The 139,585-nt window shown below is 41.1% G+C and overlaps 11 protein-coding genes across 18 annotated transcripts in view; 5 read left to right on the forward strand and 6 right to left on the reverse strand.

The window, feature by feature from the left end:
* Positions 1-6,293: 6,293 nt before the first annotated feature.
* Positions 6,294-11,169, reverse strand: mrpl38 (mitochondrial ribosomal protein L38). Its single transcript, XM_063482176.1, has 9 exons — positions 11,073-11,169; positions 9,758-9,946; positions 9,522-9,653; positions 9,236-9,438; positions 9,074-9,146; positions 8,886-8,931; positions 7,641-7,799; positions 6,689-6,825; positions 6,294-6,541 (listed from the first exon to the last, which is right to left on the reverse strand). The coding sequence occupies exons 1-9, from the start codon at positions 11,155-11,157 to the stop codon at positions 6,405-6,407; spliced, it is 1,161 nt and encodes a 386-aa protein (XP_063338246.1). The 5' UTR covers positions 11,158-11,169; the 3' UTR covers positions 6,294-6,404.
* A 360-nt stretch (positions 11,170-11,529) lies between these two features.
* Positions 11,530-18,184, forward strand: trim65 (tripartite motif containing 65). The gene is made up of 8 exons (XM_063481644.1): positions 11,530-11,604; positions 11,983-12,434; positions 12,562-12,657; positions 12,786-13,016; positions 13,858-14,026; positions 14,118-14,207; positions 14,308-14,525; positions 14,912-18,184. Exons 2-8 carry the CDS (start codon positions 11,985-11,987, stop codon positions 15,218-15,220), a joined length of 1,563 nt encoding a protein of 520 aa, XP_063337714.1. The 5' UTR covers positions 11,530-11,604; positions 11,983-11,984; the 3' UTR covers positions 15,221-18,184.
* Positions 16,971-23,133, reverse strand: wbp2 (WW domain binding protein 2). Its single transcript, XM_063481645.1, has 8 exons — positions 22,909-23,133; positions 21,733-21,841; positions 21,397-21,532; positions 21,220-21,312; positions 20,986-21,132; positions 20,779-20,901; positions 19,643-19,719; positions 16,971-18,332 (listed from the first exon to the last, which is right to left on the reverse strand). Exons 1-8 carry the CDS (start codon positions 22,965-22,967, stop codon positions 18,285-18,287), a joined length of 792 nt encoding a protein of 263 aa, XP_063337715.1. The 5' UTR covers positions 22,968-23,133; the 3' UTR covers positions 16,971-18,284.
* A 1,805-nt stretch (positions 23,134-24,938) lies between these two features.
* Positions 24,939-41,625, forward strand: unc13d (unc-13 homolog D (C. elegans)). Its single transcript, XM_063481646.1, has 35 exons — positions 24,939-25,002; positions 26,020-26,210; positions 27,058-27,084; positions 29,144-29,197; positions 29,311-29,367; positions 29,456-29,563; positions 29,657-29,716; positions 29,898-29,964; positions 31,599-31,779; positions 31,860-31,904; positions 32,396-32,467; positions 32,548-32,617; positions 32,706-32,810; positions 33,077-33,169; positions 34,474-34,574; positions 34,999-35,116; positions 35,401-35,522; positions 35,610-35,700; positions 35,790-35,846; positions 35,935-36,032; positions 36,131-36,182; positions 36,280-36,410; positions 36,873-36,990; positions 37,082-37,234; positions 37,323-37,418; positions 37,500-37,706; positions 37,789-37,863; positions 38,139-38,218; positions 38,307-38,421; positions 39,108-39,179; positions 39,271-39,354; positions 39,435-39,555; positions 39,644-39,767; positions 39,859-40,079; positions 41,513-41,625. The coding sequence occupies exons 2-35, from the start codon at positions 26,151-26,153 to the stop codon at positions 41,623-41,625; spliced, it is 3,348 nt and encodes a 1,115-aa protein (XP_063337716.1). The 5' UTR covers positions 24,939-25,002; positions 26,020-26,150.
* An 8-nt stretch (positions 41,626-41,633) lies between these two features.
* unk (unk zinc finger) lies at positions 41,634-52,298 on the reverse strand. Of its 2 annotated transcripts, none has more exons than XM_063481648.1 (15): positions 52,044-52,298; positions 51,330-51,539; positions 49,696-49,872; positions 49,470-49,600; positions 48,065-48,200; positions 47,835-47,952; positions 47,657-47,741; positions 47,269-47,564; positions 47,068-47,133; positions 46,767-46,941; positions 46,567-46,668; positions 46,268-46,453; positions 46,007-46,188; positions 45,611-45,871; positions 41,634-43,146 (listed from the first exon to the last, which is right to left on the reverse strand). In XM_063481648.1, the coding sequence occupies exons 1-15, from the start codon at positions 52,190-52,192 to the stop codon at positions 42,991-42,993; spliced, it is 2,430 nt and encodes an 809-aa protein (XP_063337718.1). In that variant the 5' UTR covers positions 52,193-52,298; the 3' UTR covers positions 41,634-42,990. The 2 variants fall into 2 exon arrangements, with proteins under 2 accessions (XP_063337718.1, XP_063337717.1); XM_063481647.1 differs by having other exon boundaries at positions 46,767-46,950; positions 52,044-52,297.
* A 280-nt stretch (positions 52,299-52,578) lies between these two features.
* LOC134632835 (histone H3.3A) lies at positions 52,579-54,997 on the forward strand. Of its 2 annotated transcripts, none has more exons than XM_063481653.1 (4): positions 52,579-52,705; positions 53,438-53,575; positions 53,659-53,812; positions 53,901-54,994. In XM_063481653.1, exons 2-4 carry the CDS (start codon positions 53,448-53,450, stop codon positions 54,027-54,029), a joined length of 411 nt encoding a protein of 136 aa, XP_063337723.1. In that variant the 5' UTR covers positions 52,579-52,705; positions 53,438-53,447; the 3' UTR covers positions 54,030-54,994. The 2 variants fall into 2 exon arrangements, with proteins under 2 accessions (XP_063337723.1, XP_063337724.1); XM_063481654.1 differs by having other exon boundaries at positions 52,627-52,710; positions 53,901-54,997.
* Positions 54,109-59,463, reverse strand: si:ch211-250n8.1 (uncharacterized). 2 transcript variants are annotated; one of them, XM_063481650.1, is made up of 16 exons: positions 58,628-59,463; positions 58,218-58,325; positions 58,056-58,131; positions 57,789-57,945; positions 57,621-57,666; positions 57,479-57,537; positions 57,367-57,402; positions 57,188-57,240; positions 56,973-57,105; positions 56,167-56,381; positions 56,026-56,071; positions 55,879-55,944; positions 55,747-55,806; positions 55,586-55,671; positions 55,258-55,352; positions 54,109-55,171 (listed from the first exon to the last, which is right to left on the reverse strand). In XM_063481650.1, the coding sequence occupies exons 1-16, from the start codon at positions 58,662-58,664 to the stop codon at positions 55,137-55,139; spliced, it is 1,308 nt and encodes a 435-aa protein (XP_063337720.1). In that variant the 5' UTR covers positions 58,665-59,463; the 3' UTR covers positions 54,109-55,136. The 2 variants fall into 2 exon arrangements, with proteins under 2 accessions (XP_063337720.1, XP_063337719.1); XM_063481649.1 differs by having other exon boundaries at positions 55,876-55,944.
* Positions 59,464-59,582: 119 nt separating this feature from the next.
* Positions 59,583-67,228, forward strand: zgc:194990 (uncharacterized protein LOC568410 homolog). 2 transcript variants are annotated; one of them, XM_063481652.1, is made up of 10 exons: positions 59,583-59,709; positions 61,198-61,289; positions 61,386-61,484; positions 61,566-61,673; positions 61,748-61,906; positions 62,081-62,221; positions 62,508-62,559; positions 64,507-64,533; positions 65,921-65,947; positions 66,023-67,228. In XM_063481652.1, the coding sequence occupies exons 2-10, from the start codon at positions 61,227-61,229 to the stop codon at positions 66,580-66,582; spliced, it is 1,236 nt and encodes a 411-aa protein (XP_063337722.1). In that variant the 5' UTR covers positions 59,583-59,709; positions 61,198-61,226; the 3' UTR covers positions 66,583-67,228. The 2 variants fall into 2 exon arrangements, with proteins under 2 accessions (XP_063337722.1, XP_063337721.1); XM_063481651.1 differs by lacking the exon at positions 59,583-59,709 and having other exon boundaries at positions 60,963-61,289.
* A 520-nt stretch (positions 67,229-67,748) lies between these two features.
* itgb4 (integrin, beta 4) lies at positions 67,749-93,617 on the reverse strand. Of its 2 annotated transcripts, none has more exons than XM_063481656.1 (42): positions 93,587-93,617; positions 88,676-88,758; positions 88,129-88,211; positions 87,498-87,599; positions 87,177-87,381; positions 87,006-87,102; positions 86,737-86,908; positions 85,025-85,288; positions 84,829-84,918; positions 84,620-84,742; positions 83,599-83,766; positions 83,435-83,511; positions 83,106-83,314; positions 82,573-82,676; positions 82,385-82,480; positions 82,155-82,287; positions 81,934-82,059; positions 81,310-81,428; positions 81,186-81,219; positions 80,900-81,094; positions 80,694-80,797; positions 80,559-80,617; positions 80,421-80,444; positions 80,165-80,313; positions 79,878-80,057; positions 79,637-79,785; positions 78,356-78,563; positions 77,935-78,252; positions 77,608-77,780; positions 77,077-77,257; positions 76,719-76,856; positions 76,451-76,633; positions 76,239-76,367; positions 73,834-74,001; positions 73,600-73,746; positions 73,078-73,212; positions 71,897-72,046; positions 71,580-71,768; positions 71,314-71,469; positions 71,056-71,220; positions 69,068-69,187; positions 67,749-68,978 (listed from the first exon to the last, which is right to left on the reverse strand). In XM_063481656.1, the coding sequence occupies exons 2-42, from the start codon at positions 88,749-88,751 to the stop codon at positions 68,848-68,850; spliced, it is 5,829 nt and encodes a 1,942-aa protein (XP_063337726.1). In that variant the 5' UTR covers positions 88,752-88,758; positions 93,587-93,617; the 3' UTR covers positions 67,749-68,847. The 2 variants fall into 2 exon arrangements, with proteins under 2 accessions (XP_063337726.1, XP_063337725.1); XM_063481655.1 differs by lacking the exon at positions 93,587-93,617 and adding an exon at positions 90,686-91,046.
* Positions 93,618-96,567: 2,950 nt separating this feature from the next.
* Positions 96,568-118,188, reverse strand: sap30bp (SAP30 binding protein). Of its 3 annotated transcripts, none has more exons than XM_063481659.1 (10): positions 118,072-118,188; positions 115,330-115,439; positions 113,612-113,656; positions 107,840-107,879; positions 101,390-101,478; positions 98,802-98,893; positions 98,584-98,696; positions 98,450-98,508; positions 97,683-97,770; positions 96,568-97,286 (listed from the first exon to the last, which is right to left on the reverse strand). In XM_063481659.1, exons 1-10 carry the CDS (start codon positions 118,163-118,165, stop codon positions 97,108-97,110), a joined length of 909 nt encoding a protein of 302 aa, XP_063337729.1. In that variant the 5' UTR covers positions 118,166-118,188; the 3' UTR covers positions 96,568-97,107. The 3 variants fall into 3 exon arrangements, with proteins under 3 accessions (XP_063337729.1, XP_063337727.1, XP_063337728.1); XM_063481657.1 differs by having other exon boundaries at positions 98,399-98,508; XM_063481658.1 differs by having other exon boundaries at positions 98,399-98,508; positions 118,062-118,188.
* Positions 118,189-132,110: 13,922 nt separating this feature from the next.
* LOC134632839 (cerebellar degeneration-related protein 2-like) overlaps positions 132,111-139,585 on the forward strand; it is a 14,788-nt gene continuing 7,313 nt past the window's right edge. The window contains exons 1-2 of the mRNA XM_063481660.1: positions 132,111-132,435; positions 139,498-139,585. The exon at positions 139,498-139,585 is cut by the window's right edge and continues 25 nt beyond it. Coding sequence (XP_063337730.1) covers positions 132,357-132,435; positions 139,498-139,585 — 167 coding nt within the window. The 5' untranslated portion in view covers positions 132,111-132,356. The remainder of the gene's footprint in view (positions 132,436-139,497) is intronic.

The following is a 139,585-nucleotide window of genomic DNA, read 5'->3' on the forward strand; positions in this document are numbered from 1 at the left end:
GACTACAGTTTCTCCCTTCACGGTTTTAACATTGCTTTGCTTTTTCAAAGGCAATTCAAATTTGAAGTTTTCAACTGATGCCTCAGTATCCACTTCATTAGTTTCCTGTTGTACTGGAACAAAAATAAAAATTTATTTAAAAAAAATATAACACCACACACAAAAACCCCACACCTAGTAACTGGTCCCAGACTTCGTGCCCTACATGACTTTTTGGTCATATGCAAGGATACTGTTGCATAAATATCTACATTACATCAATGAACAATGTAGATAAGGATTAAGTTAATTACAACACCACTGACCAAAGCCCTTGTGCATGTGCCCCACACAAGTGGGCTGTCAAATGCCTGGCAACAAACTACAAAACTGGATCTTGCTTACCTTCATCAACATTTTGAGTCAATATTGACTGGAGCAGGGCAAGTGCTCTCTGTATAGAACCATCATTGGCTCCAAGACCTGTAAACACAAAATTCTTATTATACCAAAGGTTTTCACATTGGGGAAGTTTATACTACAACATTTAGCTGGTTTCCAAAGTTAACGAATATCTTCCTCCTAGTCCGTTAGCACGTACAGACATAACAGGTACTTACTAAGGGTGCAACGATACACAAAATTCACGGTTCGGTTCGATATTTTTTCGATACAAAAAATGTTCATGCTTTTTTAATTTGTCATTTATTAAAGTTATAAATATTTTAACTCAAAAGTACAGTTTTTAAATTTAATGTTGCTGAAACGACAAAGTAATAAAATAATAAATATCTGATCGAGAAATCACTCATCTTTGGAAACCAGAGTTTATTACAGAGTAATGGCTCTTTCCAAAATAAAAGCTATACTATACGCTTCTTCTGGGGTATACTCTCAGCAGCATATTAAACATATCAGGTCCCCATAAGGAGAATCATGTGCTAACGGCTGTCTAAATGACTCGGGTAAAGTCTGTAGCATGCGTGCTTGTTGTTTTTGTCTGCTTCCACTTGTCTTTGCACTAGGATGATGTCGGAGTAAATGTGCAGTCATATTCGTTGTGTTCCCACTAGTGCTGTCAGCTTAACCTGAAATGACGTTAACGCCACAACACGGCAAATCTCCGTTAACGAGCTACCGCGGATCGCCCCGTGCGTGGGGCTGGACGGCGTCAACACGTTAACGAGCAAACTGCGCTAACGCACTAGTTCCCACCCATGTAATTGAGCATTGCGTGGCACATCCGACATACTGTTTTACTTTTGTACATGACGCGCTTACCTTCAGGGTCATACTTCACATGAAGACCAAAATAGTTCAAAAGGCCAGATCTGAGTGAGGGTGGGGGAGGTTCAATTTGCTTTGTTGCAACAAGTTTAGCTTCTGTCTTGCTAGCTTGCGCTGCGCTCAGTGGCTCTGCGCTCGACAGTGCAGCCTGGCGGAGTAGTCGAACGTAGATCCACTGAGCGCTCAACACAGACAGCATCGTCAGAAGAAAAGTTGATAAATTAAAAATTTTGTATTGTTTGATACACATGCGTACCGAACCGAAAGCACTGTATCGAACGATTCAATATCCATACGAGTATCGTTGCACCCCTAGTACTTACATAAGTGTCTATTTGAATTATGACCCTGTGTTTTATACTTTTAATTTGAAAACATTACACATAATATAACCATTAAACTCAACTGCTGGCAACAACCCAATTCTTGACAATTTAAGCATTTTTCCCCCCCTTTTATTTTTCTTATTTAATAACTTCAAATCACATTAATGAGTAGTCTTGTCACAGGATACAAAAGACAAAATAAATGAACACACTTAGTACAACATGGCCTAATACGCTTTTGAAAAATTTGTTCTATACATTTTTCACTCTTTCAGATGAATGACAGGCATTTTAATCACCAACCATCTTGAAATGAATTTTGTAACTGTGTGCCCTCAAGCATAAATTAGAAGCCAGGGACCTGGCACTATCACCAATGCACTTACCTGTCTTTTCCCTCTGCAGCACTTTATTCTGTCTGTTATTCAATCCACTGACTGCAAAACAGGAGGAACATATTTTACAATTAGCACATTTCTGTGCATTCTTTATGCCGTTTGATGCCAAAAGAGATAATTTGCAATAGCTAAGTGATATTTCCAAATCTTTACACCAGAACCTTTTAGCAGTTTTAAGATCTTATCTTACAAAAATCTACTCTTAAGTTAATTAACATAAATGTCAAATGAAGCAGAAAGAAGCTACAAAACCTCTAGCAAGCCAAACAGTCAGCAGACAAACGAGAATGGTCCGAACAGCTCCCATTGTTCCAGCAACCAAGCACAAATGGAAGGCACCTGTGAGGTTTAAAAAGGCCACTGTGCAGGCGTCACACCTGCAGCTCATCAGTTTCAATTATCTTGCTTTGGAAGAAAAAGAGGGGCAAAGACGCACTCCACACCAGTTGCTGGCAGTAATGCACCATTTTGCTGTTTGCAACTGCCAAGAAATATTAAAAAAAAAAAAAAAAAAAAAAAAAAAAAGACGAAGACGAAGACGAAGAGCCGATAAGAACAGGCAAGAAACTTCGCAGTCTCTAGGCTCATAATAGATCATACAGGGTTCATTTTAACTATAAAGATTAATACAGAGCAATGTGGAAATGCCAAGATAAGGAAACATCAGAATATCAATTATTGAAAGTTACCATTCATCTGAAAGGGATTAAAAATGTGAAAACCACAAACTTTTGCAAATTTTCAAACATATGAGGGCATGTTGTACTTAAATATTTGTATTTTTTGTCTTTTGTATCTTGCGGCAAGCCTTCATTCATCCATGCAGTTTGTATGAGCAGTTCGTGGTAAAGCTTAAACCATTGTTCTGATCAGACAGGCACGCAACAGTTTTTAAACTGTAAGTGCAATCCATCTAAACTGGCAGTAAAGAGACATTTCACATAAGCAATGATGGGCAGCTATAATTGATAAGTATACGCAGGCAAATATGAGTCATAGCTATAATCAGATTCTACAAGCTTTTGTGCCCCACGCTCCCTCCCTTTTTTTCCAATTCATTAACTATTCATTAGTACGTGAGGATCTGCCTAGCCCAGGAGCCATTGTCAGTCCCCTCAAACCGCAGCCTCAATTCATGCCTAAGCCATCTCCCATTGTCTACTAGAAATACTGTCAAACCTAAAATGAAGATGTGGAGCTATGTGACATATTATATATGGTCTTTAACAAAGCAAAATATAAAGCAACACCAGTGCAGCTGAAAATTGCTTTATTTTTACAATCATGACGTAAATATAACAAGCATTGTCCACATAGTTGTTGACCAGTACATTCCATAGTTGTGCTCTTTTCCATCTCTGTATCTTTCCAGATAGCGTAGGGGCTGCCGGTGAGGGTATTTGACACATGTTCCCTCATGTCTGCAGGGAGAAGATGCAGGAAAGCAAACCGTTAAACTCACATTACCAGCTGTCACAAAAATCCTGGCCCAACTTAGACGAACGCGTTAGAGAGACGTGCAGGTTCCAGCATGTATTGTGTTGTTATGTGATGTGTCTTGTGTTGTGCAAGGTGCAAGGTATCTGTCACAGACTGATCCCACTGGCATTGGAAGAAGGCCAGACCCACAGGAGTCATGTTGTCCTGGTACTTTCTGTAGAAATCCACCGTCTTAAACGTGCGCTGCACCAGTGAATGGCTGCGTGGAGAGACGATACATGCTCAGTGCGTTTTTAGTTATCACACAGATTAACAGTTATGTGCCCACTCAATGCATGTTTTAATCCAGGAGGTATTTAGAGTATTTGTGCTAAAGTCAACATGTCAAGACAATCGATTTTATTTGTTTAGTAATATTCACAGAGGAGAGAGGTTATATTTAAAGGTAAGGACTACTCTGCAAGATTTAATAAACTGAAAATGGAAAGCCGATCTGTAAAGTCCTTATTCGTAAATCAGATATTGGATCTGTATGATTCAAGGTTCATTTTGACAGCAAATTTTCATTTAATTATATTGATAGCCTACTATGACATTTAGTCATAATTTAGGTATCTCGATTCTTTTAGTTTAGTCTAGTTTTAGTGGACCATACTGATCAGTGAAATTCACACTGATGTGAAGTTTTTTTTCATATTGTGAAATGTCCTGAAAAACAAACTTTGTGTTATTCAAAGGTTTCATGAATCTACTTGGCAATTTAATATAGGATAAACAGGTTAGCTTGCCCTGAAGTTACAGTAATGTATTTTGCTGGACTGGTGCGATATACACATTTTAGAAGCCATCTGAAGTTTTGCATGGGTCCTCAAAACTATTCCCAATTTTTCCTGTTGTTGTGTCAGGGCTGTGGATACAGTGGAGTTTCAAGTGCAAGTTGGCGCATTAAGCGACGTGTCAGTTTAATAATCGGAGGTTGATGCTCACCCGAGGCATCTGTTTCATTTAGTTTATAGATGCTTCCCTTAGGTAGTATCATTATATGATGACCCACATTAACTGGAGAAATGTCTTAAAGACATAAATGATCAGGTGATCTCTAATTTCCTGCTTCTTACTGAATGTATTACTCGGCCCTAAAAATATAACCTGATACTTAAACTGGATTGCATCACCTTGGCCTTCAGCAGCACTATGAGGCCACGGAAAGTCTTGTTGTTTTTTTCCAGCATTTGCGAATATTAAACAAATATGTAGGAATGCTTTATACCTCATAGTAGCGTATGAGGTAATAGAGCACTTTGCTCTCTGACTGCAGGTTTACTAATGTTTCCTGGGATAGTTAAAAATAGAATGGGAGGCAGAGCCTTCAGATTTCCCAACCCTCTTCTGTGGAATTATTTCCCAGTTTGGATTTGGGAGACAGACATTTTCTTTTACGATTAGGCTGAAGACTTTCCCTTTTGAAAAAGGTTACATTTAGGACTGACTAGGTGACCCTGAATCCTCCCCTAGTTACACTGCAGTAAGTGCACAGAGTGTTTATTCTTAACTCAGCTCTTTTAATTTGCGTGTGTTTACTCCAATCTGCAGTTGATGATTAGTTATTAATCTCTGGCTCTCTTTCACAGCATGTCTGTTGTCCTGTCTTCCTTCTCTCTCCCCAACCGGTCACAGCAGATGGCCCCGCCCCTCCCTGAGCCTGGTTCTTCTGGAGATTTCTTCCTGTTAAAAGGGAGTTTTTCCTTCCCACTGTAGCCAAAGTGCTTGCTCATAGGGGATCATTTGATTTGGGTTTTTTTGTCTCTGTATGTATTATTGTAGGGTCTACCTTACAATATAAAGCACCTTGAGGTGACTGTTGTTGTGATTTGGCGCTGTATAAATAAAATTGAATTGAACTGAACTGAGTTAAACCCCAACCGGTCACAGCACTGCCACCACCACCAGCTCCTCTTTTTGTTTTCTCTTTCCTGCTTTGCCTTAGACATTATCATATTATACCACATATAATGTAATATCTGAAATAGCACAAAAAAAATGAATAAATAAAAAAATAAAAGATTCACATGAATAAGAGGAGCCTATAGAGATTCTATATAGCTGTTCGTGCAAAAGCAAAATGTCTTCAGCACCACCATGCATTCAGATCACAATTCTGATTGCAAAAGCTGCCAGATAGGACAACATTTAAAAAAAAAAAAAAAAAAGATGTCTGGTTCTGCCCTATTATTGTAGTTTTTAAAGCATCTTGAGGCAACTGTTGTTGTCATCTGTTGTTAAAGTGCAATCAATCAAAACTGGCATAAAACAGACACATGAGCAAAGATCCGCAGCTATAATTGCTAAGAATTTACAATCAAATGCGAGCCATAGTTAAAATAAGGTTCCTGAAAAGTTCTGACTCATCAGTGTGGTCGCTGGGGATTTTAACTCAACAGTGCCATCTGCTGACATTTCTTTGAACGCTTCAGTATACACAAAATTAGGGATAATTACTCAACATTATAGAGAGCAAGGCTTCATAATTGCAGCAATAAAAGTTTATAGTATCAAGTATGAATAAATGTATCTTTTTCTAGACAGGCTTTTAGACAAATTCTTGGTCTTTGACATGAACATCTTGTGGGCTTAAAACTATAAAAAATAAATATTTGAGGCATAAAAATGTTACTTTATTACATTTTGACTCCACATGTACCTGCTTCTTATTGAGCTGTTAAATGTTGCTGACTTATATTTGGTGTTGCTGGCTGGAAAAATCCCTGCCAGATTATCATTAATAAAATGCTGATAATTGATGTTTAGTGAGTATAAAATGTGGGGGTTTTTTTTGGCAAAGGTAAATAAAATGCAGCCCCAGTGCAGCTGAAAGTTGCTTTATTTTTACAATCATGACATAAATATGGCAAACATAATTCCACATTGTCCACATTGTTGTTGCTGTTTCCTCAAATGTGCATGTGTCTGATAATCAGTATATTCCATAGGTGTGCTCTTTCCCGTCTCTGTATCTGTCCAGGTAGCGTAGGGGCTGCCGGTGAGGGTATTTGACCTGTGGGGGGTGGTACACTGGAGGCCTGATGAACTCAAACACGGGCTCCCTCATGTCTGCAGGAGAAGATGCAGGAAAGCAGACCGTTAAACTCACATTACCAGCTGTCACACAAATCCTGGCCCAATTTAGATGAACACGTTAGAGGTGGGAAAAAAGTTCCAGCATGTATTGTGTTGTCTTTTTGCCACACCGTGACTCACTTAGGGTGTTGTGAAAGGTATCCGTCACAGATTGATCCCACTGACATTGGAAGAAGGCCAGACCCACAGGAGTCAAGTTGTCCTGGTACTTTCTGTAGAAATCCACCGTCTTAAACGTGCGCTGCACCAGTGAATGGCTGTGTGGAGAGACGATACATGCTCAGTGCGTTTTTAGTTATCACACAGATTAACAGTTATGTGCCCACTCAATACATGTTTTTATCCAGGAGGTATTTAGAGTATTTGTGCTAAATCGAGCTAAAGTCAACATGTCAAGACAATTGATTTTATTTATTTATTAAGGTTTGTGGTATACTAGGAGCATCAGCCACTTGTCTGAAGCATATGTAATATGGCAGAGTTTTTTTTTCCAGCATTTGTGGTCTGCAATAACACATCGTAATTCAGGTCCTATATAGTGATTGTGCGATGCTAGTATTTTACAGAGAGAGAGAGAGATCTGTATCTCCATCCATCCATCCATCCACAACTTTCTTCATGGTGGTTGCCCCACAGAAACACAAGTTTTGCTTTTAAATTTCCGTCCTCTGCTATGTGTCTGAGATGACCATGTTATCTATACGGTATCTCAACACTTAATGACATTTTAGAGCCAAGAGTAGAAAAAACTCAATGTAGCAGAGTGTTTATAGCAACCTGAAGCCTGAGAGTTTGGCTCACATGGGTTACTCGCACATAAAATGAACTCTAAATTTGAATTGTGTTTAGTATATCCATCACTACAACAGCACATATATGCCAGGTTTGGGTGGTTCGGGAGGCAGTTGCTAATGCTACACTGAGATTAATGTTATTCCTACCTACTGAGCACTACACATTTCCTAGTCACAGGTATCTTGCTGTAACTTGCTGTTGGGATGGACTTTGTTATTGTTGTAACTCCATCCAAAAAGAATACATCATCCACCACTCTGCTTAGTGTACTACTCACCATGGCGATGGCCTGATGTTTTCCTGGAAGTTGATGGGCCCATCCTGCTTGAAGAGCACGTAAATATAGCGATGGAAGCCTGTTCCTCTGGCAGGGAAGGGTGGCAGGTAGTGACACAGCTCCTCACCAGCCTGGACTGCTGCGCCCGGTATGTTCCCCCTGCAGAGACATGGGTCATTCGAGGAATCCATGAATAGCTCGAAACCAGATTTATTTAGCTTAGTAGAAGTGAGAAATCAATGACAGTAAGCCAACCAGCATAAAGTGAATGGACTGTAATTTTTTTTAGTGCTCATCCAGATGATCTGACCAATCAAAACATCTTACACTTCAAGTTAAGAGCAGAGAACAAAGCTCTGTTTTATTCCAGTTTCCTTTTTAGGGTTCGCCTTGCTGGGGAGCGAACAAATGCCCTACTTATTAGTTTGTCACCAGCTCCACCTTATGAGCCTCAGTCTTAGCATCGCCTGTGTGTGACCTTTGGCACTGACTTTTTTTTTTTTAAATCTCTGAAAGTCTACCGGAGCGATGGAACACAATTCTTTCAAAAGTCACTCCATCACTTGGTGTTTGGTTTATGTTGGTAGAAAGCCGTTTCAAAATCTCTCACAGGTGTCACACCTTATTACTGAGTGGTCCTCAGTCCTGACAGAGACCACTCAAGTAAACACAGAAAGGTTTATTTGCAGGATAAAACTGATTACGCAGAACAAACACGTACCAATCTGACTGTGTCCTCAAGCAGACCAATACATGTGGAAAATACTAGTGTAAGAGGATGAAAACCCTGCTCCCACAGCAGAACACAGCCACCAGATTCTCTTGCTGAAGGGGTTGTGCAGCAGTTGTATCCTCAGTTGGCCACAAGATGTCTCTTTTTTCGTAGAAACTGTACTTACTACACTGATCAGAATCAGAATCATTTAATAATCAATAAGAAAATTATGTACTTGGATTATAAACTAGTTTTGACATCTAAATCTTACTCCTGTGAGATAAAGCTCTGTAAATGCAGCACTCTGCACCGTGAAGCTCACACAGTCAAATGAAGGAACTATAAGCATATATGTTTTGTGAAACTGGATGCTCAGATTTAGTGGAAAGCCTTATACTTTGGAAAATTAGATCAGTAAATTGATCTTGTTGACTTAGGAATTATCTGATTGCACTTTTGAACCTCAGCATAAACACAACATGGTCAGCATATAGTTTTAAAGCTTATTTGACTGGTACGAGACTACTCACACAAGCCAGTGGACGTATTCTGCCTCGTTATCTTGAAGATGCTCATCTGAGGGGGAAAAAAAATTGTACTTAATTTGGACAGTCTGCAAAAGTAAAGAATCCATCAGTTACTTGTGTGGATTCACTTTTAATTGTATTAAAGACGGCCAGTCATTCTTAGGACTGTCCACTGATCATTTTGTGTGTACCTGGACAGGTAAGCAGGAGGGTCCACAGGGAGCCCTCCTCTGCATTGAAGCTGATCTGTGGTGCCGTCGCTGCCTGGAGGACCACAAAGAACAGAAAGAACATGGTGCAAGAAAATTTATAAAAGGTGTGGGGGGAGATAGAATCAAAATCTCTTAACGTACCTCAGTGGGTGCCAGTTGATTCCCATAGTGCACATGAGTGCCGTTATCCTGGCTGTAGCAGACCTTGAGTGTAACCTGAGGTAGAAAATAAGCCATGGGGAAGAGATCTCTGAAGACCCCATAGTGGTCCGCAAGTCTTTTAACATGAAACGGCCCGGTTGTCTTCTCCCAAGTTTCCTGTACTTGATCCAGAGGGATCTTAACTGGTGGACAACAAGGAACCTGTTACCACAGGGTACCAAAACAGAGCGACAGGAGAACTCGTCAGAAACTGATGTAAGCTTACACGTGCGCAGACGAGACGCCCTCTCCAGCTCGACGTTCTTCTTGTTCTCCTTCATCACCTGCCTCCTCTTCCTTACTTCTTTGGTCCTGCGGGATTGATAGTAGGGCAGTCCAATGTCCACTCGCTCTGCACCTTCAAACACAACAGAATTCTTTCGTGCTATCTGGAGTTTTTACCATTAAAAAATTACATTTACAAGACATCATGTTGCCCCAATGTTCACTCCATCATCTCACCATGCTCAGAGTCAGCGTTTTCCACGTAGCTCTTGTAAGTCTTCCACCATACGTCCTTGTTCCTCGCCTCCGCCGCTTGCCTGAAGTAACGATTGTAGCTGCGATACTTCTCTATCGAAGCCAGGTTTTTAACATCAATCTCTTCATTTGGCATCGGGCCCAAAGGAGGAACCCGTTTGCAGAGGAATGCTGGAAACATCCCAAACAGTTAGACACATCACTTTTGAAAATGCTACAGCTTTAAATGGTAAAGTGATAGTGTACCATAGTGATCGTAGATGGTGATTCATATTTACTTTTCCAGCTGCTGCGCTGTTCTATTTCACCAAATTTGTATTCATTCCTGCACCAAAGTATGTTTCTGTGCCTTTTGATTGTCAAAGCTACTGATCTGAGTGGGGAGGTGGAAGAATCCATTACATTTTGATACAGAGCGGGATGACTTTGCCTACATCTGTGAAGTACACCAATGACCTTTGCAGAGGACCGTGCATCCTCACTGCCCTTCTGCTCTGTAAGCAAGGCTATGTAAAAACTATGGGCCAAATGTGAGGAAATGTGGTGGAGAGAAAGAACAAGAGCATGCATTCAAATCCCCTTCTTTAAAATTGAAAACAATGCCTTTAGGGTCTTGGCAGAAGATCAGACAAATGTCATGAAAAGTGAAGATCAAGTTAATTAACTGCGTGAAGAGCAGTGTAGTGCCTGTGGGGGAGTCAGACTTTGGAGCAAGATCACCCCTAATTTCTCTTTGTGTTATTTATCAGCTTGTGGCTGGTTTTAAAGCATGACTGAAAACTGCAAAACAAATGGAAATGTGCAGAGGACATTTTGCACTCCGAGTCAACTGTCAGTGAGTGATGAGTTCACTGTCTCGTACTTTACCTGTTTATTATAAGGCAGATATCTTTGCACCTTTATAACTATGGCTGTGAGTATTTACTGATAACTATATTAGTCATGGGATAATTACACAGCATACACTTTGCAGTTCAAAATTAAGGGAAAAAAAACAGTAGCAGCTAATTTCCAGAAAATAATGTAACTGATGTATGAGCCGTTTAGCATTAAATGTGTTGACACTCTTACAACACCTCAGTTGTTTAACACCAACTTTTCCTGATAAATGTTTAGCTTGACCAAATTTATTCGTCACATTTGTTTATGAGATTTCTACCATGTCTGTAAGGGGACAGCGTGTATCAGGGCTCTGCTGCAACTAATATAACCTATCGAAATATTTTATATATTCAAGACGTTCAGGAAGTATTTTAAAACTGTCAAATACAGTTGGACTTAGTTAACCTTGCCATACCTGTCGTGACAAATGTCCTCGCATTATTGACCCCTAAATCTGTCCCGGTCCGTAAAGCAGCAGCACATACTGTGCGCAGCGCCATCTTGGAATGACTTTCCCCGCCCCTACTTTTTTCTTTTTTATATAGAATACGGTGGCCGAGAGGGAAAAAAGAAAAGAAGACACTTAAAACTGAATTATGCAGTCATATACATTATAACATTAAAATTTAATACATAAAAAAATTGTAAGGATTTTTGAGGCGAATGTTTCAGGAAATATATATTCTACATTACCAAAATCGTTTGTTTTATAACAATAAAGCAAACGAGAGACATAAATTAAGTAGTATTGTCCTCGCAACTTCACAGCGGAACCGTGTTACAGTTTGTCTCATGGCATACAAAATACAAAATATATGGGTCTTTTTTTAATTTCACTGGTTTCTCGAAAGCACGTGAAGGCGTCCCTTTTTGCGTCATACGTCATCCGGAACGCTTCATCCAGCGATATTCATACAGTGTTCTGCATGAATCTATCTGTTTACGTGGTAAGAATTATTTTTTTTTGGTACAGTATCTTGCTGGTGATTGTGTAATGGTGCTCTGTTTTAAGATATACTTTGACCATTTTAATATTTTGACGAGTATTCGTTTGTAACAGTCCGCGCTAACGTTGAATGACTTGAAAGCATGCTAACGCTGGCTAACATTAGCTTTTCCGTTCACTTGTGTGGTAGCTGACATTAGAATTTGGGACTGCTGCCTTCCTGCTCGCCTGTTATTTTCCCCTATAAATGTTAAGCCAGTTCATAAAGAATATTTTCCTGCCCAAAAATAAAATAAATTTAAAAAAACGAAATGAAGTTGTATGTCTTGAAAGGTGTCATATTATGGCTAACCTCAGCCTTTTTTGTTTCCCTCTACAGAGATGTCTGCCATGTCTTCAGAGATGGAGTCTCAGAATGCAAACCTAAACTGTTCCATTTGCCTGGAGTTCTTCCGGTATCCTGTAACCATCCCCTGCGGTCACACCTTCTGTAAAAACTGCATCAGCAAGCACTGGGACATTAAGAGCCAGTCTGACATTGGCCCTCAGTGCCCCATCTGCAATGAGGAGTTCAAAATTAGACCTGTCTTGAGGCGTAATGTGTCCTTGTCGGTCCTGGCAGAGACTGCAAACAGCGCTGGCCCCTCATGTAGGGATGCTCTGGTGAGAGGAGGTGAAGGGGCCAGAGCCATGCTGCTGTGCGAGCGCCATAAAAAGCCTTTGGTTTATTACTGCAGGCAGGACAAAAGGTCTGTGTGCAACGAATGTGAAAAGTCAGAGTGCGTGAACCATGAAAGGGTCATATTGGAGGAAGAAAGGGAAACTCAAGAGGTATACAAACACAAAGCCTCTGCAGATTTTTAACTGGGAGTGGATTATAGATGATAATTATCACATATTTGTATGACTGTGAAAGAATAAATGATTTTTTTCTTGACTTGATATGTTTTCATTACAGCTGCTGCTGGAAAGGAAGAATACAGACGTGGGGAAACTGCTTGAAGAGACGCAGAAAAGTATAAATGACTTGGCTGAGAATATCAATCAAGCTAAGGTAAACTCTCACTTTAAGCCTTTGTAAATGCTTCGCAAAAAGGAAGCTTTTAAGTATAAAAGAAATCGAAAGCATGTGCCCAAATAAACCCAAGCAACTATTTTACAGAGCATATTTTAAATTAACAGGTAACTCTTGAGCAGACGTCAGCCTGGGTGAACGCCAAGTTTTCTAACCTGATGAAAATCCTGTCCGAGAAGCAGGAGGCAACAGCGCTTTTTATTGAGGTGCAAAAGCAGGCAGCCCTCACGGAGGCAGACGCGCGGCTAACCGAACTCAGCGAGCGCTCCCGCCTGCTCAGAGAGTGCCAAGACCAAATTGCGGCACTACATAACCTCCCTGATACTGACCTCATCAGGGTTTGTATCCCTTGCCTTTACACATTTGGGAAGGGGAGGATCTGGTTTTTTATTTTGGTTCATTTTATAGTCCCAGTAGTTTACAAAGGTAAGTATGTGCAGGTTGCTGTTTCATGTAACATGAACAAGTGGATGCGTAGAGCTTTCAGCAAGCTACCTACTGCTGGATGGCTGCACAAGCATTTTTTTAAATAACGAAATGTGGGCTTAATTAAACAACACGAGACTGGTATCTGCTCAATCACAGAAAACCTCAGTGTTTCGCTTCTTTCCTCTACAAAGTTTATCAGAGTTGCGGCCCAGGCCTTGTCACGCCTTTCCTATGAGCCACGTAAAAAGAAGGATGAGTGTCACAAGTAGCGCAGAGAGAATAAAGCAACTAAAATGAAAGATGTCTGTTGGCAATAATAGATTTATTCAAATGAGTATCCATGCAGACGATGGCTGAGCCATGGACTATAAATAAAAGCTGGAATTGCCTCCCAGAGTACAGCGAATGCGAGAGTTTCTTATAGCCCTCATTCTTTCTAAAGGCCAGCAGGTGGCAGCTTCACTGGCTGCAAAGAGACATCTTGGAAAATTAATGTTTACTTTATTTGTTATCTCATTAAGAACTTTCCACATAAGTTTATTTTGTCAGATTTTAGTTCCAGGCCAGTGAATGTAATGAATGGCAGGTGATTTTGAATTGTCATTAGAATTGAGTTTTTATTTCATTTAACAATTGCAGACACAGCTTAAACTCACTGTTTCAGTTGTAAGGTCAAACCAAAGTAATTAATCAGACATTGAAACTTTTGCCTATTTGTTAAAGCACTGCCTGAAACCCGCTTCTTCACAGGAATCATTGCACGTAGAAGTCCCGCGCTTCAAGGACATTTCCACAGATGTGACTTCGACCCTGCAGGATCGATTAAACGGCGTCACCGACATCCTCTCCCGAGTGTCTAAGCTGGTGTCTGAGGACCTGGAGAAAGCTGTGACCACCGCTGTGGGTCATGACAGAGAAGGTGACCTGTCGCTAGGAAAGATGAAGCATGTTAGCTCGATCCGCCTTCAGACGGTCCTCATGTGTTCTCATGCATTGTCTTTGGTTTCCAGGTTCTCCTCAGGACAAGAGGCCAGTACTCGCTGTGGTTCCCAGCCCTGCTGCTCCGTGCTACCCAGTTGGGAAGGAGGGCCTCAGTGCTTGTGAGTTCTAAGCAACAGTTTATAACTAAGGACCTCTAAGACTTTTCTAGATCACTGTTCCAGCTTTAATCTGCCTGATTCATTTTCTTCCTTCTTACAGACCGATGCTCTCTGACTTTTGACCCGCGGACAGCCAATGGGCATCTAGTTCTTTCCCAGGAGAACCGCAGGGCTGAGCACTTGACATCAGGGCCACGCGCTGTCCCCGCACATGAAGCCCGCTTTGATCACACCTGGCAGGTGCTCTGCTTTCAGGGATTCAAACACGGACAGCACTACTGGGAACTGGAGGTGTCCAAGCCTTGGGCCTACCTCGGGGTAAGGATATCATAATACTGTGTAGGCTGTGGCTTTGTGACGCATCGCTTTGTAGAGGGTCGCTAACGGGAACATTCTAGGTCCTGCTGAATAAATCGTTGATATGTATGTTGAGGTCATCAGAACTAGTGATTCCATGCAGATTGTAGCTGCACGTATTCGGTCCACAACAGATGGAAATACAGCACGTAACAAGCTCAGGAACCTAACTTGTGACCCACACATGTTACATGAAACTGCTCAATAGTAGATCTACGCTGATGTGTCTGATCAGTTGAGAACGTTTCAACAGATTTTCCTAATGTGTTATACAGGGATTGATTGTTCCCAGAGAAATTACCACAGGATGCTAGTGTTTCACTTGTTCTGCGCATCTTCCTCCCCAGGTAACCTACGAGAACATCCCCAGGAAGGAGAAGGGCAAGAGATGCATGGTGGGAATGAATGAACTGTCCTGGAGCCTGCAACTGGACGAGCACCAGCTCAGCGCCTGGCACAACGGCCGGCGGGAGACCATCCCCGGCAACTCCCATCACAGCCGCATCGGCATGCTGCTGGACTACGAGGCGGGTACACTTACCTACTACGGAGACGGGCAGACAAGGCTGCACGCCTTCCACTGTGCCTTCACCCAGGAGCTGTTTCCCGCCTGCTGGATAGGAGAGGGGGTCAGCATCACCCTCTGCTCTTCATGAGTGGACTTGTAAAAGAGGGGAACAAGTGGAATTCTAGGAATACTATGAATCATGGCCACAATCTGACTTGACATAAAGAACCCCCCGCCTCCAAACAGTCTAGGAGCTTCTTTTAAATTCACTTTTCTCTTCTGGGACGACCGCCTTCCTACATTGTTTTTAGTAGAAGAACTGACTGACTGGGATTTTCTTTCCTCTAACATGTTTGCCATTTGGTTTTGCATTGTCACTTACCACAATGTTGCTAAGGAAACAGTTTATATGCATACATAAGGGGCTTTTAAAAGGATTTGCAGTTTTAGTTCACACTAATTCTTTTTTTTAACGTGATAAATAATGTTCATGTGTCCTATTTCAGGTAGGAAAAAAACAGTTACATTTCAGTGGGTCACACTTTTGAACTTTCATTACCTAAAGCTTAGAAACAAATGACTCCTCATGAGACACTGAACTCTGCATACATGCTGGATTATGTCTTTAATTAGGGCACACACCCTTGTTGAAACAAATGTTCTTTTTTCCAAAATAGGCTTACAATATATGCTGTGTGATTAGTGAAAAGATACTTACTGAGGTGGAGGTGAATGCATCAGTAATACTGTGTTGTGTTTCTGTGCCAGCACAGGAGGACAACTTGAACACACTCGGTCTTACACATGTGTCAGATTTGAGTATTCTTGATTCTGCCCTAAAGAAATGCACTTCAGGCTACATGGGAAGATGGATGAAACTCCAGTATTTGAAGTTTCCTATACGTTGGCGAGGACCTGTTACACTCATTCCATTTGAAAAACATGAATTGACTTTAAGGGAAATTTATATGATTCTTTTTAGCAAAGGTGAAATTCAATATTGTCCTGACTTTATTTTTAAAGTTCAATTAAAGCATTATATTAGTAGATTCACCTATTGTATCAATTTGAATATCTTCAGTGACTTCACTCATGAGTTATCTCATTCATAATATTTTCAGGAAACTTGACTCTGACCTTGAGGTCGGGTTTACCAAGACAGAAACCGACAGAAAAGCATAATGGGTCCACTTTTGTAGCTTTATGTTCATCACACAGAGTGAATTGTATCAGATGGAAATTGATGAATATCCGCCTATGCCACAGCATATGTCCACATACAAATGAAAACAGCAAATGTAAAGGGGATGCTTGGGGAAAACAAATTTCAAGGCTCCGATGTTTAGGGTAAATACTGTACTCATACATGTCCAAACCTCTTATTGTGTTTTCTGATAATATTCACATGTATGCTGAGCTCATTCTACAGAAGTATGTGAGCTACTGTAGATAGGTGAAACAAAAATGTTGCAGGCTGTAGCGCTACTACTGAGAACACAACTGAAAATCGAAGGCCGCGTTATCACATTGCGATCTGATCGTGACTGCGCAAACAAACGGTGCCGACTGCTGACAGTGCTGAGCTGGAATCTGATGTATTGTGCTGGTGTGTGCATTTTTTGGGGCAGATGATTTTTAGATTATGAGGGTTTACAAATCTTAGCTTAGCTGAGAACTTTTAGCACATTTAAAGTGGGTTACTGCTGTGGATTTGCACAAGTTTCCTGAGGATAAGGAACAGCTGAGGAAAAGCACATTTGGCTGTTTTGGCCTAATGATTGGGGGAAAACTTTGTCACTCTTCCTGCCGACTGTTGCATATGCTTGTCAGAACTGCTAATGCACTATACTGTGGACTATTAAAACTTGTGATAGCAATACTCTGCTGAAATAAAGACAGACACTTCTGAATTCTTTATTAAAATCCAGTCCAATGCATACATGCATCAGTTGCGCTCATGCCTTGTTTTCTTACTCGAGTTGTTAATTATTCAATAAATTAGTTTGAATTAAATACAGAGCTTTATTTTTATTTTACACACAGCCATGACGGAGCATACAGGAACCCGATGCATAGCATTCTAAAAGTGCAAAGAATCAGCCGCAGATGTGCCACAGATACAGTATATAGATTAGAGACCGCAGAGGAAGGAAGAATAGAAGATGAGATACTCAGATTGGACCTCAAACTGAAGAGTAATGATCACGAAAACAGAAACAGAAGAGTTCACTGATGGTTCTGTTTGTGTGTATAATGTTAAAAATGCAGTGAAGATGAAAGCAGGCTGATGGTGAGTCTGACCGTGCGTCTTCTCTAACGTCTGGAAGCGTAATAAAATAGGAAGTGACATCATTGGGTGACTGCTTTGCTCTTGCAACATTATAAAGATAATCCCTCCTGGCAGTCGGTCCCTCCAAAAGCCCAGCCGTCCTCTCCCCCGCTCTAATCCAGGATCAGGGATTGGCTGCTGTGGCTCAACGCCGCTCTAATCTTTGTGGTCCGCTCGTCGGCCAAAACACGTCAAAGCAGGTAGGGCCACCCTGCCACCCGCTCGTTAAAAAAGCTAGTTCTTCTTTAGGTTAGTGTTCTTGATAAAATAATGTTATTTTTAAGTCTACATATTAAAAGCCTGTACACACAAATAATAGAAAAATAAAAGACTGCGTTCATTTCGCCTCTGGACAGGTTAGCAAAGTATTTACTATCATTTATCTGAGTCTAGTTTTATAGACAGTCACAGGACATCATAAGCACAGCTGAAGTTAAGGTTGCTGCACGATTCTGGGGAGGCTTCCAAGGCAAGAAATACTAAAATAGCTCATCAGGTTACAAGGTTTTAATCAAAAAGCCCTCAAAACCACTCCAAACACTTTGGCCTGAACAATCTGTTCTTCCTCAGAGATTGCTACCAACACTTCTTCTTTGCTACTTTACATCACGTAAAGGTGCATTTGAAGAGAATGAAGCTGATTACAATATATGAGTCGTTACAAGGAATGCAGGCTGAGGCGGGAAAGCAATTGGATAACTTTAAGGTTAGATCAAAATGGAGATGAGCTGGAAGGAGATTAGGATGAAAAAAATTGATAATCTTGGGGGGGGAAAAAGAACATACTGGCCCTCCTACTGTCCGGTTAATGTAAGAGAAATAATGAGATCCAGCAGGATGGAGGATAGAGGACAAAGAGGAATGAGGGAGACATTAAGCAGGTCTATTGGTTCTTCTTGTCTTCTGGAGGAGAGTAGGGAGGAGGCTTGTCCTGGAAAGAGAGGAGAGTTTTGTTTTGAGCATGTGAAAGATGGTGCCATGTAAACAGAAGAGTAGGAACACACAGTGGTCTTGGCTTACTGGCATTCACAGACTGAAGCTGTGGCAAACAATTGGCTTTTAACCCCATAAAATTTTATCAGTGACTTCCACTTGCTGTAACACCTTAACCAGGTCATCCACTGATGTGATTTCTGCATAGCTGCTAGCATCAGTGACTGTCTCACAGCAAAGTAGAGAGAAAATAAATAAACACTGGCTGACCTTCTGCAGAATGATGCAGGTAGGGATGTTTCTGATGTTAATGGTTGATGGCCAATGCCTGTGCTGATTATTTTGCTTTTATTATGGTTTTGTTGTCATTCATTGCTCTGTTTTTGTGTCAGGGGATAACACGAAATGTTACCTATGGAAAATATCTGACCTGATTTCTTTCCCACTGAAAAAAAAATTGACGTGATAATATATTGGTTACTCATCGTTAAATGCCATTTTAAGGCTGATATCTGTCAACTACATTGCTACATTTCAGTGTTGTACATTAACCGTAGCGCTGAAACAAATTACACATTTCTCCAAAGTGGTGAAGACGGCTGCCCGAAGGGCATCTCCTCTCTGGAGCTGTTGTCCAGACAGTAGATTGCCCTTCTTGTTGCACGTTGAAGCTCTACTTGGAACCTTGTTAAGATCCAACCATGCAAAATATGATTTTTCAAGTGGTCTTAAACTTTGATCAGGACTGTAGCATCACACAGTTGGTGGAGATCTGCTGTCTGCGCATTAATGATATGAATCTCACATTCCACCACATCCCAAAAAAAGGCATTTTCACCCACAGAACTGCTCACTGGATATTTTCTCTTTTTTGCTTCTTTCTCTGTAAACCTTAGAAATGGTTGTAAAGGAAAATCACAAATTTCCAACACCAAAATAAAATAAAATGACTTTTTTCTACACTGGTAAATTAATCTGACTTGATGCCCCAGCTTAAATTTAGCAATACGTTTAAAAATCATGCAAATACACTGCGCTAAAATACTCTCCTCTGTATGCAAAAAGGCCCTCACTTTTCAAATTACACACCAAATGAGTTTATTTTGGATCTGCAGTCACTGTTAGTATAGCAATACTAGCAATGACTACAAACAAACAGATGACAAATGGAAAGGAAATACAGCTCAATTCAAAGAGACATGGAAATTCAAACAGACTGTCTCACAGCCACTGAAAGAAAATCTTCGACAAGATTTACATTCTCATTTTAAAAAAACTTGTATAGCAGAAACATGAAGGGCAGCTCACCTGCGGCAGGTACACATGTGTAGGGGGCAGTGTGGCACAGCTGGCACTCGCTGCTGCTTCAGCGGCTTTGGCCTCCGCTGGGAAAGCAAGTGAGACAAAGGAGGGGGTCATTAATTAAACATGGGTCTTACTAATAACCCCTGGGACATATGAGATGAGAGGTGCTAAACGCGCTGCAGGTACGACGGCCGGTGCATTGAGAGAGAAAAAAACGGCAGTTTAAAATCTCCATGACTTGCAGATAGCATTTTTCCAGCGCAAAGTGTTTTAAATATTTTGGAGATCTGACATTAGCTTATCTTTAACCTTAAATTCCTTAGTACAAAGTCTCTGTGATGCTGAATTAAGCTCATGTGATATCAGTGCAGTGCATTCATTGTTAGAAAGCAGGCAACATGTTGCCCTTCCTACTGCTTTATGTATCCAGGCCCAAACAACACAAAGTACTTCCAATAATGTACTGTATGCATCGCTTCAAATATCTTGAGAAAAAAAACTATCCACACTTTCCAAACAAATTACTTTTCTTAGTTTTCAATTTAAAATTTACCTGTAATCATTCAATAAATGAGGATATTTTTAAAAACAATCAAGGTTCGCAATCTATATACCATTAAAAAAATATACTAAAGACAAACATGATTTTTTACAGCAGATATTTCACTTGGTGTGGCAGGAAAAAGCAAAAATATAATGAAAGACATTTCATTAACATTATACTGGGTCTTGGTAAAGCTCTCCTTTTGTGTATGTTCTGTACGCACATCTTGATGCATGCTCAATCATCCAGGTAAGTAAATCTCCAAAAGTTGATTCTGTTCATCTGGACGTTGCGTTTTTCAGTGGGAGAAATGTTTCTCCCACTGAAAAACGCTACGTCCAGATGAACAGAATCAACTTTTGAAGATTCTGTACTCACATATAATGTTTGTACATTTATGAAATGACAAAGGTATTATATTCTTTTCTAACAAGACCTGTGTGAGCAGATCTGTTCCAACATGATATGTAAATGTTAAAGTATAAAATAGAGTGATGAACGCGTGCAGAAACTCAACATCCCTTTTTTCCTAATAGCATGATGTTTTTATTTAGGCTGTAGCTGAAGTCAGAGCTTCTCTACCGGAGATTTTCACCTGCTGCCGAGGAGGGGAGGTCTGGATCATGTGGTGTCTGCTGACCCAGAGGAGCAGAATAAGGAGGTGGAGGTATGTATGCTGCAGAGGCATCAAATGCTGGAGGAGTGGCGTAGAATCCATCTGGAGTCCGAGAACAGAGAGTTGCAGTTTAGTTTTCACTTTCACGAGATGTGGATCTAAGCTGAGGACAATTCTGAAAAGTACCTGGAGGAGGAGGGTTAGGGTAGGAGTAGCCGGGTGGAGGTCCTGCTGGGTACATTCCATTAGCAGGCGGAGGTGGGTAAGCGTAGGCCCCATTAGCCATGTAGGGGCATCCACCAAAGCCAGCAGTTACAGGCTGACCTCTGGATGCTGAAAATGTGAGGCAGTAAATCGATTAATAAGTCCATGAAATATCAGGAACTGTACTATTTCATGTGTTCTGCTTTGTTAACATACCCTGAGCTGCAACCTGCAACATGTACTGGCCAAACTCTATGGCTCCTCCAGCAGCAAAGATAAGCTTGAAAGTAGCACTGCCGTCCCAACCGCCTCCAAGAGAGATTCAAGAGAGGGCTTAGAGACACAAGATGCTGCATGATCTATTACAGCATAACGGGGAAAAGGTACACCTACCTCCAGGCTCTGCATTGACTGTGCCCTTGATGTAATTGGCTCCCAGGACAGGCTGTTTGATCTCACAGCCCTTCATCAGGTAGAAAGGCATCATAAAAGACTGCAGTGCATCCCGCCCTTTAGCCAGGAAGATCACCTGTGATTGAAAGAAGAAACAGCATCATCTCAGCTACTCCCAAACTAACCTTAAAGACTGTGTGCTTAAAGCTTAGTAATTAGAATGATAAGAGTTCTGCTCTTCTGCTCTGCTAGTACTTGATGCGAATTGTGGCACCATTATGCCAGCACAAGGCTTCGGCTAAACAAAGAGGAAGACTGGGTGGTGTTGTCACTCACCCTGTATGGAGTCAGGTAGATGCTGCCCTTCTTGCTCTTTCTGAAGGCTTCGGGCAGCCTTTCCGTGTCACAAAAAACAAGCTCCACATTGTCATGGTTCATCAGCACACTAGATCCAAAAACAGAAAGGAGACACTGGAACCAGCTGATTGTAGGAACCAGAAATCTTTCCAACATTTTTTGCGTGCATCAAAAAAAAATCTGCAATGTTTGTATGAGCATTTGACCTACTTTCATCTTAAAAGCTTAAAATGAGATCATTGGGTTATTGTGCAACCGTCCATTGCCTTTAGTACTATAGGCAGAGGATTAACATGCCATCTAGTGACAGAGCTTACGACAGGTTCCGGGTTAGCTCTAATGGGTTTATCATTACACTGCAGCATGTTCTAGAAGAATCTGGCCATTATTTTGACTCGTGCTAATAAACAAAACAAATATTTTAGCACAGAGGCCAGGCCAGAGCGCAGACTGAAGGCTGTAGGCTATGCAGCTATTGCACTGCAATATATGCTCAGCTATTCCTGCAATGAGGCGAAATAACGTTTTAGCCTCGATACATTAGATTTATTATAACATTTAACAACCACTAAACATTTATGTAATCCTAGTCTGCGGTGATGATATAACAGGCTGAAGGGCCATATTTCGGCTAAGAGTCCGGGACCCGGTTCTGTAAGATGCGACGCGAATATTAGATTAGAAAATATGACGTTGAAATAATTAATATAGCCATGCTAGTCGTGAAGCATTCAGAGGTTTATTTTTGCATTGACTAGGAGCAACTCTTCAATTCGGACTATATCATATAAAAGGCTCTTTGTAAAAAGAAAAAAAAAACGATACTGTAGTCAAAAATGAAAGCAAAACGATTATTTCACGGTGTTCGGCAAAAGCTTTTATACATATGTTTGTTAAAAAAAAGAAAAAGCTACCAAATGCTAAAAGTTAGAAATTCAGTGCAGCGTTTACTGTGTGGCAGGTGTGTCTGTGTGTATTAACCGAATAATAATGTTGTATTTGCAGTGCTACTGATATGTAAACTATCTCCATGACATGTCAGAGCCACATTATTTTTGAATGAGTCTGGTGTGACGCTCGTCCCAAAGAGCGGGTATAACTTATCCGTGGCTGGTTAACTGTAACGGCTAGCTAACAGCTGCTAACTGACGTTACCTTTCACTGTTGTTGATGATGACACCACCGGACTCCGAGTGATTCTGATTCAGAGTCATGTCGACGGCCCTCCAGATTGTCTGGAAAAGATTAGATACTGTTTTATTCAGTCAGAAAAACGTATCCAAAGGCCTCTCTGGATCCTCGGTGTCTTCCCTCCGCGCGGATAACGGTTGTTGTGATACAGAGCCAGCTGAGGTTGCCGCACCTGCCCTTCCGCCATACGTGTGAAACGCCCACGGCGTGACGTCACGCCCCTTTAAAAAGTCGGTTTGCCCTAACCCTAAACCTTTCAAAACATTCAGTTCGATATTAAATATTTCTTTAATAAATTTACGATCAAATGTCTATGACTGAATGACGTTTAAATGAGCGACACGAGCTGATATAACAGGAGAAAGTTCTACAAGGTTCTACCAATTGCAATATAGCTTCTAATAATAGTAATAATGCCAGAAAATCATCATATACGTAAGACTTTTAATGTGTCTAACTACGCCTCTATAGTTAGTAGTACAGTTAGATGTAAATAATAATAACAATTAATTAATTAATTAAAAAAGAAAGAAAGATTTCTTTACATGATGAGTCTGGCTGATGTACCTATTAGCCTAAATAGAAATGTATTCTTACTTAATTACTATTAGTACCTTCAAGGCAGGGCCAGCCTTACCTGTTTAAGGGACAGATAATTTATTTCAAGTGAGTCACAGGCATTGACAAACAAGTAAGTCCAAAATTCTATTTGTAGTACAAATATGGCAAGATGATTTATATACCAAGTATTGAAATGCCTCTTACATTATGTAACAGAATGAGTCAGGAAAAGGTGAGTGGTCAGGTTAGTCAGAAGCACCCACATCCTTGTAAAAGATGCAACAAGTGGCAAATCCATGGTGTGTGTTGGCTAACAATAGTTGACATCTATGTCTGACCCTCTCTTTGTATCGTTCTCTAAATTCCATGCACAAAGCTGTTATATGAGCCAGAAAAACAAGGAACAGATAATAGATTTTGCAAAGTTGTTAAATGAAACAGATGGGTCAAATGTCACTTTTCACTCCAATGTGCTAATACACAGGAGATGATGTAACTACCCTTACTGTCAAAGTTTACTGCTATCACATGAAGCTCTAGGATGCCATCATGGAACATGTCATACCTGGATTGCAGCTCATATCACTTCAGTGCTACCATAGAGGTAAAATCTCAATGCCTACACGTGCAGCTGTGTGGAAACACCTGACTGATGATTGAAATTTAATCTAAAATGATTGTATAAGAATTCTAAATAATTATAAGAACTCCACCATCAACATAAATCATTTTTTAATTCAAGCAATTTTCAACTAAAATTTCCAAATATTCATTAGCCTTTTTTTTAATATGCTGCACACATGCTAATAGATTTGTATATTGCTTTTATATTATTAGTCTAATAAAATCAAAGTCCTTAAGAATTTTATTTGATTGAACATTTTATAAATCAAAGATTTTGAGATTTCATTGAAAAAAGTCATCAGATGCACTGTAAAACTTGATATGCTGTCACCTTAACCAGTGTAGAATGCAAAATGTAGCTAGTTAGCTATAAGCTAAACTAGCTTTTTTTAATCTAGCTAATTTAAAAACGATGTAGCCAGCTGAAAATAGAGTATATGTAATACAGTGAAAGCAATTACTGAAACTGTTTAAGAAAGGGTACCTTAAAGTAAAGACTGAGATATGGTTTTGTATAGAATGTGATATCTTTGTGATTGATAGTGTTAGAAATAAGGTTTCTTTTTAACATTAGTTGCAACTGTATGCTCATAATAGAGTTGATACACTTTTCATTAGAAGTATACAAGCTTTACTAATCCCAAGGTGTGAAGGGTTAACTAAGAGGCATGGAAAGATTTGAGTGTTGAAAGTAAATTGCTTCACCTTTACACAACACAGTTTCAGACAGGACAGGCTGCTTGGCTTTGAGTGTCTGATAACAGGGGGTTCTAGTCGACAAGACATGGAGACTTTATTGTGACAGGACAAGATCCCTGAGTGGAGGTGAATGACCGTTGCCATCCAGAAGGACCACGAGAAGAACAAATCAGGGTATGTTGAATCTAAACCGTGGCATCTCCCCATAAATAGCCAATCACAAATATTTCTTGTTTCCATGTGTCTAAGTATATACTTTGAATTAGGAATCGTGCTTCACTTCTCCATGTGCAGACTGCCCGAATAGAGGTCCACAGCTGTGCAAGCCAAATCTTTAACTCCCTGATAATAAAATACTGCAAATAGTGTCTCCTGAACTTCTCTCAATTAAAAAAAACACCACAATAGCTCATTAGCCAGTCTAGCATTGTGTGCTATATAGACGTGTCTGGACAGGCACCACTCTGTATTTCTTAGGCAAATGCCATTAGAGCTGTAAATGCTAGTCTGTGAACACAGATCCCACTAAATGATGTCAGGACCTTGCCCCATGCTCATGGAGTCTGATCAGAAATATGTAGACCAGACAGTGTCCAGCTCTCCCTATTTAATTTTCTGGTACCTCCTCAACATTCTTCAGATTGCATTAAATGTGCCCTCCTGGAGAAACTAGATTACCTGTGCAACCAAAATAGCCTGCAGATACTGTCTTATGCTACAAGTAGTGACAAGGACACTAGCAAGAAGCAAAACACGAGAATAATATCACAGGTTTAGTCGGCTGTACCATTTTTTGGAGCAGCGTATATGAACTCATAGTGGAGTAATATAATGGAGTAAGTCAACATTCTAAATAAACACAGGTAAAACTAACCACACTCCACAGACAGGCTGCACTGTCTCATGTTACACGCAGTTTCATTATTTAATTCATCATGTGTCAAGTTATGGAAAATTTGCTTCCAGGACATAAAATTTTATGTCATAACGTGAACAGTGAATGTAACCTTTAAAGCTTGATTTACAAAAATGCATAATGTCCTGAGATGTAAAACACTGTATGTGTGTTGATGTTTGTATATGCAAAGGTAACAGGGAGCCAGACCAGTATTTTGTATTCAAACAAAATGTAGGGCACTAGATGAAGAAAAAGTCATAAGTCACAGTCATTGACGTTACCACCTTCTACAGGAAGTGATGACTTCCGGCTGCTGTGTGACAGTTCATCGAAACACACCAAAGCACTCAGCTTCCCTATATCACGCACACTAGACTCAGCAGCTCACGAGGCAGGAGTCTGATGATCTTAGATTCGCATCAATATGTCAAGTCAAAGTGAGCCCACGAACAAAGGAGACAATCTACTGCAAACACCTGAACAGGTAAGGACTACAGTGCATTTCAATATGTTGGCACGATTGTAGGCTACACAATATTTATTTAAATTTAATTCTACTTGAGTTATTAACTACTTATGTTACACGGTGATCGGGTAACAAGCAAACTGATGATCCCTTCAAATATTTCTGCTCTGCGTTTGAAAGATTTTCCTCGGGTTTGGTTTTCAGTGGCTTGTTATACTAGCAAAGCTTTTTTGCATTTTAGGCTAATTATATGAAAATTAAAAGAAAAAAAACATAAAATGGCAGCTACAACAGTGTTGTTGCATCCGAAGTTGAGTCACTGTCTCCAAATGGCTATTTCGAGATGCTGTGACTATGATTCATTATTATTTTGGGGGGAAAAAAACATCAGATCATGAAGAATTAAACATATTTTTCACAAAAGTGTTTTGCAATCATTTACTTTTGAAGGGTTTGCTACATTCGTACATAATGAAAATGCTGTACTCGTGTGCATGTGCGTTTGTTGAGGTTGGGTACGTGTGTATTTGCATAATTATTTTCAGACTATGTTTATAATGATTCCCTTTCAAGTGAATTTCCTGGATTGTTGGTTTGCTTTTGCTTCCAAGTCAGTTTCATTATCAGCAACAGAGGAAGTGTCTTGCATAGGCAGGCCTTATCAGAAACTTTAAAGAAGCACTCGCATTTCTTCAGACCAGCATTGATGTATTTTTTGCACAGGAAGAACTTGTAGCGAAGGCTGTAGTGACTTGAGATCACATTTAAATTCCTGTTAGTTTCAGTTTGATTCAACTGAAGTAGTTGCTTTTTTTTACATCCATTTAAATGTCCGACATAAGCACCTTTGCCTTGTTTTTTCCAGGAGCATGGCTTACCAAGACTCAAACAGGTAAAAAACACAAACAATTGGCTTGGCCGTAATGAACTAAACCAGTGTGTGTGTGTGTGTGTTTGGGGGGGGGGGGGGGGGGGGGGTTAAATTTAACTAAACCAAACTAGCCAAACTGAAAGACCAGAGCCTAAAGACTCTGTATCACTGTTCTCAGCATGTTGACACTGTCATATTTATAGATAGTTAGATGTGTAATGGTTAGCAGGTTCATTGCTAATTACCACTCAAGGCTAAATAATGGAATGAACTGATATTTATATAGTTCCTTTCTAGTCTGACCACTGAAAGTGCTTAGACTACATTAAGTATACACTGCAACTACACAGTTTACCTTTCTGTTATACGTGATCACCATTTTTAGAAGTCATGTGATGCAAGATCTATTGATCAGTAAAAAGAACAATCACTCGTTGAGTTACTATTGAGATGTCTCTCTCGCTTTCTCGAAGCTTAGCTGCTCCTGTTGTTCCAAGAGGAAAAATAATCCCATCGCTTAAGTCATTATGCTACACTTGGTACAAAATGTACCCAAGTTATTTTACTAGTGGAGATTTCATCCTCTTGTGACAAAAACTGTCGTACAAAATTTTAAGTTAATCCCTCCGATAGCGGTGAAGAAATTTTATCACAGATCAGCTTGGTTGCACTGGCTGAGAAAAAGTCAGATAGCTCCCCAGAATCACTACGATAAAACCTTTAAGAATATTCATCCATCCATTTCCTTCTGCTTATCCAATGTGGGAGGGGCTGGAGCATATCCCAACTCCAAGAAGGAAAAGTCAGGGAACACATGGGATAGGTTGCCAGTTTATTGCAAACTTACAAACCAGAATTGGCAAAGAGAAACTAACCCACATGTGTCTGGACTGGTGGAGGAAGCTAGAGTACCCAGAGAGAACCCGTGCAGGCAGCGTGAAGAATATGCATTTTTCACTTAACATCTGCAGACCGTGTGCAAGTCTGTCCTGTAGATATTGGGAGAATTTGCTAGATTACGTTATGGTGATACTAGAGAATAAATCTGTAAAATTCATCTTTTGAGGAGCATGAACATCTGTGCACAATTTCATTTCAATCCTTCCAGTCTTTGTCAGGACAGCACCTTCTAAATCCTCAAAGTCATTAGCAAATGTCCTCTATGGACAACGTCAAAATGTACAAAATTTCAGGAATTTTTATAGGGAATGTGCTCAAAGAGCTGCCAATGTGACAAGTAGATATTGGACTATTTTACTGATTATGTTAAAGCCAGGAGGTCTTATTATCAGAAGACTTTGAATATGTGGACAATCCTTCCCATAGTTATTGATATATTTTCTTCATAAACAGCTCACTGCCTTTGGTACAGGAAAGTCCCCTCATGAACAGGGATTCCCCAAAGTTACTAGGACATATCCTCTTCCAACAATGAATGTCAAAACATGGACAATCTTGTATAAGTCTGTGAAATAGATGTTGGATTATTTTACTAAATAGGTTAATGCTTTGACACTGTGGTGGCACAATCGGTGTTACCCTCTGTACACAATGAATGTCTGTATAAAATTTAATCTAAATCTTTCCAACAGTTGTTGATAACTGTGTTTCAGAATTCAGCCTATTCCTAAGGTATTGCTAAAGAAAAAATCAAGCTGCAGACAAACCAGAACACGTCCTATAAGAAAAGTGAATGTCAAAATATGCAGAATTTTTGTGGTAATTAGTTATGTAGATACAAATGTATCTACATAGGATACTAAGAACTAAGGTATCTACATGAGGCTAAAAAATTGAAATTTGGAAGCTTTGATATGTTGATTCTAAAGTAATATAGAGTAAGTTGCATCGTATGAGGATAATGAATGGATTTTATATGTGTGCATAATTTCATGTCAAGTCCTTTAAGTTGAATCTATATTTTTCACTGTACAGAAATGATGACGTTTTAGAACGTAGATACGATACCTTCACAAACTTGAAACTCACTGTGATCCATTGTAAACACATATCACTGATATAGTTTTAAAATGTTCCTTTCATGTCTGCTTTTTGACGTTTTCTGTGTTTCCCTTTCCAGTTTTCACCTGTGCATACACGTAAACTGGGGTTGACAAGGAAATTGAGAGGGAGGGTAAGTCACCCTGCATGTGTTTTAAATGCCTAAATTTCAGGTTAAAATTATGCATGATTTCCATATTTATCAAACAGAATCATGGAAACATAGTTTTCCCATGTCTCCTTTAGGATTTTAAAGAAGATGAAAATCCAGAAGAGAAAGCAAGGAGACACAAGGAGATGGAGGTATAATCACTTCCAGTATGTGACTATGTTCAGCATATAAAATGGCATTTTCAAACAACGTTCTCAATGTGATTATGTCTGTTAAAAGCTCAAGCCTCTGTATAAGGAGCTACTGTACACCATCGCACACAAAATGGGTAAACCGTCTTCAAATGAGATTTTCACAGATGACCAGCTTCGACGGTACATCCGAGAGGTAAAAACGTACACGCGTGGATAACGGCACTCATAACTTTCCAACTGCGTTGGTGTGCAACTAGATGATTGTTCAATCCATCCTATCTACCAGGCTTTCACTATGACAGAATCAGAGCACGACAGTCTGCTGGAGAAAGTACAGAGCACAGAGGTGAGAAAAGGAAGTCTGCATACTTGTTCCAATAAATGCAATGCTGAAGACCACCAACATCTATTAATAGTAGTCATAAGAATTCTATTTTCCACCGCCTTTACTGTGGCAGAAATGATGTCATCAGTGTGTTTAATGCTGCAATAAGTTGTTTTATTATCTAACCCTCTTATCCATCCAGCCCCCAGTATATTGTCTGATGGCCACTGTCAAGGAAGCCAAGGGAATTCTGGGAAAAGACATCAGTGGTGAGTTCTTGCCTTTCCCGTACAGAGAGGGGGTTTTTAGTGATATGATGATTGAGACTCCTTTTAATGTGTTTCTTTTTTAGCCAGAGATTCTATATCGATGTTGATTTCAGCTAGGCAAGACTTGGCTAGACTGCACATCATCTTACTATTTTGTTTTGGGTTTTTCTTTCTTTCTTTTTTTCTTTCTTTCTTTCTTTCTTTCTTTCTTTCTTTTCTTTCTTTCTTTTTGTTTTTTTAACAAAGAAATAGAAATTATACTATGAAAGTTATTAATCAATCAAATTTACTGTGTGTGATCACCTAAAAAATCAAACACCGAACGTGCCCAAAAAACATGATCATATACATTTAATGCAAAAGCAGACATAGCTTCCGAATGGTAATGGATGGATTGACATTAAAAAGTACAACTTTGGGTATTCCAGATTTTCCCTTTTGAGCTGGAAGAGGTATGTTTTAGAAAAGCTAAACATTGTGTCTCTTTGCTGCCATCTTTCCATCGGTTTTCCCAGTACTGTGGATTATAACTAAAAGCCCCAAAACTCATGATATAAAATGATGATTGATGTCCAAAAATGTTATTAAATACTAGCAACTTAATGCTGAAGAATGGTAGTGTTTCCATTGTCATTGTTACCTTTTTAGCATGTTAAATTAGCATTTAGCTTATAAGCTACAATTGAAGTTTCTTACATGATGGTGGGGGGGATTGTTGTCTGCCATGTTCATGATACAACCATGCTAGAGAAAAATGTGTATGCCCTGATTGGTTAGCGGTAGCTCTTGGAGAATTCTGGTTAATTTTGTAAATAGACTGCTATTTATATAGTATCTTTTTACTCAGTTAAGTCTCATCCAATGGGGTTCTGCATCTTACCCAAGGAAAACTTTGGGATGTGGACTGGAAGAATGAGGGATCGATTTGATTTGATTTATTTTGTAGACAACCCTAAACTGCCAGATGGTTATGCACCAGTCTCCAGCCCTGTGTACAGGGGTCTTCATTGTCGCCATGATTGTCACGAATCCAAAATGCCAGACTAGTTAATGTCGTATGGTTAGTGTTCATCATCATCATCATTTATTTATATAGCACTTTAAAAACACACAAGGCTGACCAAAGTGCTGAACAATAGAAACATAATAGATACCATAAGAATAATAAATACGATAAAATAATAAACATAGTGAAAACAATAAAATATAAGTAAATACAAGTCAGTCAACCACTGAGTCAAAAGCCAGTAAATAAAAATGCGTTTTCAATCTGGATTTAAAAACCTTCACTGATGTCGATTGCCTAATGTGAAGAGGAAGATTATTCCAAAGCTTAGGAGCCACAATAGAGAACGCTCGGTCTCCTCTCTGAGGAGTATGGTTAGTGTTCTTCTGTTTGCAAATCCTGAATAGGTTAATAGTCTATAGTTTATAATGTGCATTTTTTTCTCAAAATGATTATCCAAAGAAAAAAAGAAAAGTTAAGATATTGTGCCTTCCTTCTAAGAATTTTTAGTCATTCTCCTCTACCAAACTTGATTCATATTTGAATTTATTGAGTTTACATTTTTATGATTGGTTAATCTCTTTTTGGAGATGACTTGAGTTAATCAAAAACTGTTTGTTTTGAACAGGTTTCAGTGATCCATACTGTTTGCTCACTATAATGGAGGATGAGGAGGAGAGTCGGACTCGCCAGTCCAGAGCCAAACCCCTTAAATCTGTCGTAAAGGATGCAGTATCACATGATAAAATCTACCAAACAGACATTAAAAAGCAAACTCTTAACCCCATCTGGAACCAAACGTTCATACTGTGAGTCACAATTCTTGATAATTTCTGCTGAAGTAGATTGAAACGCCCACATTACCTTCTACTGTTTTTCTTCCTTTCAGAGAATTTGGACATTTTGCAGGTGCCAGCTTCCACCTTGAGATGTGGTGAGAAAAACAGAAACCTTCACTTTGTTTGTTTTAAAGTTAATTAATTATGCTTTTCTTTATCTTCTGTCAAATATATGGAGTTACAATAATTAAAATAAATGTAGTCAAAGTCTCAAATGATGGGTGAACAAGAGATTGTGCTGATTGAGCCCAAAGTTCGGGCTTGAGACTACTGTCCTCTCATGCATACAGAGCTCTGGCTGTGAGAACAGATGCCCCACCCACCTGCTGTTCCTAACTTCTGTTTGTGAGAGGCAGCCAATCAGAACAAAGTGTGCTTGAAGAGGGCAAGAATGAGCTAAAACAGTTTATTTCACAAAGACGGTTAGCTGAAAGGATTAATAAGGATTAGCTTGAACTGCTCATCATGCAAAGCTGCTCTAGTAGGGTGCAAAAACAATAATATGGCATTTGAGATGAGCATATTAGATTCCCTATAAAATGGTCTTTTCACTGCATTCCCCTGTGCTGTGCCTTTTCTGCTACAGGGACAAAGATGAAGAGGTGTCACTCACACAGAAACTAGAGGAGTTCACAACCAACCTAAATAATTTAAGAAGGTATTCTACTTTCTCTGTGACTTACACATAAAAAGTTGATTATGGAAAACAGCTAAGTGTTTCTACTTGTACCTGTTTAGGATGATCAAGGAGGCCAAAAAAGAAAAAGGAACAGATGACTTTTTGGGAAAAGTCGTCCTAAAACTGAAGGTATTAAATGATCTTATTTTTGTATCGTCTGTTTTTGCTCAGCACTCTCTTTCCAGTCTAGTAACCATTTTCTATCCCCACACTACAGGAGCTCCACTGTACTGAAGACAACTGGTACACTCTGGAGCCCAGAACAGAGACGTACCCTGATCGTGGCCAGTGCCACCTTAACCTCAAGTTCATCCACAAAGGGGTAAAAAGATGCCCTCTTTGCAGTCCCTGTGTACTTTTACAGAGCGTACTTTTACAGAGTGTCTCTGTTAGAATAAATGAAGAAATGTGAACTCATGAAACCTCTTTGATGTCTAAACTTACTCAAGAAAGAGGAAGTGGACTCAATAACAGTGAAGTTAATGACACAATACTCAAATAGGAGAAACACGCGCTTCTTGCAGGACAGAGAGCATAGCATTTATATGTCTAACAGAAAATACTTTCTATGTGTTGTGTGACTGACAGAGAGATGGGACCCTGAGCGCCGGCCGAAGTGCTTATGTCAACTACTGTGGCATTCTGCAGCAGTTTGTCCAGGCTTACATCTCAAAGCAACAGGTTAGGCAAACATCCTCTCAGCTCTTCTCAAAGTCCTTCATCAGTCTCTTATTTCTCTCTCTTCGTGCTGTCTTTTTCTTCTTTAAAGGGACAATTCACCAGAAAGTAAATGTAAAGATGTGCACTTTTGCTTAATTACGTAGTTAGCCCTAACCACTTCCCCTCTAATGCTCAAAGCACGAAAAGTTAATTTGACAAACTCAAAAAGTTTCTTTTTCTGTCCATGAAGCATAATAGATAATAGAAACAAAGTTCACTCGAAAAGTTCACAAACCTTGTTATGACCGTGTCATGTAGGAACTTTTTCCTTTACACCCAACTGCATCGAGTGTGTAGCTAGCTAACATTATCCATCAGCCAAGGGGGGCACCATCAGTGCTCGCATCTTGTCACAAGAGCAAGCCTCACATTCTTTTGTAAAGTATTACGGTTGGTGGTTGTTGGGAAGAAAATAGTGCTTGCATGAAACTTCTCACTATTTGTTTCTGGATTTCTGGGTTATGCTTTCTGGAAAGACAGTGATGGTGACTTTTTTATTTATTTTATTTTATTGGATTGGATTTAGCCATTCTGTTCAGAAGAAGACAACTAACTTTACAGCTGGAATCTCCAAAAGTCGGCAACTCACAACAAAGAATATTTAGAGGAATAAAGCTTACTGTAGTACCGGAAATGTCTGTCTATCTGTTGTCTGTCTGTCTGCAAACTACACATTCAAGAGTTGCTCAACCAAACTTGGCACCCTTCATCTAAGTCCACTTAGAGATATCAGATATGTTGACGCTATCATGATGTTATTATCCTTTCTGATGATGTCAATGAACCTTTATGCACCAGCAACACCTTATAAAAGCGTTTTATCATTTTAAGTACATGACAAAAAAGTCTGATTTACATCTGAAAAAAGCTGAATTACGCACGTCATAGCATGATGCTATCTCATTACTCGGAAACCACTTATCAGCAGGCTAAAATGACTTGTTTTTAGTATTTATGCACCTATCACGCCTTAATAAAAGCGTCATATCATTTTAATTTGACAGGATCTCATTTATATCCACAAAAGTTGAATTATGCAGGATATGTTAGGATGCCATCACATCCTTTACAACCACCTTTTTAGCCCTTATGCACCTGCAACACCTTATAAAAGAATCATGTGATTCATCTTTATATTTAAACAATTGCATGGACAGGTGAAACAATACTGCAGCACAGGCCTGTAGTAGTACTAAAAAATGTCTGTATTTGATTTTAGAGTGAACTCTCCCTTTAACCTTCTGATCTTGTTTTGTCTCTCTCAGAGTTCTGCTCCGTGGAAAGGGGAGTTGTGCGGCGAGGCCCAGACTCTGCTCGAACTGTACGCTACGCAGAACGACCTCTCACCTTTTCTTCAGGACCTGGCGTAAGCACCATATTTAACATGTTGTAAATTTCATATGAGAAGAAGATAAAACAAGACCTGCGTTAGCTGAAGGGAATCATAAAGTCTAGATCTATCGATCTATTGCCAAGTTTTTATCATTTATCAGCTTCCAGTGATATTGCATCAGAGTTATGATGAACATATTGTAAGTCAGTGTGATCCAAGTCAAAGAATCACCACAAAATGTAACTGAAACCTAATTACATTCATCATTTTGGGATTTTACCAATACACATCAGTTAAAGCACAAAATTAAAAGACTGTGTGTCAAAAATGAATTCACTTTAAAAATGGTCTTTCGAGTACATTAGTGCGGCTGTTAACCTTAGCCACAAGGTTGTTACTGCTGTGCCAGCTTTCAGTTGTGCTTCTGAATAAATGTGGATGTGTGTGCCCCTGACAGGAAATGGGTGGCGTACAGTAAGTTGTACCAGAGCTTAGAAGTGGACTCGTCTGTGCTGTTACAGCAGCTCACGAGTATAGAATACCACTGGCACCAGCAGGAGCTGCCCTACCAACAGGTATAAGTGCTCAACTCACTGTCACACAGCTGCATAATTCAGAAGCAAATGTGCTTTACTGTGAGAATTTCTGAAAAGCAGGTGAAGAGCTCTAACAGCGCAGGGACCTGCATACTTTCTCCACTGCTAATGCAACCTAACTATATCACCTACTTTTACTCATCATCTTGCTTTAATGATGATTTTTCTGTCCTGTGATAGTCATTAATAAAAAAGTTAAAAGAAGCCAGGAGCTGACTTTTAATGCCAGAAGTGTTGAGGAAGGTGTTGCACTCTGTTATCAGAAACAGGAACTTGGGGACTCTCTTCACGGCTTCCTGCAGTACGGCCTGTGTCTGGTGGCTAAATACAGAGACATCTTCCCTCCAACACCCAGTGCTACTCCGAAACTACACAGACTGCTCAGGTACACGTGGTTATAGGTGTTTACAGACTTGACGGCAGAGCTGTTGTAGTTGAGGACTTTGATTATGAAGTACTTGTGCTTTTTTAGGATATTGGTCCAGATCTGTAAGACACAGGCTTTTCAGAAATTAAATCCAGCTCAGTTTGACCTTCATGATGAGGTCAGCGATGCCATACAGGTCAGTCATCATACTTGGGAGATTATTACCATCTTAATGTTTAGTACATCATATAACTGTAAGTACTCATCACATTACTTTTATATCAGAAAGGTACAGAGGACTGGTTCGTCATCAAAAAGGGTTTGCATCAGCCGATGACTAAGGTAAAGTCAAGCACATGATGAAAACCTTACCTGGTATCTCCATTTTATTGCACTATACTTATTATTTTTGCACTATGCTGTCACACAGGACCTCTCAGAGATTGGGAGCGCCCTCTCTAGGTTGATTGGGGAGGCGCAGGAAGACATAAAACACAACAAGGACGTCTGGAACAGAGTATTTGTGAGGTAAGAAGGCAATTAAATGTTATTTTTTACTTGGCTTACAGTAGCTTGAAATTAATGAAAACCTTCCCTGTTCTCATGATATGTTTTTATCACAACAGTGCTGTGCAAGTTGATGTGTTCACTGTCACCTATAAGAGGTTTGACTCCCTGGTAAGTAGAAATGGAACAGTCCCTTCAAGCCCCGTCAACCTTCTTCTTAATGAATCTGGTCATTTCTCACCACATTGTTCTCTCCTTTCCTCCACAGATTGCAAAAGAAGTGAGGGAAACCTTGTCGTTAATGGAGGATCAGATGGAGCAGCAACTAGCCAACAGCCTGTTCCCAGTTTATCTGAGCTTGCAGGCCATCTACAAAGACAAAGCTTTCTTACAGAAAAGGTCAGAAATCATCACACTCAGTGATCTATCTTATATGGCAGCCCAAGCTCAAGCACCCCTTCACTTGTCCCACCGCTCCAAATGTACCACCCTGTTTCTAAAACAGCTGCTGGAAAACCTCACAATTAATCATATAAACTGTTTCCTTATCAAAAACTGTAAAGATTTTGTCAGTTACACTGTCTTAGATACAAATGATTCCAATCACTGCCTTTTTATTGTATTAACATTGCACATGTGGGCCCAAATTTGCACAGAAACTGGGTTGTATTCATGTCTTTTAAAGTGGTGCTGACACTTCAGTTAGGCGTTCAATCCATTTTTTTATCTATTTATTTTTTGGTTTTTGATACAATTAAATGCCAATGTTTGTTCAACTGAAGTTTAAATTCCTGCTGTCAGTACTTTGGAGTTTAATGCAAGTAATGTAATAGAAGCTCAAGAGCTTGTTTGCCTTTTCAGGGGAGTGCTAGAGCTGACAAACTTTCATGAGGGTTTCCGAGAGGCTCTGCCTTACTGGCTGAACCAGGCATTCAGCACCACTCAGGACAGGGTGGAGAGGGCTGTCCAGGTGGACCAGGTAAATGACAGAAGACTCTTATTGTAATGTACATTTCTTCCACAAAGAAAAATGTCAATATATATATTTTTAAACCCTTTCTTCTTCTCAGCTCCAACCACTGCAAACTGGTGTTGTACCAATAAAACACAGCTCCTCAGCAGTGGACCTGGTGGCGTGCATCCAGCCCATCTGCCAGCTGTGGGACCAGCTGTCCTGGCCTGACCCGGAGGAGGCTTTCATGCTCATGGTCAAAATCACCGAGGTGCATATATCAGATTATAAACTGGTTACATTACGTGATTGTTGGGAAGATTGTTGGTTGTATATCCCGGCTTTCTGTGTGTTTTCAGGATGTTTGTAAGATTGTGGTGAACTATTGTAAAATCCTAAAGGAGAGAGTCAGGGTGCTGTCTGAGAACTCTGACCACGGCTCTGCTATTAACATGGTAAGAAGAAGAAAACAACAAAAATAATCTTTAGGAACAAATGAATGCTACAACCAGAATATCCTCCTCCTCTCTGTGCAGTTGTGCGTGGTTGTGAACGACTTGGAGCACTTGCGGACTGTGTTGACCCGACTTCCCACGCAGCTGAACTGGGCAGGGCTTCGAGACAGGACTCACGATGTGATAGGAGAAAGCCAGTTCAAAAACACGCTGCCCTCACAGCTCCAGCAGGCCCAGAGCATCTTGGGCCGAGAGATCCGATCAGCTTTAGACACTCTTGGGAAGAAGGTATCGAAGATTAAAATGGAAAACTGGACAGTTTTTGAAAAATCGCTATATTTCACACATTTAAAATGAAATATCTCTTCAGTTAAACACAGACATTGAAACACACGTCAGAAGCATGTCGACCAGACGGAGGATTCCTTCCAAATCCACAGAGGATGTGAGTCATGCCTGCTCTCTTCCAGTCTTTTGTCCAGTTTCCCCTCACCTCATCCCCAGTTGGTCACAGCAGACGGCTGCCCCTCCTCTGCCTAAGGTTTCTTCCTGTTAAAAGGGAGTTTTTCCTTCCCACAGTCACCAAGTGCTGATAGTGGGTCTGATTGTTTGGCTTTTCTCTTTAACTCACAATATAAATCACCTTGAGGGGACTGAATTGAATCGATTTGAACTGAATTTCTGTGTTTGCCTAACATTTAGCCTCTTTTCTGTTTTAAGGCTGCAGCCCCTCTTATGCGCTACCTAGAGCAGGAGCTGCAGTACATGAATGAAAACTTAGTTCAAGAGAACTTCAACAGGTACTGAGCCTAATGTCTTGTGTTGTGTTTTCAGTGTCTCAAGAAAGTTTTCTAAAGAAAGTCAACTTATTTTATCTTCTATATCCAGTCTCCTGACTCCTCTGTGGAATAACTCAGTGAAAATCATCCACCAGGTGGCTAATCAGCATCAACAGCAAGAGGGGCTAATGGTGTTCTCCCAGAGGTTGCTATATACACTGCAGGTTGGTCCACAGCCACAGAAAACTGTCTGGTAAAGTCTGGCTGTCTTGTTATTTCTATAAGTGCTCTTCAGGAAATCTTCTCGAAGGTCATTCCAAGCTCCTCTTTGAATGTTGGCTCCATTCTTCAGTGATGTTGAGCTCTAGGCCAGTTCATAAATGATGGTGTTCCACTGTCTGTTTGTTCTATCCATGTATGCTTTTGCTAAAGACTGTTATATCTCTCATGACCTCCTCTGTGCATACTGATGAGAATTTATACCAAAAATATCGAATATCGATCCATCACTCAATAAGGCCTGTTGTCACTGATTTTCAGGAAGGTTCTTGTGTAGTTTGGCATACCTCAGCCTTTTTTCCCTTTTCCCCTCCTTGACTATGGCATCTTAACAGCTACCCTTCCACTAAGAACATTTCTGATGAGGTTTTGGTGAAGAGTATATACCAACTATTTACCAAATGAACATCATGTTGTTTCAGTTAGACTTTAAATTAGTAATTGAAACTCATTAGTAAGGTTACTGCAGTGTACCCAGGTTACAGATCAATGAAGCAGACAGGATTTTTTACAACCAGAGGAGCCGTGACTGCTAGTCATTAGAACGACCATTTTGAGCGGATGTCATCAAAATTAAAAAAAAAAAGTAAAAAGCTTCATAATTTATTTTTGCATTTCTTGAAAATGTCAGTGCCTTGAGCAGTGCTTCCACGCTGAGGGAAACGGACTTCCTCTGAATAAACTTCACTCTGATGAGTACAAGGTGAGTCTCTGCAGAAGACAGTGAAACTATTCATTTCACCGAAGAGTGTAAAATGATTTGACTTTATTATTTCACTTTTGTGTCTGTCAAGGCCCTCAAAAGTCACCTCACTCACCACTCCCTGAATAGCCAGCAGCTTGTGGAAAAGTACCTTGAAGGGAAAGTGTTTGAGCAGGTGAGTTTTGCAATAAACACTTAACACACAAATTTCTTTTGCAGCTCTTTTAGACTGTCACTGTCTCTGCTGATTTACAGAAAGCATACAGTGGGGAGAAATACGGTGCTGTCACCCTCCTAGCATCCTACAGAAAATCAGACCAAAGACTCAGAATTGAAGTGCTGAATGCAGTCAACCTCCTACCAATGGATTCTAATGGTAAGAACAGTTACAAACACATGCTGCTGATACAAACAGGCACTCTAGATCCATGATAAGTATACAGTGACGTGTGCATTGACGGCAGGTCTCAGTGATCCATTCGTGCATCTGTGTCTGGAGCCTTACCACATCTTTCCAGAGGTAGAACCTCGCTGCACTCAGATCAAAAACTGCGATCTCAATCCCCTTTTTGACGAGGCCTTTGAATTGTAAGTAGTTCACTCTCATAAGTGAGCCTGTGCGGCTGTCTTCTTTCTACGTGTTTCATCTCATGTATCTGCCTCCCCTCCTCTGCTGTAGTCTGGTTTCACTGGAACAGTGTCAGGCCCACAGCGCTTGCCTGGTGATCACAGTCCTGGACCACGACACCTTGAGGTCAGACGACTTTGAAGGGGAGGCCTTTCTGCCCCTCAGATCAATACCGGGAGTTGCTAAAGAATCCAAAGGAGATGGACTCAGCTTACAGCCAAATGACGTTCCTGCTCAAATCCGCCTGCCTCTGATGCATCCTAAACCTAACGGTACGTCAGTATGTTAAAGTTACATCACAACAACAGCTGCCTCAAGGCGCTTCATATTGTAAGGCAGACCCTACAATAACACATACAGAGAAAAACCCAACAATCCTATGAGCAAGCACTTTAATACTTGCCTATGCTAGAAGGTTTGGCATAGGCAGTCTCAAAAGCATGAACATGCCGTAGAACAGCGGTCCCCAGCCTTTTTTGCACCACGGACCGGTTTATGCCTGACAATATTTTCATGGACCGGCCTTTAAGGTGTCGCAGATAAATACAACAAAATAAAACCAGTACTGCTACCAAAAAAAAATATGATTTATTCATAACATGTGGGAAAAGACCCAGGGAAACCTAACAATAAAAAAAAATAACGCTAAAACCAATTAAAAACCCTGAAAACCGTAAATTTCACACCCGAGCCTCAACTCTCACGGCCCGGTACCAAACGACTCACGGACCTGGGGACCGCTGCCATAGAAGGTCTTTAACCTATCAGCAGGGCCGGTATCTGCTCCTTCATGGAAGGAGGAACAGGATGAGCACTGCCAGAGCTACAAAATGATCTCCAGCAGGCCACTGGTGTGAATGTCTCTGACCAAACGATGACAGACTTATTGAGGTTGGCATGAAGTCACCACTGGCTTTTCATAGATGAGAGCAGGTTAACCCTGAGCACATGTGACGTCCGGAGATGTCGTGGACAATGTCTAACATTGTTAAAGGTGACCAGTTTGGTGGTGAGTCAGTGATGGTTTGGGAAGGCATATCCGTGGGTAGATACATAGACAGACTAAGCAACAGCAACCTGCCTGCCATTAGGTATCAGGATGAAATCCTTAGCTCCATTGTTAGACCCTACGCTGGTGCAGTAGGTCCTACGTTCCTCTTTGTGCACGCCTTCATAAGATAAGAGCATGCAGGCAGTTCCTCAAGGATGAAGAAATTAATTGCACTGATTGGTCCGCACACTTGCCTGATCTAAGTCCAACACAGCACCCCTGGGATGTTATGCCGCCAGGTTGCGCCTCAAACTGTCGAGGAGCTCATTGATGCCCCGGTCCAGATCTGGGAGGAGATCCCTCAGGACACCATCTGTCAGCTCATTAGGAGCATGCCCTGATGTTGTCAGGCTTGCATTCAAGCACATGGTGGCCATACAAACTCCTGAGTATCATTTTAACTTGCTGCAATGACATTTATACTAGCCTGCTATATCACTGTTTCACTTTGATTTTTCTTTGAAATCAGCCCTCTGTAGGTTTATAAGTTTAATTTCATTCTCACAATGTGGCATCCCTTTCCTCCCTAACCCATTAACCATATTACTAGAGATATCACCATGACTTTTTTTCCCATTGTTTTTAAAGTGTTCCTTAAATTGTAAATCCTCAGTGGCACTCAAGCCTAACCCATGTTTGTGTGCATTTCTGTAGACAACAACATCCTGCGGTTACTGGAGTCCAGGAAAGGAGACCGGGAGGCGCAGGCTTTTGTAAAGAAGCGAAGACAGAGAGAGAAACAGTCACAGGAGGCCATTCAGTCATAATGAACACACAGAAACAAGCTGTTCCTCCAAAAATATACAATTTGTTTTAATGATCTGTACCAAAAACAATGAAAAAAATCCACTCAGAAGGAAACACTGGTGTTGCATGAGTTGTGTGTGGACCTTATGCTGAGCATGAGTTTACTGAAGACCATCACAGTGATCATGAACACTTTGAGCCTCACACAGCTTTACATACCTGTATGCTTCCTGATGCTTTGTCTAATCAGTGCAAGAGATAAGTATGACATCACTTAACTATGTGTGTGTGTATGCATGTGCGTGTGTGTGTGTGTGTGTGTGTGTGTATGTATATATATATATATATATATTATATTATATAAGACTACATTTGACGCTGAAATGTCAAAGATTACTACAAATGCTAAAATATTGGCAGATAAACCTGTTGCGCGTTGATTTAAACACAGCAATGGGGCCGGTTTTAATAAAAATACTTATGTCTGAGTTAACATGAAAAAGTAAAAATTAAAAATATGTCTTTTCAAAGAGTACACAAGTTGACTATGTTTGCCTCGATTGTGTTAACATGCTTACTCTTCCAGTTAATGTAGAAGAATATTAGAGAAAACCTGAGTGCTTTAAACAGAGGCCATCTGTTGTAAATTCAAACAAATATTCCTACTATTGTTTTTATATTTCTGTTAACAATGACCAGTAAATAATTTTCCTTAGCTAAAGACGGGGAGAAAAAAAATGCAGCAAAATCTAGAAATGTGATATCAGTAGACTGGGATATCCTCTTTTTGACTGTAACAATATAGACTCGTTGCTAGATGAAACTAACCATGCCCTTTAAGTGTTTTCATTCAGACCTCTTGATTTTTGTTAGGATGGCTCAAAAATATTAAACAATAAATAAAAAAAATAAAGTAAAATAAACTGCTGACCTGTTGCACATGGATGGAAAACACTCAGTTTAGAGTAAAAAAAAAAAAACTGAGAACTATTTGTGTAAATGTTTCATAGCTAGGGTTACACAAGAAATGACAGCAGGTCTTAAAGTGATTTTCACAACTCAGGGGCAGGTGGAAAGAACAGTGTTGCTGGTCAAAAGCATCATCTAGTTAAAAAAAGAAAAGAAATTGTTCCACTGGTAACACTGGAAACATCATTCAAAGTTCCACATTAAGAGCTTTTACTTAGTGACTACAGCTCACCAAGCTGGCAATTTGTGAGTAAATCTCATCTTAGAAGTACACAACTAGGTCAGTGCTTGATTTGTTACCAAATAACAAAATGACCTCTGGGTAATTCTGAACTGTTGACACAATTCAAGGCTGGTGTCTGTGGAATCAGGACTGACTGGTCTGGAATCTGTGGTGGTCCCACTGAATTGTGAGGTCAAGAGAGCTGCTGTTCCAGGCTCTGTTCAGGGCACAGTGGGCAATCTGTAGCGGTGGAGCAGCTCTCACACTGTAGTCCATGGCCACAGGGCAGCGACAGCGAGCCCTGCTCTCCACACGTCACGCAGCACTGTCTCTGTTTCCTGTACACCACCTTAATAAACACAAGAGGGACATGTTTAACGCCTCTTAACCCGGACAAAGACATTAATACATGGGTATGTTCATATACACTGTTAGTAAATCATCAGGTTACTGGGTGTTTGTCAGTATTAGTCATTCATACATGTAAGTTACTGTCACACGTGTATCCCATTGCAGTACCTTACAGATATGTCGTTTTACAAGTCTTGTTGTAGTAAAATGCTTTTTATCTATATTAATTTGTATCAGTATGAATAAAGTTAAAGACAATCTATCATTCTTTCCTTTATTTTCTGCCATATATGGATGGTTACAATAGTGGAAACTCAGGTTAAATACAGGTAAAGGTTCAAATAATGAAGCCAGCACATATAAAACAAGTTCTATAAACAAAAGCTCATGTTTAAAACCTAAATCTCTGTATCAGACACTTATTTTTTGCACTTGGCTCTGTAGGATGTCACACAGAGACAAGATCTCTCTAATATGGTCATGTCCAGAATTGTTTCTGAGGAGCAGCCAATCAGAAAAAAGTGGGCTTAAAGGCAAGTAATGATGGGGTAAATCGAGGTCGAATATAAAGATAAGATGAGCCTTACTTTCAACTGTGATCATACAGTTTACTCTCACAGAGCCTAAAAATACAGAGCTGAAAGTTAGTATAATAGACCAAAAACATTTTTTTGTCTAATTTTGAAGTTGTGGGATTTGGTTTCTCCATTGCCATACAGGACACCGGCCTGTGACAGGAACATCAGGGCATGCTCCAATCTGTTTAAGAGAGCTCTGACTTTCCAGAGGGCTTTATTTCCCCCCCTTACAAGTGATATCAACATAATTACCTTGATGGACTGCCTAATCTTGAAGAATCTGTCTCAACTTATTGAATTGACCATAACTAGGAATCAGTCAATTCAGATCTTAGGTTATTTAAGTCACCACAGGCACACCCTATTGCTGAAAGTATTCACTCACTTATACTTATACTCACTGAATTCAGGTGTTAAAATCCCTTTCATGGCCACAGGTGTATAAAATCAAGCACCTAGGCATGCAGACTGCTTCTATAAACATTTGTGAATGAATCAATTCAGAAGCGGCTCAGCCACAAAGTAGCAGTCCACATAAAATCACAGAGCGGGGTCAGCTGAGGTGCATAGTGCACATTGGTGTAAAGCACCTCAGCATCCACCACTGGACTCTAGAGCAGTGAGGGCGTGCTCTCTGGAGTGATTAATCGTGCTTCTCCATCTGGTAATCTAATGGGTGAGTCTGGGTTTGGTGGTATCCAAGGAGAACAGTACTTGTCTGACTGCACTGTGCCAAGTGTAAAGTTTGGTGGCGGGGGGATTATGGGTAATGTTTCAGGAGTTGGACTCAGCCAGTGAAAGGAACTCTTAAAGCTTAGTATACCAAGACTTTCATGGTCCTAACTTTGTGGGAACAGTTTGGGGATGGCCCCTTCCTGTTCCAACATGACTGCTCCAGTTCATAAAACAAAGCCCCCAAAGACATGGATGAGAGAGTTTGGTGTGGAAGAACTAGACTAGCCTGCACAGAGTCCTGACCTCAACCTTTGACCTTTGGGATTAATTATACTGGAGACTGGAGCTGTTATAGCTGCAAAGAGTGGGACAACATCATGAGATGTCATTCAAGTTTTGGCAATATAACATATGGTGAAGAATGTTTGAGTTCCAGAACGTTTTCAGTTTTGATGCTACCTTCAAAAAAATGAACATTTCCCTCTTGTTTGTGTGACTTTTTTTTCTAAAAACCCGGCTGCTCGTTTTCTGGTTGTGGGTGGCACTGTCCCGTTTTCATGTTTCATGCTAAAAAACAATTTCAACCCAATTTCAGAATTATATTAACGCTGCTTTCCTCATGTAGCCAAGATTTCTAATTAAATTCTAAGTGTGTGGTGGAAGTTTTGATAGAAAATTAGGTTAACAAATAAAAAACATGAGATCACTAATTAAACTACTCCACTTCCGTTGCTAAGAAGACAAACTGGAGGATTGTGGTGTGACTGTAACCCTCACTGTGCTTCGTACCATTTCAGATACTGAGGTAAAAGCATCCCGAACAATAACCCTTCATCTACCATTTTTGTTCCATCTTTGAGATAGGCTGGCCAGCTTTGTGTGTTAGCCTTCTTACATGTGCTATCAGATATGAAATATCACATAACTGGGACATTTTCCTTTTTTCTTTTAAGCCAGTATCAGTATCAAAACATTGATACCAATTTTTTTTGACTGGAAAGATAATTTCTGAGGATTTCTGAGTAAGCTACTGCCTACTTACTTAATTAACTAAACATCTAAACTCCTTAATATTCTATGGAAACATGTGGCCAAAAAGTGTTGGTTAGCTAGAACACTAGAGTGGATGCTATTCGACTTAGGAAGGAAAACAGCCGAGTCAAAACAAGCAGTGTGAGGCTAACAGGTCGTGGAGGTTGTGGGTATTACCTGTTCCACAGCATGTAAGCAGGTACAAAGCTGAGCCTGTAAACTGAGGACCGACTCCAACGGCAGCCGGTGTAGTAGCTGGAGTTGGTGCAGTGACAGATGAGGATTATCTCCGCTCCTTAAGCTCTCCAGCGCCTCCTGCAGGAGAGTAGCTTGTCTCTGCGCCTCCTCCTCAGCCTGCCTGGCTCTTTCTGCTTCCATGGCTAACCGCGTTGCATGGGCACGTGACTCCTCTGCATCCGCTTTCAGTGCCGCAAACGACTGCGAGAGAAAGCAGGCGGAACAAATGACGTGCGGTCCAAACTGGGATTCGTTTCTTCCATTTCTGCAGGTCACGGCACACAAACTGCTGTTTCAGGGACACGCTCGCATTTGCATGCCCCACTACCTACCTACCTGAGCTGTGTGTCTCCAGCTGTGACCCCACTGCTTCAGTGTCCTGTGAGCTTCCTCCAGCTCCTGTTTGAGCCTGGAGGTCTCTGCACAGGGAGCAGAGGGCAGTAGGGTAGGAGGTGTACCAGGAGACCCCTGGCCTGATGGGAAGTGCTCCCAGATATTAGTACTCATACCATTCAGACCTACAAAGAAACAAATAAATATAAGCAAAATCATGTTCTGTATGAGACTATTTGATCATTTAAACAAAAATCTACAGACCTAAAGAGCTATGAGATGGTCCCAGGAAGCTGCTCTCTGATTGGCCAGGTTGGGACAGATGAGTAGAAAAGAATGGTGAAGCATGCGGCCTGACTGGGGGAGATGGTGAAGGTGAGCTAAAAGCAGCGGAGCTGCTAAAAGACCCTGGGATGTTCACTGGGGCAGAACTCTGAAGCTGGCTACCTCCTGTGAAGGCCAAGAGAAAAAAAAGAATGATTTTACATACATGTGCATAATGTTTGATGTCAGACAGATATTCACATGTTGATAATCCTGTGTATGTTCATGCTTTCAAATACCCAGCATGACTCCCACACTGGGCAGAGCAGAGCTGCTCTCCAAGCTTCTCTCCAACGCCGACACACCAAAGTCATTCAGGTCAAGATCATCCAGGGCTGATTCTGTAACACATAAAACACCACAACTTACAGATCTACTGTCACAACTGCGAGATATGTGGATTTTCTTCTTTTCTTTTTATTTTTCCACTTTTACTCACCAACAACTGATTCCACTGTTTCACTAGTCGGGTAAAAGGGCAAGGCATTAGCATTCATTCCAGAGGATATGCTGGATCCTGGGGGTCCAAGAGGAGCAGGGCTAGGCGGTGTGGCTGCCAGACTAGAGGGGATACTGGAGGACAGACTCAAAGGGCTGCCAACTGGCAAAAACACCTGAAGGTCCTTATGAAGAAAAGGTAAAAAAAAAAAGAAAAAAAAAAAGGGTTTTGTTACTTTAACAAATAAATAAGCAAGAAAATACATTTCAAAATGTTTGATCGTATTAGAAAACAAGAAAACCTGTTTGTTCTGAGTTGATGCTAGTTCTCTGTGCCGCTGCTCTAGAGCAAAACCCCTTTGCTTGGCCTGAAAAATAGTGACCTTAAATAAGCAGGACAAATTTGCAGTAATGTCGTCATTCTAGAGATGATATTTCTTTAGTATATCTTAATAGGAACTCATACGACCACATTCCCTTTTTCTTATGCGCGTCCTTCTTACCTGATCTTCCCTCTCAAAGCCAGGTGCCCTGCCGTACCCTCCCTCTCCCGCCCACGGAGACTGAGGTTCTGCAGATCCACTCATGTCCTCACACAGAGACAAAACGCTACCAAGCAAGCCCTGCTCTGCTACACATGAGCCTGCAGAAGGAGAGAAGGGGTCCGAGATAGAGCAAGACCCCATGTTGTGACAACCGGGACTGGCAGAAACCTCCTGGACAGGAATAGGGTCTGGAGGTCTAGGGGGTGGAGGGGAGCTGGGGTTGGGGAATGATGGTTCCTCTGGAACAAAGGGCTCTGGAGGAGGAAGAAAAACAAAAATTACAAGTTGACTCATCAGGCGCCTTGGGTTTCTGAGACATGATCACAGGTGTTTTGTGGGGATTTACTTTCAACATGAGCAAAGGCACAGAAGGGCCCTCTGGGACAGCTGCCACACTGCTGCATGTCATTGCACTTGGTGGATTTATAGATCTGTAACCAAAAAAAAGAAAACGAAAGACACTGCTTCACATCTTGGGTGATTTCCAGTCAAGTTCTATAAAATTTCCTCTAAAGGAGACAAACCTCTGGGTGGAACTGTTGTTCTGTTCTCGTGTGGCAGTACTGACATGACTCAGCTCCCTCACATTTACTGGGATCTCCCCACTCTTCACTTTGCTTCACCGCAGGACATGGCAACGCTCTGCGGTGGTAAGAAACAAACAATTTGCTTCAACAATTGAGCCCCCAATTGAGCAACAACAATAGCCTCATGTTTAAATGCCTTCTTTCTTTAGCACAATGAAACACAGCACCTGTATTTGTGCTTGTGTGGGCTGCGTCTCCTGTCTTTGCTGTTGTGATAATACGGACAGGCATAACCTTGACGACACAGGCGAGGTGGTTTCTTACAGAGCTCTGTCTTGTAATGGGACAGCACGTAGTCATTATCTGAGGAGACACAGAGAAGAGAGGAAAGACACAGTGAGGCAGGCAGACTGTAAGGGCAGGTCAAGGGAAATTAGGTAAAAATATTTGTCTGTGAAGGTTCTTCCAAGCTCCTTAGACTATTTGACCTTACAGCAACTGGAAATCTATATAAACAGACAATCTCAAAATACAGCCCAATATGGATGGTGATTGGACCTGAAAAGATTCAAGACTTGTTCAAACTTGTACGTTATCACGACCTTTGAAAAACTGATATATACATTTAATTAAAGCAAAACACATGTTTTTAAATAACATTTAAGAGGTTTTGTAAAAACACAACCTAATTTACTTCACACCTGTAAGCACTGTTTAGCAAACGGCATCATATCAGATTTCTAAAAGGATACAACAGAGTTTTGGAAACTGAAATCTCTGCAGAGGATTAGAAATCAGTTTGTGCTGTAACTCAGACTAACACATTAGAATAGGTTCATGCAAACATGCATAACTCCAACCAAGTTGAATTGTTGCAAAAAGGCTATAGCAGATATATGCTAATAAAAGTACACAAGCTAAGGTAATCCTGTATTACTGTGTTTGTCAGTATAGGAAGACTAACAATTTTTTCATGTTCTTATTAGAAAAAAAAAAAGTAGAGATCCAGCTCCTAGTAGTCCAGTTATTTGTAACTGTTAGTCTGTCTGCTTATCAATCCTGCTTATCGGTTCCACTTGCACTGATGTTACAATCAGCTGATTTCAGTTCATGTGTTGGAGGAAAATAGTGGCACAGCCTACAGCATGGATATTTGCATTATGCTGCTAACACAACTTCAGCTCTTTGCAACCATCTGCACAGACAGCATGCTAACGCTAAGCTAGCTAAGAACCCACAGTGACGTTAAAGGAGAGTGAGCGCTGACCCCAGCCCACCAGCCAGACCCTAAGCTTCAACAAGTAAACTGATGAGCAGTCAGGCTACAGCCTCTGTTTCTACGTCTTCATGTTTCTAGAATCACTGTGGTGATCGCTTTAAGACTCCATGTCCTGGTTTTCATCTTTGCTTTGTGTTCTATTAAGAGAGGGTTTGTGTACTACTAAGAAAACGATCTACAGCTACTAGCTACATCCCCACACACCAACACAATCCATATCCTAATGACTACACACATATGATCTTTCTCTTAGTACTTAGGTAGGAACACAAAGCGGATAGTACATAGCAAAGATTGAGCAGTGAGCTGTTTTTCTGCCTGAATTCCTCCTGAAGTGGTGTTCCAGATGTTACCTTGCCAGCGTGGCTCCTCACTCAAGATCTTCTCTATGAGGGCTGTACTCGCTGCCTGTCCCGACTGCCCATCTCCTCCACCTCCTTCTGTGGTCCCTGAGCCTCCTTGAGACTCCATCACCTGCATTTCCCTGTGTAGCACGTAATGAGAAAAAAACTTTGTCAACACACAGCCACACACATAGAAACGACTTCAAAGATCGCTTCCATGTTTTATTTGGTGTACCTGATGTCATAAACGGGGCTGCGTAGGTCATGTGATCCGTGAGCAAATGCACAGTGGGAGCCGTTCTTGCTGCAGTGGCCTTTTGCATCAGTTTCATGGATACACGATCCAGTTTTATAGTAGCGGAGATGGTACCTGCGCTCTGTGTCACCTGCTGTTCGATGCAGAAATGGGCACCTGGAATGTAGAAAAATAAAATTCAAAAATGTTAAATTATTTATTTAAAGGCATGCAAATCATGCATGCCTTTAAATGTTTTTTTTTTAAATTATGAACCGTTTTGTATGGATAATATTAAAAAAAAAACAGGTAAAGAAAAACACACTTCATAATTCTTTGTTTGTGGCAACTGCTGATGTAAATAGGACTGTGAGATGTTTTAAGCACACGACATTTAAAGCACACTTTTGTATTCTGATTTGAAGCTCAAATCATAAAATATATACCCTTTCCACCTTTATCCATGGGTGCCAACCAGGACTGGACTGGTAATCAGGCATGACATGTAAATATAATTTTTTATGTTTTTTGTGTCCATATGCACACAGCATACAGGTCGGCTTGATGGGCCGCTGTGCACCCTAACACTACCCTACAAGCACTGACAGCAGCCCATTGGTTCATTTTTATTAGAATTTGGATTGCCCCATCACTGGCTCTCCCCTACCTTCCCTGTGCACCCATGCACCTTGTAGAACAGAGTTTAGTGTGGAAGAAGTGGTTGATAAAGATGGCTAAACAAAAGGTAAAGCATGGAGCTGAAAAGCTGAGAGAGAAAAAGAAAGAGAAACAAGAAATAAATGCAACAAAATGTGCCAAAGTAAGCAATATGTTAGCAGCTGCACCGTCAGTAGTACCAGCAAAAACTAGTAAGAAGTCGCAGTCACAAACAGTTGCTGCTGCAAGCTTTGGAGGAGTGCAGGAGGAGGGACATCAGTCCCAAAAAGAGACTTATGAAGAGACAGAAGAAGGGGTCCGTGGTAAGAAAATAGATGGAGGGACATAATTAAGTTAAATAAATGGCTACTTTGACCATAACTAACCACAACTAAGATGCCATTATATGGTGGGCTGCCTGAACCAAAAATGTCACAGAACAGGAATCATGTTGCATCCTTTAGATCTCCATTTTCTTTGTTAATATTAAAATGGGTCATTGTGAGGATTGTACAGCACATTTCATTGGAGGGAGACCCTCAGAGTGAGAGTACAGGTGCTAAAGCATCTACTAGACATACATCCATACAGTTTTGGCCCATTTGTGTTCCGAATTACCACTTTGATGCCTTTAATGGAGATAATAAAGGTCTATTGACATTCAGAGACCTACACAATTGCACAATACGCTTCATAAAGAACTTGAATTTGACATTCTCCTGACAGATTAAACTTGAAAGGGCTGCTAAAACAAACCTGAAAACGTGGACATTTAGTTAAATACTATGTCTTTCTGTTTAAATTAACCTTACAGAGACTATACATACCCCTAATATAGACCTTCCCAGACATGGTGTGGCCAGTTATGCCATTCAAAAACAAAACTTCCCCCTTACACAAATCCCTATTTTTGTTTCTGTTGTAAATATAATCAAGGCAAGTATCTTCTGCTAAACTGAAGCCTTTGTTACACTCACTCATCTCCGTCGGGGCAGGTGCCTGTTCCCTCATCATATTTGGTACAGTAAACATCTGGGCTGTAGTTGAAGGTTCCGTCCCGTCTGCGTATTGGCCTGCGGCGTCGCTGGTTCAGGAAGTGCCAGTGGAAACAGGAAAAAGGACGGTGCTGTGTACATTTATGTTGTACGAACAGGGGACACTGCTCCGTTCTAAACTCCTTCAGATATCTGGGAAAGAGGTGAACAGCCAAAGAGACTGAAATAAGTTGTTGTACGGTGTCACCATATTTTGAAGTGGCCTACACAAATAGGAATATATTGATATCATTGAGTTTTTCACGAAGATAATCTCATAAAAATAATTACTGTCTTAACGCAACACAGTCTCGGCAGCAGTGAGCAAAATTCCTCACGGAGATATATATATATATATATACTTTCACTAAACAAAGACTTAATGAATGCTGTCGTGACACACACACAACAAAGCACTTAAACGATGCTCCACCGCACAGCCTGTAAGAAATGGCTACTGTTACTGTCCAACGTTAGGCCTCTTTATGGAGACCTACAGCGCTAAATAAGCACATTATTTGCTTTGTCCATTTTAAGCACGTTTACTATTCATGGAGTTTCCTTAAATACATTTTAACAGTTGTTTTCTGTGTTTAAGTGCACGTGAGGTTGTGTACACTTGTGTACACAAGCTAATCCCGCTAACTAGCTACGTACGTGTAATGTTGAGGTTTCTCGGGCTGCACGTTCAACACGGTTGCAGGAGATGTTGACCCCCCTGCAGGCGAAGACGAAGAGGACGAAGAGGGTCCTCCGGCACTCGTCGCTACCGAAGATGACGGGGGCTGTGGATACGTTTTAGACATTGTACCCTTCTAAACCCTAACAACAAGAAGCTTGTTTTTAGCTTACTGGCTAGCTATTCTCATTAGCTTCGAAATCCGCATTCTGTGGCGATGTGAGCCTGCGCAGGGCAAGAGGAAGTAATAGCAAAGGGACAACTAATAACACGGAACTATGGGACTTGAAGTTCAGTTATAACGTGACTAAAGCTGTGATTCAAAACTAAAGTGAAAGTCATAAAACACTCAAGATATTAACTGTCACATTGTCACAGAGTTATGGCATTTGCACAAAAGTGAAACTGGAGAAAATAAGGAATGATCGAGGTCACGTTTATTTTTTTATTTGCTTGCTTCCATTGGCTGTACCTTATATCCATTGACCCAATCAGTGTGTAGCGTTTTACAAGTATGACGTCACGACAAAGTATTAATAGTCGGCCTCGTTGCCCTCTGTCATAGAAAACCGTTTCGGAGGTTCCGGTGTTGTAGGTGTTGTCTTCGTGATTAGTTTCACGCTCAACTAAAGTCGAAAAGGTAACGTGAGTATTTCTTCTTGCTAATAATACGTCTAATGATTGTATTGTCTTTGCTGTGACATGTGTTGTGATTTTTTTGTTTTGGGTTTAAGTGTCGGCTTGCTAACGATAGCCTTAGCTAAAAACAGAACAATGGAGTGTCTTGCGGTTCGTCGTTTAATGTCACCATTGACTCGATAAAGTGAAGTTAGAACTCACAAACGATGATAAAATTGTTTAAATGTTACGTGAAATTTGAGTGTGATATCTTTACGAAATGGCTAACAGCTTATATAACGCGTTTGTGCTAACATTTGTAGAGTTAAAGCAATGTTGTTTGAGGTACAACGAGAAACTGAAAATGGCGAAGTCGAAAACCAGAGACTGGCTGGGCTGTTTCGGGCTCCCACTGTTTTGACGCCATTGTTTGCGGCTACCTTGGGCCGTTAGAATAATTTTAATCGTTCATGTCAGTATGTTAATAAACACGCTAAGCGAAACGCGTTAAAGGACCTCATCACTAGTTCGCTTTAGTGGAAACGGTTACATAAGCTGCGGTGGCGTATAAAAGTAGCGTTGCTTATGTTGGTGTTGGCCGCCTTGGGGGAGGGGGAACCGACGGTGCTAGCCATGTAGGCTAGGCTAACACGCTAGCTTGACTAATTGGTGTCGTACCTGTTGTTTCTGCCGAGCTGCTTTATTGATGTAGCAGTTTCTGACCTGGACTTTTGTTTTTCTTTTATCCTAAAAGCTAGTACAATATGGCCCGTACCAAGCAGACTGCTCGTAAATCTACTGGAGGAAAAGCGCCAAGGAAGCAGCTTGCGACCAAGGCCGCCAGGAAGAGTGCGCCATCCACGGGAGGCGTGAAGAAACCCCATCGTTACAGGTGTGTGGTACTCTGGTTGCCCTTAACAGAAATAAATTTTTCCTGGCCTACAGTGTTGAATATCTGCTCGATTCATCTGCTAGGCCTGGAACCGTGGCTCTGAGGGAGATCCGTCGCTACCAGAAGTCCACTGAGTTGTTGATCCGCAAACTTCCCTTTCAGCGCCTGGTGAGGGAAATTGCTCAGGATTTCAAGACTGACCTGCGCTTCCAGAGTGCTGCTATTGGCGCTCTTCAGGCACGTGAAACATTTACATTTGACCTGCAGAGTAATAGGACTGTAATGAGAAGCTTATTTAAATTTCTTTTTCTCTCTCATTAAACAGGAGGCCAGTGAGGCCTACCTTGTGGGTCTGTTTGAGGACACAAACCTGTGCGCAATCCATGCCAAGCGTGTCACCATCATGCCCAAAGACATCCAGCTGGCACGTAGGATAAGGGGAGAGAGGGCCTAAGTGGCTAATGACTGCATTGTCATGACAAATGATCCTATTTATCATACTTAACCATTTTGTGGACTCTTATTTTCTTGGCTTTTTTTTTTAAACAGTTTCTTTTTTTTTACTTTTTTTAGGGTTGACACAAATCAATCATTCCGCAAGTGCGAGCCCCTTGCAGACATACAACTGTCTATCATTAGATATGGACTAGGTTTGCTCTAATGTCCCAGCTTCATTAATGCAAGCAATGGTTGCGAGCAAGCTATGAAGCATATAATTGTCCACTGAGCAAAAGGGTTGTTGCCACAAATGCAATATGAACTATCAGCATTGACTAAAGTGTAGCTACTGTTTGAAACAATAAGTTCTCCATTGTCACAAAGGGGCAAAGCCCAACTATATCCTCCTATAGCCAATTGCTCTGCATCCTACTTCTATTCAGTTGGAGCGCATCACTAGGAATCCTCATTGTACCTTGCTGTGGTGAGATTGGGTAGCGGCATTCTTCTCGGGAGCTGAGCAAATCACAAAGATGCACAAGCAGTTGTAATCTTGTGCGCCCATCTGATCACAAAGTTCACTTTGAGAATGAGACTTACATGTCACTACACAAACTTTTGTGCTCACTCAAAGTACCATCAATGGAGACAGAGTTTGTCTGAAGGGGGCTTCAGATTATCCATTGTGGGTCATATCATAAGATGTAACATCACTTGACTTTAAACTTGTGGGTGCCGGGCTCCTTCTGGGGATGGGGGGGTCCATCTTCCATGGGGGGCAGGATTTTTAATCCATTTACCACAAAATGCCAGCGTGTCATGCTCAGTAAGGCCTAGTGTCGGGGTGTTGGCTACCTCAGTTGATTCTCTATACTTGGTAACAGAGCATGGCAAACCCCTGCATATATTCTTGATGGCTTTTTAACATGTTTTTTCCAACACAAAATCTTGGCAGCTACATTTAATACTATTTATGAAATGTTGTCACATGTCTTTCTATTAAAGGTCTTTATGAGTAGTAAGAGGTGTGTCCTTTTGTTTTTTACTATACAGACAGTGAAGAGGTCTATATGGTCAATACACATCTTTTATTTACAACACATAGTTGGTCGCAGCTGGTTTGTCATACAAACCATTCCGTATGCTTGAACCCAGTGGCTGTAGGAGGGGAAAATACAAGTGTTTAGTGTTTGAGTGACACGCCTGTAAGCACATGACTGTGTCTGAGAACCGTGATGCCTCACCAATCCTGCAGACGATGTCTTCGCACTCCTTGATGCTGCTGGCTCGGAGCACCACACAGCAAAAGCCTGTGGACTGAGGGGTTTCTGGGGAGTCTCTGTGAACACAGCCAATCATGTGCTTAGATGACATGGGGGCCCAGCCAATGACAAGGCTTGTATATTGCATCATGACATCCTGTCGTAGGAGGAGTGTGATCTAAACTACAAGCAGCCTAGTTTAACAGGGATGTGTGGAAAAGCCTTTAATAATAAAAGCTTAGATTATGGTATTTTGCCAGGATGTACTGCAATATCAGTGAAAGGCTTTCATATAAAATGTGATACTTACGCCACACAGAAGGCAAATACTGTGTAGTCTGGCTGTGCATATCTCCCTACACATGAAATCTCGGGATAATGGTGCTCAAACAACTCCTGATGAGAGAAATTAAGACAAAACTTTAGGAGAATTAAAGTACAGGCAAATCTTTGTGAGCGAGATCTACTTACCAATTTACTGTTTCTGTCTGTGCACGTCAAATGCGTTTCCTTCAAATCTAAAAGCACTTCCTGCAGGGAAAATTAAATGGGTTACGCATATATAAGTGCTTTGCAGAAAATTGGGGAAACAGCTTTCATTACCTTGCTAGGTAGGCTTTTCTGCAACACCTGTGGGATTGCATGCTGGAGCACCTCCTTTCCTCCAAACTGAGAGAAGCAGACAAATGACGGTTACAGGAGGTGTGTGCAGAATGTTTGAAATTGCTGTAAAAACAAATTGTCATTTACCATTCCAATGTTTGCCTTTCCCAAGAATTGCACTATGTAAACAATCCTGTGGAACAGAGGTTGTTCAGAATGTATTCCTCAAATGTCACATCATGACGGCAGCTTGAATACAGATCACAGCGATGGCGTGTTAACACTTGCCTTCCCTCTTTGAGACACTGTGATGGAGGAGGCTTCTGGTCTCTGCTTGCTGTCTGCTGGGAGGGAGCAGGACCCAGCTGCAGGGTGGGGTTCTCTGTCCTCAGGGCCCGCAGGAATTTGATAAGGGGTCTATACACTGTTCCGTCGTGGGCCCTCCATCTTATAACACGGATGGACAAAGGGCAGCCCTTAAACCGAGACAGAACTGCACCGGCCTGGGAGTGCAAGTAAAAAAGGTCTGGTAAAGAAGTGTATATATGCAGCACCTTTCCATCTCGCCTGGCAGCTCGAGCTTAAATATCTACATCTATCTATATCTGTCTATCACTACTCTCCTGCTGCTATCCTGTCAAAAATCCCTCCCCGACATTCATCTCTACCCACTCCACCCTGCCTGCACTGTCTTCTTCACCTCTCTTGTGCACTATTTTTCCATCTGTCTCCCTCTCATCACATATATGTATTCCGTTTTGCTCCCACCAACTTTCATTCTTCTTCAGTGCGTACCTCCATCTTTCCAGATTCTCACTATAGATCACAATGTCATCATCTGCAAAACATAATTCACGGAGACTGCCCGACCTGGATCTATGTCATTTATGAAAATATAGATGATCCACAAACACGAAATATCCACGGATATTGCATGATATATTTAACATGAATTCGTTTTGCTGGATAATTGTGTCATGAAAATGCAATATCACAACAGCCCTAATGCAGTACGGCACTGTATATCTTTTTGTTTTTGTTTGTTTGTTTGTTTGTTTGTTTTTTTGGCACTGTATATCTGAGGGATTTCTCACATGTCCACTTTTAGAATTCCTCAGCGAGGTCCCATTGATCTCATCGATGATGTCACCAGCACAGATGAACTTGTCGACGTCAGCCTGACTGCCGGGAATCAGGTCAAGAACAAAGACGCGCCCGCTGAGATACCTAAAAAGCAGATCCATAGATGTTTTTTACTAGTCCATGTGCTCAGTGTAATGGAAATATTTGTAGACTGGAACATACTAACCTCAGAACCAACCCTACCTCCCGGCAGGGCACAACTTCGTATATCTCACACACCTAAAAGCAAACAGCCAGCAGTCAGTCTTTCACCTCCTTAAGATTGTACTTTTTCTTTCCTTCTATGGATTTATATCATAACCAAAGACAAATAACATAATAACAGTGTTACTGTGAAGCTCTTACCGGCAGGAGCCAGCTCTCATCCAGAAAACTGCAATTCTGTATACAAGAAAAGAAAATTCTTATTAGATCGGAGTTCAAAGTGATTGGAAAAAATCACAGTAGCGGCTCTGACCTCCATGTCCAGTTTGAAGTCCATGTGTGAGAGCACCAGCAGCAGCGACATGAAAGGTTCTGGAAGAGGAAGAACAGCAGCTCTTAAGATTTTGTTGTTGACAAGAACTTCCTCAGTTTTGTTCAAGCTGCTGTAACCTCACCCACAAATTCCTCATTCCTGAGAATTGATAAATCTGGGCTGTACCACTGGAGGAAAGAGAAACAATGTTAATCACAACTATGCAAGTCTGTTAGAGAAACACACTTTCTAAAATCCCATTTTTGTGTGCTCAACACTGGGGAACAATGCATCTGTCCATGTATCAGACCTCCAGGAGTCTGGCAGTGTGCAGCAGGTGTGTGAAGAACTGCGGCAGGACCTTGCGGCTGAGGGCCAGCCTGAGCAGGTAGCGCCCTCGGCCCTGAGCTGAGAGCAGCTTCCTGCAAACTCTGGTCTGCTCAACTGCCAAGGACAGAGCAGACAGACTGCACGGGAGAAGACAGACAGAGAGGTGACGGGCATTAATGAGTGAAGCTGTCACTAAAAAAAAAATAATAATCTTCCCTATCTGCTCATCTAAGCAGGATGTAGTTACCTGCCACAGGCATCTTGATGGGGTAGCTGTTCGAAACAGTGCCAGTAATCTCTGTGCACCAGACTGAGAACTGGCTCTGGAGAGAAATGAAACACACCCTGAGTGAATACTGCAAAAGTCTCCTTCAAAATGAATTCAGCTACACAAAATGATGATACTGACGCTGGAGTCCCTTCCTGAGGACCAGCTCCAGCAGCTCACAGCAGGAGGCGAGGTGAGGGTTGGAATCTGTCACCGTCTCTCCATCTGACTGCAGGTTCAGGACACACACTGAGTGGGAAGGGAAAAAAACACGCAACACACATTGGATCTGTTGTCATCAGCATGACATAACTGCATTTTTGCAAAGCATGTGATCATCGCCATTTCACTCATCAACACTAAAACAGAGACTGTGTTGACGATAGAAAACGTAGCGGAAGCTTTTTTGGCATAAAAATAGCGCGCTGCAGGATCAGAAATGAAACCCAATTCTAGTTGTACGTTTTATTATGAATACGTCACGATCAGCTGCTTACTGAAATTGTGATCCAATGGCATCGTACCATCACTCATCTATTATTGATGCTTACCTTTGAGGGAGCCAAGGAGAGGGTCTTTGGGTGCCATGTTGATCGTCCAGCTGTGATCAAAGCCTGTCCTTTATAAGAGACGCGCCGCTTCTATCCTCCTGTCATTTAAGCACGCTCTGGGGACGCGCGCTGTATACACACTTCCGTGAAGCTAACATATCGAGAAACACCTTCCAGTTCCACTGTACCTGCCCGAGACCGTGAGCGAGGACGGGCGATGTGTTGCTGTCATTAAGTTATTATTTTAAATAAATAGCGAAGGAATATTGAACCTGCAAACACAGGCGCCTGAAATAATAACCATGTACACCTGCGCACTGACTGACAGTAAACCTGTCGTGCTGCCTTCAGAGACCCCGCCTTGTTGACCAAACAAACTGTAGGTTCGTGTTTACAACCATTCACTTCAGTAGCTAATACTTATTTATATTTTCAAACGTGACAGAAGCTATACAGGCTACGGGAATGTAAAGGAAGAAAAGAAAAACAGATAAACGGAATCTTAGTCGTTAATTTAAGATTTTTATGGACACGATAATAAAGACCCAGCGAGTTTATATAGTCAAGGTCCTTCTAGAAGCGAAGCTCACCATTTGCAGACAAGTATTAGTTATTTGGGCGGTGATCTTGCAGCCTTATCTAAGTACTTTGCGTCTCTCGTTTATAATATCTCCGTCGGTAAACAAAGGCGTGTGTTCGAGTCCACCTCAGGCTGTTTGCTGTCGCAGTGCTCTTTCTGGACTATTTTACGCTGACTTACTTAAATTGGAATAAATAAATAAAATGTATTTTCGGGCTAAAAGTAAATTAATCTTTAAACAGAAAAAAACTCTGCGACGCTTCTGTTTCTGCAAAGCTCGTTGGCGGCCTCTAGCGGCCCGCCTTTGGAACTGCCGCTCAGTGGAGGCGGTGGTTGATAAGAGCACGCGCGCTGTCTCTCGTGCCGCAGTTGTGGATGGGTGAAGGAAGCGGTGAGGCTGTGGAGTATGGCGGAGCACTAAAAAATTAAACCGAGTTTCGCGAAAGCATCACAGAAAAGCCGCGTAGAGTTTTCTTCCTGAAGGAATTTTATCCGTTACAAGGTGAGATGTTATTTATTTTCCTCTAGAGAGAGGTGATTAAAAAACAACTGGTAAACTGGTTGCATTTTGCCGGTGCACAGGGCCTAATTACATGAAATAATGTGTACGCTTGCTATTGATTATGTCCTATTTTGTAAACATCGCTTCATGTGCAGGAGGCCTCATTTTTTTAACCTTACAACACTGGCATTTCGAAATTCTGTTCTGTTTATTATTAAGAATAATATTTTACAAATTGGGAACAAATAATTAAATTCGGTGTGTATGGATACACTGTTGTACGGTAACGTGAGCCTGTTGTTGTGCAGTGTGTTTGTTCTGATGCCAACTTGCATGCAGTGATTTGTCACTCACTCCCAATATAGAAAGTCACTACCTGCGTTTGTACAGCACCGATAATCCCGGATTTCCTCTAATCTTGCAGCTCCTCTGTCACCTACACGCTCAGCCTCCGCTGCCAGAAATAAACCCACCATCCAAACATGAGTCAGTTACAGACAAGCAACGCTTTGACATCTGCTGCCCTCATATATAGTGAAAGAGAGATTAATAAATACTACAAATCAAGATGCATTAGTGTGGTTGGTGTTGGTATCAGACATGCGCAAACTCATGATGGTGTAAATAAATGTTTAAAAATTATAGAAGGGAGTTGATTGGAAGTTATAGCTGAATAACACTGTATAACTGATTCCAAACCCCTTTCCATAAAACCATTTCTAACAGTTCAGGGATGCGGGTGGAAGAAATTCATATGCATACTCAATAGGCAGAAAGCAGGCATACCTATGAATGTCAGAATTTGCTCACTAAAAGGTCAACTCAGTCCTGAGTTTGTGCTCCTCTGTGTTTGTTGCCTCCTTTTTTCTTTTCTTTTCTTTTTTTTTTTAGCTCTCCTGCTGCCTCTACATCACAGCAAGAACAGCAAATCCCCTCTGCTTGTCAGACTGACTGCTGATTCAACAGCAAACTGGTCCAAGGACCCCCCCCCCCACCCCTCCTCCTCCTCCTCCTCCTCCACCCCCACCATGGCTCCACGGTGTTTTTATTAAAAGCGCTCTGCTGTGCTCACGTCTCCATGGGAATAAATTTCCACTTTCAGGATGCATCGATCCACGCACATGCAGGAAATCCTGTTACTGTGCAATATTTTTTTTAATGTTGCTACATCTCTGTTTGCCACCCACTGTGTGGTCTCATGGATATATATATCTATGCGGAGTGAGTGGGCTGAGCGAGTGGGCTCAACACCTAATGATAGCTCGGTGGGGATCTTAATGAGCTCTCTGTGGACTCTGAGTGCAGAGCTGTGATAAAAGTTCTGCAGTGAGTGCTCCTCTCTCCGCCACCTCACCTTTTTGCCACCTTCTCGCACGTTAGCCATTTCTGCACCCTCATCGATTTGTGTGGGCGACGGAGCGCAGTCAGCTCCAGCTCTTGACAGAATGAGTGCCAGCGTGCTAAAGCTTTTTTATTATCATACCACAGGGCATCAGCCCCGCACTCCAGCTGCCAGCATGATGAAAGAGTGCCTGCAGTTCCTCATCGAGCCAGCCAAAAAGCTCAAGATCCGACTCAAGGTATACAAATCCTCCCACAGTAATTGCTGCGGGGGCTAAATGTTCTGGAAGTCATGATGTTCTTTTCCCTTTTAATTTTCTGTTTCTTTGCTCCAGGAGTCTCGCAAAAAAGTGAAGCTTGAGAAGAAGGAGCCTCTGGTGGAAAGTCAGTTGTTTATTATGGAGCTGGCCCGGGAACTCAACAGAATCTGCCAGGTAAGCTCTTCTCCTCTCTCCCTTTTTGCTCTTTATTACTTAGAGTCTTCTGCATTTATTCGCATTGCCTTTGTACCTCAGAGATCAAATATCCTGTGTCACATCTGGACCGGAGAGGACATCTGGACAGCCAGCGTGTGCCAGGAGTTTATCGTGGAATGGGCTGCTGTGCTGGAGAAAAGAGTGCAGGTATGAGATAGCAGCCATTTACAGAAATAAATTGTGTTTTTTATGGATGTTCTTAAAAGTCTCTATTTATTCAGCCAAGGATAACCACATCAGACTACCAGTACGAGAAGTCTGAGAAGAAGGACTGGAAGGGACACCTTCTTTGCATGCTGGAGGGAGGCGGCGAGTACGACATGGGCCCCCATAAACGGGTCATCATGGATTGGACCCGGAATATTAAAGGCAGACCTCAGGTGACTTTCTTACGGGACATGGCTGGTTATTAAAGTCTGACCCAGTTCCGTTGTTGCATCTGATAAAGATGATTAGGCTTAATCGTGCCCTTGACAATGATCTCATGATAATCGGACTGTGCTTGAGCTCTGGCCATAAATTAGAAGTAACTGTTTCTAAACCTCTTTTTTCAGCCCACTGTGTGGCCAGGTGAGCCTGTGCTCATGATGCTGGATGACCTGGAGTTCCAGTGGAAGAGGGGCCGTCTGCCCAACCTGTTCCCGGCCATGGAGCTCGTCATGCTGGCCGTGCTGAACGCCGACAGCCCCATAAAGGTCTTGATATCTGTCGCTAAGTGATTGTCATTAAATGTTTTTGTACTCAGTGGTGTAATTTATGGGATAAGAAGCATGCTAACTTAGGTGATTTGAAACATGAACGACACTTGCGTGACATTCTCACATTAGATATCTGGGCTAAGTGTGTCAAGCATGCTGCATATAGGCTGCACGACAATCATGCTAATCTGTTTATCTCTTTGTTCAGCTCACCTTGTCCTGAATGTGTCCACTGTCTACCTTGACATACTCTGCATGTGTGTGTGTGTGTGTGTCTTTGTAGGTGGATGTGACAAAGCAGTGGCTGGTGAAGAAGCAGAAAAGTCAGAAAATTGGTGAGTGGATCCCATCCAGTTTAACAATATGAAACAAAACATCCTGATCTTTCAAAGTGGTCATGAGCCAGAAACCAACATTTGTACGATACCTGTTGCTGCTTCGACCAAAAACTTGTTCTGCACAAGTGAAAAAAGGGATTCTCCCCATCCTTGCCAATTAACATAAAGTAGGGAATAAAATGACAATACATTTGGTTTAATTAATTAAATTATGAAGAATAGGGTCTTTATCTTTTTTATATATGTTATTCTGGTGGTATTGTAAAAGTATACCACAACTGAGTCAAGCAGAGAGTGAACAAGTAGATAAATATGCATGACAAATGTTAGATAAATCTGTTTTTGTTTTGTTTGTCTGAAAGAAAAAAATATTGGGATATTTTTAGCCTCATGCACTAGCTCAGGCTCAACCCTCTCATCCCAGTGGATGGGAGGGTTGCTTCCTCCTGTCCTTGGGCCAGTAAACAGGTCCTGGTTGCCTTTTGCCCTTATTTACTCAGTGACACTTCAGAGTACCTAGTCTTCTTAGTGTGTCTGAGTGCCCCACCTGGAATCTCCATTGTACTACTAAGAGACATCAATGCTCACATGGGCATGGACAGTGAGACTTGGAGGAGCATGACTGGGAGGAACCGCCTGACTGATCCTGATTTGAAGCTGAGTGGAGTTCTGTTATGTTCTCTGGAAAAATCACAGTTTGTCCATAACAAACACCATGTTCAAAAGGCGTGCACAAGTGCAGGTGACACTCAAACAACCCTGGTCGCAGGTCAGTGATTGATGCTTGGTTCTCCTGTGGAACTCCAGAGGCAGCTGTCATGTAGTGGCAGGCCAAGCAGAGTGTGGCTCTGGCAGAAGTTCAAGCGAACTCTCAGGTGTGGGAGGAGTCCGGTGAGGCCGTGGAACAAGATTTTTGGTTGGCCTTGAAGCAATTCTGCTCTGCTCACACCGCTGCAGTTGAGGAATACTTTGAGGATCTCCTCAGTCACACTGACATGCCTTCTGTAGAAGAAGCAGAGTCTGGGTGTCATAACTTCTTACTCAGCGTCATAGCCTCAAAGTTATATCACAATATTTCCAGAAAATATGTGATACCGACATTTCTGATAATACAGAAAAAATACTGAATGTTTCTTTGATGCTGGCAGCTTGCAACCCTATTTTCCTAATAAATTTATGGGCTTAGTCACTTACTTCACATTTTAAAACAAGAAGTTCATCAAATAAATAAAGAATATGCTAGCTTTGCAGTAATTCTACCATTAGTCTAATGGTCAGTTTAAAGCTTAGACCAGTGTGAAGGTGTTCAGACCTGTTTATCACTAGTACACATTTATTATCATGGTGAGACATAAATCCTTGAGGTTCCAACAGGAAACGGCCACCTGCCGTGTGACCCCATGTGAATAAAGGAGAAGCTGAAAGTGGCTTTTGTTAAATTACATCTTAGCTCATAGGATTAGCATTTTTCCATGATGAGGCAGTGTTACTTTTCATAGGCTAAGTTGCCCGGGTTACAACCAGCTAAAACTGATGACCTTTTTATCTTTCTCTAATTAATTAAAATAATGCTAAAATAACACTTGATGATCATAGTTTGACTAACCCTGACTTCAGAGCTAAGGCCAAACTAAAACGTAGCCGACTAGGCTGAAGTGAGGCGCAGCTATAAAGCCTCACAGACGACTGAGTGGGTGACATAGAAAATGTTGGTCTCAGCACAAAAACCACTTGGCAAAATCAGGATGTGAAACGAGTCACACAGTCACTCGGTGATGTGGCTGTTGTGTGTGGTAACAGAATACACTGCAGTGAATATTTAATTAGAATTAATCTATAAAAATGTGATTAGAAGCATGTTAGGAAACAAGCTTGTAGGAGGGTTTGAGTTGTGAGTGGAACACTTGTCTGTCTTTAATCAGAGTAAGGTCTTTGTTCTTTCAGACGCTGTGCGCTACATTCCCCACGGCGGTAAGTCTAGAAGCTCACTGTAATGAATAAAATGAATGACCCCTTTAATGTTTCTGTATCGCTGTATACATACATGTGGTCTGTGGCTTTGGGGCTGGATTATATGATCTGAAATCTATAGTATGTAACGATAAACTTTCAACTTGATTATTAGCAAATGCAGTCATTTTTTTTAATGGTTCACCACTGGATTATGCACTTGATCAATTTTACTATATGTCAGTACAGTCTGACTGTTGGCTGGTGACTGTGGAGGCCTTTGAGTACAGTGAAGTCATGCTCAAGAAACAGTTTGAGATGATTTGAGCGTTTTGACATGGAGGCAGTCATCTGAAGATGGGTATACTGTAGTCATAGAGGAAGTCACCTGTCCTCAGGTTGACAGGCTGCTTAGTTGGCACAAAGGGGCCCAAAGCGTGACAAGAAAACATTACACCACCAGTATCAACCTGAACTGTTGATACAAGGCAGGATTGATCCATCCTTTATGTTGCTTAACTCAAATTTGGAGTCTTATCAGACCAGGCAACATTTTCCCTTTCTTCTATTTTACAATTTTGAGGAGTCAAAATTGTAAAATAGACACATAAGACACATAAGATTAACTGAAAAAATGTTTATGCCAAATGTCATAAACTAGATCCAAAATCTAGCTTATGTTCAGCATGATTTTTTTCTACAACCACCTTGGAGCACCTGTATCATAGAATATATCTTAGTTTGAAAACTGCACCATTTTAATGTAAATATGACACAGAATAACAGAAACAAACACTGGTACTCTGGATGTTTGATCACTTTTCTGGTAATTCAGTGAGAAAACCTAACAAAGTGCTGTGACAAGAAAGAGTTTTCCTTTTACCTCCATGTTGATATTGGGCTCATTTCAGCTGTTATTCTTCTTTTTGTCAAAAGAAATTGCACATATAGTCATATTTGAACGCTCATGCATACATTGGACTTTTCATGCTCTGTATAATAGTTTGGACTGATCACACTGAACAACTTTAAGCCGTGGACTAGTTTTCAAAATGTTTTCAGTGGGCACACAGAAGGCTCTGGATCACAGCGGCTGTGAGGGGAGTGGGCGTAAAATTCATTTGGTTGCATTTTTTTTTGTACAAAGCACTAATGTGTTTTTCAGCTCTTGAAATTACATGTAGTTATATTTATACTTATAAAGTAATACTTCACAAGTACTTCAGCCCCCTTTGTACTTCAGGGCTTTAAGTAGAGTGGGGTGGGTGTAAGTTGCTTGTGTGTTTTTTCTGGACAAAGAAAACGTGTGTTATCGTGTGAAGGTAAAATTTTGCATGCCTTCTTTAAAATACTTAAGTCGCTTTACAAAACAATGAGCTAACGGAGTTTCTCTTCTTTTTCTTTGCAGTGTGGAACTGGATTTGTGATGCAGCAGGTATGAAAATCTCTTTTCTGTCACCTTACTGTGACATCATTTTGCAGTAGGTAATCCCGCCCTTTTATTCCACAGAGGACGTCACCCTGGACTCCGAATCGGCCCACCCAGGCCTGCTCATCTCAGATGATGAAAAACGAATGCGGTGCGGCCTGGAGCGTCGCGACATCCCACGATGCCCCCGACGCTTTGATGGCTGGTGGTGTGCCGTGGGCCAGGAGGGCTACGCCTCTGGACGCCACTACTGGGAAGTGGAGGTGGGCGAGCGGGACTGGCGGCTGGGAGTGGCCAAAGCCTCGGCCGTGAGGCAGGGCTTCCGCTCGCTGAACACAGATACGGGATACCTGACCCTCCGTCTGGAGAGAGGCACAGATTTGAAAGCCCTGACGGTGCCCGCTACGCCTTTACCTCAAAGCCTGGTGCCCAGGAAAGTCGGCATTTATCTGGACTATGAGCAGGGCCAGCTGTCCTTCTACGACGTGGAGAAGCGCTCCCACCTGTACACCTATACCGAGAAGTTCACAGAGGAACTGTACCCTGTGTTTGGGACTGTGGAGGTGGTCAAAGACCTGGTGATCAGGCCTGCTGATGCGAAACAGCGGTGCCTGTGCCCGGGGCCCTGCCTCTGGAACTGAAACGGATCAGTCCTAATCCTCGGCAGCTCGCAGAGCTCACGCTTTTATTCTACTGATTTAGAATCGCGTGTGCTGTTTCTGGACTTAAAGTCTTTCTGTGAGGTGCCAAACAGGAACTGCTCTTCTTTTGACATGTTCATCTGCTAAACACTTTCCTGTTACTCTGCCTTCATAGAAACATACAGTATCTGATTCTTTATATTTTAAAAATGAGCATTTAAAGAATGAACAACATTTTTCCCCATGGGTTTAAACTCCTCTCAAACTTTATTGGATAAAGTTGGGGATCAGTTTAAACCTGTAATGTTACATCCATCCATTTTTTTTTTTTTACATTTTTTTTTTATTGTTGATGACAAATAAACATTAAAAAGTTACAGCATGAGCGCACTGTGAATGATGATACTTTTAGCTTCAGTGCAGTGAAACAGTGCCGCTGACGAGGAAGATATTTGCAGACCGGGCTGACGCATGCCACTAGTTGAATTATAGATTATTTGATTCTTTGTCTCAAGCTTCCTGCAAACATTTGTCAGGCATGAGCTTGTTTTTGCAGCTGTGTTTTTGTTTATTTGTGCTATATAAGACATGGCAATGCTTTTCTCTCTCTCTCGCTCAATAAATCTTACTATTAATTCCAGAAATCTCTGAAAGTCTGTTCTGTCTCTTCTTCGCTCATGCGAACAGCAGTGGATCTGATCTGCTTCAGACTTGGTGGTTGTGCTGCTGTGAATGCAAGCAAGTCTAGTGCTGATTTTGACCTAATTTGGATGAAGGGTTCTCAAATTTTGACTAAAAGTTCTTCCCTGTTAGTCAAGGCGTTCAAGGGCCGGTGTCCTGCAGGTTTTAGACATGTCACCTGGTCTTGAAGTTCTCCAGAGGCCTGGTAATGAATTAAGCATTTGATCAGGTGTGTTGACCCAGGGTGAGATCTAAAACCTGCAGGACACCGGCACTGGAGGTCTGGAGTTGGACACCCCAGCACTGAAACATTCCTAAGCTTCTTATCTCAAAGTTTAACTGTCACAGATAAATTCCAAACTCTTAGCATAACCTATAGTCAAGTTTTAACCCCCACAAATGTTTTGCATTTGTATTATTATTTGTATTATTTTTGGTTCACTTATTTTTGCACAAGTTTGCACAAACCATCAGCCAGCATAAAATCATTTCAAATCTTTATTATGTGCAATAAAATAGTTGAAAAAAATAAAAATAAAAGTTCAACTGTTAAAAAGTAAGAGATACATAATTGATCGAAAGAACAGGAAAAGTCTACTGAAAATGTTTTTTGGTGAAACGTTTATCCACTTATCCATTTTCCTACCAAGGAGCTTCCCTCAAAAATGTTTCACAAAAGCATTTTCAAAGAAAATATAAAGCCAAACATAGTAGCACTTGCAGTGGAAGCAAATACAATCTTTCTGTCTTTACACACATTTGTACGGGGGCCTGGAGATGCAAAATAAAAAATAAAACAAAAAACAACAGGCAACAGGCAGTATAGACAGTTAAAAATCCTTATCACTCTTAAATGCAACAAATAATATTTTACTGTTTATAGGGTGTACCTTGCTTTCTTACGAATGCAGATTTCCTCATGCCTCTATGCTCAGGCCTAATTCTTGATTTCAGGGTTTGAATGGTAAATATCCTTTGTGAAAATATTCCCTAATAACTGCAATATCGTCCACTGTTTCAAGGACTAGGACTTCCATTTAAAAAATGGTGTCCCAAAATTTTTAGGCAAAGTGAAATGGTTTTATTTTCTTGTTATTTTTTTGTGTGTGCATCTGTTTTGTAACTCAGGACCACCGTACACATATCTTACTGTCAAAAACTTCTTAAAATGCTAAACACATGGGGAGAAGAAAAACTTTAAGCATGAAAAATACCAACTTAATTCAAATATATGAAATACAAAAACATGTTACATCTTTTATATTTTTGATCATGTGCCTGCAGTAGAAAATCAGGCTTTTTCCTCGTTAGCAGGAAATGTGCAACACAAAGTGAGTTCATAGACGTAGCTTGATATTTGATAAGTATGGATATGTTAAAACAAACTGAACTTATAGAAGAAAATGACGGCAGATTGTAACAGACACGAGTTCTTATTTTGGTTGCAAAGTGAAAGCTACACCCCCTCGTACATATATAAAAAAAACTCTCAGCACTGTGAAGTCGACTCTTTTTAAAAGAGATTCTCAAATATGATTTCTCATTATGTCGAACATTTGGATGCCAGTTTGTCAAACGCGCCCTTTAAGATTCATAAAACATCTTCTTTGTGACAGTAGTTGCTCCCATGACGCCCCTCTGAACCACCTCCTTGGTGATCTGACGAGTCACCATGCCGCTAGTCTCTGTGTGCTGCGTAGTCATCATCATCCCATCTGTTGGACAGACAGTGGTACATAACAGTGAGCGAACACATCCTATTTTAAAAAGAAGAGAAATGAAGCTTAGTTTATTATTTTTGTACCTGAGAAGAAGGGGTCGTCGAGCATGGTGTGGGAGATGTTAGTTCGTGTGCTGACTTCCGTTGGCATGTGGAAAACCTCCCGCCGCGTCATCGACTGGCTGCTGTGCTGGGACAAAGCACCTACACGAGGCAAGAAAGGACAAAAACAGATGGATGAGAAGTCTGTTATCTCCAAGAAGGAGTGACAGAAATGCGTTGAGCATTACATGATCATATAAGCTTAAGCTAATTTGCAATGCTTCATCCTACATGAGCTTTTAGAGGTATTTTAACCAAACTTTCACCACCAGGGGGCAGCATTTTACAACTGGTGTTGAAATGTAGCTGAATTGTGCGCTGTTGTTTAATTTCTGACATATTAGGAGGTGTTATGTTTTGGCAGGCTGCCTTTATGGACAAAACTGTTATCTTAATGGCTTGCCTGGTTAAATAAAGGTTATAATAATTAACAGCACCATCTTGTGGTATAAAGTGATATTGCACAAAAGCAAAGCCCAACTCTAGGTTTAACCTACCTGATATCTCCTCAACATAAGACATATTTATAACTTTTTTTGAAATACAGGTATTTACATAAAACCCAGGAGCACACACAAACCTCAAACCCCAGAACTTTTGAAAAAATGTAGACAGAAAAATGTAAGTGGCGCCCAAACAGTAGTACAAAGAAGAGCATGTCTCATGCCTCTTTAAAAACTGTTTCAGCTTATATTTTAAAATAAACCAAATCAGGATCTACTCTTAGTTCCTCAAATAAGGACATCCATATGTTGATTGCCAAACAGGAAATGCTGTTTGTTCAAATCTGACAGTTACCGCTGCTCTGCTCTGAAGAGACCTTCAGTGACTTCGAACAGCTACCAAAATAACGTTGCAAGTTCAAGGCGAGCGACTAAAGCCAAAACAATGAACACCTCAGAGAGTTATCTAGGCAATCTGAATCTACAATGTCCTCTAGCTAACCATCGAGCACAACAAGATGTGCAACTAGACAACTGCTTCCTGTGTGGACGCCCTTTAACTCATTCCCCCATAAAGACGACATTTGGTGACCTCAACAGTACCTTTAATGACGGGAGTTGACAACTCGGTATAAATCAATAACCACGTGGTTTAATGACCATCAGAACAGGTCCTGTGTTTTTCCTAGAGTAGCCCTAGTAAGCTGTACAGGCAAAGAAACTTTTCATTTTGACTTTTTGGAACTAAACCGCTTGCAGTATTTTACTCTCTATGATTCAAACAATTTGAACTAAACTAGAAGCACTTTCTGTACATTTTAACTCCTAAGCAATAAGAGTGGAAGAGCTTTCAATTGGAAAAACTGAAAATATTAGTGAATCCACAGCACTTTCGCGTTCTTCTTTTGGGTGTCATGTAAGGTTCCCTATTTGTAAGTGGAACCCTGAGGTCAACAAGCACCTGTCAATCTTCAGATTTAACTCAATAACTTCTATTGTGCAAAGCAGCAAAACAAAAGCTTTTTTTCTTAATGTTGAATCTAAGTTTTTAAAATTTAAAAGTGCATATTAACTCATGGAAATAATAATTTCTGTCAATTTATGCTAAAAGAAAGAATCGCTGGACAAATTTCTATTAATTCTTGATGGATTACAGAGACCTCTGGACCTTTGCAGCGCCACTGTCATGCCAATATTTCTCCTTGACTGAGAGGATCATAAATTACCCATAGAGGTTCCCAGAAGATGGATCTTTTTTGGTACCAGCTTTAAAATTCATCGAGCATATCCCTGTTACATAACTCCAAAATGTTTGCTCTTGCATAGCCTCAGTCTAAAATGTCAACTCTGTACAGAAGCTGCCCTGCACTCCAATACAGACAAAGAGACTGACATTTACGCTCATCCCTCCGAGGGGATCAGCTTTTTGTCTAGTTCAGCTTCTAGCAACAACCGTTGAGAGTTTTTTTTGTTGTATTTTTAAAATTAATATCAGACGCCAATCTGTCAGTACGGGCTTTATCTTACTTCCATCCTGAGATTCAATGGTGATGATGCCCTCCCTCTCCGGACCGAAGCCCTGTGTGGTTCGAGCCTGGACCTTAAACTTGTAGGGCATGTTCTCAGTCAGGTTGGGAACGGTCAGACTGGTTTCAGCACCATCGCCGTTCACCTGGAAGGAACGCATATCACCTGCAGGAAACAGGAAACAGAGGTCAAACCAAATTCACACAATTTAAAATGTAACAGCTTTACAGCAAGTGACCTTTGTGCGGAAAGCCTCACCTCCACCATGCAGCTGTTCGCAGGTGACTACATATCCCAGGATTTCTCCGTTGGGCTTGCGTGGTTTCTCCCAGCTGAGCTGCAGCGAATCGGGACTCAGAGCTGTGAACACCAGAGGTCCTGGAGCGCTGGGAGTGCTAAGAGTGAAAGGTGAACCTGGAGGAAGAAGTGACAAGTGACAGCATGAGGAAGGAGAAATATTAGATCGAGTGCCTTTGTTAAGATAAGCAGACATTGTTTTTGTGGACTGATTAGTGAATGAGCACCTGGCACGGGGCTGAGGGGGCTCTTGGGGTCGACAGCAGACTCAATGGTGATGACGCCCTCTCTTTCCGGACCCCAGCCCTCCTGGCTCTGAGCTTTCACCTTAAACAGGTAGGAGTGATTTGGCAGCAGGTCCTGGATGATCACCGAGTTCTCTGCCGGGTTTGTCACGTTGATACGCTTCATCTCACCTACAGGGAGCAGAGCGTGGTCAGCATCACCATCGGAGAAGATGTCAGCTGCCTCCATAAACAGGAAGTGAATACACGCGCATCCTGTTCTCGCTCTTCCACGTCAACGTTGTGCTCCTTGCACTTACCTCCGTTGAGGAGCTGGTAGAGGACGCAGTATGCCAGGATGTCTTTCTCACAGTGGGGCTCCTGCCAGCTGACTTTGAGGGCCGTTGGTCCCAGAGCAGAAAACACCAGTCTGCTCGGGGTGTCTGGAATGCCGGGGGCGAGTCGTGCATCTGAGAGATAACACACAAAAACATGAGCATCCTAACAGATGTGCGTCTTCAGATCAGAGAGGGGACAGATTAGATTTAAATGACTTTTCTAATTTCACAAAGCCGTTTATCTCCATTACTCTGAGTGCTTTGTAGCGATGGAACTGATTTTAAGACTGTCACAGATTATATATTGCATTATACATTACAGCTCTTGCGTAGTCCTAATAGCACTGCGATTAAAGGCAGCAGGATAAACTGTATTTAACATCAAATTCCCTCACAGACCTTTTATGACATACGAGTTTTGGTGGTTTTGGCTACAAGAAAAATATAATAAACCCAATATTCATCTCCACCAACTCCTGAGACAAACTATTTAATTCAAGCACCAAATCACAACAGTCGCCTCAAGGTGCTTTATATTGTAAGTTAGACACTATAATAATACATACAGAGAAAAACCCAACAGTCATAAGACCCCTTATGAGCAAGCACTTTGGCAAAAGTGGGAAGGAAAAACTCCCTTTTAACAGGAAGAAACCTCCAGCAGAACCAGGCTCAGGGAGGGGCGGGGCCATCTGCCGTGACAGGTTGGGGTGGGAGAAAGTCTAGCTGTTAAGCAAATGAATAAATTCACTAAAAAGCAAAACTGTAGTGTGTTTGACTATTAGCATCCCTGCTAGGTCTGAAAAAAGTGATGCCAAGGCACAATTCTTTCTAACGGCCAGCGGGGGGCGACAAGGAGTCAGTCTAAGCTCTCGATTCCCTTTGTCGGTGAGGCTGGTGATTGAGTTTATGATATCAATTGCTAGCCTCAAGTATGTTTTATGAGTGTGTTCCCCTTGAAATAGTGATGTGATACGTATACATGAATGAAATATTGTGTTAATCTAAAACAAAAGGGATTTCTAGTTGTTAGAACATCGGATCTCAGAGCGAGGCAAAGTTCCACACGTTTAAAGAAGCAGCGAAGACTGAAGAGGGGTGCTTTATGCATCACACCCAGCAAACCCTTCCAGTGCTTCCATGCTTGTATGCTGCAGACTTACCATGGAGAACCCTGTCCAGACTATACAAGGCTTCATTGACGTCTGAAGACTGATTCCTGGCCCTCGAGCCCTGAGACAGGCTGTAGCTGAAGTGACTCTGAGAGCTGCTCTGCATCCCAGTGTAGCCGAACCCACCTGATGGCGCATTGAGCAGAGGAAAGGAGGGAGGGGTAGAGGGGAGCAGGACACCAGGAGGTAAAGAAAATGATGGAAGCAAAACAGAAGGGGGAGGAAAAGTGCATAAGGAGGGAAGAAAAAAGAAGTAGAATACAAACGAGGGGAGGGAGGGAGAAACAGCGATAGTCAGCTTAGCTCCTGCAAAGTCTGCTGTGCAGCCAACAGCCCCAACCCTGCTAACAGATGTCCAAACCAATGGGCTCATGCGCTTGCATAGTTTACCTGCTGAGGCATCTTGACTGTTGCACTCCAAAAAATAATAAAAAGCGTCTCTCATAGCCAGAAGAACAGAAATAATTTGTTCTCAATTTCTCTAAATTAATTCAAACCTCGGTGAAAACTGACCAAGATCTGGGAATTTGCTTGACAGGTCTCCCATGACGATAGAGTCACGGATATTTTCTTCCATGTAGCCTCGGTTCTCCGAACGCTTCCTCAGGATAACGTCAGAGGTGTGGACACCTCCGATCACATCCTGTCTGCGAGAGCCTCCTGCATGAAAGGAGAGACAGATGAAGGATAAAGACGTGTTATGAAGTTTTACTTTTTCTCAGCGCTGCTCCCGCCCTTCCATCATACCTGGCCCAGACAAGTAGGTGGTGGTTGTTTCCGTGGTAAAGGAGCCGCCCGCCCCTCTGTAGTTTGAGCTCAGAGTGGACATGGGAGAGGACGATGCTGACAGGTTACGTGTTCCTGACCCTCCGGGGAAAAGGAAATTCTGTTCCCACTTCCCGTTCATCATATAATCTGTGATGCACGACAATGAGAGCGGGGGTTGTTAATAACACAATATACAATCTGCAGCATTTAAAGCGTTCATTCACTCTCAGTGCCACTGATGGGAAGCAGCCTCAGCCAGAACGCGGAGAGTAAAGCAGCAACAGTTTCAGTCCGGCTTATGTGCAATAAGGAGGTGAGCGCTACAACCGCACTTTTTCATTCAATCAAGCTGAAATCACTTCTTTTTTATTGCTAGAAGACTGTATTTTTCTCCAAGTAAATCACATGTTATGCTTACTTGTATTGCAGCAGGTCATAGTGTCATACTTTGAAGGATCTCTATTATTTTGTTAATGTGATGGACGCTCACCTTAAACATCGCCAAAGTTACAAATAATGTCACAGTTTGTACAAATAATCGATGTGAGCCAAACTCGGAGATGGTGCAGATTTCCTTATATGGTCATTGTATTGCAACACCAGTGAGTATCCAGGTGTACAACAACTTGGGGAAGCCACGTAAGGAAGAGCCAGCCAGAAGACAGCGGGCTCAAAGGATGTTTTTTTTTACAGCATAGAGATTTTACTGATTTTGTTTAAGCTGGTTAGTAAAAATAAAAACAAAAATCACAGAAATAAAACAGCAAAATAGAACTCGGGTTAAAGGCTAGGAAGCTAACACACACTAGCAAACAGAGTTATTATATAATCTCAGCATGTTAGTACACATAACTCCTTAGTGTTACAACACTCCCCTTAGGCTGATAAGAAATATTATTAGTCTTAAAGTTTAGCCATTCCAAATTATTATAGTTAATATTGGGATATTTCATTGACCTGTGGATAAAGTAAAGTATCCCATGATGAAACTAAAGTACTTTCTCTATAAGCAGGTAGAGAAGTGAGCATGTCTTCATCTACAGAAGCAAAACTGTTAATGCTGTCGCATAATGTGTAGGAAACATATCAAATACTGGCAGCCTCAATGTGAATAACCGAGCCGCATATGTAAAAGCACATTCGAAAATAAAAGCAAAAACAGCTGCGAGAAAAGTGCTCCGCAGAGATGAAACTGTATTTCAATTATTAAAAACCTCCCAAAAAAGCCTGTTTATTCTGTGCTTCTGCACACTAACTAAGTTTGTAATACAGCTTTATACCACAGGCAAGCTGCCTCCAGATCACAACCTCCCCAGTGGGACACAAAGAGAATAGACCCGATCATCAACTGGAGGTGCAGCAGTTGATGCCAGTGCTCGTCTCTGGGCAGGATAGATGGGGCAGGTGCCGACTAAGGACAAGTGGTAACATTTGAGTATGATTTAAACCACGAAAGCAGAGAGAAACGTTGTTGCCTTGCTGGGAGCATGACTGGCCGTGCGTAACAGCTGGCATGCCGGCTGCCTATCTGCGGGGTCGGATGGAGTGGTCTTCACCTGGCAGGGGTGTTTTGGTGTAGCTGGGGTTGGGAGTCTCATCTGAGCTCGTCTCTGTGTCTGTGCTGAGCCGACTGGGGATGACATCCACTCGCCTTTTCCACGACACCTTACGGAGATCCAGGTTGGACCCCACCAACTTGACATATTTCCAGCCTTGATTTGGTGGTTACAGTGGAGAAGCAAGCAGGCCAAGGGTGGGTTTGTTTGTTTTGCTATTGAGTACTTTACAAGAGAAACTGCATGCATGTACTGTACATCTGATTATATATCGCTTAAGTGCAAACTATCTCGGAGGCGAGTAGCAACTTTAGCACTACTGGAGAAAAATGAGAGCAACACAATGGCTGGAAAAAGCAGGAGAGTGACAGCAGACTGAAGACATTTTGGTTTGTGATCACAGAGACATCTACTGCATGTTTCTGCGGATGCAGTGGAAGCAGACTTTTGCTGCTGCTTGACTGGGGCGCTGCCTGTAGGAAAAAAAGGCCGCCAGATGGAAGCGGTATTAAAAAAGCATGACAGAGCCTTGAGAATAACACAGTTTCTGAGTCTCAGAGCTCTTGTAGGTCTTTTTTATGTTTTCAGCCGTTTTATACTAAAAACCTGAAAACATTAGAAAGAACCCAAAAAAGGAAAAGTATGTATGTTCCTTCTCTTTCAGAAGGGCCAGCATATTTTGCATAAAGAACACGTTGCCTAACACAAGATGCCTCGGAGCATCAAGAGTATGGACTGAAATAACTGGATCCACGTTACAGTCACAGCTCGTTCTCTGACACTATCAGCTCTTAAGAGGAGCTTGTGCTTTTGGCTCTGGATACCCACCGTCACCAGACACACTGGGTGTCTTGGAGCCTACAGGTGACTTCAGCACCTCGTTGCTGTACATCAGGTAGCCGTCATACTCATCTCCCGCCTCGGCATCCACAATGGGGACATCTGGAATGATGGGAACTGGGGGCAGAAAGAAAGAGAAAGGGGTAAATGATTTTTCACGGAGGCTGAGCGCTCTGGGGAAGTCTTTGTCACAGACTTACTGGACAGCGGTCTGGCTGGCTGTGATGCCAAGTTGATGGTTGCATCTCTGAAGGGACCCCAGCCCACGCTGTTCTTGGCACGGACCTTGTACTGATAGGTTTGTGCGTTCTGGAGGTTCTCGATCAACAGCATTCGCTTTTTAGGATTGTCGATCTTCACTTTCTTAGCTGGTCCTACTGGCTCTGCGAGAAGCAACAGGATAGAATCAAACTTTGGCGCTCCCAGCACATGTGGAGAATTTGCATGTTTTACGAGCGGGTCTCTTACTCATATCGTCATCGATGGGCGTGTAGATGACCTCATAAGCCGTAATGTTGCCGTTGGTCTCTGCAGGCTCCGCCCAGCTGAGCTGAGTGACAGTTGGACTGATGACATTGAAGGCCAAACGACCAGGTTCTCCGGGCACTACGGGAAAATCCCACAGCGGCCACTTGTGAGTTTAAATTTAGCCTTGAGACAGGTTGTTCCACACAAACTAGCTCTAACGTGGGGGGTAAATTGTATCGTAACATGATTGCATTGAACCACGGCATCCTTATTTGCTATAAGCTGGAGGAATCTGGGCTTTAATGTTAAAAAAAAGAAGTTGCATTTAACAGAAATTTACTAGGTTTACAGTAATTACCATCCTCCAGTGTTTGACAGGTGACGACGTCAGTATCGTAGCCATCTCCCATTGAATTGTAGGCACACACTCGCATCTCATAGTCACAGTAGGGGTACAGGTTGGTCAAGTCAGCATGTGGAGTCTTCACATCTAAGACCTGGGCATCTTTCTCTGGGTCACCATAGATCCAATACTTGACCTAAAATAAAACACAGCACTTTATAAATATTGCAAAAATCTTCTTGACGGGATTCAGCTCTTACACTAAAGCCGTCTACACACCGAGCGTGTTGCGAAAAAAATTAAATAAAATCCTGAATTTTTTAGAACTTGACTGAAAGTTGTGTGTTTTGCAGAAAATTTGTCCTAAAAAAAGCTCCCAAATACAGTGATCTGGTTGGTGAGACCTGTTTTTTTCATGCATAAAAATCAGAAAAATCAAGCGTGATTTAAAGAAATTTGTTCGCTTCTGCAGTGTGAACGGCCGATTAGGAGTCAGTGAGTTTGATAAATATTGTTTCAAGGCCTTATCAGCGATATTTCGCGTACCTTGTACCCCACGGGGTTACCAGGTGGAGGTTCCCAGTTGAGGCGAATGCTTCTGGGTCCAGTTGCTACAGCCTTAGGGTTTTCTGGGGAGAGGAGGTGACCACCAGGTGAGGCAGCTTTCCTGTTTATGAAGCCCTTCTGTGCCATCTGTGCTATTTCAGGAGATCTTGGAACTGTGGGGATTGGAAGGAATTACCAGATAAACAAGCATGCAGTAATTCTGTTTCACAATGATTGAAACTTCTCAAATGCCATTTCAGTAATTCTTTGGATGAATGTGTTTGTGGAACTAACAGTTCACTCAACATCACCTCACGTGTGTCTTACCTCCATCTGTGACATTGACAACGGTGGTCTTCCTGTCTCCGATAGAAGCGTTGGTACTTGGCTCAAATAGCTCAAGCTGGAAGGTCTCAGGCTGGATGGGTCCGGGGTAGGCTTTTGGATCAATCACAATGTTCTTTTCTGTCTCTCCAGGAGCAAACTTCAGAGGGCTACATAACTCAAAGCGCTGGGCCTTCTTGGTGCGCCATTTCACTGTGGCAGGGGTCTCGGGGCTGCGAGTGCGGACCACTGGAATGGTGTAGGTTGGATCTGTTGTGGTGAAGTTCTGGGTGCCCTTCTTGAACATCATCACACTGGGTTCTGCATGATAAAGAACGATAATGTGGGAAAGAGGAGCGACTTTAGCGATCAGTTCTTCTCTTAGAATCAAGGCTGTGATCAGAACACTTATGCATCCATTTACCTGGCAGGTCTGCGATGGTGACAGTGGTTCTCGGGTAGCGTCCCAGCTTGGCACCCTGCCTTGGATTACTGAGGTCCATGACAAACTGTTTGACCTGTTTGTCTTCTAGTAGACCATCTTTCTCACTCAGCTCCAGGAGACGAACAGGAACTATCTTCTGAGTCTCACCCGGACCATAGGTCAGGTCTCCTTCTACATTCAAGTAGTCCTGAAATACATTATGGAGGAACCGTTTGGTAATGTGAAAAACTCACTGACCTATACCACACACACTGACTGTGATTAGAAGTTGGCACAAGCCTGTAAAGGCTCTAAAGCAGGGGTCTCCAACTCTAGTCCTCGAGAGCTGCTGTCCTGCAGCTTTTAGTGTCAGCTACTTCAGCAGAATCAAATGGTTGAATTACCTCAAGTGTGGCAAAGCCATTCATTTGATTCAAGTGCGTTGGAACAAGGATGCATCTAAAAGCTGCAGGAAAGTAGCTCTCGAGGGCTGGAGTTGGAGACTCCTGCTTTTTAAATCTGGCTGAAAATAATACATTTAGTGTTTTGGTCACGTCCTTGGATTTTTAGAGGTAATCGTGACCATATTTGGATGATGGTTAACAAGCTGCCTTCCTCTTTAATGACACTTATAGCTAGGGTTGGATCAGGTGACCCTAAATCCCCACTTAGTTTACGCTGCAATAGCTCTAGGCTGCTGGGGTGTCCCGTGATGCCCTGAGTGTTTCTTCTTCACGCATCTTTTTTTTTACTCGCTATGTGTTTATACATCACTCTTTTGTCCCGTCTCCCTCCCCTCACCCCCAACATTCACAGCAGATAGGTGGCCCTCCGTGAGCATGGCTCTGCTGGAGGTTCCTTCCTGTTAAAAGGGAGTTTTTCCTTTCCACTTTCACCAGGTGCTTGCTTGTATCAGGTCATCTGATTTGGGGGCTTTCTCTGTATTATTGTAGGGTCTGTACCTTACAATATAAAACACTTTGAGGCGACTGTTTGGTTATTTGGTAGATAAATAAAATAAAATCTTTTTGAATTTGAAGCCCCAACAACATCCAAATGGATGAGTTATAAAACATTCACCCAGTGTACAATTGTTATTAACAAGTTGTAGAGATGATACAGTTTTTGGACTTGGCATGGTAAGGTAAACATGTTAATGTCTTTGCTTAAGTTGGGATTTTTAACATGGATGTCTGTGAGTGCTATGTTGGCTTCATTTTTCACTCCCATCCATATCATACATAAAAAAGCCACACATGCTATCAGTACGCAGCAGCTCACCTTCTTATCCTTGGCAGTGAGGTCTCGTGAGCGGTATGCAACTTGTGTGCGTCCGTCCTCAATGATCTCTCTGCTGACTGGGATGTTGGCCACTCCATCCTTCCTGCTGTAGGTGTAAGACGGCTGGAGGAATGAAAAGACACTGGTGGCTGGTGGAGGAACAGAGGAAAGAATCAGTTTATACGATCAAACATATGTTCAAACCACAGGGCCTCTCAAACTTTAACTCAACATTCCTCACCATGCTCTTTGATGATGGTGATGTTAACCAAACGTTTTCCAATCTCTGCAATCCCCAAAGGCACATCTACAGCCTCCACCTGCAGTTGTTTCTTGTCATCGTCTTCATCTTTGACAAAGAGCGGCACGTGGACGTCTAGTGATTCCACACCTTCTTGGAACTCTATGGCTCCAGCAGCCTCTGCAGAAGAAGAGCAGATTTATGGCAGGCAGTAATAAGTGTATAGCTTGGCTTTGCTGCAAACAAAAGATCCATTTTAACCATTTGGGCACGCAAATAACACACACCTCTATCTGTAGCTACTGTGTAGTAGCCCGGCACCACTTTCAGGTCGTGGAAGTTTCCAGACTGGACGTTCTTTTCAGTAAGTTTCACGATATCTGGGTAGCTGCTGCGAGGAGCAGACAAGACGGTGTCCATGATGGTGTAGTCCTGCCTAAAGAGCACAGGAGGGCCAGAGAAGTTAGACATGAATCACCTTAGGTTCCTTAAGAAGACACTAACCTGTACCGTTTTCTTGCATTATAACAATATTAATGATACCTTTTTCCAGCATTTCTCTGCGTTCTGCAAGAGCAAAGAAAAAGCAATAATTATTGAGAAAATCAACCATTTGTTTCCAGCTTTGATGACAAAAAAGCTCACATAGTTTGGTGTTACTGGACATTTAGTCCATCTTACCTGAAGGAGGTCTTCTGCACCTTCTGCGCCCCAGGAATTTGCTTGTACAACTCATTTAGCTAAATGGAAAAACAAACAGCTAAGTGAAACTGTTCCTACACTGATACATGCCCACAAACAATCCAAAAGACTCACATTATCTGCAACTTCCTTGCGGAGCTGGTCACCCTCTCTGGAATCAGGGTGTGTCAGGCTCTCAGAGAAGAGCCTGTTGAGTCGGAGTGAGATCGGGAATGGGACTACAAAGGTTGAAAACAGAGAAAAAATTTGTGTAAAAGTTAGTTTTTTTTTTTACTCCACTTGACTTTTTCTTCAATTTTTCTGCTTTTGAAAGAACTCACTGGTCTCTTTAGGGTTTGGCTTTATTAGAGCCTGGGGGTGATTGGGTCCACGGTGGACATTGTCTGTAACCTTCCAGCGAACCACATCGGTACCTTTGGGTGGACCGGTCCTCACCATCGGTGTGTCAAGATGGTCTGAGGTAAGCAGAGACTGACGGAGCAAATATTCATCTTCTTTGAATCCAACCATGCGGCCTGAAAATAGAATTCAACATGAGGTCGCTCACCTTCAACACAAACCCCTGCTGGAAATTATGAATAATATACAACATGATAAACATCTTACCTCTCCTACAGCAAGGAAGCAGAGCCAGACAGCTCTGTGTTGAGAAAAGACAGAAACCATTACTTCCCCTGTGACTTTTATGGAAAATTAATTATTTACAGTTCCAAATGTGAGTGTTTATTACCTGAAAGCAGGCCTTGCAGCAGGCGCAATACTTCCAGCAGCAAAGCAGCAGAAGAGCCAACAGCAACAAGAGGAACAGGATGAGGGGAAGCAACCACAAGAGACTCCCAGGGGGGCAGTCTGAAGAGTCGTCAGGAGAAATTGATAAAGTTAGAAACAAAATCATAGAAAGCACAGCTGCTCGAGCTGCACCTTTGTTACACCTCTTCTAAAGTCTGTGTGATATCATTAAATCTTTTGTTGAAAACAGTTATGGATATCTGTTTATGAGCAGTCACAGAATACTGCTGCAAATCTTTATTTCTTCCCATCTACTCCAGGGCTCCGATAAGATTCACTGCACTTCTTAGTGTGGTTAAATACGTTTGCCTAAATAAAGAGCACATAAAGTTAAAAAACAATTAATCCTAAGGTTATTATTATTAATAGTATTACAACACATGACACACTACACCTGCAGTTAATTTTCTCCAAGCTACTCTTATCACACTCATGACAAGAACTTTTAAATTAAAGAAATTTGTCTGATCATGTAGGATTCCTCCACATTCAGCAATATCACATATTATAACACACAAGCTGTTGTCACAAGAGCACAGAGCAGATATAAAATACAAACACTCACCCTTCTTCTTGAGCACCTGAACCTCCAACTCTTTCTTTGCTGAATCTTTCGGGTCCTCAACGGTGTAGTGGTACGTGCAGTCATCGTCCTCATCACGGAAACTGCATGACTCATACACTTCCTCCTCTGAAAACGCAAATCATGATCATTAAGTGTGTGTTATTACTGCTAAAAGTGTCATAGCTGATAATCATTGTTTAAGTCAATTTGTAGGTTTTTACTTTTTTTCAGTTCGTCCACCATGATGACTTTGAACGGACACTTGTCACACTTCTCTGCTTCCTTCATCTCTCCCGTCTTCCAGGCCTGACACTGGACACAACTCCTCGTGCCCTCACACACACCTAGCTGAGCCTAGAAAAGTTACGAACACACGAAGAGAAGATCAAGCAAGACCACTCAGATGTTAACTGAGGCTAAAAAGTATTTACGTATCTACATATCCACACACCTGGAAATTTGGCTCACAGGCTGAAGTCAACTCCATCCCAGAGTCTGAACATTCACACCGGCCGCATACACATTTACCTCGACCATTGCAGATACCCTGGCACACACAAGGACACAGTCATGCACTTGTTATATTTAAAGATACATGATAATTCAATATAATTAACAAATATAAATGGCTCTGCTCACCCCTTTGCTGTCCAGGCAGGTCTGGGTGCTCGTGGGACACTCGCAAGCATTTCCCGTCCAGCCCTCAGTGCACGCACACTGACCCTTAACGCAAGAGCCACGGTCTGATGAGAGAGGAAAGAATGAGATGTAACATTTTTGTACATTTAGAGAGTTTCAGAAGTAACACTGCTGGAAAATACGATCGCTAATATCAATATTATCAAGGTGACAAAGCTAACAAACCCAGCAAACAAACACAATTACAATTTACTTAAGTCTTTATCTGCTAAATGTCACTTTGACTTCTGACTGAAAAATTAAGCTAACATGGTAAGTGTCAAAAATCTGCAGTTCCCCTAGTGGCCACTTGAGGCTGTCTAAAAATAGTATTTTATTAGCCTGCTGCCTAGCACTAATTAGTAGCGCCAAGCCGATAATTTCTAGGGTAAAATACACAAAATGACAAAGTCATATGGTGACATCACCGTGACTACATCCATTATTCTTAGTTTGCAGTGGCAAGAGTCACAAAACATCATAGTCTGGCGTACCATTGCAGAGGAAACCTGCATGCCTTTGACACTGGGTCTTGTCATACTCGCAGTAGTGTCCTTCAAACTGATTTGGGTTGTAGCATATGCAGGTTCCACACTCCTGACATTCTCCGCGTCCGGAACAAGGTTCATCCGTTTCCTTTGCTTTGCACTGGTTGATGTCTGCAGCTGAACCACTCCCTGAACAATTACAGAAAGGACCCACCCTGGAGAGGAGACGTGACAGCAAACCATATTAAACCAAAAAGTCTGAAATCGTTGGTCATATGTGCCATCCTGGTAAGTTTTTTAAAATTATTTCTATAGAATGAATAATTAAGTCTCACCAGCCACCATGGCATCGACATTTCCCACACACCAGGTCTCCTTTTCCATTGCATCGAGGTGCATTACGAATGGGTGACTGGAGGAGAGTTAAAGATAAAGTCTTTTAAAGATGATCTGCCATAAAGAAATGTGACTTTAACTCGGCTTTTTGTGTGCTTCTAACCTTCTCACAGTCACAGGTTGGACACAAAATTGAGGCATCAACCATGACCCCGGTGCTAAAGGTGGTCGGTTTGACTCTCATTACTCCCCTGTTTTCATTCGGGTCCATTTTGCAGACGTGGTTTTCATCAATCATCCGTTGAGCTTTGAGCTGCATCATGAAACTGCCCTAGAGATCATACAAACACACACACACAAAAATCATGTTTCCAAATCCATTTAGGTAGTTCCTCCTGTTCCTGCTTCCTGTGGTTGGCTAAAAAAGTAAATCAATCCCCACAGACTGTCATGTGAAAATATCAGACTTTACAGTATTAAAATGCATTTTTTACAACCTGATTAAAAACTGTTTTGGCCTGGTTTCCTTTTATAACTCTGATTTGGGTCCAGTTTCATCGGTTTCATCATTCATTGCTTATTAGGTTAACTGGTGACTGGCCATGGCATGAACATGAGCATGTTTGGTTGTCTCTCTCTTGCTTTCCTGTTAAAGACTGGCGATGTATAGCTAAGTTGGATAAGCAAGAAAATAGATCTATGGATGTTTAACAGGGCAAAAATGTGTACAAAGCAGTGGTTTTCTGCCAGGGCAAGCAAAACCTAATGATTTGTAAATGATTTGTACAGTGTATCCTTTTCCACTGTAACATGAATTTTCTCTTAGTAACCACTTTGGCCAAAATGTCTGGGGTTCATTGTCTCTGCTTGCCTTTCTGTAAAAGTCACCACATGCCACTAGTGAAAATTTATTATTTACTATTTGGCAACACAGTAAAATGGTTATTATGTTTGATAGAATAGCCTCACGTTGATTTTATGACTCTTTTGTTGTTTGCTTTATCATGCAGTTAACTGCAGTGTGTCTTAATTATGTATATCAATTTTTTTACAGTAAAATAGGGAGTGCGGTGTATACATCATTTAAATTCTGAAAATCCCAGTTGTTGCCAACAAAAATAATAATCTATTACACAAATACATTCATTAGTAAAATAATTGTTTATATTTTTTTTGGCACATACAATTTTTCCTGGCTGGAAATTAAATTCCCCGTATTTTGCAATCTGTCCACTTTCTTTCAAGAACTTCGCCTCGAAAGCCTTGGGCCTGTCCTCTGCACGGATGCTCATCTTAGCTCGGATATTCTGAAAAGACACACAGTATGAAAACCTATCAGCATGCAGAGTTTGACTGAACAGGGTACAAAGTGCTAGCAACTGTAAGCTGTTACCGTAAAGGCAGTCTCCATGACTTGAAGGATATTGGATGAGTCTTCTTGCAGCAGACCAACCTCAGCAATGGGAAAATACTCTTTGAGTTTCTGCACACAATACAAAAAAATGTCATGGCATAAAAAAGGAGTTATCTATTTATCACAGACTTTCGGCATGACTTAAGTGAAATATGAAGATCTAAAGCCCACCAACCTGGTAGTACGTGTAGGAGTGGTCAGTGACAGCAAAGATTGGGATAATGTTGTTTTTTCCCAGGAGACGGACCAGCGTTGGTATTGATGGGTAATCCTGTTTTGTAGCCTCTGTGTAAGAACCGTTCTCGTTGAGATGGCATTGCTCATCATTGCGTGGCAGGACGCCTGCTAACACATTAGCGCCATCAGCTTCATAGTGGAAGGCTGACTCCGTGGAGAAGACCAGGAGATGTGTGCTGCCTTGTCGCCAGCCAATTTTATCCTAGAATAACAAAATACAATGTAGTGCAAAAGATATGTGGTAAATAAATTACAAGGACATTTAGGGAAAAAGTGCATGTTCAACCTTTGCTGGTCAGAAGCCTTTCTTTCCAAATATTCTTCAAACAATAACTCCTCATTTTCTGCCCACTTGGAGGCAGAAGAAACTAAACTGTAATGGAAATAGCATCTATTTGACAGGAAACAGCTATTGTGTTTATAAGCTACTTGGTAAAATTACCACCAGGGTTTTCAAAATATGGCCTGAAGGACCTAAATAACCTTTTGTACATGAAAAACTAGTTTTCGTTTCATTACGTCACACTTCAGTTCATATTATGATAGAGGAATGCAGCATTGTAGAGATTGTTTTTCTGTTTTTCTTTTTCTTTTTTTAACTGCTGGGAAAAAATATGTTTACAAAACATTATAAACTGGCACAAAAGTATAGTTATATGTGAGAATACTGAGAGTTAGTGTGTATGACACAGTACAGCATAAGTTGTCTGCCTGAATGAAGCTGCAGGCTTTACTTCAACTACCCAGCAGCATGTATTTTAATTAGTCTTTGTTGAGCATGATTATCGCCAGTGCTGTTCAGAATTTTGTAAAGGACGGACATCATGCTTCCACTTCGGTTGTTTAAGGATCTTGTCTCTGCTTTTTTGTTCATGATGTGGTTCTCTTAGTTTCATTAGGTGGTGATCTCCAGCACTGGAACAGTTGAGAGCTGAGCATGAACCAGCTAGAATGAGAATGAACACCTTCATATCTGAGGTTATAGTTCTGAGCAGGAAGAGGGTGAAGTGCCCGCTCCAGGTCAGTGACAAGTTGCTGCCCCAAGCGGAGGAGTTTCAGTATCTCAGGGTCTTGCTCACAAACGAGGAGAGAGGGAAAAGAGAGGGATTGACAGACCAACTTGTATCACATCTGCAGTGATGTGATGTACAGGTCCGTCGTAGTGAAGAGAGCAGAGAGTCAAAGTGAAGCTGTCAATCTATGAACCTACCCTCAGCTGTGATTACAAGCCCTGGGAAGTAACTAGAAGAATACAATTCTAGATACAAACAGTAGAAATTAGCTTTCTCCGACAGGTGGCTTTGCCTCTTCCTGAGGAAGAACGGAGCTATTTGGGCATTTGACAAAGATGCCTCCTGTTTGAGGTGTTCTGGGCATGTCCTACCCGGAGAGGTAGAACAGGAGTAGGTCCTGGGGTAGATCCAGCACACAGTGGAGAGATTACGTCTCTCTGCTGTCCTGGGAATGCCTGTGTTTCAGTGGATGAGCTGGAGGAGGTGATTGTTCAACGGACTGGGCTTTTCTACTTAAGCTGCTGCCGCTGCGACCTGGCCCAGACAAGCGGCAGAAAACGGACCTGGTGACAGTCTTAGACCTGTGAATTTAACACAAATGTAGGCATAGCAACACTGGTTTAGTATTTTTATTTACCCCGCACACTGCAGCCTGTAATATGGCATCGAAGCCTCCCTCTGGGGCATCCAGGTTGCCAGAAATTCTCTCCTTCTGAAGTTTCTCAGTGAATTCATTTACGTTGCTTGTCAATTTAATGACATTTTTGAAAGCAAACGGAGGGTCACTGTTGGGCCATGGCTGTTTAAGTCTGACAAAGAGGATGGAAAAAAGACAAAGAGGAAATTATGTTTTGACTATGCTAATGCACGTACAGACTGTGCTCAACTTTCTTCATTTTTTCTTACTTGATGGGCCTCATGTCAGTCTGGGGCTCTATCACTTTGTCCACAAACTCTCCAAATCCAATAGTGTAGTCATTCGACAGGCGCCCCACCAGCGAAGCTACAGGAAATACATTCCCAGTCAGTATAACATCGACACTCATCACGACACATCACCTTTGCAAGGATGCTCACCCAACTCATTCCCCATTTTTTTCAAGTTGTCCAAATCGTCCTCCATGGAATTTGAGAAGTCCATAAGAATATAAAGATCCAGAGGGCCTTTCTCTGGGGCAAACACCTGCACCGTCATGTTTTTCTCCTCCCCTGGCAGGAAGGTCATCATGGCACTCTGTGGTGACACCTGAGACTTCTGAAGATTCACGTCGATTCGTTCTTTCTGCGCAGAAGGAGAGAGAGAAGAAGAAGAACGAGTGAAAGTTGAAATCTAGAAATTCTTTTGACTGAAAACAATTAATCTGAGGCCAAACTGGTGGAAGAGTGATCAGGACTTACCTTTAGTATCTCCTGGCTGCTTTTAACTGTAATGATGCTTGCAGCCTGGCAGCCATGGACAATTATGTTCTTATGCAGGTCACAGCGAGGGCCGTTATAGGTCTGAGTGAGAAGGAAGATTGATTTGTGAAGACTGCTTTCCTGCAGAATCTTTATTTGACCACTTAGGTAAGATGATTAGAAAGGGAATACATTCAGTCTATAGACCAGGGATGTGACACTCATGATACAGAACATATACAACAGACTTAAGTGGGTCGAACCAGTGAAACTACATGATAAATGTATAAAATCACAGAAAAGGTTTTTGCAGTTCATTGCCCAAACTGTCCTGTAATTATAAAACATAAAGTTTTCATTCATTCACAGAAAATATCCTTTGTTCTGTGGATTTACTTCAAGAAAAAAAACAAACCAGACACTTCTTTAGTGTATAGTTGAAAAACAGGAACTTTTCTGTCATTTAAATGTCATTGTTTATCTATTCGTTGTTGACTAATAACTAATAGATAAACTTCACTACTTCACATAAGGCAACAGTGTCACCTGAAATTCAAAATGCTAAGAATGAGAACATTGAGAATGAATCGTCTTTCTGCTCTTTCGTATTTCTGCAGTTTTTTACTCTCACCTCTTCAGAGCAGTAAGCGCAGCCGACCCCGGCCTGCAGACATTCTGAGCAGGAGCTGGCCCTGGAGGCAAAGCAGTAGTTCTCTGTTGGAGCAGAAAAAAATGAAATACTCTCAGAAGGAATCACAGAGAGGAAACGCAGTGAGAACCGAACCTGTGAACAGCAGCTCAACTGACACCAAGCACATCTTCAAATCTGTTGTCTCTCATTTTGGTCCTGTATTCCATAAAAGTTGGCTAAACCAGCAGGTTTAATAGAGCTTTTATAAAATTAAGGTAAAATCCAACTTCTTCATTCATAAAACAAATTAATGTGTCAGTTATAGCTTTCAGTAATCAATTTGTAATTTAGTCGACATAATGAAATCAGTGCACAAATCTGGTGAAAATCTGCAAATGATCACAAGACAGTTTGCAGATATCGCAGGTTCTGTCAATCTACACCTCAGTGGCTTCAAACAAACAGCACTGAGAAATATTTCACAATAAATGTTCTCAATAAATAAATGTGTGTCTAGCTGAGGTAACATGTATCTGGCCTTTCTCACCTTCAGCATAGGAGCAGGTCAACAGGACCGCTACAAGCGCGATCCCTACCGAGAGATGTAACGTCCATCTCCCCATCTCCTTCCTGCAAGAGAAAGAAAACAAATTTGAAAAAAATCAAATGTAGAAGAATTCTCAAATCCACTTTTAGGGAAAGAAAAGAAAAAAAAAATTAGGTCAGAGAATCTACTTTCCTCTGGTGTAATTTGAACCACCTGCACTCTCGGGGCCAGAAAGAGAGACCAGGCCCAGATGCTCCCCTTACCTTCACTTCAGTTTGGGAAAACAGCAGCTTCCAAAGACAAACACTAGACCCTATTAAAATACATTCTGCTTCCACTGATTTCTATTCTTTAAAACATTGGACACTTTTTAAAATACCTGAATGTGCTAATAAATAGTGATTTGCAGACTTACAAATTGTTTAGGAGTGTTAACAAAGAGAGAATATGTTAGTACAGCCAAATACAGTAAATAAATCGTCAACTCTAATTCAAACTGTTAACTGACTTCTCTAGAAGAAACTTCAGCATTAGAAAAAGCTGCTTCTGAGGTCGATCGTGCCCAATACTGGGGACCGTACATCTTGCACTACACACATTCAATACAGCTCCACTGTAATGGTGGAGGTGGAAATCTCAGATGCAGATAAATAAAGAAAAAAAGGTTCCCAGCTAACTTTATCTTTGCAGCAGAGTGATTGATCGAATCCTGACATGAAAGGGCGGATGCAGGGTGGGACCTGGAAATATTCGCAGCAGCACGCTGTGCAGACTCTTCACAACAAAACCACTTTATAATTTCATTCTGGAATCTTGGATGGAAGCTGCAAAAAACACTCCACTGAACATGGCACTGAACAAAGGGCGCTGTGTGGCATGAAATGTCTCCGTAATTGCTGCAGTGGGCAGATGCGATTTGAGTGCACACACAAAAAAAAAAGGAAAAAAGGAAGAAAAGAAGGTGATTCGCGTCGCGAAGATTTACAACCCTGAAAAGGAATTTCTCCTTCGGGCGAGAGAATGACCTGTGCGAGTTAAAAACACGGCCTGAAAAACACATGGGAAAGGCAACCTGGCAACTCGGTGTGAACTTGAGCTGGCTGCAGGTGTGTGAGTGAGCAATGGAGATCATAAAGAGCTGGGCCTGAAACACAGAACAAACCAGCTCTTATCCCTAAACTTAATCATGAGTCGCTGAATATGAGCTAAAAAAAGTGCAACTTTGTATTTTGTTCCCGCTCAGGCAAAATCAAAGGCACGCAGGCATTTATGACACTGACACTGACACAAATTACAGCTTTGAGGGGACAGAAAACAGAGCAGAGTCATTCGTGCTGTTTTTTGTTTTTTTCCTTTGCTCAGGAGGATTCTGCGGGGCATTAAGCTGGGCTTGTTTCTGCACAGACAACAACATGCCCGCCAGGTGAACATGCCACCGCTGGGTGCGGGTCCGACCTTGTCTTGACATCATCAGTGAAAGGGCAGGAGGGTCTTTTGTAACATGTTTGAAGGGTGACACCTGAAACCCCCCCTGCTATCTGCAAATTCCTCCCTTAAAACCACAAACAGCACAAAACAAGCAGCAACACAACAGGTCTGGAGGTTTAATATCAGCAAAAGAAGAAGGATTACTCTCCCCATAGCTGATCCACTTCACCTGTGCTACACTGCAGTCTGGGTTTTGATGTGAGCAATCATGCAGAACGAGAAGCCAAATTCACAAACACACACAAAGAAAAAAGAAAATAACAAGTAAACTTAAAGCAACTTTGTTTAAACCTCAGTCATCGGTCTTGCATGCAATTCTAAAACCATGTGGCGTGATATAAAGTTATATAACGCACGTTTCACAGCCAGACACTTTGCTCAAAAGTCATGCAAACACCAACAGGTAGAGTAGTCAGTCGATTTCTCGAAGCTCTGCGATTATCGTTTAAAGAGGACGCTGAAAACAATGGCGCTATCAGGCAATTTACAACCGCACACAAAGAGATTACTGATCAAACAAACCTCTTACTGTGTTCTCGCCCAGTCCAGGTCCAAAAGTCCAGCAATAAATAAGAAAACTATTTCCCTGTTTTTTTTTCTCTGCTTTGTTTGACCCAGGAGTTTGGTGAAGAGTTTTTGTATCCACCTGTTAGCAGAAAAAGGAAAAAAAACCCCAAAAACTTCAAATCCTTGTGACCAAGTTGACAGTTCCCCTTACAAACAGAAACGGACGCACTTCCAGCTTCCACTTTCTTCTCTTTCTTTGTTCCTGTACAGTCCACTCTGGTCAAATATTGACTTATTTGCCCTCAAACTCCGCTCACTCAAGTAAGAGTGAGTGTGTGTGTGTCTCAGAGTGTATGTGGGAGAGATATGAGACGCAGTGAGAGCAGCTGAGTGAATATACTGCGAGGGCTGTGACTTGATCCCTCCTTTTGCTCCTGCATGCTCACGCACATGCTTACACACACACACACACACACACACACACACACACACACACACACACACACACACACACACACACTTTCCTATCCAGGTGAGTAGTTCTAACAGATAGAGTTAACTCCCTTCCGCCACCTCCATCTTCCCCACCCTGTTAAGTTAAAAGGTCCACACCTCTGTGCGTCAGCCCCCCCGTTACATTCCAACCAGCAGGAGTTCACCTGTGTGGGCTTGACACTCTGCAGTCAGTCCCCTCCTTCAGCAGCCTCCTCCCATGCTCTTGGGAGTGGCACACAGAGCAGCTCTGCCTGCAGGCTACGGGAAACAGTTCTGTGATTTGTGTTTACACAACCGTGTACTCATACTTGCAGGGCACATTTTCTTCTTGTACTTACATCTTCCAGTATTTCATATTAATGTACTGATTGCCACACTTCACAGTCCTCACTGTGTTTCCTTTTTTTAGTGTAGGTACATTTTAAACTGATGGTACAGAAAATTTCACAGTTTCAATGTTTAAATATATTCAAGTGTCATTCTCACAATTTGTTGAAACATCTTTCCAACCAAACAACAAGAAGAAGTCTATTAATGCCTGATGGGGCAGCTCGTAAGAGCTCGGTGTTCCAACTCTGCATGACATAGTTTGTGCATTTTGTTCAAAATTATGTATGGAGGTCCTAAAGTGCGAAACAAAACATTTTTTTTAAAGGGAACATTTTCAGTTTGATCTGTTTTCTTTTCTCTTTTAGGGGTCACGTTTTTTGAATTTTATTTATTTTATTCATGTTTGGATTTTGCACTTCAAGACTCCTGCATGAGGACTGCAAATATTATTAAATTGACATTTGCCCAGCACGACACTGGTCAGTAAAAGAAGCATATATTTATTATTGGTTGGGTTAGCAACAGGTTAGCAACATAGTCCCAAATTGAAATTGTGTTTCTTTCGACTTGATGGCTGTGAAGGCCATCTGAGCACACAACTCATTCTCATGTTGAAGAAACCAGTTTGAGATGAGTTTACAGTTCAATTTTATTTATATAGCGCCAAATCACAAGAACAGTTGCCTCAATGCGCTTTATATTGTAAGGTAGAGCCTACAATAATACATACAGAGAAAAACCCAACAATCGACCCCCTATGAGCAAGCACTTTGGCGACAGTGGGAAGGAAAAACTCCCTTTTAACAAGAAGAAACCTCTGGCAGAACCAGGCTCAGGGAGGGGCGGGGCCATCTGACTGGTTCCTTTGGTTACTCTCACTTTCATATCAACTTCAAGCAGTCTCCTCTGACCTCCAGCATCAACAAGGCATTTTTTGACCTAACAGCTATGCCACGTTCAAAGCCACTCGGGTTCTATAGCGTAGGGAGCGGCCCAAAAGCAATTCGCCTGCCACCAGGCCTTGTGATGTTTATCCAGCCCTGCCTATGAGTGAGAATCATTTCCATTTTAACACTATATTGCTGCAGTGTTGAGTGATCTCCACAGGAAAGCACTTGTGCTGCTGTGTGCTCGCTATTAAATGCTTGTGTTCCGGTTGAGTTCTATGAGAACCCACATATTAGATGTCTGTTTTGGACTTTAAAACACTTCAACTATTATCTTTTACTTGCCTACATTCCTTCAAAACCCATGCCCCTCAGGCTTTTTTGTTTAGATGTCAGGATTCTCATTAATCACTGGACTGTTTTGTTGTTGAACGTTCTCAGTAAACCCCCGCTCTGCCCTTTTACTGTAACTAACCCTTTAATCTTTGCTTCAGTCTAATTTTTTGCTCTTTAATAAATTTCTTGCATTGCATGAAGTTTTCAAAAGGAAGTAGCAGGAATCCCAGATAGAGGCAGAGTCCGATTGAGCAATTTTATGTGTATTTATCTGGAAAGGCTTTTCCTCTGCTCTCCAGCAGACCACACATCAGGTGTTAAAGGTTATTCACAATCACTTACTGTCTCCGCAACACATCTTATCCAATGCGTGGACCAGATCTGGGATTTAAGGACTCAAACTCAAATGTGAAAACATCTCTTTTCCCTTTCACAACATGAGCAGCCTGAATGGGGACATGCAGAGCCACACTCCTAGCAACCAGATCTGGTTTGAGACAATGGCTGACTCTCCAGGGGAACAAAACTTGTTAGAAACAACTCTTCTTATTCAACACTTTTTGTATTTTGGCTAATGCTGAAGGAGAGATGCCAATCTAAACAGCCCTTTCAGATGTTGAACGAGGTAAGGGGAAGGTGTGGCACACCTGCTGTATCATTTGTACAATCAAGCAAGGGATCATGTGAAAGAAGCTTTGTGCTAATTATACATGTACATACATGGTTATACATATACCAGTCAGTTACCATGATTCACCCTCAGTGGGAACTAAAGGTAAAATTGATAATAAACCGTTCAAGGACCACAAATACACTGCTGGTTCCTGCGTATGCAGACATGCTAATTATGAGTTTAGACATTACTTACTGTTTACACGATGCTCCTGTAGTGAATTGGACTCATCTGCAGAATAGATGGAGCTTTTTTCTCCCTACCGCAGGCAGCTGGAAAGAAAGGAGTAAAGTTTTGGATTCAGACAAGAAGCCCAACAAGAATGTCCCCATTTCCCAGCTCCCCTCTCCACGTTTCAGTCTGAGTCAGTGGCCCACTCTTTGCCAATTTACATGACAAAAACTGCGCTTGTTGGATCACTGAGTTCATTCACCACTTATAATGGCGTCTCCCCGTTCTTCTTTTTCCCACTAATAAATCTGCTACTACGCACACATTTCACACACAGCTTTGCAACTACGCGTGGAAAAGTAACATAACCCCATGTATGTTACAAAACAATGATGCTAACAATTAATAACTTTGGTAAAACTGTGCGCGATTATGAGCGTTGAAGTGTAGCAAGAAAATTTTCCTCATGTCAAATATCTATATAAAAGCCCAAATAACTACCCTTTACATTGTAATAGAAAGCTATGTTAAGTGTTAATGAGGCTGACATGTAGTAACGCAGACTATGTGAATAATTACCTCAATAAAAACACAGCTACTCTGTCATTTTACGGGTAAAATGCTATATGCTAACAGGAAAAGTAACACTTGTTTTAATTAGGTTTAGCTAGTATTTACGACGGAGTATTAGGACCACATTAAGAAAATAAACTGTAATGTTCACATTTGGACTTTTTTCCCCCTCAAAATAATATTAATACTTTTTGACTTTATTGCCAAAATGATAGATATTTTTTAGCCGTGTACTCCTTTGTAGCTAGCTGTTAATTAGGGTTAGGGGAAAAAATGGGGTTTATTAAATAGTGGCTAGGGTTTTTTTTAATCAGGTTTAGCTACATTAACGCAAGTTTTAAAATGTATTAACATAAGGGTTTTTGTGTACACATTTTTGAGTCATATCGTGACGACAGTGGATAAATGGGGTAAAGTTGTAACCTGCTCAGTACAAGCTGTACATTGGGTGTGTCTGGCGGGCTCACCTCCAAAGTGTAGGCCCTCTCTTGTTGCTTTTGAATTATAACCCAAGGGGAAAAGGTTTAAAAAGAAAAAACTAAATAAAAATGAATAATCAACCTTACTAAGGTTTTAATTGTGTATGAAGGTTTATAAAAACACCTTATAAATATACTGCTACATACATGCCCATTTTCATATGTATATTTTAACTTCTAGATGGCTGAATTAATGTGACAGTTTTCAGGAAAGAGGGGCCTTTAACTTTTCTCCGTCCAAATTCTACCAGTGTTATCAGGGTTTTAGCAGTTGGATGACTGTTTGAATATTAAATGTATCAAGAGTATGGTGGTGTAAACTGTGAAAGCTAAAGTAAAGCCCATCAAGCAAATAGCATAACGCTGAGTCAATGGCGAGATCTAAGACTGCAACTTCCAGCTGTTAAATGCACCGGGAAGACTTGCCAGGTGCTCCCAGGAACCTGCAAGGCATGACTATGGGACAAACAGAGCACTACAGGGCAGGCCCCGCCAAAGCACAGGGCCTTCATAACAGCGCCTTTCATGGAGGTTATTGCAGTTCAAAGTGCTCCACAGTAGAAGTCAGTAATAAGATGCAATAAGGAAAAAAGCAAAAACAAATATTGATAAAAAATTTAAATGTAAAAAGACAAAACACCGTGGAAACAAAAATTACATTTAAAATAATCCAGAAACAATAACAATACATCAATAAAATTAAGAACAATCCAGAAACCAAGAACTACTGGACATAAAATGTGCAATACTGTCCAACAGGTGGATAAAAGGCTTAAAAAGCCCAAATAGTAAAATAGAATTAAATTACATATTAGGCACAAATAAGGTAATGTTTGTAAAGAAAACTCAAGTTATAAGCTTTCAAGTCAGATAACATCAGCCAAACGTGATAAAACAACTATCCAATCAACTCCAGTCTGGCTCTAATTGTATTTCCTCTATCCTCAATCACTGAAGCTCGGAGAAATCACAGTGGAGCCACCAGCAGTCTTGTTTTTCAGCCATTCATTGCATTCCAGGCTCTGCAAAAACATGTTGAGATGCAACAAGAACACGAACATGCAACTCTACCAAATGCATGACTTCTATAAAGGCTTGTGGCCAAATGTGGGTATGATTCAACTGAATGTCATAAATGAGTCAGTGCTAAACCATAATCTGCACTTTAAACCTCCCTCAGGAGTCGCACCGACAGCTCAGATTCAGAACGCAGAGTCTTCTCCAGCCTCTAATACCAAAGGTTTAATGACTGAGAGCCAATTTAGGAAGTCAGCTTGTGATTGAGGACAAAATATAAAGTTAATCGCAAAGCTGTGCACGGTATATTTAAATCAGTCTAATTGCAGGCCACCGTGGATGATTATACGACAACATCATGACTGGGAACGCAGGGTGAGGCTCTGATAAACAACCGGAAAACAAGGAAGACATTTACTTTTGCATATTTCAGATATTTAGTTAGGCAAGTTAAAGGACTGCACCCACCTTCCAAGTATGAAAGGTTATGAAAAACTATGTGCAGCTTTTAAAAATAACTTAATGGGACGTGCTGCTGCTTTAAAATTCAAGGCAGCTCAGAGCCTGCTGATTCTTGCCAGCTTTAACCCACTACAGTACCTCATAATCACATAAATGTCTTGACACTCCCCTTTCCAGAGAAGTCAGATGAGGAGTGTGAGGTTAGAGTGAGCATAACCTCACCTGGAACGCAGATGCTTCGCTCTGAAAGAAAAGATAGAACTGTTTGAATGTGTTGGCGGCATCTGCACGAAAGCCAGAGAGAGTCTTCAGTCCAGATTCAGGCCAATGCGTGCAGTCAATAAGAGCTTGTTCCTGGATAACCACGGAGCGTCCTTTCAAAGCACAAAGACGTAACGCTCTCTTAGAAGCAGCCATATGTGAAATGACAGAGGACTGAGTGATCACAATTTGTGCAAATGACCAGAAACCAAGTGAAAAGGCAACATCTCATCCATTTATTCACCTTCTTATCAATACATACGTACAAGAGTAAAAAAACAAAAACAAACATCTCAGCTCAGAGTCATTCACTGTGCCACAGAAGAACGATTACAATCGAGTGCTACAGCAGGCATGAAAATACTGTACCACAACTATGGATAGAAAAATAAACTTCAGACATTTCAACTACATCTGTGAGGGACCCTTTTACAGATTCAACCATTTTCTGTCTTAAATAAACAAATGTTGCCATCAAATAAAGGGAAAAAAAAAAGAACAATGACATAGTCGCTTGTTTAGAAAGATCTGCATGCATCAGATTTACAGAGGAGTATTGTCCCCACGCTCAGTTTGGCTTTGTGATGCCATAATGCAGATACAATCCCAGAGATAGAAGGCAGTTTTTAGTCTTTGTGAGTCCACGAGGAGCAGAAAGAATTTGTGGGCTGGTTCTGAAAATGTGTCCATCACATATATAACGGCTGCAGCACAATACCGACCATCGGTCACGCTGCAGCCCGTTCATCATCCTCACTGCTTTGCTTTCTTTAAGATGGTACCCACTGCGGAGATGACGGTGGTCTTGGTACCGCTTGCTGTTGTTGTCACAGAGACGACGGCGGGCAGCGTGGCTGTGGTTGTGATGAGGGTGGGCTGGGCCAGGGTCACAGGGAGTGCAGAGTCCCACTTACTTTTCCTCTTCTGGGCATCTGTGACATAGTAAACACAGGGGAGGAGTCAGTAAGAGCAGGTCTGTGTTTTCTGGATTAACCCGATTGGCAGGATGCATCGTTCATCTCATTTTTGTGACTGCCTGCTAGCAACAAAGCGTTTAAAAATTATATTAATTTTAAAATTGTTTATTTGCTACTGTGTCAGTTATCTGTAACAATGGCTTAACAAACAAAAAAAGCCTGAAAAAGCAGCAAAGAAAAAAAAGAACCGGCTTCTTGGAAGCAAAATAGAAACAAATAAGAAGTGGCTTAAGATTTTTGGACTGTACCTCACTAACCCAATAACCTCATTTGTTTGTGTACACCTGAGGTCCAATCTGATCACACTACTACTGGAGCAAGCTGAAGCTAGCAGATGTTGCAGTGCTTTACCTGTGGATGTAGTTGTGGTGTTGCTAGTGGTGGAGGCTGCTGTGCTGGAGGGGTTGGTGCCCTTCTTAGTCCCCGTGACAAACTCAATCTGGAAAAAACAACAACACACACACACATATTAAAACACTGGTTTAAATTGTTTGATTTATTATTGTTTAAAAAAACAACTTGACTGCAGTCACTGAAAAGCTCAACTTAAGAATCTACAGCAGAGGTTACAATAATATGTAAGTGAAGCATTTTGCACAATTACAAATACTGTGAACAGCTCTGATGTCTCTTAGCTTGAATACTGTAGCTACATAACAGTGGGTTCATTTTACATCAGGCAGAATAGCTGCTGTACTCTACATGTTCATTCAAGTCCAGCTCAGTGCAACAGCAGGAATGATGCTGCTGATGGCAGCAGGTATCACTATGTTTTTAAACAACATCGTCCTTGGAAACTCCCATCTCACATCTCTCCCAGCATTTAGCTGTCTGAAATGATGCCCAGCATAAAGTCAAAAGAATCCATAGCAAAGAAAGACATACTGGGGGGGCGGGGGGAGCAGACGTGGGTTTTTATGTAGCAACCCAGAATGGGTGAAGCCGACAAGTACATCTGCCCTGGGCTGGGCCCGAGCTGCTGTTACGAGAGCTCAACTTGGCAACATTGATTTCTGTGTGTCAGATGGAGGTAAAGTAGAAATGAAGTACAGCTGGTGGAGACTTGCCCCTGATGCAGACTGACAGAGTAATCCACTCTTCTTTGTTGTTAGGCTCACCTTGGTCCGTTCCTTCTTGGCTTTCTCCAGTTTGTCCATCTCCACCTTCTGAGCTTTGGCTGGAGGATTAAAAGCAATTATGAGTGCTGATATGAAATCACAAAGAACAAGTAAGCGAAAATAAAAAGACTTACCGAGAGCTTCATAGTAAGAGTCTTCCGACCAGGCATGAGGATCGAACATATCTTTTGGGTAGTTGGTTCCCAGTTCATCTATAGCGCAGAACTGAATGAGCTTCTCGTAAATACTGAAAACAAAGAGGAGCTTCATAAGAGTCAAACAGTACATCTGCTGTCACGTGTAGCTGACAGTCCATGTGTGCGTTTGACGGTGTGGGTGCATTCTCACATACCTTGGGTTTCTAAATTCCTTCTTTTGCTGGATATGGGCGTTTGTGTCAAAATCTCCATGGAGCTTCCTCTCATACAGCTTATGAATCTTCTCCTGTTACAAAACAAACAAACTGGTGAAGGAAGAGAACACACGCACACACACGCACAGTCACCGCTGTTACAATTCACTTTACTTGTGTCACAATACAGTGTCACTTAGGAAATAAACAACATGTTTATACCAGGAATGGAGTTACTGTAGATGAGTTTCCTGAATTTGCTGAGAAATATTTCACATCCACGTTCAACTAAACCACAGAGCTGGCACATGTACCCAGATCCACAGTGCTGCATGAGGTCTTAATATAGAAAAAGAAGAAATAAGAGGATAGTGCTCTTGTTCATCCGTAGAGGTATCGCTATCATCACTACATGTCTAGGTTCACTGTTACTGTGTTAACAACAACAAAACTAATTCCTGTGCTTCTAATATTAGTGTTTTCTAAAAAGCCATCCCTATTGACTGGATAAGATGTACTAGCTGACCTTCCTCAAGTAAACTCTTTAAATGTGCACAATAAACCCCCGACTTAATTAAAATATCTTGTGTGGAGTCTTGAGATTAACAAGCACACTAATATTAAACATATCTGGACTATAATGAATTCTATTTACTTTCAAGGTTCAATAAGCATCCCTCTGCCACATGTAAAACCACAAATAGGATGTCAATAAACAGTGAAATAAACAAGGCAATGGCTGAAGGTAAGCAGCGAGAATGTTGCGAACAGATCAGCACCAAAATATGCAGTTTGTTCCAAGATGAGTCCATCCCTATAGACTCCCACAGAAAATGCAAAAACAAACATGCTCACAGCATTGTCACTATGGACACTCTGCACCCTTAAAGTAACTGTATGCCCCACTTAAACTGAATTAGTTACAAGTTATACATTTGTTATGAGAGCAACACTTTGGTGTTGTACTACTTTGGTTGGACAAATGACATTAGAAGCCCGAGCTTCATTTATACTTCTGCACTGATGCATGTAGATGAGATAACCTATACAAGTATAGCTGACAACTGTCAGCATTTAAGCACTCACTGGCAGTGATGTTATTTCTCTTTTTATTAAAGAAGTAGCCAAAAATGCACAAGAGGAAACCTTGAGTGACACTTGTTGCAGACTGTCTACACCATGTTGTCACATTTTAACTTTTAAACTACAAAAATAAAACACATCTTTACAAGTCTTCCAATTTGACACTCTGTCTATAACAGGTACAATCTTCAAATATCTACTTTACACTGATGTAAAGCCCCAACAAACCTACTTGTGACTGATAAAACTATTGGAGCTGTTGCAAGTGTTTTTTTTTTTGTTTTGTTTTTTTAAATTAAGCTAACACATGACAGTGATTCTGCTGCTCTGATTTGGACCAGTCTGGACACTTCCTGCCTCTCCCTCAGAAGGTTTCACTTGAATTTCCAGCAGCAAAATTTTGTCAAATGCAGACTTATAAAAAATAAAAACAGATATTGTGGTCTGCTTTTCCTAAAACAGAAATCTTCTCCAGAGATATCCGAGTTTCAGACTGAGCTCAGTGAGTTGGCAGCCAGTGGATCGCTCTAATCTGCTCTAATCCCAAGGTCACGGTATGATTGCAAAAGGCATTTGGAAACAGTTCACAAAGTGGCTACATTCCAGCGCTGGTGAATTGACAGGAAAAACAGAATATTTGCGAAATCCAATTAAACCATACTGTGAGAGTACATGTGCTGCAGCTCCTCTGAGCCCAGAGGGCAGGGATATCCAGGCTGTTATGGTGAAGGTGAATCATTAGTTGTTCGTCTGATAGGTGGGGGAGTGTCAGCCCAGAGGGGATACTGCTGAGCTGTTCACTTACTAAGTCAGCTGTATGTCCTGACCTGCCTTTGCTCCTCAGAAGACAAACCTAACTGACTGAAGCTGGAAAAGCCGAAAATGCACAGCAGCGAAAAGAAATCAGCGGTGGTGACGCTGAGCAGACTGAGGATGACACTGTGTGCTGGTTTAATTACAGGGGTGCGCCTCAGAATTTATGTCGCCACCAGAATGTATTTCTAACCCGAGAGGGAACAAGTGAAAGCTAAATGAGTCGCTTGGCGTCAACAGGAGATTATTTTCAGTGCATAAACATCCCATATGTTTCGTGTATGGATAAGGCAGCTTCGAACCTTTAGCGTTTCAAACTTGAAGTCTTGGTTCTTAAATCTGATCTTATGCCAAGGCTGTGAGAGCGCAGACTGTTTTCTCTCTCCATGGAACCAATTTCTTCTTTTTTAAGCTAATGACAAGTTCTTTTAGGAGGATGAATTTACTACCTGGAAAGTAGTTATCCGGCACATAAACAAGTCTACAAAAACCCCAGATTATTCCATCAAGCCCTTATAAAACCCACAACCCCAGCTTTAACCACATACCCTTTCCCCCCAATTTGATTAGCAGACATAACTGTGGCCTGGGTGGTGTTACTCAAGCTGCTTGCATGATACAACAGCATTAAAGCGTGTGCTGCAAGTGAAATGTATGTGGTTAAGAGAACGTTTAACAGTGGTGTTGTGTACCTGTAGATGGCTGGAGCAGCGTCCAGGGGGTTCGGGGGGGATCTTGATCTCGTCAGGTGACATGTTTCTCACCTTTTCTGAAAACAGAGCTGGAAGGAAAGAAAAATAAACATAAGCCTAATGTGCTTTCACCTCTGTGGCTTTTCCCTGCGTGTCTTTACACGCAGGATTAGCTACGTTAGACAGCTAAAATGAAGAAGTACATCTACCAAATGAGAAATTGGAGAGAAGGTGGTGGAATACGGACATGGAGAGGAAACTCGATTAATGTGCGTCAAAGTATTACTGGAGAATTCCTGAGCACCTTTGTGTTCATCTTACTCCTAAGTGTGTGCCAGTAAGTTTTACAGGGCAGTGTGGTATGAAGAGAGCATGTCCCAGGCAGGGAGTGGCTGCTGTTGGGGCTTGTATAGAGAAGGCAGACTCCTTTCGTATCCTTTGTTTTGTTCTCCTTGCTCGACTTGTCTCCCTCTGCTCTCTCTGACTGCAGGCCAGGCATTCTTCTGTGTCACTCTAACTCTTAATCACACAGACACAGTCATTTAGAGCTGTCAGTATTTCGGTGAGTAGATGCTGCAAGTGTGTGCATGTGCAGATGGAGGAACTCGTGTCTGCTGAAGTTCTATGAAGAACACTGACAAGTAAAAACCTGACTGGACATGAAAAGACCAAAAAAAAGTGCTTACTGTGTCTTGTTGAACCCTTTAGCTTACAGAGCAGAGCAAAATCCCATCATCACATACACAGAACCCAATTACTTTTATTTTTATATTTAATGTTTTTATTCAATTCAAAAGAAAACATCCCACCTAGCTTTCAATCAGGGAACATAAGAAAAAAAAATCCCGTTAGACCCAAAGTCATTTATCAGAGTATATATTCAAATTCCTGACACAAGACCAAAAACCAAACCTGAGCTCCACTTCAGGTGTTACAGGTTTAAAAATAGACAATTCTCTTAGCAAGCCATCATTTAAAATGGACTGAGGCAAAGTGGAAAACCTGTGTTTGGAAATAATGGAGGCTGCATCATCTTGGCTCTATGTGAGCAGAAACATTACTGCAACACAGTTAAGCAACATCTGCCAGAGCTGAACTCTGCTCGTGTGCAGACACGATGCTAATCATTTTCTATTTTCATCAGCCTGCTGATCATGATCATATGGGTCCACAGAGGCGCTCATGTCTATACTGTTTTGGTGCACTGATTGCCCGCATGTCAGAAGACTAAGAGGCGGAGCACCTCTCTTTCCCTTTTGTTGGATAGCTGATATGGTTATAGTTAACCTCCCCCGCTGGGGTAAAGGAGGGGCAGGGCGTTCCCTCTGTTGGCTAGACACAAAAGTAAAGCTGAGCATGCATGTGCATAGGTTCATACGCATGCCTAGGATGTGAACTAGTTTAGAGATATACAGAGATATTCAGTTATGTGAACATGAACTGGTCTTGTGTAAATAGTCTGTGGCACTAAACCTCAGTTATTAGAGACAGAAAACTTCTGTAGCCCCAAACAATAAAAACCTGACAAGGCAAGTCCGATGACTCAGAGGCATTAGGTGGTAGCTTGGTATTTTATTAAACTCTCTCTACACAAAGACTTGCAAACACTGTCTAACAGTGTGGAAGCCTGCTAATCCACTTAAAACAACCCGAGATTTACTTGATAATTTTGTGCCTTTGTACAAACTCTAAACACTAAAGTAAAGTGCGTCGGATGGTAGTAGCAGTGTAAGTGTGAATAAATCACAGCCTGTGTAAAAAATACAAAAATAAATAAATCCCTGCTAATTATTCAGCTCAGCACGGGAAGGAATATTCTCAAACAACAGGAAGAATCTGAGAGTAATAAACAGACAGAGAAAAGATTATATTCTGTTTCTAAATCACCATCTGTCTTCCTAAAAACAGACAGAAAGTCAAAGTCTGTGCCCTGGGGTTTTTTTCTGGGAAAGGCAGACAATGTCCGTCCCTTCAGTAAACAGACAAAGAGCCATCTTCAGCTTGCTGACAGAAGGCTTTTAGCCAGATGCTCTGTGACATTTACTGACAGACAAGACGGAGGAGCCCAGCTCCACTGCAGGAATGCCAAGGGTCCGGGCTCAGGCTATGAGTCACACTGACACTACAGTACACTCATGGCAATAGCAACTGCTTTGAAAGCTTTAAAATCGCTCTAGTGCATCTCCTTTTCCTCTGGGACTTATTTTTATGCCTGAGCCAGGCTAGAAGTTTGGAAGAGGTGACGGTAGCGGGAAATTATTTGTGAGCAGAGGCCATTTCTCTCGTGGAGAGTGATGGCAGATATTACACAGTGAGATGTGCTGACACCTTTTAAAATTATTTTCATCCATCTTATAAACAAATATGTTACACAACTCTTCTCACACTCGTTTTCTGCAAGACATTCTTTCAAAATAAAACATTTAATCCTTGAGAAATCACATAATTTTAATTGTAATTATGAGTTGTCTACCCTCGCGGCAATGCATTACCACATGTCGAATGGGTGTCGCACTGCCTAATCTGTGCCATCATCCGCATCCAGCTGGGGGCTGCATTAACCAACAGCAGAGAGAGACGGTCAGTGCCAGAGGTTTACAGTCTAAGAGATTGGTGTATAAAACGCCACTCCCTGTATCACTCATATCCTGCCTGATTTGATGTTTCCTTACACACCTGTACAGATCAGTCATTACTCACCAACCACTGCCAGGTCCTTGTTAGTCCTTCATTTGTCAGTCAGTGGACAAAGAGGCTTGAATAAGTCAACTAGGTCTAGGTAGTGATTCATACACCTACTGTACCAACACCCAGCTGGCATGATTTAAAAAAAAAAAAATCTGATTCTTTCACATATTTTTGAAAGAAATTCAACAAATGTATTATTATCCTTTTAATCAAATAATTACAGCCATGTCTGAGACACTCAGCTTTGAGTGCTATTAGGTTCTACAAAGGATAAGTCAGAATATATACTGTATTTTTTCCAAAAGGTGTAATTTTCTACAACAATTGGTTTTTTAAAAAAATATCTTTTTTACACTTGACTAAAAAAGGCAAACTGTGGATTTCCCGGGGATTACATTCAGCTAAAGAATCACAGGTTTTCTGCAAAGATATCAAGCTCTAACGTAAATCGAATGCAATTTAGTACCTCCTGGATGATCGTAGCAGCCATCTATATATCATCACATTTTTTTAAATTAATTTCAGGTGGGCTTTATTAAGGATAAAACTATTAAAGATTACAACTTTAACCAGGCAATAACCATCTCAGCTCTATGTGGCTAACCAGCAAAGCAACAAGGCTGTTGTTGGAAAACCATCTTTATAATCACTCAGTCACTTGATATTGGACAGTTTTAACATAAACTGTATATGAAATACAGTTTATGTTAAAACTGTATTTCTCTACAAAGTTTGGCTAATGTACTGGAGTATAATTATAGCCATCCACATTTCACTGCAATGATTGCCTCCTGGTCTTGTCTGCATCTTTACATTCATTTACAGTCAGTAACACAGTTACATAGTTACGAGTTCAAAGGTGGCCGCTGATGTCGCTGCACAGTCTCAGAGCACTTACAGCAATATGACTTAATCAAACACTACACATAATATATACATGTACAGGGTGGGCCATTTATATGGATACACCGTAATAACATGGGAATGGTTGGTGATATTAAAGTCCTGTTTGTGGCACATTAGTATATGTGAGGGGGCAAACTCCTCAAGATGGGTGGTGACCATGGTGGCCATTTAGAAGTCGGCCATCTTGGATACAACTTTTGTTTTTTCAATAGGAAGAGGGCCATGTGACACATCAAACTTATTGGTAATGTCACAAGAAAAACATGAGTTATTTACAAGTTTCTCTTTGTTCACAGCCATTAACATGTCGAAACCATCACTTTTGTTGTTCCAACAGTCTTGGAGGGATCCATCCAATGTGGGTTAGTGTCAGACCAATAGCGGTGGTTTTGTTTGTTAACTTCACCATTCACATAAAAGTTTGCCTCATCACTGAACAAAATCTTCTGCGTGAACTGAGGGTCCTGTCCCAATTTTTGTTTTGCCCATTCTGCAAATTCTGTGCGCCGATCTGGGTCATCCTCGTTGAGATGCTGCAGTAGCTGGAGTTTCTAAGGGTGCCATTTGTGAGTAGCTAATATCCGCCGAAGGGATGTTCGACTAATGCCAGTCTCCAGTGACATGCGGCGAGTGCTACGCTGTGGGCTCTTGCTGAATGAAGCTAGGACAGCCACTGATGTTTCTTCATTAGTGACAGTTTTCTTGCGTCCACATTTTGGCAAATCCAACACTGAACCAGTTTCACGAAACTTAGCAAGCAGTTTGCTAACTGTAGCATGGGAGATGGGTGGTCTCGTAGGGTGTCTTGCATTGAAATCTGCTGCAATGACCCGGTTACTGCGTTCACCAGATATCAACACAATTTCGATCCGCTCCTCACATGTTAACCTCTTCGACATGTTAATGGCTGTGAACAAAGAGAAACTTGTAAATAACTCATGAAAGAATAAAGTTACGTTGAAACCAAGCACACCATTGTTTTTCTTGTGACATTACCAATAAGTTTGATGTGTCACATGTAGGGATGGGTATCGAAAACCGGTTCTTGTTGAGAACCGGTTCCCACTGTTTCAATTCCTTGGAATTGTTTGCCATTTTTGCAAACGATTCCCTTATCGATTCCAGTCGCCCCGAATGACGTCACCACGTTGCGGAGCATCATTTACCTGGCAGGAAACACGGTGCCTAAGCGGCTCAAACGCTCAAAAGTTTGGTTATACTTTACGAGAACGGATGACAACAGGGCAACTTGCAATACTTGCAAAGTAGATATTTCATTTAAGGGAGGAAACACTACGAATATGCAAAAGCATTTGCTCACAAAACACGCGATAACCTTAAATGAATGTCGTGTTTTTAATTCTGCTCTGGACTCGTGAATCTCAACCCAGCAGCAGCGGTAACGTTTGCACGTCCTCTCCCGTTAATGCGGCAGGTAAATAATCAACTAACAGTGCATATTATGTTAGCGCGATCTGCCTTATTACAAAACCTGCCATTACTGTGCGCTGCATTTAGGTGACCATGATGAGACAGACAGAGTCTGGCTGGCTCAGATGCTGGCAGTTCTCGCTGCAGTCTACCGGTAGCGTCTCCTTTCAGGCCAGGATAGACGAATGTCACTGAGCAGTGACTAAGTTTGTGGTAAAAGGCTTGTACCCATTTGCCACAGCAGATGCCCCTGATTTTCGGTAAGTGAATGTGTTTAATTGTAGACATTACTGGATATTCTTGTGTAATTGCTACTGAATAATTTATGTTATACTTTGTTATTGCTACAGAAGAATATTTATTTTATTATTTTACATTTACAATTTTTTTTTCCTGGGGACCCTGTGACACCCCATCGAAGAGCCGTAGGCTGTGGATCTCTTAAGATCTCACTGTTGGGTTTGTAAGGCCATGTTACTCCTAAATTTCTATCTTGTTCAAGATATAAAACAAAGTTCTAAGCTAATCGACCTTAGTGTTCTCCTTTTTTAAAGAGAATCGATAAAGAATCGAATCGTTAAACAGAATCGAAAATGGAATCGGAATCGTGAAAATCTTATCAATACCCATCCCTAGTCACATGGCCCTCTTCCTATTGAAAAAACAAAAATTGTATCCAAGATGGCCGACTTCTAAATGGCCACCATGGTCACCACCCATCTTGAGGAGTTTGTCCCCTCACATATATTAATGTGCCACAAACAGGACTTTAATATCACCAACCATTCCCATGTTATTACGGTGTATCCATATAAATGGCCCACCCTGTATATACAGTGGAACCCTGACTTATGAATACCCCGTTTCACGAAAAATTCAAGTTACGAAGGCACTGAACGGCAATATTTCTGCCCGTGTTACGGCAAAATGCCCAAGTAACGAAACCGCTGGCTCTGATTGGCTCAGCCTACAATGCCCACAATGCCTTCTGAATCATGTGACAACCCCTTGGCTTCCGTACTTGCGCTTCGCTGTTCCACTTGAACGACGTATTGTTGTTCTAGTTAGCAATTAGCCTATAGCCTATTGTTCAGCATCGCCTCGCTCAAAACGCGCAATGGGTGCTTCGACTTACGAAAATTTTCGACTTACGAAAGACCCTCGGGAATGAATTAATTTCGCAAGTCGGGGTTCCACTGTATATATATATATATATTAGATGAGGTCTTAAAAAAAACTTCTAATCAAGTCCATTTTAAGAGCTTGTGGACAACAGAGGGGAATATATCACAGGCTTGGGCTAATACTTCTGTGTAGGGTCAGTTTATTGTTCAAAGTTAAAGATTAAAGTAATGCTTGTGCTCAATCCTTTAATTGCTGCTCTATATTCTGCGTGAGCATGTGCGAGTTCATGGGTATACTCACCAACTAGCTCCTTGGGGTCCTTTTTTTCTGCTTCTGAGATCTAGAAATCACAAGAAAAGGGGTGAGAGTGGGAGGGCAGAAAAATGAAAAAACAGGGGACATTTAGGCCTCTTTTTATCATTAGTGCTCGATGGTGGGAAATAAACACAGCATCAGTCATAGATATTATGAGACCATGATTCCTGCTAGGGTTTAGTTGGTGAGATGAATGATCTAATCAAAGGTGTTAGATGATTAGATAACTCTTTATTGTCATTGCACAGTCATACATAGTACAATGGTACAATGAAATTGGAAAACTGTACAGGTGCACAGGTGAAAAAGACAGAGCTAAAGACAAAAGCTCATTCTCTGTATACCTGAAACCTAAAAATCACAGAACCCAGAAGCAGACTTCACACACTACAGCAGTTTCTTAGCAGTAACAGAAGCCTGAACAGTAAATCTTAGAAGATTCCAGAGAACGCCTTGGCTCAGCAGGAGGAGGAGGAGCCTTGCACAGCCCTTAAAATATGCCGCCTATTGTGCCAGCATTGTGGGCATAACACAGGTTCAGCACAAAAGAACAGCGCTGTTATTCACAGGAATCATGCCGTCACCTAGCAACTGCACGGGCACATCAAAGAACTGTCCTGAAGTGGGCCAAATCACAAGGTGGTGGTGGAGGAGGGAGGGCGGCAGAAAGACATGGAAATACAGTAAAGAACCCCGGCAAAAAAAAAAAATTTGACTATTTGATACAGAGCTTAAAAATAAACTAATTAATTAATTTAAAAAACAAAAACAAAAAAAACAAACACTCATCACTTCACTGATCCTCCAGTTGGCACGGCTTCCCCTTTTAGCTCGCCCTTACAGTAAGGTCACAGTAAGCAGCTTTTGAGGACTTTTGTACAGAGAATATAAATTTAGCCGTCTCACAAGGCCACACCAAAAATATTACCACCCTTTCAGATCAACAACAGGCCCTTCTAATTTCAGCTAACTGTGCACATCGTCAAGCCATCTGTCTAGCATGAGTAAACACGTACTTGTAACCACACATATACCACAAGATTATTCATTGCAGGGACACTGATCACATATCTACTCATTTAAGTTTTAATTACCGGAAACAGTGTAATAAAGGCCAATGCTACATTATTATAATAACAGAATATGGTGTTGAATACACCATACGGGGGTTACTTCTAATTCCACATTTTCTTCTTTCTTGATGGGATTTATGTGAGACAGCTGTATGAAATATCAGACTGTAGTGTTAGCGTTTTGTATACATTCAGCAAACTGGGAAAAAACGATTTAAGACTGACCGGATTGCTTTAATTGTATCAACTACACTATAAACAAAGCGATATGCTTCCTCGTTAAAAGGAGCACTCCACTGAACATGAGGTTCAGTCTGTTTGTCACCAGGAACAGTTCTGTGTGTGGAAGACCCACAGAAAATGGTCTCCAAGTGGATTTGAACTCAGGCCTCTGCAGCAGCATTTTAGCATGTGGGCTGCCCTCTTATAACAGACTCATTCACCACTGCTACAATAGCAGGAATATTATTACTATTACTATTATTATTATTATTATTATTACTATTTTGTTTCCCTCTCCTTTCGGCTTCTCCCTTGAGAAGATGAAACAGTGGATCATCTGCCTCCATCTCATCCTATTACTAGCATCCTTTTTGTGTCACATAACCTTCTTTCACTACATCCATGAATGATCTCTGTGGTTGTCGTCTGTTCTTCATGACTGGCAGCTCCATATTCAACATTCTTTCACCAATTCTCCCTCCTCTACACATGTCTCAGCCTCGCCTCTCTGACTTTGTATCCAAACCACTCGACCTGAGCATTCCCTCTGGCATATTCACATTTCTATTCCTGTCCATTCTGCTCACTCCCAATGAGAACCTTTGCATCTCACATCTTTTTTCAGCGTCACTGTGTCCAAACCACACACCTCACCATCTCAAACCTTCCCCTTTACTCTTGCTGTTATTCTTCTGTCCAAAATCATTCCTCTTCTCTTGAGAGCGTACCTCCAGCTCTCTTAAACCTGCTCACTGCTCATCTGTCATCTTTCTTGCTCATACATGTCCTGCACCACCCTCACTTCCCTTCCACTTTTACATGCAGTATCACAGTTTCTCTCTCTCTCTCTTCAAACTCCACCATTTGCTTTCTTTAGATCTACAAAGACACAGTGAGGCTCCTTCTGATCTGTACTATCAACACTCTCAGAAGGAAACATTGCATCTGCAGTGCAAAAAAGCCATAATGCTGCTCACTGATTGTCACGTCTCTCCTTAATCTAGCTTCAACAACTCCTGGTATGGTTCATAATCTTCAGAGCGTTTTTCTGGGCCAACCTCCTTTCGACCCTTCATATCTGGCCTCACCTCCTCCTTGCTAATCCTCTGCACACCTTGATTCACTAACTGTCCTCCATCTGCTCTCTCATTTTTTTCCCCATTCATGAGATCCTCAAAGTACTCATTTCACCTTCTCAATACACTCTCTTCTTTTGTTTATGACATTTCCATCTGTATCCTTAATCACCCTAACCTGCTGCACATCCTTTCCAGCCAAGTGCTTTTCTCCTTCCTTAGTGTTCAAGCTCCAGGATCATTAGCCTCGAAGGAACAATTAACACCTTAGTGCTACTTGTTAGCATGTTAAACTAATCTAAAGATGAAGTGAAACAGACACTGATGGGAAAAACGAAACACTGGAGAGAATTGCCTGGATTTATAAAACCACATAGATTTTGGGTAACAGAATGAGAATTATAGTTGAGATTAGGGCTGCTCGATTATGGCAAAAATGATAATCACGATTATTTTCACTGAAATTGAGATCTCGATTATTTGACGATATTTATTTAACAATAACAATATATTGAATAATGGCTTTAAAGATGTCAAAAAATAATATAAAATAGTGTGCAAATACTGATAACAGTGCAAATGTTTGCAATATAAAAAATAAATGAAAAATGTAAACATCTATGTTTAGTGAACTTCAAAATACTGCATAATACTGGTTGTTCACTGTGTTAATTGAACAGTGGTCTTTGGCGAGGAAAACTTTACCGCGTTTGTTATCTCCTTGTGTCTCTGGGAGCTGGTGGGATATTTAGTCGCGTTGTACAGGGTAGCGTGAATGGAAGTCTGTGAGGATGAAGCAGGTGTTGTCAAGAGTTTTTTCTCTATGTTCCTTCATTGTTTGAGCGTATGTCACTTTGTGAGCGGTCTTCAAATGATTGAATAAATTTGTAGTGTTGCTCTGTGGTGCAGCTACGACACCGTAGCAAAGTTTCCACACTATGTCTACTTGATCCACGTCTGACTCCGCGAACCCATAATGTTTCCACACCACTTAAGTCGTTTTACCTCTCTTTTCAACCAACGGCATTCTTTCTTCAGCAGCCATTATCCTCTCCTCACCAAATAACTTCTGCTTAGCTTTCCGAGCTCTCCGAGCTTCCCTCAGGTCCTCTTAATTGTTGTGACGCGTGTTCGAAACGCAGAGAGGTGCGCTCGATTTGCCACACGGAGCAGCGCGAGAGGAGGAGCTAATAATCGGCTCAGTCATTTTTAAAGATCGTTGAAAGCCCAGATCGTAATCACGATTAAAATTCGATTAATTGAGCAGCCCTAGTCGAGATAGTGGTTAAAAAATGTGTAAATGAAATAAATTGGTCACCACATCAAATAAAAACTGACCTTTTCACCAGATGGTACTAGAAGGTGAGGATCCCAAAATTCAGAGCACTACTCACAGATATGTTGGACAATAATATCTCTAAATATTTCAGAGCTCTGCCACTTATGACATTTAGTTTGTCTAATATTTTTTTTTAAATTAACATATCCTCCAGCAAGCTTAAAAATTATGAGCAAGATTATAGAACAATCCATTTTACTGAAAATTAAAACTTCCAGGCAATTATTAAATAAGCATTACTGGAAACATAACAGATCCCCTCTTCTCGATATCTCAGTTGACCACCAACTAACAGAAACAGTGCTTTGAAATTAAGCGATAGGGACTCTGATGCACGCTCTTCAAGGAAATGTTCTCCTGTAGTAGGGGGCTCTGCTGCACAGCTATCACAGATCTAAAAAGAACTATCAACTTTATCAACAATACAAAGGCTTCACACTACAGATTATCCCCTTTATCTCCATTCCAGTAGACCGTTCCCCATGCCCGAATGTGTAAACTCAATGTTTTCTTAAGGTCTCAGACTAGATCACAGTACAATCTAAAACATTAAAGGAGAACTTGGATATATCCAAACACAGTTCTTATCAAGTACAACAGTCTTTGTGGTTAAATGAGGCACTGCACACTCACAATTAAGACACGTATCACACCAACACCTAACAGCTGCCATTCACAGATAAGCCAACTGCAAACGACAATAAGTTTGAGGACAGAGTGAAAGCTAATATAAACATTCACTCTCTTTTTGGGTTTCTAAATTTAAACCCAAATATTAATCACTGCTAGATTTCGCCGCAGAATTTCTAGCAAAACCAAAATGAGTAGTATCCTATTGCTTTATAACAATATCTTAGTGATGGTAACAATAGCAAGAAAACACATTGAGGCTTTAAAACTCTCTCTCCCAACGTAGCCAAAATTACACGACAACCACTGCCTTTAATGCAACTGCTCACAAAAGGTATTTGCAGCAGGTTTAAATAACACTACTAAACACACGGGCCCGTTTCCAAAATAGTTGGGATGCTTTGTAAAATAAAAACTGTCCCTTGCACACAGACATTCTCCAGATTATATGAATATACTTTAAATGATCAGACATTCATTGTAATCTCTCTGAAGGTTTACTCCATTTAAATCAAACTGGTTTCCTTCTGCCTTACTTCAGTTCACTTGTGCAGATGTGAACATGGTAATCACACTAGTAAAACAAATCGACTGCACTGAGACCCTTTGGAGGAGGTGGTCTCAGTCTGAAGCACTTCATTTATGGTGTGAGCGGGATTCTTATGTTCTATAGTGAATAAAATACGGGTTAACGAGAGCTGCAAATTGTTTATTTATTTATTTTTTTTCATTTTGCACCACATCCCAACAGAAGAAAGTGAAGTGTTTCCCTACAAAGTACACAGAATATGTTTCATTAACTTTCCTGGAAATGTTTCTCTTCCATGGCAATAAAGCTCTACATGTTGATACACGCAGCACTGAGAAATCACATCATGAACCACAGTTATCATTACCATACTGCAATGTCCTTTCATTGCCATCACTTCATGATGTGGCATAACCAACAGGCAAAACTCACAAAATCCCCTCAGACAGCCATCACAGAAAGGTTGTAAATCAAAGCCTCAGTCAAGCTATACATCCTCTGACTTACTGCGTGCGCTTGTTCGGTTTTTGAATGACTCTCACCTTGGTGAACTGTGCCAAACAGTGCAGCAGGAAGCTGGCACACCGTCTGGCTCATACAGTTTGAAAACACATACAAAGGGTGGGGTTAGTATGGTGTGAAGGTCCAAGTAGTGTGCTTTACAGAATCAACACTGCTGGTTCGCCTCTTCACTTTAAGCCACACATGAAGATGCATCAGTGACTCATAGCGTACTTCAAATCCATGAACCCACAGCACCATCTAGTGAATATGCTCTATTGCTGCATGTTGTGGCCGCCATCGCTGTGCTTAAGGTTAGTCACAAAACAGAATGACAAACTAATCAGGCTTAATCACTAAATCTAATCAATCCCAGTGTTCAAATACCTCAAAATCATCTGCGTCCCTCCCCTCGTCAGATTCGTCCACTTCCTATAAAAACAAAAATGCAGAAGGTTAACACTGTAAGGGGCAAAAAGGAAAAGAGACCATAATGGGGAGCCAAGCAGCAGGACCAACAGCCAGCACTGGGCTGAAAACCTATTAGTCAACTATTTCATCTACAAGTGGGCCTTAAATAAAGGATTTCTGGGAGGTTGTAAGGCTGACTGTGATTTCTAGCAACTTAAGAATGTGATACATGTGTGCCCAAAGAACACTTCAAAAATTTACAGTTTCATTTGAAGTTTGATGCAAATTAAAACATTTGCAAAGGTGGCTACAGCAATAGTATGGAGAAAAAAAAGTAAAGCACTAATACCCGCTCTCATAATAATGCTTGTATACGTGCTTGGGTCTGTATGGCTTCTCTGCACCCGCTCTCAGCCTAACAACATTGTCTATATTGCGACTTTGGTGAGCTAATGTAATCTGCACAAAGATGCCAGAGAAAACAAACAGCATTGCAATGGAGCGCTTTAAGAATAAGCTCTAAAACTAACAAGTAACTAAAGCATAATTTATTGTCCCAAAAATGTGCCAGTCTGCGTTCTGGTTTTCTTTTGGACAGAGTACAGACGGAGGTTTTCACCCATCACAAACTTGCCACCGCAAAATCCCAAATACACGTCACTGGATGTGAATGTTGATTGGTTGACAAGTGAATAGGGAGGGGTGTGACAGCAGAGATTAACGGGAATAGGAGAAGCGTGGAAAAATCAAAGATTGTAAAAACAGTAAAGGTACAGACAGCGCCTGCAGTGGACACTTCATTGATTTTAAACACTGTTAATCTTCAGCTCTTTGTACATTAAAAGTTCGCTCTTTTCTGAAGCTTGCTGACAGACCAACAACAGGACAAGATAGCTCAAAGATCAGTTGTATTACAAGTTTCTTTTTTTTAACCCTGGCTCCATCTGACCACAAACATTCTCTGCAGGCAGACAGGCTGTCAGTGACCACCCACAGATTGCATTCGTGCAATCCCAGGTCAAGCATAAAGCAAGCATGGATAAGACTACATATGTGGCATTCAACATCAAACAAAGGAGGAACCACGGTTTGTCTTAACCAACCGTTAGCCTTTTGATGTTGAAGATTTCGTCATTGATTAGTGGTCTTTGATCAATGGTCATGAGAATTTGCATCTTAATGATCAAGGAACTGATCTCCCAGTCCACTGCTCCTTCGGTGGTGCTAGTTTCAGTCATTATGCAAATGTACTGTTTATAAGATTGGGGAAACCTGCAGTCAGCTGAAACTGAAGAAGTCACTTGGATAAGTGACGAAACGTTTCTCCCACTGAAAACGCTACATCCAGATAAACAGAATCAACTTTTGGGGATGTTGAAGATTGCATTTATGCTTAAAAGAAATCAAATAATGTGAACCTAAAACTAAAGAAAAGAAAAGAGAAAAAAAAAGTACTTTGGTGATGCTGATTTTGTAGCGGGGAGATCCTGATTATGATGCAGATCCAACCAAGCAATCAGCCTTCCAAACCCCTCTGTACTCAGTGAAGATTAAATTTTTCAAAACACAACACATGCTCCGAGACCACACAACATGTGAACTGTTTTTCTGTCAGCTAGAGACATCAGTGGAATGGAACTGATTGATGAGTAAAAATAAAATCTAGAAAGCTAAGCTCAGAATTCAAAACTGACCGAGTTGTTTTCTCTGCTGTCTTCATCTGCAGACTCTTTTTCTTCTGGGTCCATGGTTTGGTTCAGGTCATCCTCATCATAGCGATATACAAGGCTTCCTACACGCCCCCCTATTGATCGTGAGATGGGGATGGGGGGGGGGGGGGGGGGGGGGGGGGGGGGTCACAAAGACACAGAAGTAAATGAAATCAATTAGGCAGCAAAATCATTTTTTTATTTCACACATAACTAATTTTGAGTGATATCATTCTAACTATTGAAACCTCAAAGTAAGCCAGCCTATGAGACAACAGGAAATAGCCATAGAAGGAGTTCGTCCTCAGTTTTAAATTATCTGTTCTAGCCCTCACTGCCTAGACTAAAGCTCAGCAACACTGGGACCTCACTAATGGTCAATATACTCTGAAAACTTTGCTGACTCCCTAAATTGGCACTTACTCATGAATCCCTGCTCTGAAAGCTTCTGTGCCAACTAACAACCACATGTCATATCTCTCTCGCTCTCAAGAAATTTACTTTACACATTAAAATTAGAAGAGCTCAGTGGACAAAAAGGTCCCCTTATACTGATGTATATTTTATCAATGGGTTATTAATGTAAAGCAGTTTTACTACTGGTGTAGTTGCTTCCAGTGGAGTACATTAAGCACATCCATCTGTAGCTAATGACTACTTTCATTTGAGATTAATCTGATAATTATTCTGTCCATTAACAAATTGAAATGTGGGTTAGTAAAATTAGGATTACAATGATCTTAGGTCACAAGTAATAATCCAGCAGTCCAGAAACAAATCAACAGTATATTTGTTCCCTGTGTGCCAACAGACAGGCTTTGGCTCTTTAAGAAAGGACGATATGAGAAATAAACATAATAAGGCCAACATGAAAACTGCCAGTGGATCACAACTATGGGAAAATATACTGCATTTAGAAAAAATATATATTTACTACCCACATTCTGCAAAAGCAATCAAGACTCAAGCATAAGATTTCATTAACCAGTCTATGTAATTTGAGGCCAAATTGAGATAAGATTGTTGTTACTGCTGGACATGGTCTGTGGCTTGCTCCATCCGTTTTAGAAATCTGTGAGCATCTTAAGACGTTTCACTACATATCTGTTAAACTGTGTGAAATTTAAGAAAAAGGTTGTCTTTTCTTCAAAGGCCCTTCATGAAACTGTATTTAAACTGTACTAGGCAGTTTGATGATACTCATCTCCCTTAAATATATCCAGTTAAAAAAAAGTGTACAGCCGTTGTCTTTGAGGAAAAACATGTTTGATTTGTGGGTGCAGAGTGAAAATGGTGAGTTGAAGAAATATATTTCAGATGCAGTGTTTTTTTAAGCATTTTCAAAGTTGGGCTCTCGACTCTACCCCCAAACTTTCCGTCCATTAAAATGAATGGGATTGCACTATCGAGCTGGTTGTTTTGATTGGTTGTTTTGATTCTAAAAAAGAGACTGGTTACTTGCAAACGTTTTCCAAGAAAGACTAGAATTTTTTGGTTTTTGACCACAACATACACCAAGATTTTTTGCTTTGCAACAATAGACCCTGTGCACGAGAAAATGCTAACTTCCTGTTTTAAGACCGGATGTGGGGTTGTACATTTCCGGTAGCTTTATTTTGCAGTCAATTGCTACTGCGAAGGTGTACTCAAAAATCATATCCAAACTACGAAAACGGAAAGATTACGTTAAATTACAAAGAGCAGAGGGTGGGAACATTCACCATTGCTGTGTCATAAAAATAATCAAATCATCAATTTTGATGTCTGAATAGCGTAGATCGATTGTTTGTTTACATCACTCGACACAAGCAGAACTGCATTACTGCATGCAGAAGACACATTGTCCACATTCAGAAGCACATCTCTGTATACTGACAGTTCTTATGATTTAAACAGGGAAATTTCCAGCATTCAAACTACAGGTGAACAATAGTCAAAGCCAGATGTTTACCCGTTATGTCGATATCAGTACACACCTACACAGCATGCCAACAAACCGTGAAAAAAGCCACAGGATATAAAAAAAATACATGAATGATTGCGGGTAAAATAAAAATAAAAGCGTTCTAACATCTCACCTGCTTGTTTTTATTAAGGCATACATGTACACTATTTTTATTAATAGAGATTTCGCAACTGAGGTTAAACATGATATATAAGTAACTTAGATCACTTTTAAATATTAATGTTTGGTTTATTTCAGTGTTTTATTTGTTCCTGAGTAAATCGGTTTAGCTGTGATTAAAGTTAAGCTTCATAACATATTACTCACAGTTAAATTAAGAGGGGACGGCAGTAAAAACTCCGGACCTGCGACAGCATCAAGTACGCTGGTGTTCCAATTGTACAAATCGCGAATCCGTGCTCGCGTTCTCGGCAAGTCCGGACTCACCGAGAACGCGAGTACGGACTCGCGTACTTGAGAATTGAGAAAGGGCCTATCTCATCAGTGAACGAGGTTATCTCGGAGTCAAGAACACAACCCGGTATCCTGACACAAAACGCACCCTCCTCCGTTAACTAAAGACGCATGTTAATTTCCGTTTGGCAACAGAAATATGCGCATATTATTTTTTTACGAACAAAACAACATGAACATGAAGATCGTCTAACTAGCTACATGCTAACGTTAGCTCCCACATGAAGTTCAGCAGTAAGGCTGGCGGAACTACAGCAAAGTATTTCATAGTCGTTAAACGTATGAAAGGAAGTTTTACTTTTATATACCTGATTCTTCTGGTTCAGGGTCAGAGTCGGGCTCTGAATCATCTCCATAGACCGCTAAAGACGACAGCAGCGTACTCTTTTTACCGCTCGCCATTTCTGTGTAGTATCCAATGACTGTAGTCAATGGTAGTATCGCATAAACGGTGGGTCGCAGAATATTAACGTCATCAAAACGGTAACACACCGAAGGAACCGGTCTGCCGCTGGGAAATGTAGTCATTTTGTTGGCCAGCGTTCATTCTATTGTTGTACCAGGAAGAAGCTTTAAAAATACTTGTGTAAACATCTCTTAGGCATTCATCCGTTACAGTTTACACCCAACACATGTACTTTCTAGGTATTGTTTCACAGACACGAAACACTAAACTACATTTATGCCAACCAAAACTTATAAAATCTGAATGATTTCATACTAATATGTCCAGTTGTGATGCTAAGACTTTTTAAAAGTCTCATTTAAATTTTATTCTGCTTTCATGTGCTGTTACGCACACATTGCTTCATACATAACCTGTTCTATACACCTCCTGCAATATCTGACAACATGGTATTTGACTTTTTTTGACATACTAGAAACACTTGATGCACAAAAACCAACACGTCTTATACATCACTGTAAAGCAAACCAACCTTCAGAACAAACACCCAGTATCCAGTAGGAGTTTAATAACAAAAATTATTTTGTTATTTTGCATTTCTTTGATCTTATATGATTATATGATTTTCTAAGGTACTGTGAATATTTAATCTCTAGTTGTAAGAACTAATTAACATTTGGAAAACGAATGTGATCAATCTTCAATAATAATAACCCAAAGGAAGTGGTTTGAGCAAGCACTCATTCGAAAACTAGTAAATTGCTGTTGTTTCCTCTTGATTACATATGACATGGTTTTGAATAACCTGTTATGATTCTGCTGTTGCCATACTTTTTGGTTCTTGTGTTTCTGAATATTTTACTCTTCTGTGTGCTTTCTTTCTCCCCCTTCTCTACTCAGTATAGCTGTTCTGTGCTTTTTGGGGGGCCTCTTTAGGTTCACTTTGCATTTTATTTTGAAGGTTAGTTTCTCGCAGGGCTGTGTTTTTACTTCCCTCACTGTTCTTTTACCTTCCTTCCTTAATACCTAGATTGAATTCATGTGTGTCTTATTATCCCTCAACCTGGTTTCATGTGTAATCACACTGAAATCACATTGAAACAGTCACTTTTTACTATGTGTGAGCCTAAAAAGTTCACTAGATAAACATATGAATTTACACAAACATTTGTGTAGCTTGACAGAATGGTTGTGGATCATTTCAAATCACAAATGCTAGTCAAACTTGGAATAAATTAGAAGAAAAAGTTTAATACTTATTATTGTAATAGGGTTATGATATTAGTGGTGGTTCATGCTATTTTTCTTACAACTGCAATATTTAAATATTTTCTTCTTGTAGTGAAAAGTACTTTGAGTGCTCGGAGTAGAAAATGCAGTCCATTCACCATTTTACAATTCTTACAATCAGCTGCTTGGCAATGACGCGTTACAAAGTGGAACAATGGTTTGGCGTCTGTGATGTGGTCTGGCCATTTTTGCGGATACTGAAAAAATATATGGGCATTTTAATTTCATTCAAATTTTGGTTGAAGAAACCTTTTAAAAAAGAGTCCTATACTATATAGCAAAGAAATTCAAAAGTGGAAAAGTGTACATTTTCTCTTTTATCTGAACACACTTAAATGACTCTGTCCTTTGAATTCTTCTGCCTTCTCTTTGTCTTCTTGTCTCCTGAGCTGCAGCAGCATCCATACAGCAGAGCAAAGATGACCAGAGAGAGAATTACCAGGACAAACACTCCAATGACGGCAATACCACCCAGTGCCCACGGCTCCTGATGCATACGATGAAGGAACCACTCCACCCAGTCCTCAGGTGACCCTGTGGGTTTCTGCTGGTCTAGTACACTGTATAGAGAATGATCAACCAGATGAAAACCAGGTAAACCTGCCCTGATATTTACCAACTCACACAATCTTATTAATACCATCATTTGACACTAAGAGCTGAATGAAGCACATTATCTGCCAACTAAAAAAGTTATTTCACACTCCAAATATCTAAGCAACAGATATGTTATATTTTTATTGGCACGGCCCATTAATCTGCAGGTGCTAAGGGCTTTCGTCACCTAGAATGTTCATTTTCAAAAACTCACCTCTCCACCGCCATGTCCTGCCAAGTCAACGGCTCACTGAGTCTTAACAGAACGTGAAAACACAGCAGAGTACGACAACAGAAAACTTAGACTCTTCAGCTGCTTTTCTGATCCACAAGCCGAACTGGAAGGTTTTTTTAAATAGTCCAAAATAACAGTTTACTTTCACTTCGAGCACAGGAGTGGTGTTCTGAATATGCAAACGTAGCACAGTTCCTGTTTGTATTTCCAGGTGACTGCCATTTCAAAGTAAAAGCAACAGCTCATGTTAATGTTTAAACTCACAATGGCAAAGAGGAATTCTGCTGATAAGGAATGTGCACGATGGAGCAACGAGTCACTGATGACATTTTGATTCTTGCTCTTATAGACTGTGGTGACTACATTAGGTATAAGAACAAAGAAATGTTTATTTAATTAAAGTATTTAACATCTGATACATTTACAAAAGCAAGAAGGAGCAAAAACACATAAAAGTGGCGTCTCAGAAACACTGCCTTTCCTGTATGTCACACTACTATTTTACAATATAACGGGAATACATTTAAAACTGTTGCATCAAGCAATGAATAGTTCACATTTTCCATTGGCACGATTTGCGTCACTGAGCCAGCAGAGGGCGCTTTGTTTTTGAACAAAGCAATGTTTCTGCTGAACTTTGTGTCCAGAGCACACATACATGTTGGAATGTACACTGTCCGTGTTGTTTCTAATATTCCTGATGAATGTGAACAGCATCGCAAACCACATTTGTAATAACTGAGTCACTGTGACATTTCAGGACATATCAGCTTTGTTGCTGTGTCTCTTTGCCAATGAAACTCTGCCACACAGTGTTACATTGTTCTGGTTTATAATGAATCTTGATGAGTTGTGCCTCTCAGCTGGATTCCAGTGGTGTGGCTCTCTGGATGCTTATCCAGTACTGGAAATATCATGGCACCAACTTCCCATCCTTGCCTGTTTTTGATACCCACTTAATTCTTCCAGAGAAGCCCGAAGAAGGATGGAAATGATGTTTCTAGGTGTGTTCTGTCCCGTCTCTTCCTCAGATGTTGTGTAAGGGTTGAACTCTTGAGGGCTGGTGCTTTGGCTTCGTAAAACAACAGCAGTGGATGCACGAGAGTAATATCATGAAGAGAACCGTGGCTGTGAGGAGAAAAACAAGACAGGAGGGAGAAAAAAAACCAAAACAGAGTCATGGGGTGCGGTCAGCACAAGCCGGGAGAGAATTTTGAGTCTAGAAATTTTCTACACAATTACTGGGTCCTATACTGTGAAGCAAGAACAGCATACTCAGGCAAGCTCAGTGTACCTGGGCACATGAAGGAGGTTATCAACTCCACAAGTCAACCCACAGTTTATCAGTCTAGCTACAAGCAAGTTCCTTTAAAGCGGATAAGTCTACTGGCAGCAGGGTGACTGATTTTTACAGAAGAACATAAAACTATATTATTAAATGCAAGCACAAAACACAGCTGCTGCAGGCAAACCAGCGTGGACGTGTGTGTTATTTAAAAAAAGCACTGTTGTGTGCTTTAAGTGGTCAGTAAGACTTGAAAAGACCTACTGTATGGAATAACTGACTGGTGATTTTACACCTAATGGTTTCTTATCTCCAACTGTGCATATGCCCCACCTTTTATGTAAACTGCCTTCATATTACTGAATAACCCATGATTAACCCTAAAATTATCTGGATAAATCTAAAACCTAGTGATATAGATGTCAGGGTCGTTTTGAGTTTTCTCTAGTTTTGTACTCTTATTTATCTTTATGACTCTGTATTCTTTAGTGTTGACATTTAGCTTCCTATTATTCGTTCCTTTGATTCCTGAGTGCCTTTATTTCAGTGCTCCTGCTCTGAAGGTTCATTCTGTGTTTGTGCTTTTGTGATGGGAACTGTGTGTGAGCTCCATAGCCCTCTGCTTATGGTGTTATCTTTACTCTCCTTGTGCTTACAAGTTTCCTGTTCTTCTTTGCCATTAGTTCCCTGTCTGCTTTAGTTGATGATAGGTTTGTTAATCCCCTTCTGTAATCCCATTTTGCTCCTTCTATCTTGTCCATGTGTTTATCATCTGTGTCTGTGTCAAATTGGTAAGGCTTATTCTGGGTCTCAGTTTTAGTTAGTCCTCGTTTTATTTTGATGGTCTTATGCCTCGCGTGCTTCGTATTGACTGTTCCCTGGTGTTTCCAATCTCCATAATCACGAGGTGTGTTTTTATCGTCTCCTTCTGTTATTTGTTGCGTTCTCCCCTTGTGGCAGTGTGTTCCCTGCGTGTGTGTTTCCTCCAAGTCAATTCCCTGTTCACCTTACGTGTTGTTTTTTCCCTGTATGGACACGGTTCAGCATTAAAAGCTGTTTCTGAGTTCAAGTCCTGTCTCCTGAGTCCTGCATTGGGGTCGACTTCAACAGTGCCAAACTGTGACAACAGGCCTCTGGTTTAGATGGCCATGTATGATAAAGTTACATGTAAACTCCCCACCTGCCACATAGAGTACCTTTTAGTTTACTGGCTTATTTGTGAGGCCTGCAGCTATACTGTTTTGGTTTACTTTTACTAGTAATGGCAAAATGTCTAAGCATAGCTACATCGCTGCAAACCCACTGCTGAAATGCTCCTGATGTCATCCATGTTAGCAACAATGAGCTTTCAGCCATGGACCCCAATGACTGGGTCGACTTGTCTTGCATTACACCGGCCACTGACTTCAGTTCTTTACTTTATATCCACTCCACACTCCCACTCCAACATCAAAAGGGAGGTGGAAGTGAAATAACTACTCAGCATTTAGCAGATATATTGTAGAGTTTTATCATACACAGGTGGAGTTCAAACCAGAAGATTTACATAATGAATAAATAAATGATTTTTTGTAAGGCATAAATAAGCACGTTTTGCCATATATGCTTTCCACTTACATATTCAATTCAATTCAATACTTTATTGTCCCACTTGAATGATGGATCAGTGCTTAAAACTCACCAATAAAGAGGAGGAGGACGGCAAAGGCTCCCACCTCCACTGGAGTTGCTTCTGGGAGAGCCTGTAGTTTGGTCCACACCCTGCGAAAAATATCCTGCAGCTGCTGGTCCATGCTGACTTCTGGGAGCAGGAGTTGAACAAAAAAAAAAAAAAATATCCTTCTTTTCCAAAAGAAAAAGGCCTCAGTAGAGCTCTAAATGTAGAAATGAGAAAAAAAGAAGAAGAAGTTCAGCTCCACCCTGGACTGCTCCGATTTTACTCTTCCACCCTGCAATTACACCTCAAGCCTGGTTTAAAAAAAAAAAAAATTTCTTTCAATCTCTAAATCCTCTATGCTTTCCAAGTACTCACTCATTATATATCAGCACCACTAATTAGTCTACTGTATGTGTAGTGAGATTTGGCAGACCACATGTCTAGGCTGTACGTGTTTGTGAACAGACTGTGTGCGAGGCTTGTGTCAGGCCTGGTGCGTTTGTATCCACAGACAGGAGAAACCTTCCTGCGTGTGCAGTTTAATTATAAACAAGGCTAACTATTTCAGGCCTGGCATTTCAAAACTGAGGCCTGTCATCAGCACTGGAGCAGCTGTGTGTGGGAGAAGCTGCAGAGGCGATAAGGGCACAGGAACACGACAGGACACTGAAGACATCACCGATAAATTCTGAATGGACTAAAAACCTGCCGACTAATCGGTGTGGAACCAAGTCTGTACTGATTGAGTCCAGTCTCTTTAACACAGTGCCAAAACATGTCACATAGTAATTTCAAAGCCCTGGATTTTCATATAATGTTAAAATAGTTGTTAAATAAATAAATTGTGCTAAATCTAGAAAAAAAAAAAGGCTTTATCAATTTTTGTTGTAATGCTAGCATTTTTTGATGTAAAAAAGCAAAACAGTTTTTTTTTAAAAAAAATATCTACATTTACTTTTTGATTGGTCAAACTCTCTAATTGTCTTGTTTTGATTGAGTTTACGAAATTATTTTTTACTTTTTTTTGTCTTTGTCCTCCTAACCCTCAGCCATATTTAATAGACTTGCATTGAGTATAGGTAAGTTAAGCTAATGCTAGTTTTTTCGCCTGCCAAGCTAATGTAATGCTATATATATATATATATATATATATATATATATATATATATAACTAGCAGTTAACTCAACTGATCTTGCTGAAGCGCAGCAGAACTGGTGTATAAAACTGACAGTTAAAACACTGTTTTTCATTTACTTAAGCAGTTAATATCTAGCTATTAAAAGTAGGATACCCAAGACGTCCTGCTGTTTGTTGCTAGGCAACATAGTCACAAAAATGTGGAAAAAAAAAGTTTGTCATGGATTACTGGATTTATCAATTTATCTATTTTACCATTTGACTATTTTATGTATGGATGCAATGTTTTGTATATCCGTGTTGTTTCTTTTAGTTTAAACTGTTTGCTCTGATGCTTTTCTGTCTTTGTGTTGTGTATTACACTGTATATCTTGGTGTATGTTTATTTCCAAGGATGACTAAATAACTACTAATTTAGAGTGGTCTTTCAGTAACTGATGCATACACACATCTGCTGTAATGTACTAATCTATTAAATCTGTTTAGTTTAATGTGTGTGTAACTCTAAGTAAAACTATGTGATTATTCAGAATTTCTACTGGCTCTTATTCTTTATCAGATCAGGAAGTGCCACCACATGTACTACAGGTTTTTTTTCTTCTTTTTTTGTGGTTGTCATACTTGACATGTTCTGTTGCTTTAGTCATGAAACATCAGTCTGCAGTTCTTAACGGATTTCCTGTTATATTTGTTTTTGACAGTCAGTTCCACATGACAGAGTGTGCTTTTCACACTTAATACCCCCAAACACTGCATTATTTCATCATAAGTGCCTAAATACAGATACTTTTACCCTGGGCGAATATATGTGTATGTTCTTTTTGTTTATAGCAGCTCCTCCAGCTGATTCCAAGCACCTGCTGGAGTGAGGCTGAAGAATGTGAGGCCTCTGCTGCTGACCCTCTTCACACTGCAACCTCTTGTCTTTGTCCTTCCGCTGTGCTCACATTATGTTTGGTAAGGCGCAAACGAGAGTAAAACATGTAACAGAAATCAAAGAAATCACCTTCTTTGTGGTTCATGTAGACAAGTTTGCTTATTTAGTACCTGTTTTTCTTTACAGCACTTAAGCATTTCCATTTGAGAATGACAAGTACAGTAAGTGTGGCCTTCAAATGTTAGTCTGTATAAACTTGGCATAAAGCGCAGTAAAAGCTGACATGTGCAAAGACAAGAAAAAGCTCTTACCTCTTTAGCAAATGTGTGCCACTACTTCCACTTGTTAACTCTTCTCTGACAGCAGAGCCAAAGGCAGAAGTAAACAGTCCCCAGAACGTTTCACTGACTTTTACTCCTGCTTGTTTTCTCCCTCCCCCTCTTCTTTCTCTCTTCTCATAAGTTAGTTTGTGGTGCCTGCAGGTCTTCTGCTCTTCATCTAATTAGCCTGCTTCAGTTCAGACTGAGAGAGAGAGAGAGAGAGCAGCATTGGATGTTTGGACGTAATATGACTCTTTGAGCAGATCAGCAGCCGTTTCTTTTTTATGACCACAACTGTTCCTCCTGTGAGAGTGTTCACTTTCTCCTGCTTTTCTCAGAGAGTTTGTGTACCTCCTCACTCTTTCTCCTCCCTTCTCCCTCCTCCAACTAGTTTCCAAATCAACTCTTTCCCTGCTTTCGCTGTGTCTCTCTCTCCCCCTCACCCTCTGTCCTGTCTGTACATCTGAACACTCATTCACTGTTTTTTCCTCCTCCTCCTCCTCCTCCCTCTCTGTCGCTACAGACCAGCTGTGCCAAGGCCTCTTTTTTGTCTTCAGTCACCCTGGAGACGAGGCTGCTTCTAAAAGAAGCAGGGGGTGGTGTGTGTGTTTGTGTGTGCGGTGTGTGTGTCCATCCTTCTTGTGTCCTGCCATCTTAGCTCTTACCAGCGTGTTTTTCTTTGTTTTTTGTTTTGCATTTGCTGTTGATTCACTTAAGTGAAAAAAGAGAAAACTGTCATGACTTGAGGTGCGGCTGATATCCGCCCTGGGAGTTCCTCCCGGATCAGAGGAGGGGTGTTCTTCACTGGAAGGTCTCTCAGAAAGAAGGAAGAAAGAACAATCAGGCCATTTCTTCTGTTTTTCTATTTATTTTCTGACCAGTCCGCCTGGCTAGGATGTGTTCTCCAGTTTGTTTAGAGAAAAATAGGGCTGGTTGTGAAGCTTTGGTGAATGTCGTTACAGGGAATTGCGTTAGAGGATATGTGGACATTCCAAGTTACGCTTATTCATCCATAAATGGCCATTAGTCATTTCCTAAAGGTTTACCAGAATGCAGCACAGAGTTCCTGAAACTGAAGACTGTTAATTTGCTTCGAACGTCAAGCCTCAGATAACGCATCTTGGTCAGATCGCTGCTTTTGTTTCACAGTGAAAAACAGATTCACATGATACTTCTTGTATTTGACTTCCACTTTAGTATTTTAGCATTTTCAGTCTACTGTCCAGTACAAAGCACAGAGGGATATACTGCATATGAAAAACAGTGCATGAACCACAGATTGCATCTAATGCGTTTTGTATTTTTCATAGAACTTACACTTAGTTAAAGTAGGCCTTGGGGCATTTGCTAATAGGATTTGTTGCAGATTAAAGCCTTTCCATCAAAGTCTTATGGCAGTGCAATTAGAAGGATTATTGTTGTGGTCTTTAGGAATAGTGTGATGGAAGATTTCTCTAAGGACATCAAATATATCAATTAAAATACTTAAATTACCTGGTTTATTTGATATTTTTTACGATCATTTTGTTTGAATGCCTTAAGTTCATCATTGTAAAGTACTTTAAGGAACAATTTTGACTTCATATTTGAGGTACTTTTTGAAGTATACTCAGTATTGATACCATTTTAATTCCTCCCTTGCCATGAGGGTGCCACATGTTTGATTTGGTGTTTTACACCGGATGCCCTTCCTGATGCAACCCCAAAGGAGATTTGTATCTGCAGCTGGAATTGAACCTACAGCACTGGGATTTATATTACTTAAAAATCGGCTTGATATGATTTTCGCATCAAGCACAGGTGAAGCTGTGTTTCTGGTCTTTCCTTTGGAACAGGAGACTAATATTACCTTTCAGCTATCTTTTGGTGAGGGGTCAGCTACACATTCCACTATGCTCTGAAGCTGCTAACTTTGCATGGGAGTTAGTGACAACCTAAGAGTTAGCTGAAAGATGCTGAAATGCACAAATTCCAACCGTTTGTCTATCTCTTTCACTGTTACTGTAAATAAGTAAGAACAGCTTTAAATGCTGTATGATAAATGTTACACACCTAAATGTTATTATTTTTTTCTGTTATTTTTTATTCAGTATCTCCCTCCTGGCTGTGAGTAACTCATTCAGTTAAAGGACTCTTTAATATATCGTCTCCTTTACAGATACTGTGGAAGATTTATAGTAGGGATGTCATTAATACTGATTTAAAAGGTTAGTGGCTTCGGGTCAGATAGCTCAGTGTGTAACAATAGGCTGATTTGCATTGACCCCTGTGTAGGATATGGGGAGGTTTGTGAATAAAGGCCTCTGGCTGAATCAGTCTCCTTTCAGGCTTTGTTTTGGTCAAGCACAGCAAGTAATGTGATCGTATTTTAACCTTGTGACCCCTGACGCTGTCAGACTCATAGTGTACTCAACACTCTTGCATCATGAACTTTAGTGTCCTGTATTAGGAAAGAACAGCAGCTCAAATTCTTTTGATTGGATTATCAGAGTAGTTAATTGATGAAGGATTAATAGGTGTGAACGTGAGTGGCTGTCTGTTTTCTCCATTAGCCTTGCCACAGGCTGGCAATCTGTCCAGGGTGCATCCCGCCTCTCGCCCTTTGGTCCCACCCCCCACCCTCTAAATTCCCGCTACCTTGATAAAGATAAGCAGAAGAGAATGAATGGATTAAGAATTAATTCTGGATTTCTGCACCACTTCACACTAAACAATGTTGGAACAGCCTGTCTTAATGTAATCAGTGATTAAAGGCTAAACATTAACATTTGCATTTAGTTTTAAGGCTTGAGTGGTTATGAGACCTGGCTGGCTCAGCGTTTGTCTCATTTAAACCGAGCCTAATTTTCTGCATCACTCCTAAACATTGTGCTGACATCATATGTTTAGTACACCAGGGATCAGCTCTTGTTTCCATTAAATCAAACATTCACAGACACAAGGGAGCATGTAGCTTGTTATCCTGTTCCTGGAATCTTTGGGTGTTATTAATTCAAAACTGGACATCACTGTCAGTACTGAACGTTATGTGGTGAAAGGAAACGCATGGATTGGACCGTACAGGTGAGGAAGGCTGGTAAAAATCACCGACAGTGGTCATGCTTTTTTAGAATAACAATTTAAAGCATGCATGGAAAAATGCATTCATGCACAGATTTATTTATACGAACATCACTCTGTCTAATTCAGAGAACTGCAGGGCGATGTTAAGAAGCACATAAAACCTAAAACTTGTCCTCAATTTCCAACAATTCACTGTTTGAATATAAAACCATCTGTGGCCATCTTGTTTTTTGTTTGCTGCAGTGATTAAACCTACATTTGGTAATGATTAGGCACTAGGTGTTTCTCTTGTTTTTTTGTGCTGTGCTTTGTTCTGCAGGAGATAATTGGAGCGTAATTAGCTGAACGTGCTACCTGGGCTTATTAAAGCTCTCTCCTTTCTGAAGTCGCTCCGTGTCTCCCAGACTCAGACTAGCTCAACAACAGCATGTGTTTTTGGTTTTATCCTGCATTCCTCATACTCTGCCACTCCTCAGTGCATGCTTTACACTGCTGACTGATACACACATATTCCTTTAGTTTATGTTTCGTGTAAATAAATGGTCTTTTTCTAAATTACCACCTCGTCTTGTCTTCGCCTTCTAGCTGGGCTGTGACATCAGGAACAGCATGTATTGAATGTTTCAAAGGAAAGGCAAACTAAAAACTTCCCTGTACTACTGCATATTTCCTCAGCTTTGTTTAGTCTGGGTTTTTTAGTATATAACTACTTATATTAGCTTTTAGCATGCATAAGACCACACCAGTCATCAGTAGTGCTTCAGAGATTAATGCAATGCAGCTACTTGGGGACAAAAATAGGAAAACAATTGGGAAAAAGCTTTGAAGCCACTTCTATTTCAAATTCAAGCAGTTAATTCTCACTGATCTAGTATTGTGGAACCAAGGTATGCATGTGTATGTTGTCAGTTTTAGTGTAAAACCAGCTTTTTCAGTTTAATAGTTTCTGTTTTTGAATCTCTTGGATTCCATTAACTCCAACTCCTTCCCCTTTTTCTGCTCAAACTTTTGTTATGACTTGCCTGATGTTTTTTCGCAGTGTGTGTTAGTCGATCATAACACATTAAACATTTTTTAAAGAGACTCATGTAGAAGGCACAATAGGGCTGTGCTGCAGCTTTTAGTTGTGTGATTTTGTGCCACACAACAGATTGTTGTGCGTGTCTGGTAAAGGAAGAGAAGGCTTGTGGGTGAGAAGAAGTGTGAGATGAGTGAACATGTGAAAATGTTGTGCGACTGAATGGAAAAATAAATCATTTGGTGTGAGCAGCAGAGTTGTGATAGTCTTAATCACTTTATAAATCATGCAAAACTGGCCATGATGCCTTTTTTTGTTGTTCACCAACCGCTCGAAAAGCTTGTCCATTAACTCCATAGTCGGGCTGATAATACATATGTATGGGGGTAAATAACACACTGCTTTGAGCACACAAAACATCTATTTGAATTGCAAAACTGGTTATTTTCCCTCTGCTTTCATCCAACACAAAGCTGCTCTGAATTCGGAGCAGAGGTCTGTTTTAAATCAAAACTGTTGTGTGTAGCCAGAGTTTGGCAGCTCTTCATAAATGTGTGCAATAAAGAGATTCAACTGTGGAGGATGATGACTCCCCTGTGAAGCCTTATGTTACACGTTGTCATAGTGCAACAGTCACCAAAGGGGCTAGAGGTCAAATCTAACCCTTGTGAACCCAGAAAATGTCTCATTTTAGTCACCACAACAACAGCTGGTATAGATAGCCCAAGTATTCGTGTATGCATGAGAACTGCTTGCCCAGCTGAGTTACTTAGTCACATTCCTCAGAGGACCCTCCAGCTCACAGCAGGCTGTCACAGTGTCTGGCGTCCATCTGAAGCTCCAGTGTCACATCAGGGCTGTAGATGCCACTGTTATACAAATACACACGTGGGTGAGTTATGTCAGTGGATTTGAAGCGCTTGAGTGAATTGACGTCAATGAAAGCGCATGCTATACATTTGACATATCATCATTAAAAATGACCAACAAGTAAATCCCAATCCTGTTTCATTAGTGTTACAGCTTTAATCAGTGAAAATGGACAAGCTCAAAGGTGCAGAGGAGTCCATATAGGTCTCTCTTACAAATGAAGGAATCTCTGTATGTCAGACCATGCATTCTTCATTTATCTCTACAACCATTACACCTGGCTGGCAGGAGAGTCACTGTGGATACAAGAGAGTGAAGTCTCTTTGTGTGTTTGTTGGTCTAGTTTTGGGGCTCCTCTTCCTGTTTCTCAGTCTCTAATGGGTAAGAAATAAATAATGTGTCATCCATTTTACCGGACATGATCATCAGGCTCTTATCACACCAAATGCAAAGTTGTCCCTCCCTTGAATGATCCTCAGTAGGTCTTAGTTGGATAGATTCAACCTCTAATAAACAACAGTGCATGACATGCTATTCCATTATTTATTTAACCAAAGCTGTGTGTGAAAAGGTGAGCACACCTCATGATTCAATAGCTTGAAAAGCCATCTTTAGCAGTAACATAAAGGAATCGTTTTCTATATGACTTTTTCAGTCTCTGTCCTGATATACAAAACATTAGAAAGTAAACGGTCTTGTGTTGCTGTTTTTTTCCCACAGGACTGTAAGAAAGATCCAGGATGTTGTTATGACAAGCATGAAACACCAGCTCGCCCTCTAGTGGTGCAGATAGCATGCAACATATATAGTGCAACACAGTGAGATGACTTTTATTGATTTTGCCTGTGAGATGAGATGAGACACAAAATTCCTCACTTAAGTCAAAATTTCACAGTTTTACATTCTAGGTGATACCCAGGCCTAACAAATAAAGAATTGAGTCCATTAGAATATCAAGACATAAGCAAAAAAATGTCTGTTCCCCAGTGCTTTTTTATTTTTTATTTTTATTTTTTTAAAGGGGAAAAAGGTTAGTTTGTTTAGTATTGTTTAGTATTACAGGAAAGTTTGGCCACTGAGCTATCAGGACTTTTTCTGTAAGTGTACACATTTATTTTTTACAATTTATTTTTATTCCATTTCATTTTACGGCAGCAGCAATGCAGAAAAACCAAGACGTACTGCTGAAATAGCACTTATTTTTCATATATTAAGACATCTCAGGGATTAAATGTGTAGTTAAACTTCTTTACACAGAAAGTGGGCTGTATGTGGCCCACAATGTAAAATTCCCTGCTCTAAAACGAACAAGTGGACCCAAATGACGTCAACAAATGCCTAGGTGTAGGGTAAACGTTTTTCCTTTAATTTGTCACCCCGCAGTAGTTGCGCTTGCAGTTAATGAGCTTAAATTATGGATGGCATGTCTTGACCTCTCTTTTGACATCAATGTAGAGGGCGCACTTGAACAAAAGCTGGACGAGTGGAGATAATCGGGTGTTACGAGCGGTACGTGAAGGCGTCGTGAGCATGCTGGCGCTAACAGCGGCAAAGGAAGTGCCGTTATTTTCTGCCACGTCTATAGGCTCCTGAAGCGGCGCAGCCTGCAGAGGCGGCAGGTCGGAGCACCGGGATGAGCCGGTGCGTGGTGGTGGGGGGATGAGAGGGGGGCAGTGGGAGTGACCGAGGAAACGCGGAGGAGAGGAAGGAAAGAGGAAACACGTCGAGGCACAACACAGCGCTGAAAAGAGCTCCGGCTTCTAGGAGCCACCGCTGTCTTCTGGAGGATCCTTTCCTGCAGGACGTCTATTGTCCGGACAGAGCCGCGGGGAAACCCATGCTAAGCTCAGGGAGAATGGAGGAATTCGTAACCGAAGAGGAAGAGCCATGGTACGACCAGCAGGACCTGGAGCAGGGTAAGACAAGTCACCATCCTATCCTCCCTGCCCGCAGCATCCCTTGTTTCTGTCAGCTTCTGGCACCGGCCGCTCAGCCGGCCTCTTCGAACAAAGACTCTGTTGTCGTGAGATACGACAGAGAAGTCATTTGGAGCCGTTTGCTTGCTCTGCTTCAGCGCAATCAATAAAAACAGCGAAGGAGTTCCCAAGGAGCGGACTGCGCTTCTTTGACAACAATGCTTTGAAAGCATGCCAAGCAGGGCCTTTGCATGGCTGAAAGTAGTCAGCATCAGTGTGATGCACCCGTATCAGGGTCCACCATATGGAAGTCCTAATCGAACTAAAGCGCATATCTTTAGGCATGCACCGATGTTGCAATTCTGGGTCGATGTGTTTAAAATATTTTTCCTGTCCACTTGTTTTGTATTGATTTATTAAATGCTTTGTGTCAGGGATCCCCATTCTAAAATATAGCTGAGCCATTCAATTTTTTAACCTCTGTATCACAATTATTTTTATTATATTTTGACATCAGGAAATGTCCGCTATGTTGCGGTTATCAGTAGAGTTTGAGAGGGAATATCGATACAGTATAGGAAAAAAAGGAAAACCAAATATCAATATTTTATTACAGAAATTCAAATACTTTGGGACATGCACCACCACCCTGAGGTAACCCAACACTAGAAACATCTAGCTTGAGAAAATTAGCTCCTAATTTGGAGCAAGTTAATAGATGGCGACTAAATGGCTGCAGAGTGCAGGACCCGTTTGATTGCAAGGTACTTGAAACCTTTCTGCAAACAGTTGCAGTCTGACTCGGACTGACTGCAATCGTTCTCAGTGAGGTTGTCAAAGGTTGATTTCTGTCTAATTAAAAATGCAGACAGATTGCCAACATGTTGCCATCAGTCTGCATGAGTCTTAGTCAATGAGTACAACTCAGCGGGCTGCCAGCTGGTTGTATTCTGTTATGTTCCTCAAGAACAGGAAGGTTACTGAGCAGAAATGTAATAGTTAGATTGCTGTTCATGTAGATGGCAACAGCTACGTGATTTTTCAATGATTTACCACTGTTAATGGCTGTATTATCAGATAGCATGCAATTGCCAACCATTAAACTACAAACTGATGCCAGACTGATGGCAGACTAACTGCATGTTATGGTGACATTTATGGCAGGTTTTTGTGACAGTGTTGAGATGGTTATCTGATGTGAGATAGTTTTATCTTACTGGATAAAAAAAAATAAATGTATTGACAAAGTTTAATTTTAAGGACAAAAAAAATCGAAATATTTTCATATGGCGAATAAGGGGGTATGATAATATCATATCGTGGGATGTCTAGTGATTGCCAGCTCTAGTTATCAGTGACTAGGGATGATAAAATAAGATAAAACAAAGAGATAAAAAACATTTTTCTGTAAAATAAATAAATGGAAAAAAAGAATTGCAGTTTGCCAACATTATTGTGATTGAACTAGCTTTTGTGAAGGAAAAATCTCAATAACCTTCCAGTTCAAAGCTTGCTAATTAACCCGTGTCTTTCCATTAACACTATAACCTCCACTCAGTAACAACACAAGGGACTCGACTGTCAGTGTTGCTATATTTAAAGAACACCTAATGTCATCATTTCCAGCTCCAAATTTTTATTCTTCTTCAATCTTTATTCCTTGGTGAAGTCCCTCAAATTATTGTTGCTGTTTAGTTTGGCCAACTCTCTCCTCATTGGCTGCCTATTGTAAACATAAAGTCTGAACTGCTGGTGGGTGGAGCTGTGTGCCTCGGATGACCATATTAGAAATATCCTCTGTTACTGACATCATACAGTGCCAAGAGGAGAAAACACTGGTGCATTTAGCATCAAGTCTGAAGCTTGTACATACACTGACTTTATTATTTGAAATATTTGCCATGTTTAATATGAGGGTTTCCTATTATAACACTGTATATATGACAAAAAATTAGTAAAGCCCAACGAGCTGAAGATACAATAAACATTTACTAAGCCTTTCAAATGTATTTCAGTGTTCATACAAATTGCAGCTGATGTTGTAGCAGATGGATCCTGTATCAGCTGGTTTACATCTGAATGACGGCAGCTTTTTATATTCCATTTCCAGGGAGCTTTTATATCTCGGTGACTCAGGAAATTACATTTTGAATGAAGTCACACAGTCTATTTATTGATGAATGAAACATCTGCAGATATTTGTGAGCCAGTTTGAAACCAGTCTGAACCTGATCATTCAGCACAATGACTTGTATAATTATGTTTTTAGGACTTATCCACAGCTGTGAGTCTTCACACTCTCTATACCACTTAGCTCATTTCCTGTCGTGCATAATCTCTCAATCACCTGCTCTCTGCTCATCTAATTATAATGCTAAGCTACATTTCCCCTGGCTAAGGCTAAATGGTGCTGATGCTGTGATTTTACCTGATTAGAAACACCAATGCACGCACAAACAAACACACTTACCATCATGATGTCATCGATTGATAAGCTAACTTGTTTCCTGTGCACCAAGTGTCACACATTACGGAAACCAAGGGTTAAAACAGGTCTTTAATTGGCTTTATTTTGGGAGATGATGAGGAAGAAAAGAGTGAAATTAGAAGAAAGACGAGGCAAATCAGAGCGACAGTGTGAGAGAGGAATGAAAGTGTAACAAAAGTCAAAATGGCTGGAGCCAGAGAAACGAGCCGTGTCTCTGTGCAGAGAGATCTGAGTTTGATGGAGCAGAGAGGATGTCAGTCCTCTCTGAACAGTGCTGGGCTACAAAGTGCTGACTGCCCCAGTTCATCTTCAGTCGTGTGGCATTTCTAGGTGCATCGAGTCCTTTGGATAGGCACACCACTCTCATCGTATTACCTTGTTGTCATGCAGGAATCACCGTAAGTTGTTGTTCTTTGGGATGACTCTCACCACTTCTGAGCGCTTTGAGTGCTCAGAAGAGTAGAAAAGCGCTATATAAGAACCAGTCCATTTACCATTTACCATTTACAGAAGTGTTGGCTAAAAATGTGGATAAATGAGGATTTCTTTCTGCACCGGAGACCTGCCCAGAGTGTACCCCGCTCCTCACCTGGTAGCTGGGTGGGAGAATGGGTGGATGAAATTAGGATATTTTTCTTTTTAGTAGTTTTTAATAAGAATTGCTAAAAGATTTAAAAACTAACTGTGTAATAGTAGTATTTGCCTGTTTTGCCATCACCGTCTTTGACCAAGGATCACTGTCAGTTCATATGGTAACCTCTTCTCAGTCACAATGTAGGCCTGCCTTAAAGCCAACCCTGCTTTATCACATTTGTTTAGCTGAGCTGCAAAAAGCTTCCTCATCCTTTTAGGGTTTCTCACGTGAGCTCACGTGCAGATTGCTCAAGAGCTATACTGACCATGATACAATCAAAAGGTGCTATGGAGAAAAATGTATATTTTCAGACTGGTTGGCAGTCGTTCCTGGAGGTTGCTGGCTTGTGTGTGCATGTTTAGATGTCTTTTTCAGGACAGAACATTGCCGTGCTACTATACTTGTGAGGACCAACAGTCCCAAAATGCCTGTTCCCATGATTTTGAAGTCATTTTTGAGCCTAAAAATGTTGTTTTAGTGTCAAGTTTCTAATTAGGTTATGGTTAGGTTTAGGCTGAGGGTTAGGGATTCATTTTTGATGGTTAGGGTAAGTGGCTAAGGAAAGCATTATCTCAGTTAGATGTCCTCACTAAGATATGAAAACGAGTGTGTATGTGTCTATATTGGCGGTGAAGATAAGAGAAGTGGCTGAACCTGTTTTCATCTTATAATCCGATTTTTATGAGAGGTGCATATTTTAAAATATGATAGTTGCATCATGGGGCTGTATTTGAGCCAGTGGTGTTGGGGATGAAAATCAATGGCATTGTGAAAAAGTACAGTCAGCTTTTGAACCACTATAAAATGGCATCATTTTTCAGCATGACAAAAACTGCAAACACTCTGCCAATGCAGCAAAAGCATACTTGGATGGAAAAAACACACCTGAGTCTTGCCTGGACCTCAGCATTACTGAAGCGTTGTGGGATTATCTTGACAGAGATTTATTTCCCCAACTTTTTATCCAACTGGAGAAATAAACATGATTCATATTTAAGTGACTTTCATAATGAGCAGTATATACTAGTTGCATAGATTAAATAAAGAAAAGAACAAAAAGTGCTATATGAGCAAAAATAACAATAAAAATGAAGGCTAACATTGAGTGAAAACAAACTGAAAGTCTGAGTGTGTGTTTAGATGTGGCAGGTGTTAAACTAGGCCTGTAACTGTACAAACTACTCATGATGTCACGTCTCAGCTTTCGACTCTTAAAGGAGGAGAAAGCAGGAAGGATGCAGACGTGTAATTGGGATGCTTCTTTGTTGCTTCTTTGTTTGGGTTTATTGTGTGTTAGCCTGAGCCTCTCCTGGCCGATGACCAAGAAACTAATAAGTGGCCCTACCAACTGAGACTGGGGGGCTGTTTGCTTGCATACATCTGATGAGAGAGCTCTCTAAGCACTCCTGTTACATCATAACTGTTTACATCACTCAGGAGTAGAGAGCAATATCCCGGGATGTTTTTATAAATAGTTTCTATAAATTGCTACTTTGCCATGTAGTATGCATCATTGCAGTCAGTATTACAGCCTGTATAAGCACTATGGCGTAGTTCTTCTGTCTGGTGAATGTTTCTAGTGCTTTTTCTGTTACAAATTTAGTCTGAAACACTGGAAAAGAGGAACCAGAAGTCTTATTTTCCACATTACAGTGAGTCTCGTGGGTGATACGCACCTACCCAAAAATCAGCCTGTGGAAGACATCACTACGTACTGTACTGAATGCATGGATTCGACTGCAGATGCATTCACACACTCTTAAAAATAAACTTTTATTTTTCTCTAAAGTGCTGACACACTGGCAGCTGGCTGCACGGGTTGTCTGGATAGCTTCTTCATGCATGATGTAATTGTGTCGGTGTTCCGGCCTCAGTGATGTCACCTGTGGGTCAATGTCAGGTCTGTCTGGAGCAAACAGTTGTCTATGACAGCTATTAACTTGCAAAGTTGTTTTCTTGTGCAGTGAGTTTCATCGATTGGCCCTCTTCCCCACTTCCGCTCTTCCTTTGTTTTCCTCCTCCTCTTTTTCTCTCCTCCTCCTCTTCCTCTGTTGTTGTCTTGATACTGAGGCTTTAGGCTGTGTAGCGCTAACTCTCCCTCCATCAGCCAAATCCCCTTCGACATCTTGTAGACACAAACACTTATGGGTTGTCTGGTTTTATTTGGGCTGTATTTCACATCACCAAGACAACTTCTGAAAAATGCAGGTTTGTTTTCTTTATATTTATAAGAGAAGCGCTAATTAGGGTAACATTGTGCTAATTTTTATGGCAGTTTCATGGTGATGGAGAGAGACAGAATATAAACCACACATCAGGAAATAACACTTTACATGAAAAGTATAAATTGATTTGCATGTCATTGAAATACGTTTTTGGTTCCCTACAAACCAGCCTGAAATCTGGCTCCCACAGATTGGCTTTGTGCCCACATGGCAAACAGATTACAGTCAATCAGTCAGTCACCTTCAGCCCAACCAAAATCAAACTCTTTGGCATCGACTCAACGCCCCGTGTTTGATCAAGCACAGAGGTGGAAACATTATGCTTTGCGGCTGTTTTCCTGTTAAGGGTACAGGACAACTTTGCTACATTAACGAGCCAACGGTAGAGGCATGTATTATAAGATACTGGTTGAGAAACTGCTTCCCTCAACTAGAACAATGCAGAACGGTCTTGGGTGGATCTTTATACCCCCACAGCAACAAAGGAGTAGCTAAAGAGCCTAGCCAGTTTCCAGACTTTCATTCTATCAAAAATAAAATCTTTAGGTTTCTTTACCAGTTAGTAAGTCGTGTTTTGCTTTCATTTCAATGATATGCAAATCAATTTATGACTTTTATGTGATGTGTTTTTGTTTTTTTTCTGGATTTGTGGTTCATATTCTGTCTCTCTCCCTTAAAATGAAACCACAAACTACTAAACTTTAAATACAATTTAGACTGATTTTCTAGACAGTATCCAAATGGAAAGATGTAATAATGTAATGTAGAATTACTTAGAATAAAAAAGCTCAAACTCAAATCAATACATTTAGAAAGTGTGTAAGAAGTAGATGATCATAAAGTATTTTGCACCAGTCATACAAATATGATGAGTATATATCCGATCTTGTGGGGGAACAGCATGGTTACTCTGTGTACTCCTGCTTATGTGCTTGCAACAATAGGAAAATGTTGCAGTGATGCAGGTCATCAGTTGCTTGGATGTATTATGGCCTGGCATTGATCCATTTGCTCACTATTCATTACTTAAGCCAGAGGCTGGACTGCATGACAGATGACTTTGTTGGCTGTTTAGTCCTTCACTTTCTGAGAGGCTGCAAGCCACATTTTGCTGACTCAGAGCCAGTAATGTAGGCCATCAGTACTGCTGAGTCAGCGCACGGTTTAAGTGGAGTGTGATGCTGCTCATCTTAATTTGGAGTATTTTAGCAGCCTGGACGTATAAATAAAACACTAAAATGTGCTAAAGTCAGAGTAAATTGTCTCTCTGAGAAAAAGCCTCCAACATCCCAGCGAGTGAAATCTCTATTCTCATCTTAATCTCAGATGTGCCACTCCAAATAATCTGGGTTCCAATCTGTGACCTTCGTATTCAGTCAGTGGAGAGTAGGAGGCTTGGAGGGAAATGTGCTGCAGGGAGGAGCACTGCCTCGCTGTCTTCCCTCTGTAATTGAATTGGTCCGGGGCAGACTAAGGCGATGTGATGGATCATTCTAGTTATAACCTTGCTTAAAATAGAGCTGTGTGCTGCGTTAAACGTGACAGAAGTCATCTAAATTGTGCAGCTGCATTATGTCTTCTTCTGTGAGATAACCCCCCCCCTCCCCACTATCACTGTTCATTTCACACCTCTCCCTTCCTGTTCTCTGCTTTCACTCATTCAATCTGCCTCCTCCTCTTTAAAAATGTTTCATCTGCTCCTTTTTCATTTCTAGATCTCCACTTGGCAGCAGAGCTGGGAAAGACTCTGTTGGAGAGGAACAAAGAGCTGGAGGACTCTCTGCAGCAAATGTACATCACCAA

Source organism: Pelmatolapia mariae, linkage group LG8 (genome assembly GCF_036321145.2).
Source record: "Pelmatolapia mariae isolate MD_Pm_ZW linkage group LG8, Pm_UMD_F_2, whole genome shotgun sequence".
NCBI lineage: Eukaryota > Metazoa > Chordata > Actinopteri > Cichliformes > Cichlidae > Pelmatolapia > Pelmatolapia mariae.

Excerpts from the sequence above, each read along its gene's own strand:
- mrpl38 (XM_063482176.1), bottom strand. The coding sequence starts at position 11,157 with ATGGCGCTGCGCACAGTATGTGCTGCTGCTTTACGGACCGGGACAGAT. Across the intron at positions 9,947-11,072 it reads GAGGACATTTGTCACGACAG|CATTCCTCTGCAAACGGGTT; the intron begins GTATGGCAAGGT and ends GGATGTTTCCAG. Across the intron at positions 6,542-6,688 it reads TACCTTTCACAACACCCTAA|ACATGAGGGAGCCCGTGTTT; the intron begins GTGAGTCACGGT and ends CTTCTCCTGCAG.
- trim65 (XM_063481644.1), top strand. The coding sequence starts at position 11,985 with ATGTCTGCCATGTCTTCAGAGATGGAGTCTCAGAATGCAAACCTAAAC. Across the intron at positions 13,017-13,857 it reads CTGATACTGACCTCATCAGG|GAATCATTGCACGTAGAAGT; the intron begins GTTTGTATCCCT and ends GCTTCTTCACAG. Across the intron at positions 14,526-14,911 it reads AGCCTTGGGCCTACCTCGGG|GTAACCTACGAGAACATCCC; the intron begins GTAAGGATATCA and ends CTTCCTCCCCAG.
- wbp2 (XM_063481645.1), bottom strand. The coding sequence starts at position 22,967 with ATGACTCTGAATCAGAATCACTCGGAGTCCGGTGGTGTCATCATCAAC. Across the intron at positions 21,842-22,908 it reads ATCATCAACAACAGTGAAAG|TGTGCTGATGAACCATGACA; the intron begins GTAACGTCAGTT and ends TTTTGGATCTAG. Across the intron at positions 21,533-21,732 it reads TCTACCTGACTCCATACAGG|GTGATCTTCCTGGCTAAAGG; the intron begins GTGAGTGACAAC and ends TTTCAATCACAG.
- unc13d (XM_063481646.1), top strand. The coding sequence starts at position 26,151 with ATGTCAAGTCAAAGTGAGCCCACGAACAAAGGAGACAATCTACTGCAA. Across the intron at positions 32,811-33,076 it reads TCAAGTTCATCCACAAAGGG|AGAGATGGGACCCTGAGCGC; the intron begins GTAAAAAGATGC and ends TGTGACTGACAG. Across the intron at positions 36,411-36,872 it reads AAAGCTTTCTTACAGAAAAG|GGGAGTGCTAGAGCTGACAA; the intron begins GTCAGAAATCAT and ends TTGCCTTTTCAG.
- unk (XM_063481647.1), bottom strand. The coding sequence starts at position 52,192 with ATGTCTAAAACGTATCCACAGCCCCCGTCATCTTCGGTAGCGACGAGT. Across the intron at positions 51,540-52,043 it reads GAGAAACCTCAACATTACAC|ATATCTGAAGGAGTTTAGAA; the intron begins GTACGTAGCTAG and ends CCTCTTTCCCAG. Across the intron at positions 46,951-47,067 it reads CATCAACTCAGAACAAACAG|GACCTTCAGGTGTTTTTGCC; the intron begins GTTTTCTTGTTT and ends TTTCTTCATAAG.
- LOC134632835 (XM_063481653.1), top strand. The coding sequence starts at position 53,448 with ATGGCCCGTACCAAGCAGACTGCTCGTAAATCTACTGGAGGAAAAGCG. Across the intron at positions 53,576-53,658 it reads AAGAAACCCCATCGTTACAG|GCCTGGAACCGTGGCTCTGA; the intron begins GTGTGTGGTACT and ends TTCATCTGCTAG. Across the intron at positions 53,813-53,900 it reads CTGCTATTGGCGCTCTTCAG|GAGGCCAGTGAGGCCTACCT; the intron begins GCACGTGAAACA and ends CTCATTAAACAG.
- si:ch211-250n8.1 (XM_063481649.1), bottom strand. The coding sequence starts at position 58,664 with ATGGCACCCAAAGACCCTCTCCTTGGCTCCCTCAAAG. Across the intron at positions 57,946-58,055 it reads CATCAAGATGCCTGTGGCAG|TCTGTCTGCTCTGTCCTTGG; the intron begins GTAACTACATCC and ends TCTCCCGTGCAG. Across the intron at positions 57,667-57,788 it reads ACACTGCCAGACTCCTGGAG|TGGTACAGCCCAGATTTATC; the intron begins GTCTGATACATG and ends TCTTTCCTCCAG.
- zgc:194990 (XM_063481651.1), top strand. The coding sequence starts at position 61,155 with ATGAGTGCCAGCGTGCTAAAGCTTTTTTATTATCATACCACAGGGCAT. Across the intron at positions 61,290-61,385 it reads AGCTCAAGATCCGACTCAAG|GAGTCTCGCAAAAAAGTGAA; the intron begins GTATACAAATCC and ends TCTTTGCTCCAG. Across the intron at positions 65,948-66,022 it reads CTGGATTTGTGATGCAGCAG|AGGACGTCACCCTGGACTCC; the intron begins GTATGAAAATCT and ends TTTATTCCACAG.
- itgb4 (XM_063481656.1), bottom strand. The coding sequence starts at position 88,751 with ATGGGGAGATGGACGTTACATCTCTCGGTAGGGATCGCGCTTGTAGCG. Across the intron at positions 79,786-79,877 it reads CACCATCATCAAAGAGCATG|CCACCAGTGTCTTTTCATTC; the intron begins GTGAGGAATGTT and ends TTCCTCCACCAG. Across the intron at positions 73,747-73,833 it reads CACCTACTTGTCTGGGCCAG|GAGGCTCTCGCAGACAGGAT; the intron begins GTATGATGGAAG and ends CCTTTCATGCAG.
- sap30bp (XM_063481657.1), bottom strand. The coding sequence starts at position 118,165 with ATGGCGAGCGGTAAAAAGAGTACGCTGCTGTCGTCTTTAGCGGTCTAT. Across the intron at positions 101,479-107,839 it reads GGACCCCAAGGAGCTAGTTG|CTCTGTTTTCAGAAAAGGTG; the intron begins GTGAGTATACCC and ends CTTTCCTTCCAG. Across the intron at positions 98,894-101,389 it reads GCTGCTCCAGCCATCTACAG|GAGAAGATTCATAAGCTGTA; the intron begins GTACACAACACC and ends GTTTTGTAACAG.